Source organism: Ruditapes philippinarum, unplaced genomic scaffold (genome assembly GCF_026571515.1).
Source record: "Ruditapes philippinarum isolate M1 unplaced genomic scaffold, ASM2657151v2 ctg124_1_1_1_1, whole genome shotgun sequence".
Lineage (NCBI taxonomy): Eukaryota > Metazoa > Mollusca > Bivalvia > Venerida > Veneridae > Ruditapes > Ruditapes philippinarum.
This window is the reverse complement of record NW_026866080.1, coordinates 686,550-806,917: the sequence shown is the minus strand read 5'-3', so window position 1 is coordinate 806,917 and position 120,368 is coordinate 686,550. Positions and strand designations below refer to the sequence as shown.

The 120,368-nt window shown below is 33.7% G+C and overlaps 8 protein-coding genes across 10 annotated transcripts; 7 read left to right on the top strand and 1 right to left on the bottom strand.

The window, feature by feature from the left end:
- Positions 1 to 4,426: 4,426 nt before the first annotated feature.
- On the bottom strand, positions 4,427 to 12,421 carry LOC132731250 (tRNA (adenine(58)-N(1))-methyltransferase non-catalytic subunit TRM6-like; the record flags this gene model as incomplete). The annotated part of the gene is given in 9 exon segments (XM_060717409.1): positions 4,427 to 4,529; positions 4,770 to 5,264; positions 6,128 to 6,173; positions 7,113 to 7,237; positions 7,440 to 7,523; positions 7,963 to 8,054; positions 8,530 to 8,624; positions 9,831 to 9,970; positions 12,219 to 12,421. Coding segments are annotated over 9 exon segments (1,269 nt in total), but the record flags the coding sequence as incomplete, so codon positions are not given.
- Positions 12,405 to 15,207, top strand: LOC132731249 (uncharacterized). The gene is made up of 2 exons (XM_060717408.1): positions 12,405 to 12,986; positions 13,651 to 15,207. Exons 1-2 carry the CDS (start codon positions 12,515 to 12,517, stop codon positions 14,823 to 14,825), a joined length of 1,647 nt encoding a protein of 548 aa, XP_060573391.1. The 5' UTR covers positions 12,405 to 12,514; the 3' UTR covers positions 14,826 to 15,207.
- Positions 15,208 to 16,509: 1,302 nt separating this feature from the next.
- LOC132731248 (kelch domain-containing protein 2-like) lies at positions 16,510 to 33,388 on the top strand. Its single transcript, XM_060717407.1, has 10 exons — positions 16,510 to 16,670; positions 20,108 to 20,190; positions 22,882 to 23,106; positions 23,519 to 23,612; positions 25,046 to 25,123; positions 27,128 to 27,267; positions 28,101 to 28,213; positions 29,388 to 29,548; positions 30,186 to 30,238; positions 31,315 to 33,388. The coding sequence occupies exons 1-10, from the start codon at positions 16,572 to 16,574 to the stop codon at positions 31,481 to 31,483; spliced, it is 1,215 nt and encodes a 404-aa protein (XP_060573390.1). The 5' UTR covers positions 16,510 to 16,571; the 3' UTR covers positions 31,484 to 33,388.
- Positions 33,389 to 35,181: 1,793 nt separating this feature from the next.
- LOC132731246 (M-phase inducer phosphatase 1-B-like) lies at positions 35,182 to 37,497 on the top strand. The gene is made up of 5 exons (XM_060717405.1): positions 35,182 to 35,651; positions 35,853 to 36,234; positions 36,422 to 36,546; positions 36,755 to 36,872; positions 37,129 to 37,497. Exons 1-5 carry the CDS (start codon positions 35,527 to 35,529, stop codon positions 37,279 to 37,281), a joined length of 903 nt encoding a protein of 300 aa, XP_060573388.1. The 5' UTR covers positions 35,182 to 35,526; the 3' UTR covers positions 37,282 to 37,497.
- A 703-nt stretch (positions 37,498 to 38,200) lies between these two features.
- Positions 38,201 to 40,792, top strand: LOC132731247 (M-phase inducer phosphatase 1-like). The gene is made up of 5 exons (XM_060717406.1): positions 38,201 to 39,116; positions 39,318 to 39,699; positions 39,887 to 40,011; positions 40,220 to 40,337; positions 40,594 to 40,792. Exons 1-5 carry the CDS (start codon positions 38,992 to 38,994, stop codon positions 40,744 to 40,746), a joined length of 903 nt encoding a protein of 300 aa, XP_060573389.1. The 5' UTR covers positions 38,201 to 38,991; the 3' UTR covers positions 40,747 to 40,792.
- A 1,741-nt stretch (positions 40,793 to 42,533) lies between these two features.
- Positions 42,534 to 44,784, top strand: LOC132731263 (M-phase inducer phosphatase 1-like). Its single transcript, XM_060717420.1, has 5 exons — positions 42,534 to 42,631; positions 42,833 to 43,236; positions 43,317 to 43,527; positions 43,736 to 43,853; positions 44,110 to 44,784. Exons 1-5 carry the CDS (start codon positions 42,579 to 42,581, stop codon positions 44,260 to 44,262), a joined length of 939 nt encoding a protein of 312 aa, XP_060573403.1. The 5' UTR covers positions 42,534 to 42,578; the 3' UTR covers positions 44,263 to 44,784.
- Positions 44,785 to 46,411: 1,627 nt separating this feature from the next.
- Positions 46,412 to 77,495, top strand: LOC132731262 (kelch domain-containing protein 2-like). The gene is made up of 10 exons (XM_060717419.1): positions 46,412 to 46,618; positions 48,786 to 48,868; positions 49,256 to 49,480; positions 51,660 to 51,753; positions 53,091 to 53,160; positions 54,106 to 54,253; positions 59,108 to 59,220; positions 60,347 to 60,507; positions 72,004 to 72,056; positions 76,477 to 77,495. Exons 1-10 carry the CDS (start codon positions 46,520 to 46,522, stop codon positions 76,649 to 76,651), a joined length of 1,221 nt encoding a protein of 406 aa, XP_060573402.1. The 5' UTR covers positions 46,412 to 46,519; the 3' UTR covers positions 76,652 to 77,495.
- A 15,003-nt stretch (positions 77,496 to 92,498) lies between these two features.
- On the top strand, positions 92,499 to 118,938 carry LOC132731233 (uncharacterized). Of its 3 annotated transcripts, none has more exons than XM_060717373.1 (2): positions 92,499 to 92,614; positions 94,827 to 98,261. In XM_060717373.1, the coding sequence occupies exon 2, from the start codon at positions 94,828 to 94,830 to the stop codon at positions 96,319 to 96,321; it is 1,494 nt and encodes a 497-aa protein (XP_060573356.1). In that variant the 5' UTR covers positions 92,499 to 92,614; position 94,827; the 3' UTR covers positions 96,322 to 98,261. The 3 variants fall into 3 exon arrangements, with proteins under 3 accessions (XP_060573356.1, XP_060573355.1, XP_060573354.1); XM_060717372.1 differs by lacking the exon at positions 94,827 to 98,261 and adding an exon at positions 115,582 to 118,938 and having other exon boundaries at positions 92,516 to 92,614; XM_060717371.1 differs by lacking the exons at positions 92,499 to 92,614; positions 94,827 to 98,261 and adding exons at positions 109,112 to 109,231; positions 115,582 to 118,935.
- Positions 118,939 to 120,368: the final 1,430 nt, after the last annotated feature.

Here is a 120,368-nt window from a genome sequence, read left to right as displayed (position 1 = left end):
TATAATTAGTTAATTGCCATGCGCATGCAGTAAGTGCGTGACGTAAGGAAAACCCCTAGCCTGATTGGTCGCTATTTATATAAATACTTAAAATAGTAACACCCTAATTTTATGCAAGGAATGCCCTCATGAATTATCAATCTTTACGATTAGTTTTCGTATCAAATATGCGATATTTGGACAAGTAAATGTAAGTCGACAATTCTTGCTTCTTCAACTGAAATCATGCAAGTCGACAATTCTGGCTTACATGCGGTAATCGATAAAGCATTCAATTTTCGCTAAGAACTATCGAAGAATGATAACAGTCGGCGAAAGTTGTTTGCAAAAAGGTTAACTCAAAGAAACATTGACATATACAACAGAAAAAGTTTTTTAATTTAGTACATTTTACGGATCTGTAATTGCTTTAAATTAGAGCTAAAAGTATCGGTTTTCCAGGTCTGTACCGCGGTACGTACCGCAGATGTCTCGGACCGTGGTTTACCGGTATACCGGTTAAACCGCGCACCTCTATGTAAGATATCATTTTTCTGGTATTCTTGCAGCAATATTGAGGTGCCCATGTTACCAGTATAGTTTACCAGCTAGCCTCCACATCTGTACAGTCTGACAGCACTCTACACTGCTGATGGCTTCATTTCTATATTTCATCCCCCCCACCCTTAAAGGCCCAACTGGACTATAAAAGCCAGCAGATGGCGCTAGGGCAGGTTTCTTATTAATTTTATGCATGCTTCACTTCAGGGACCCTTTTTCAAAGATTTAAGATTAATTACCAAATGCATTTAAACAACACTTGGCATGTATGTAGGGATAGATATTCATGATATAGATTGACCAAAATTATTCAAAATAAAACTTTGTTAAGTGTGTTTCTGGAAAAAAATACTGGCTGTCAAATTTGAAATTTGAATTTCCATGGGAGGAGCCAACTGATCATTACAGGTCATGAACCTTCAGTAGTAAACAGATGCACGTGGCAGTGTTTATTTCAGTGAGAGAGATTTGTAGCAGACGATATATATTTCAGGGAGGGAGAATTTCAGCAGACGACACATTCGAATGCTGAATACATGATAAGAAAAAAACAATAACTTTTACTGATCTTACTTTATCAAAAAGTATTTATATCCAACACATTTACAATAATCCATTAATCTATGATTTTTTTTAAATTTCAAAGTACTGATTAAACTTGTATTTAAATGGTTTAAACTTCATGAAAACAGTAAAAGTAACTTCCAGGTATATTTCATTTACACTATATTTTGTTGTAAGTATCTTGTAGTCAAAATTACATTTCACAAATGTTTATCATTTGTATAAAATTTTTATAAATTAATAGGTTAAAAATATTTTAAATTCCTGTCAAGATCATTTTTAGCAGTTTTTCTTAAAAGAAATGTCCCATGTAAGGCACATCCTTTGGATTTGGATATAGTTGTCTGACTTGATGAAAAAAAAACTGACTTCAAAAATAATATCTGGACAAGATGGCTTGATACTGTCTTTTAATTAATCTGATTAATCTGTGAGTTATATAAAACATCCAATTAACCTCTCCTGTGTAAAATCAGCTGTTTTGTTTATATTCTCTCTGTAGGTTAACACTGCATTCTATTTTTAGCTCATGGTTTATAACAGACAGTTTTACATCACTGATTAGTCACACCCACAAATACTCGCTGCCGCGGCAGCGAATGTTGCCCCTTTAACCCTTTCACTGCCATAGAGACGGCATATACCGTCCCTATTATTTTCGGCGTATTTGCCATATGGACGGCTTTTGCCGTTTCTATAATAATAATAATTAATAATAATAATTATAATAATAATAATCATAATAAATATATAGATAATTATACCATCGACAATAATTATTTTTATACTAGCAGATTTGGAAACATATATAATTATTATAATACTATTATATACAAATAATAATAATAATATTAATTAACAAGCAGGGCTCGACATTAACGGTTGTCCGACTGCCCGGGACAACTAAAAGTTTGGTCCGGGCAAGTTATTTTGAAAAGCACTTGTCTGACAGGGCAAGTGAAAATAAAAAGCATCATTGACAAAATGCATGTACAAAATGAATAGAAATAACATCTTTTCATTTATAAACATCTTTAAAACAAAATACACCATGAATCATTATCAATAATGTGAATATACTACGGTCATGTACATTTGTTGATATAGGAAACGGAAGCAAAAATATGAGCATGCACCGCGGTAAGGTAATTCCCCGTTCTAATAATAGACTATATCTAATTTTGTACAAGGTAATTCCCGGGTTAGCTGTTGTTTAAATTTTGATGTTTGCATGTAAAGATATCATTGAAAATATGTAAATAATCATATTGATCTTTAGATATATTTGTTAAATAAAGTTTTTGCATTTAAAATGATTTATTGTTTAATCTAATATAACAACATTATGAACTTAGTCAACGAAGACTCGTTTACGGCTGTTGACTTGATGATTGAACGGGGAATTACCTTACCGCGGCGCATGCTCATATTTTTCCTTCCGTTTCCTATATCAACAAATGTACATGACCGTAGTATATTCACATTGAATAAACAGATGAACGGATGTTTTAGAAAAACTACTAAATACAAAAAATATTTGTGTCTAACTAACAATCAATTTCATAAACAATATGTCCAGTTTATTGCCTTATGTTAACATTACCTAATACAAGAAGTATTAATGTATGAGCTTGTTTGTTTTTCTGATAAATACATTTTTACCATTTTTAGGTCAGGACAAGTAAGTCTTAGGTCAGGGCAAGTAGTTTTAAAAACTACTTGCCCGACAGGACAACCTGATTCAAAAGTTAATGTCTAGGCCTGACAAGCAAATTCGTTGAATTTATATCCCCCGCCGAGTACTGGTTATTATTAACACAACAACTGAAGACATAAGGCTTTATTTATATATTAATCATGGCATAAACAGTAATATTCTTTGAACTTGATAAATATTCAGGGAAATAACAGACCCATAACTTTGTGTTAAATAGTAAAATCTGGAAATGCCAATGAGATGTATGCATACTACATAACTAATCAAGGGCCATAAATCTGAGTTATAAGTATCTGACTGGAACAAGGCGACTATATGCACATCTCCTCTTTGTATCCCATAAATTTTCATTGAATTCCAGCCGGTGGTAGCAGAGAAGTAGCGAGGAAACAAATATTTTTCTATATGGATACTGCATAACTAATCAAGGGCCATAACTCTGAGTTAAAGTGTCTGACCCGAACAAGCCGATGATATGCGCATCTCCTCTTGGTATTGAAGGTTCCCATAAAGTTTTGTTGAATTCCAGCCAGTAGTTGCAGAGAAGTAGTGCGGAAACGATTTTTACTCTATATGCATACTACATAACTAATCAAGGGCCATAACTCTGAGTTAAAGGGTCTGACCGGAACAAGCCGATGATATGCGCATCTCCTCTTGATATTGATGATTCCCATAAAGTTTCGTTGAATTCCAGCCAGTAGTTGCAGAGAACTACTCCGGAAATGATTTTTACTCCATATGCATATTGCATAACTAATCAAGGGCCATAACTCTGAGTTAAAGTGTCTGACCCGAAAAAGCCGACGACATGCGCATCTCCTCTTGGTATTGAAGGTTCCCATAAAGTTTTGTTGAATTCCAGCCAGTAGTTGCAGAGAAGTAGTGCGGAAACGATTTTTACTCCATATGCATACTGCATAACTAATCAAGGGCCATAACTCTGAGTTAAAGTGTCTGACCCGAACAAGCCGATGATATGCGCATCTCCTCTTGGTATTGATGATTCCCATAAAGTTTCGTTGAATTCCAGCCAGTAGTTGCAGAGAAGTAGCGCGGAAACGATTTTTACTCTATATGCATACTACATAACTAATCAAGGGCAATAACTCTGAGTTAAAGCGTCTGACCGGAACAAGCCGACGATATGTGCATCTCCTCTTGATATTGATAATTCCCATAAAGTTTCGTTGAATTCCAGCCAGTAGTTGCAGAGAACTACTCCGGAAACGAAATTCGGACGGACGAACGGACGGCCAGATGCGCATCTCCTCTTGATATTGATGATTCCCATAAAGTTTCGTTGAATTCCAGCAAGTAGTTGCAGAGAACTACTCCGGAAACGAAATTCGGACGGACGGATGGACGGACGGACGGAAGGACGGACAACGCCAAAACTATATCCCCCTCCCGATTCCATCGGCGGGGGATAATAATATAGTAATTTCTTAGAAAACCTTCTGGCAAATAGGTGATCAAAAAATAAATAACCCTCTGGCAGCAAAAGGGTTAAACTTGTAATGAGATATTTCCAAATTCAAAGGAGGGCAAGTACAATACACAAATAATAGGTGTAAGTGAAATGAAAAACTAATGGAAAATTACCTCCTTAAACTGGGAGTAGACTACAACCTGTCGTGAGGGCGCCACATAATCTATCAGTGCCAGCAAGATCGGGGTCGGGTAAAATTTGGTTGCGACTATCAAACTGAAAAGTACATTCATGATAGACCTATTAGAGAATAAAGGTTATGTTATATAATATTAGAATGACAGTGGACAGTATTTTGTTATAGACTAAGATTGTAAAAAAACTTATGTCCAATTTTAGTTATTAATTGCCTACATTATCAAAACCATGCACTGAACACCACAGACTTGACAGTTCATTTAAAACACTGAGTGACCCATAATCAAAATAAAGAAATCAAAACGAATTTTAGCATACCAGTCAACATTCTTTTGCTGTATTATTTTTCTAGCTTCCTCAATTTCTTTGGCTCGGATCAATTTGGCCTCAGCTCTATCTTTATGTGTTCTAACTTTCTTCTTACTCCACCTATCTGCCCTTGTAGACTTGTTCCCAGAATTTTTAACTTCATTTTCTTCCTTGGAAGCAGTCTCTGTATTAGTTTTGGACTGGTCCACTGTTTTATCTGATTGTTCGTTTACAGAGCCTTCTGCTGATAAATTTTCTTGAGAACCAGTCTCTGATGTATGCATTTGTTCTTTAGAATTTGCCGAGTCATTATTGCAATTAGACTGTGTTACAGTTTTATCATCAGTCTGCATACTTTCAGGCTGATCACATGTCACAGATGGGACACAGTCAATATTTTGCTGGTCTGGTTTTGTGTGCTTTAGAGAATTTACAAGCTCTAATGGGTAGTTATATAAAGTGTCCATAATTTCTTTTGGGAAGTCATAATTATCTAAACTGCACCTGAAATGTTGATAAAGAATAAATATCATTTCCTGCGTAATAAGAAGAAGGATATTGAATGAGTGTAAATTCAATACTGAATTTATTGAAAAAGTTCAATAAAGTTATACTCTGGAGCATCTGAAAACGTAAATACAATGTAATGCAAAATTATTTTTTATTCAAACTAGATTTTGTTGACATAGTACATAAATACATGTAGAGGATATTGAACAAGTGTATGCTCAATACTGAATTTATTGAACAAATTGAATCAAATTACATTATGCGAGTCAGTGGAGAGCATAAAATGTAATACGATATTCAGCAAGTTCAATAAATTTAGTCATGAAGCTACACAAATATAATATTCTATTTTTCACGTACCCAAAATAAGAACTTTTTACAGTAAAAAAGAATAACTTTTTCATTGACACATATACAATTATAACACTACCATCTACTGTGCCTTTATGCTGTATTTAAAGAACATTTAACAAGCTTCACATTGTTCCCCATTGAAATAGATACTGACGAGGGTATTGTAACATAATATATGCACGATATAAAAAATGAATGCTTGTACGTCGTATAATATCACATACGACGTCAATAACCCAAATGATGTCAGGAAAATTACTTCTATGCTTTTTTATGTAGTTCAGCATATTTTTATCAATTCTCTTTTTATAAGCATGTTAGACTGAAAATAGATATCCATTTTTCTTGTCTTGAATTTAATAATGCACAATTTATTGTTCAAATGCTTAAAGATGTCACTTCAAAATATATGCACGGCCATGCCATAACGTCTTTATGTGTATATGACGCAGTATAAGGGTGAGTAAAACAAACAGTTGGTTATTACTTCAGCATATACTTACTTCATTGGTGAGTCACCATGATAAAAACTGATCACTTTTCCATATCCTGAAAGACAATTTCAAATAAACTTTTCTTTCTCCAAGAATGAATCCAAATATTAATAATGGAAACATTTATGTACATGTTTCTAAAAGGCATGTTTTATTTAGGATTTGATACTTTCTGGTTAAAACATGCAACCATTTCATACTTAAATCTTTTGTGTACAACTAAACCTTATACAATATAATATACAAATTTCTGGATAAAATGCAAAACTTTGAGCAACTATTACACCAACACTAAAGCAAGGGTGAAAAGAACAGTCCCACTGTTAAAACTAGTCCAGTGAAAAAAAAACAAAGTGGCGCAGAATGTATTAAAGCAGCACACCTCCAGATTCATGTTAATTTTCTTGAAAATTTGAAAATGTATTTAACAGTATATTATTGTAAAGTTACCAAAAGAATGCAATTTACACATTATCAATGGCACTTACAACCTAGGTAAATTACTATAAAGAGGTCAAAATATGCAAAAATAGCCTTTGATGCGTTAGTAACGCTGTAGAAATATAGTTATACATACTGAAAAATTCAGTCGTTAATCGCACATAACATGTAGATTTTTACCAAAATTTTGAATCTATATACCTTTCCTAAATCTTAGTACACTTTTTCCCAGGTTTAATTTTATAGAAATAATTTTGCTCATCTGGAGGCGTGCAGACATAAGAAGCACATAAATTCTGTGAAGATTATATATCAATTCTAAACCTGCTGGAACTGAAAACAAATAGCCGTTGCCAACAGTACAGAGTACGACCAGTCTGTACATTCATACAGTCTGACCACACTCTATACTGTTGACTGATCAAATTCAAACTTTCATGCAATTATCTCTAAAAATTGATAATGGGCAGTTCCAAATATGGAAGCTGGACAAGTCCACCAAAGAAACATAGCAGATAAAGGGTTATACACATTGAGATGACTATGCATATACCTCCAAGTCTCTCCAGTACAGCCCCTGTAATGAGACCTAAACATGACTCAACAACCATCACTGTACTGTTGGCACGTACATTACCCATTGTTAATATCTGTCCAAGGGTATCGATCCTTAAGTTACTGTAATAAGATACAAAACATGTACATATTAACTTAGAATGTTATCGAAACTTCCTATGTAACTAATAGGTCGCTTTTAAATCATGATGAAAATCAGTAGAAAAATAATTTAATATAAACATAGCCTGCAGACCGTTTCTCACACAATATAAGTCTAAATGTAACTATATTTAACATCTGTTGATATAGAAATAAATACTACCATATTCTGGAAGGTCCCTTTGACCAGTGCATCTCACACATAAGTCTTGTAGTGGGCTTTAACACAGTAAATTGTAGTAAATGTCTGAAACATGACAAAAAAGAAACAAATTATACCTTCATGTCTGAAACATGACAAAAAAGAAACAAACTATACATTCATGTCTGAAACATGACAAAAAAGAAACTAACTATACCTTCATGTCTGAAACATGACAAGAAAAGAATAAAACTGTTCAATCATGTCTGAAACATGTCAAAAAACAAACTATAAACTTATGTCTAAAACATGGCAAGAAAAGAATAAGACTATCAGGCACAAAACTATTCACTTATATTTGAATCATGACTGTAAGAGTCTTTTCATTCAATCATGTTTACAACATGTCAAGAAAGACTCAAAATATTTATTCATGTCTGAATTATAACAAGAAATTAACAGAACAATGCTATAGATCTAGAAGGATGATATTGTAATTGACATAAGTACATGTCTTATCAAAATTTTAAATACTATTGCTTACTTTTTTTTCTTCTTTTTGACCCATTTTTCCTGTGCATATCCTGTTTTACTCTGGAAGGTGGCACTGTTTTCTATCAGTTGTTCTATTAGATGCTATTAAAAAGAAAAGATTTGAAAAAGATTATTTTAAACTTAAAATCAATGACAACATCTTAATTTCATTGTACAATATTTTGCAGACAATATGATACATATAAAATGTTCCTTTTTGGTAGCTAGCTTCAGTTTGTTCAGTTACTGGCTATTATAATTAATTTCCTACAACTAAAAATCTCAACTAAAGTTAAACATATACATTTAATTGCTCGAGGTAATTTAACAATTCAAATAAAGCTCCACAATAACTCCCATAAAGCTCATCAATAACTCCTATAAAGCTCCCCTTACTTTAACTGTTGAAAGAAAGTGAAACCGACACATATTTTTAGTGGTGGATGCCAGTAAATTGAAAATGTTAGGGGTCATTGCAGCATTAATGTAACTCAATGAACAATAAGTACAAATAATGATGCTGTGTCAATGTTAAAATAAATATTAAGAAGACAGGATTAAAACAATATGCCCTTACATCCCCAGATACTCCTTCTTTCTTCATCTGTTCTATTTCCTCTTGTGTCAATTTCTGGTTACTGTCCTTATCTTGCAAATGTCTGTTGTCTTTTCCTGTAAAAAATATCAAACAGGCTTGTTGGGGAACAGTGAACACAGTAATTGTCCCATTGTGACTTTCAAGCTTTACTCTTGGAGGAAACCCTCAGGTGCCCCTCCATGTATTATTTCAGGCACAAACTGGCTCCTAAGTAGAACCACCAACATTTGAGTTTGAGTAATTAACTGGATAGCTTTCTCACATGAAAGTATTCAAAGTCCCTGGCCAAATTCAAAGGGCAAGTGGTTTGAAGTCAACTTCCCTTACAACTTGGCCATGGACATCCCAAGCTTTACAATAAAACAAGTTCTTTCATCTGATATAAATCACTTTCTATTCTGTTCCTTGGAACTAGTTAACCAGTTACTGGTGCCCATATGAAGAAGCAGACTTGAGTAGGGTTCGAACCTGCCATCCCTATGTTGAATGTGAGAGGCAGACAGTATAACCCAAAACAAACACTCTTGTCAAAAAAATAAATTCATAAAACCACCCAGATTCATTTCTAATGATTTAAGTCCAACAAAAACATTCATACGATTCAGCCACTCTACTGACTAAGCTTCCCGGCTTCATTCACATTTTCTTTTGGTTGGTTTAACGTCTCACTGACACAGACTGTCAGTGTCGGTCATAAGGTGACTGTCCAGCTTTAATGGTGGTGGAAGACCTCAGTTGCCCCTCTGTACATTATTTCAGGCTCAAACAGGCTCCTGAGACAGAGTAGAACCACCAACATTCCATAAGCTAGTCGGAAAGCTGTTCCAACATCAAGGATCCTAAGAAGCGTGTGTGGTGTGAACCAAAAGCAGTGAGAGGCAAATGCATTGAAGTTAACAACTTTAACCACTCGACCTCAGATGCACAATTGCATACATATTCCATTCCAAATTAGTGAACTGTTCTACAGTAATACAGTCAATTAACTTTTAAGTTTTTGTATTTTTTTAAGCTAAAATTTAGAGAGTACTTACAGATTTTGCAAATTATATTCAAACCTTTAAATCTCAATAAATGTGGAATCTCAAAATAATTAATGTGAACTTTTTTTTTTCATCATAACTTATATTTTTACACTTTCAAGTTTCAAATTTTTATCAATCATTTCAAGTTTCAAAGATTTATCAATCAAGTTATTTTGATAATTCATTCATACTAGTATCAATATATTATACATTTTCCCCACAAAATGTGAAGATATATATTCCATCTTATCATACCTTCCTCTGAAGCATCAGTATCTTGCTGAACAGTTCGCTCCATTTTCACCATCTCACCATCCTTCACTTCAAACAATGAACCATATGGAAAACCAATTATTCCATCCAGTTTAAACTTACTCTTTTCCAACCATACATCTCTAAAAAGAATTACACATATTTTTTTAAAAAGAACTTATCAAAAATTAAAAAATACCATTTAACTGTATATTTAAGTAATTAATATAGCGTATGCACCAATCACATTGATTCCAATAGAACAGCAGGGGCTTTTGGATAATTTGCGATATTTTGGCCAGAAAAATATGCAGCCTGAGGAATTCAGGTCCCTAGGAATAACCCTCTGACAGTTCTTTGAGGACTATTGGCTGAATTACCTGCAGCTTTGTCTATCTTCAGGTTGGCAAGGAGTTTCAGCACCCTGTTCTTGCTGACAGATACATCATCCGTTTGGGGGTATTTACAATATCTTGGTGAGGTCGGGGTGGGTTTTCAAGGTATAAGTTTAGTTTTTGTAGGCAAGACTGCTTTTGAGACATTTGAGAAGCAATGGAAATTACTGACTAGAACTGTCTGATGATAAAATCTCTAACTTTATTAGACGTGCCTGGTTTGACCCATTTTAAAGATTCTTTTATACTTTCAAATTCATACATCATAAGAAAGACATCAGCCGGGGGTTCAGCGTTCTATGATATCATGGTACTTAACTTTATCGTAACATATTCAAATATAAATATCGTACATGAATGAGTTTTTCTTCTATTTAATAAGTGATCCTTTTCCAAGACTGTTTGTCAAAAATTCATTTCTGAAGATCCAATTTAAACATCATTTTTAAACTATTCTCAATGTCTGCCATTTTGGGTAATTTCAGAGGACGTTACAATGGTATCACGGTAATCCCCCAAAATGCAAGTATGGAAGGATTGATGGGTCAAAATCTTCAAGATAAGTTGTGGAAAACTTCCAACAGTTAACTTGATATAAAATTCAAACCATATGAACTGACAATATGTGATATGTATATATGAGGCCATCCTTAAAAAAATGTTCGTTTGCAGTAACGCGACCGACTCACAAAATTTGCCCCTACTCAAAATTTTTTTTCATGGTCTGGATAAAAAAAATTTTTTTTTTTAATCAGAAAATTATGCCTTGTGCTTTGTTTTCGTTCTTTTAAAGGTTAATAGAAGAAATAAAATGTAGGTCTTATTAAATTAGAATTCAGTTATCAATTTATTAATTGTTACCAGATTATCAAAGCATATATTGTCCAGCATTTTGAAATTCCATGTTTATTTGGCAGTACAGTTCCAATAAAAAAAAAATCAAAAAAAATCGACCTACCTACCCACCTTGAAAATTCTCGGTCAGGTTACTGCAAACAAACATTTTTTTAAGGATGGCCTGATTATAACATATTTTAATTGACTGTGTAAAAACAATGAATGGAAATCAGCGATTTTTTTCCCTGAATTGTGAATGGGTACCGTACCATAAAAATTGGGAAAAAAGCGTTGTTTCTTAACAAACTGTGAATTTTTTAATTAAGATTGTGAATATCTTATTCAGCAGTAAGAACATATAATATTTTTAATGTAGTAATTACTGTTACTAGACATTTTGAATGATGTTTACAGAAATTACCAGACGCTTGTTTCGGTATTGATTCATCCCTAGAAGTTTCGTATTTAAACAGTTCAAACATTTAAAGGGCGAACGCACCGCACATCATGGTCGGCTAAACACATTTTAAGATAAACAAAGCACAACAAGCAAATATTCATTATACGAAGAGACTTAAGACTTAATTAATGGGAATTATGAAATTTCATCAGAATTGTGAACGGGTCCGTCGGACCCAGTCTGAAAATTGTGAAGGTCCATTTGTGATTGTGAATGGGGCGATTATTCGATACCACTTATAAAGGGTAAAAAATCGCTGGAAAATAGTTGTCAAATAAGAAGATTTAATAAAATAGTTTTCTTTTGACGAATACATTTATTATTCACAAAATTAAACTCATTGGCAGATGAAAATGAATTTATTGTGCCAGTTTTACAAATATTTATTATCATCGTGTGTTGGTTTTACTAGCAGCCACAGAAAATGTAAATACCGTGATATCATAGAACCCGTGATATCATAGGAACCGAGTACAACTGTCAAAAATTATCTCGAAAAAATAATCTAAAATTAGTTGAACTATTTTACTTTTAGCGAAAATGAAAACGCAAAAAGGGTAAGTTTAACAAAGCTACCCAGAATTACAATCAATTGCTTAATATAGCATGGCACACTGGGTTATTTTTTTTATTTAACTTTAATATTAATACTGAATACGAAAAGAAATGAGCACGAATAAACTCATCCTTTCAATTTACCTATTTCTATGAACTTGGAATAACCTCAAGTTATCGCCTTTCCTTAAAATAATATGATCATCTTCTTTCACAACAGCTGGACTACTCATCTTTAATAGTTTTTAACTGCTATGTCAAGAGAGCGGTTAGTTTTCTTCAGCGGAAGCACGTTTGATATTAAGCACAATACAGTCTGGTTCCAATTTGTATATTTTACGTTTAATAGACGGTGACAAATTTGAGAACCAGCAAAATCGCGCCCTCTGTAAACAACAAAACACGTGCAGAATTTCGCTCCAACTGTCAAATGATGCAAAATGCGTTTTACAGCAAAATTTAAGAAGAAAACATGTAAACAATTAACAGATGACAGAAAAGTATTTGTGAATCTCAAGAAAGATCATAACTTAAAGAATCTACAGAAAAAGTGTCCATTTAAAGATTGCAAATATGCAAAATATTTGCCAAAAGATATTGACATAAAACTCGACGACAGATTCGATTTGGTTGCGCTGTATAACCCTACAACTGACAGAAAGCGTGATAGATTAAAACGTTTGCAGATAATAGCAATATTTATAGTTAAAAGTGCATATGGCAGCACTCCGATATCAGACCTCGTTAACGTGAACAAAAGAGTTAAACGAGAAACGGAAAAATGTAAGACTGATACTTCTGACACAGAGGCGATGCAGATGCGTTGTATTTGTAGAGAATTTCAAATAGTGATTAAAAAGACTTTAAAAGATCCAGCGTTACAGAAGAAAAACAGAGAGCCTGTCTCAAAAGGTATGAATTTGTATATATCCGCCAAAAAAATGTTCATATTTCTGTGAAAGATTATCGCCAACGACGCCAAGTGCCCTATATTCGCCCCTGTCCTAGAGTCAACCAACACCCTGTGTATGTCAGAAAGTCTCAACTTATGTCCGTTAAGAATATGACATAGCTCTATACATATGACAGAATCTAGTATTCTGAATGTTTTTTTTTTTGTAGTTTTGAAAAACAAGCATGTACAAAAGCAGATGTGTGGGTGCAGCAGCAGCGAATGTATTATTTATCTTCAGGTCCCATAATCACAAAATTTTTAGGATCAGAAATGTCAGCGAACACGGGGCCTGGAGTCCGCTAAATTACATGTTGATGAATTCCCAGACATACATGTACCTGTAATTCTCAGTAAATTGTTTTACAGTCTAAAATAGAGAAAATAAGAATCCCTAAAGAAAACATGGCAAAATTGAAAATGTTGCAGGCTCGGTTTGATTGAGCCTGTTCATGGACGGTACTGTCAAGTGCAAACTACCGTCCACGCCCCCTAGCACCGGCTTAAGATACATCTGTCTGTTTTTGATGCGTAATAAAATGTTCTATATTTGGGTCATGAAATTTTCAAACACAATTTTCAATTCATTAAATCATAATTGACAGAAACAATTATTTTTTACAGAGTACGATGATAATCAAAACAGCCTTAGAATTCTAGAAAAAGAAGTTAAGACACATACACAGAACAAATGTTCATCTAATAGAGAATGTGAAACACACCAAAGAAAAGAATCTGATTCCATGAAGTTTTGCCATGGTGACTTTATGGACCTGGCCAGTCACACAGAAGCGGGTGATCTCGGATCTGGAAAGGTCCAGGACCATGCAACATATACTAAGAATGCATTTGAACATCAGCGTGTATTATTTAACGATCAGACAACAAGGCTGAAAGAAAGACATATGCGAGTAAATGACCAAATCAAGAGAGGGAATTGTGTTTATATATCAGAGCAATATGAGACGGATGAGTTAAAAGGAGCTACGGTAAAGTTTAATAACTTTCCTGGTCGAAATCACGAAAAAGTGCACGAATTAGCAAGGATAAAACTTTATGATCAATTTAAAAAGGCAAATGTGTATGACAAGGAAGAAGTTCGGAAAGAAGTAAAATTGTGTCAGAATTCTAAGAAAACTGTTTTTGATCAAACAACTGAAAATCACCATGAAGGGTCTGCAATCGAAACTGAAAACCACCACCAAAGGGCTGCAATGTCAACTGATAAGAGTAATCAAAATTCTACTGTAAAGAAGCTGCAGAACAGGTCGTATGTGAAAAATGATAATAAATTTTCATGTAAAGATTTTGGTAAAGTGTTGGAGATTAGAAATGATCGCAGATTTGGTGAAGTTAATGAGAAACATTGTAAAGCTATCTCCCAACTTGTTACACATAGATTAAACAATGACATTTCCACCTTAAGTGTATGTGTATTCATTCAAGACAACTTAAATGAGAACAATGATGATCTGGTTAACATGAAGCTTGAATTCACGAATGAATGTCTTAGTACATATTTCTACCCTGGGAAAAACATTGTGACTATTAATGTTCAAAAAGATTTGAAGAAGTTTCTACACAGGACAGTCTTTCAGAAATCATCGTCAGTTAAAGATTTATTTGGAGAAAGACATTTAAGTAGTGATGCTTTAAACACAAAAGCTGTTATAATGGTGTCGCAGCCCATTTCAGCGTTGCTAAGACACAGAGACATTTGTCTGCTTGATACATTACATGTTATTCTCGGGATCGATCGAGGCACGCTGTTGATACTGAAAGCATTAGGAAAAAGCTGAAAATATAACAGAATACGTTCTGGAAGACGCAAAAATGAGGATTTAAAAGTGCTCCGGAAAAGTTATGGAAGAATATTCCAGTGATTGCTGGAATCCGTCAAGAGTACCATTTTATTGATGTTAAAAAATACGGCGTGCTATATTGATGCCAAAAGCTGGGAAAATGTGTCTCTGTTTGTATATCTACATCAAGTACATTTACGATGTACTGCAGTATCTATTATGTAAAATTGTATGTAATTTAACTTAATTATGTACTTATGTCCTTAATAATAAATGCACTTTATTTCATACAAAGTTTCCAATATAAGTCATTTACCAAGATTACTGAATGATGGACAAGCTAGTGTATTTGTACGAATTCCTTAAAATAAAGACATAAAATTGAGATAATTTATGTGAGCTGGGATGCACACGTATGTTCCAGATGTGAGTAATTTATTTACAATATCATCTGGATGCGGTCATACCAGGCTCTTTACTATTAGCTGCTTAATTTTTGTATTTTGATATTGAAATTCCTTTGAGTTTCGAATGGATTATTCCAAATTTAAAATAGGGTATTCTTTACACAAATTCAGTAAGATCAGGGTTAGATCGCCCGAGTGAAATTGAATTTTTTGCTGAAGTATTCCAAGAGCATGTTTCAGTTTAGTCTTAAAATTGCATTTACATATGGTGTCTGATTTGTGCCATTCTTGTTTTCATCCGACGACCCCGCCAAGCGAAAAGTCGGAAATTAACAAGTTAAAACGGCGGGACGCGGAGCGAAAACACGCTAATTAGCAAGGGTGCGGGGCAAAGTTTAATAAATAAAAGAAATAAAACCGCGGGGTCCCGTCATTATAACTTGTTAATTATCGATTTTTCGCTTGGCGGGGTCGTGGGACGAAAACACGCTAATTAGCGGGGGCGCGCAGCGAATTTTAATTATTAAATTTCGTCCCGCTCCCCGCTAATTAGCGCGTTGGTTCGCTCTGCGCTCCCCCCACCGTTTTATTTTTTAAATCTCGCTCTGCACCCCGCGGGGCAACGTTTTATTCCTTTAACCTCGGCTCGTGCCCTCGCTGATAAGCGAGTTTTCGCTCCACGCCCACGCCATTTTAACTTGTGCTTTCTCGACTTTTAGCTTGGCGGGGTCGCGGGGCGAAAACACGCTAATAAGCGGGACAGCGGCGAAGTTTTATCTATTAAACTTTGTCCCGCGCCCCCCGCTAATTAGCGACTTTTCGCTCCGCGCCCCCGCCATCTTAACTACTTTATAATATATTTAAAGACGTTGAAATATTTTTCATTCGAAATTTAACAGCATATTTAATTAAGTTTTATTTATATATATGAATTCGTGAAGTTGAAATCGTGAAGTTGAAATCGTGAATTCATATGAAGTTAAAATCGTGAAGTTGAAATCTTAAATTCATGAAGTTGAAATCGTGAATTCGTAAAGTTGAAATCGTGAATTCATGAATATGAAATCGGGAATTCATAAAGTTGAAATGTCCCTGTCAGTCTTTGGTAATTTTGTATGCTTTCTTTCTTTTTTCACTGAAAAACATTGACTTAATTTACCGTGACTTGATTTACTTTAGTTTTCAATTTAAGACGATAACAATATTATATATATTCGGAAGATCATATTTAATCGGTGTGATGTAGGCGATGTATCAAGCTTCCATGTGATATGTCAATCTGTCAACTTTAATCTTTATGCAAAATAAAAAAGACCATTATTTTTAAAATCTAACAATGAATGCTACAGCCACTATGGTTAAAACTGTCCCACCAAGGGTTGGACACGTCGCCGTGGCAGAGAATAACTTGATGATTGTTTGGGGAGGGTACAAGGTAAGGACAAGTTCCCTTTAATAGTTTAACAGTTTAATATCTGTTTTAACTTGTAAAAAATGTATTCTGGTATAAAATTTGGTAATCAATTAACAGTTATTAATTAGGTCACTGTACAGAACAGTTGACTAATGAAGGGAGATGTGTAAGCACCCTGACAGCTCACAAGGTGGAACAGTATCCCCCTGAACTGCACATTTTTCTCGCCCAATCATTTGACCTATGTCTTTGGTGCCTTACTTGAGACTTTGGCTGTATAAGGCTCCATTATAAAAGGAAGTGGCTAGCCGTACTGGCCCGTACGGCTAGCCAAAAGTTCTAGCCGTACATGAGTCACGTACCACTAGCCAGGACATACTGTATTGGCTAGCCGTACGGCACTTTTCAAAATTATATGGAAGTCGAAAATGCATATGTTATTATGTGTCTTTAACGAGGATTTTAATCAAGTCTCCGCATTTGTCCTAGTGTGTTCACTTTAATAAAGATGCTCCGCCATTTTGTAAAAAAAATGAATACGAACAAGCGTTGTATAATCTATTTTGATAAAAGTGTCAAAGTTGTATGTTATAAGTTATAACGTCCTTGATTTTCATGCTTATGATTTGTTGTTTTATTTGTATGAAAGATGAATTGTTAAATCATTTTTGTTAATTAAGCACATGGATCGAATAAATAATGATCGGAGGGGAATAAATAATTAAATAAATAAATAAGTAAATAAAAAGAATACTGAAAAAAAAACGGTGAAAAGCAAAAATAATTTAATAATTTTCAAATACAGTAGATAATTTTAAATATCGAACATAAAAGCACAATCAATTAATAAGCCTTAATTAAGGCAAACTTTCCTTAATGATGGACAAACTTCTATACCGTCGGTAATTGACGCAATTATCAGAGCCCAACAACAATTATTTTCGGCGTTTTTTTTTATTATTTTTTTTTTATTTGAAAATTAAACTAAATGAAACAAAAAAAAATATCAAAGTTTTGTAAACTATTTCAATTGATGTTATTTTACTGCAACCAAACGCTATTTTTTCTCGACGTCTTGAGATGACAAAAATATATACTGTATTCGTATACTTTCTTTATTAAGCCAGCAAACAAGGTGATTAATCTCTAAAAAGTAAACATACGAAGACAATTGCTGTGTCTTGTACAAATCCTCACTTAAAGTCATAAAATAACATATGCATTTTCGACTTCCATATAATTTTGAAAAGTGCCGTACGGCTAGCCAATACAGTGTGTCCTGGCTAGTCGTACGTGACTCACGTACGGCTAGAACTTTTGGCTAGCTGTACGGGCCTGTACGGCTAGCCACATCCATTATAAAAAGAAAATAATATGAAAGTAGCCAAAGCCTATTAATGGGGAATTCAGATAAGAAAAAAATCTATTCATTTTTTAGCTCGACTATTCGAAGAATATGAGAGCTATTGTAGTCGCCCCGGCGTCGGCGTCAGCGTCCGCGTCGGCGTCTGCGCTGGTTAAAGTTTTTTGTAAAGTCAAATATCTCAATTATTACTTGAGATATTCAATTGAAACTTACAATACTTATTTATAGTAACAAGGTACATCAGATTGACAAGTTGGATAACTCTGCCTACAATATTGACAGAATTATGCCCCTTTTTAACTTAGAAATTTTGGTTAAAGTTTTTTGTAAAGTCAAATATCTCAATTATTGCTTGAGATATTCAATTGAAACTTACAATACTTATTTATAGTAACAAGGTACATCAGATTGACAAGTTGGATAACTCTGCCTACAATATTGACAGAATTATGCCCCTTTTTAACTTAGAAATTTTGGTTAAAGTTTTTTGTAAAGTCAAATATCTCAATTATTGCTTGAGATATTCAATTGAAACTTACAATACTTATTTATAGTAACAAGGTACATCAGATTGACAAGTTGGATAACTCTGCCTACAATATTGACAGAATTATGCCCCTTTTTAACTTAGAAATTTTGGTTAAAGTTTTTTGTAAAGTCAAATATCTCAATTATTGCTTGAGATATTCAATTGAAATTTAAAATACTTTTTTATAGTAACAATGTACATCAGTTTGCAAAATTGCATAACTCTGCCTGCAATATTTGCAGAATTATTTGCCCCTTTGAAACTTAGAAATTTTGGTTAAAGGTTAAAGGTCTTCAAAGATATTTACTTGAAACTTTACACATGCACTTAGGGTGATAATTTGAGGGTCATAATTGTATGTCACTGACCAAGTTCCATAACTCTATCTTGCATTAAGGCTGATTCATATCCCCTTTTCTACTTAGTCTCTTGGTTATTTAATGTTAACATGCAATTTTTACATATCTCAATAACTGTTAAAGAAATTTATTTAAAACTTCACATATGCATTTAGGGTCATAATTGTAGGTCACTGACAAAGAGCCATAATTCTATCTTGCATTAAGGTTGATTTTTCTCCCCTTTTTTCAACTTAGAAATTCATGGTAAAGTTTTGCTTGTAAGCTGTTATCTCAATAACTACTGAAGGGTTTGTGCCTTTTTTGGGACAGTTTTATGCATTCATAATAATAAAGCAGTGATTTACTTGATAAAACATCTTAATAACAAGCTTTTGTACCTTTTCTGTCAAATTTATGTATTCATAGGTAATTAGTATTATTATACTCAGTAAAACACCCTTGTGACATTACCTTCCGAATAGTCAAGCCAATACTGTATAATTAGACTCTCTCTAAGGCCTATAACATGAATTTATAAAAAAAATTAGCCCTTTTGTGAACTTAAAAAATTTAACATTATCAAGGCTCTTTTACTATCAAGCACTTAGAATAGTCGAGCGTGCTGTCCTACCGACAGCTCTTGTTATTTTACATTTTTCGTTTTAAATGTGTCATTTGCATGATTTGGTGTTTCATGCTAGTTTGTCTGTCTGTCTGATTCACAGGGTTTCCGTTAATGGAAGTTTTGGAGTCATTTTATCCTTGATATTCGCTTGTGACTTCTAATATCTATTACTTTTCCTTCTTTATTTATATAATGTTTGCCTGAAATAATGCACACACCTGAGGTCTTCCTCCACCAGTAAAGCTGGAACATCGCGATATGACCTATTACTGTGTCGATGTGGCGTAAACCCCCCCCCCTCCAAAAAAAGAAAAAAAAACCTATATAATGTGACTTCCAGTATCAGAGATTTTGCAGTCTCTGACTTCCAAATTTTGAAACTCAATGGAAGCCCTACACAGGTGCAACACTTCTGTTTTCAATTGGAGCACCTTGCAATCATTCACAGTTTTAGGATTCTTCACATCTGATTTAAAATGCAAAATGAACTTTGACAGGATAAATGATTAAATGAACTTGTAGATTAGAATTTAAAAACTACTTTTATATGGAAGTATTTCATGTTTACGGTTATTTAATAGCTTGTGTTTATTTCAGGATGATTATAATTCATATAGAGAAAAATATTTATCCGCAAAAACCATTATGGTGTACCATACAGACCTTGATGTTGGTTATTGGTAAGTAAAATAAAAACAATATTCAAATAGAAATTAAGTGCCACCAATTTTGGTACATGTAGTTCAAAAATGGACTTTACTTCTATTTTACACTTTTCACACAAGATTAACTTATAACTTAAAATTATAAGAAATGTTTTTGTGTACTTTTTTGTTTTGTTTTATTTTTAAACAGAAGAATTTAGGATCTAGTTACAAGGTAACAAAAAAAAATGAAGTGATAATTTGTTATAATGTTGATGGTCAGTTCTTTTTACTTTGGTAATAGAACAATGATTATTAATGGGGGACCCGGTCATAAAAAAATATGTTATAAAGGCATTGACAATTAAATGTATTGAGAAATTGCATGAACATTTTTTTATGCCAAATTCTAAAAGCGTTTTTAGCTCGACTATTCGAAGAATATGAGAGCTATTGTAGTCGCCCCGGCGTCGGGGTCAGCGTCCGCGTTGGCGTCTGCGTTGGTTAAAGTTTTTTTGTAAAGTCAAATATCTCAATTATTACTTGAGATATTCAATGAAACTTACAATACTTATTTATAGTAACAAGGTACATCAGATTGACAAGTTTGATAACTCTGCCTACAATATTGACAGAATTATGCCCCTTTTTAACTTAGAAATTTTGGTTAAAGTTTTTTGTAAAGTCAAATATCTCAATTATTGCTTGAGATATTCAATTTAAACTTACAATACTTATTTATAGTAACAAGGTACATCAGATTGACAAGTTGGATAACTCTGCCTACAATATTGACAGAATTATGCCACTTTTTAACTTAGAAATTTTGGTTAAAGTTTTTTGTAAAGTCAAATATCTCAATTATTGCTTGAGATATTCAATTTAAACTTACAATACTTATTTATAGTAACAAGGTACATCAGATTGACAAGTTGGATAACTCTGCCTACAATATTGACAGAATTATGCCCCTTTGGAACTTAGAAATTTTGGTTAAAGTTTTTTTGTAAAGTCAAATATCTCAATTATTGCTTGAGATATTCAATTGAAATTTAAAACACTTTTTTGTAGTAACAATGTACATTAGTTTGCAAAATTGCATATCTCTGCCTGCAATATTTGCAGAATTATTTGCCCCTTTGAAACTTAGAAATTTTGGTTAAAGGTTAAAGGTCTTCAAAGATATTTACTTGAAACTTTACACATGCACTTAGGGTGATAATTTGAGGGTCATAATTGTATGTCACTGACCAAGTTCCATAACTCTATCTTGCATTAAGGCTGATTCATATCCCCTTTTCTACTTAGTCTCTTGGTTAATGTTTACATGCAAGTTTTACATATCTCAATAACTATTAACCCATTACTTCATATACACGCCTTTTAACGCCTTTTTCACCCCCCCCCCCTTTTTGTTGTCTCAAATGGTGAAAAAATGCATTATTTAGGCCCTTAACACTTGTTTTTGTTTGAGAAATGTTGTTAAAAAAAGTGACCACTTTTTCGGCGCGGCCCCCCAACTAAAAGATACATCAGGGGGTTGCCAGAAGGGGGATGTGCCCCCTTCTGTTTGGGCGGTTTGAAGGGGAGCGGAGTCCCCCTCATCGCCAAGAAAATTTTGGACTTGTGAGAGGCTCTAAATGACCCCAGATTGATCATAACGTAACGTGTAACCAACGCTGAAAAGCATTTGACTCTATCTCAATCCATTGAGAAGTTGCAGCACTTTGAAATCAATTATAATGGAAAAAATCATCGCAAAATAGTGATTTTTGGCAATTTTGAGATGTCCCCTCGTTGCCATGGTAACAGAAAATTTAAGCCTGAGCATGTTGTTGCAAGGTCAATGGTCCAGTCAACATTTGTGCCAAGTTTGATTAGTGTTGAAGCAGTTTGTATAGTATTATAGCAATTTGAACTTGTAACGGGAGACTTTTCAATGAAAACAGCCATTTTTCACAAAATGCTCATGAAGTAATGGGTTAAAGATATTTATTTAAAACTTCACATATGCATTTAGGGTCATAATTGTAGGTCACTGACAAAGATCCATAATTCTATCTTGCATTTAGGCTGATTTTTCTCCCCTTTTTCATGGTAAAGTTTTGTTTGTAAGCTGTTATCTCAATAACTACTGAAGGGTTTGTGCCTTTTTTGGGACAATTTTATGCATTCATAATAATAAAGCAGTGATTTACTTGATAAAACATCTTAATAACAAGCCTTTGTACCTTGTCTGTCAAATTTATGTATTCATAGGTAATTAGTATTATTATACTCAATAAAACACCCTTGTGACATTACCTTCCGAATAGTCAAGCCAATACTGTATAATTAGACTCTCTCTAAGGCCTATAACATGAATTTATAAAAAAAAATTAGCCCTTTTGTGAACTTAAAAAATTTAACATTATCAAGGCTCTTTTACTGTCAAGCACTTAGAATAGTCGAGCGTGCTGTCCTACCGACAGCTCTTGTTAAGAGTTATCATCCCTTTGCACAGAATTTTTGACAAATTATCAAAGTGTTTCCAAAAGTCAAGTTTATGTCTACAGTCTAGTTATACATGTATGTATACATATATTATACTTATTTCTTTATTCACCCGATACCTGCTTTGAAATGTCGAAAGATTGACTTTTTATTTGGTGCCAATGTAATAGTAGAGATTTGTGTCTGATATGTACAAATATAACCAGGTGTTGTTTTTTTTGGTGGTTTTTGTAGGACCCAACATGTAACCGAGGGTGACATTCCACCAGGAACCTCTGGTGCTTCAGCCTTACTAATTGCAAGTAAAATGTATATATTTGGAGGTCATACGGAGGAAGGCAACACAAATGAATTATACTGTTTAGACTTACAACAGCTGACATGGAAACATATAATACCAGAATCAGAACTGCTACCAAGTCCTAGAGATAAATTTACAGCTTGGTCTTATAATAACAAGTAAATCTTTTTAGAAAAGTATTTTTACAAAAGATATATTTTTGGGTTTATTTTCTAAGCTTAATACTAAACAGGTGTTTAAAGTATTCATAATAATTAACATTTATATATTCTTATTCTGCTGTGTGTTCATATAACTTGTATATCATAATTCATGATCAAATTATTTTGTACCTACATTTTAAGTTCTCTTAACAGTCATATGGATTAAGTTCAAATCACTTATATATACATCATAATTCATGGCCATATATGTTAATATTTAGACTTTTATAAAGATATCATATTCTAATAGCTTATAATTTATGATTATACTAATTACCATAATTTATTTTGAAATGCTTAAAATCATGGTGCTCAATCATGGTGCTCAAATAACATCATTATACTTTAATTTTTTTCCTATCTTCAGATTATATTATTTTGGTGGTTTTGGTGTGAATATAAGAACAGGAAAGTATCTTTATGAAAATGGAGAGTTTGTCATGGACACTAATTCCACAGTAGTATGTGTTTTGTTGTTACAGTTTGCTATATATTTTCATTATATCTGATCTGTATTAAGCATATATTTTCTTGGTTGATTGAATTTGAAATAATTAAAGACAACTGTTGTAGAGATGTTCAGGTATAAGGTTTCCAAGCATTACGTCCATGCTGGTGTGAGTCTGTAGCCTATCATGCAAGTTATCCACCAGTTAAGGGGATGCCAATGGATCTACTAAATCATAGTCTACAGTAATCACTAGAACCTAAAATAATGAATGGAGGAACAGTGATATTCTTTCTACTTCCTTCACTGCTGTTGGTTTGAATCTCATCAGGGACTTTGAATCTTTTAATTTAGTCCATTTAGCTCACAGAATGTTAATGGTTCTACTCAGTGCCCTCTGTGCTTGAAATAATGAAGGGACGCCATATGACCATAGTGGTGGTGGTGTTGGTAATTTTCACTCTGGATCACGGCAGTTAGCCACAATGAATTTACCAACGCACAGTTCAGCCACCGCATTGTACATTGGTGGACTGTCAAGCAGTTTACCAGTACTAGTTGCCTTCGCTTTTGCAAGGAACCAATATCTAATATCTTCTGTACATGCCAGAGCAGAGGTACAGTGCAAATGACTGTAGAAAGGATTTCATGATCAACCACAATGAAATTGACCTGCACATCTGCGAATCGGACCAAGATTGGCCGATTAACAGTCTAACGCTAACCGGATGGTACCATATGACCGTTACACTGTCAGTGTGTTTTATAACCCAACCCACTCCCTCCAAAACTAGTGAGGCAACAATGACGTGTAGATGCATTTAAAAGTGTTTTTTAAGCTAGTTTTGCTGAAGATATTAATCTTTCAAAGCTGTTTGCAAAAGTGAAAAACTAATTACTGGTACAGTATCCAGAAACACTGTATAGATAATTCTCTATTTTATATTAATTTGCGACAGAAAGCATTACTGTATGTATTTGCCCATATTACTGTGCAAACATTGAAACCATGGTAGGTATGTGTTAAATCATAAATTTTGTATACTGGTCTCTGGTTAAATCTATTTTATAGAAAAAGTTTCTATTTTATACAGTTTATTATACAAGATAATGTGTATCATAAGATGTTAAATGATTAAATTTCTCATTTTAACAGCAATGCATAGGTCCCTTCATGATCCTAATCAGTTCAATTTGAATAACCGGTATAAGATTAGTGGAGTAGAAAAAGAAACTTCAGTCTGAAATATTTCTTAAAAAAAGAATACAGTTTAAATTAAAGGTCAGACTAGGCATCTATCAATTAAGGAATATATGTGTATAGAAGAAATCTTTTATAAGCTAGGTCTTTTTCAACATTACCATATTGAGAAAAGTACATGTATCATCTTATTTTAATGGAAATTGTGATAGGGAAATGCACTTCACTTTTCGTTTCTTTTACAGCCACAAGACAGGGAATGGAATAATCAACTTCTTGTGTATGATATAGAAAGCAATAGATGGAGTAACCCAAGGTGCAAGGTATGAGATATTCAGTCAAGTAAGCTTGTACTGACTGACCTTGACATTTTTAGCTCGACTATTCGATAAGAATAAGTAGAGCTATTGCAGTCACCCGAGCGTCGGCGTCGGTGTCAGTGTCGGCGTCTGCGTCGGCGTAACCACTTATGTTAAAGTTCTTGTAATAGTTCAAATATTTTCAAAGTCCATTGACATATGGCTTTGAAACTTTGCACTCTTGTTCACCATCATGACCCCAACCTGTAGACAGGAGGAGGTAACTCTATCAAGCATTTTGACAGAATTATGCCCCTTTTTCGACTTAGAATTTATGTTAAAGTTTTTGTAATAGTTCAAATATTTTCAAAGTCCATTGACATATGGCTTTGAAACTTTGCACACTTGTTCACCATCATTACCCCAACCTGTTAATAGGAGGGGGTAACTGTATCAAGCATTTTTTTAACTATCAAGCACTAAGAATAGTCGAGCGTTGCTGTCCTACTGACAGCTCTTGTTAGTTCTCTTAACAGTCATATGGATTAAGTTCAAATCACTTATATGTACATCATAGTTCATGGGCATATATGTTTATATTTAGACTTCTTTAAAGATATCATATTCTAATAGCTTATAATTTATGATTATACTAATTAGTCTCGGCCTAACGGTCTCGCGATTTATTTTAGCAGAAACATCCCTTGATCATGGCTTGATGTCACCCCAGCCAGTGTTATATCCTCGTAACTAACTCGTTTCATGTACTATACTTATTACTTATTCTGCTGTGTGTTCATATCAAAATTCATGATCAAATTATTTTGTACCTACATTTTTAGCTCGACCATTCGATAAGAATAAGTAGAGCTATTGCAGTCACCAGAGCGTCGGCGTCGGCGTAACCACTTATGTTAAAGTTTTTGTAATAGTTCAAATATTTTCAAAGTCCATTGACATATGGCTTTGAAACTTTGCACACTTGTTCACCATCATTACCCCAACCTGTAGACAGGAGGAGGTAACTCTATCAAGCATTTTGACAGAATTATGCCCCTTTTTCGACTTAGAATTTATGTTAAAGTTTTTGTAATACCTTAAATATTTTCCAAGTCCATTGACATATGGCTTTGAAACTTTGCACACTTGTTCACCATCATGACCCCAACTTGTAGACAGGAGGAGGTAAATCTATCAAGCATTTTGACAGAATTATGCTCCTTTTTCGACTTAGAATTTATGTTAAAGTTTTTGTAATACCTCAAATATTTTCAAAGTTCATTGACATATGGCTTTGAAACTTCGCACACTTGTTCACCATCATTACCCCAACCTGTAAATAGGAGGAGGTAACTGTATCAAGCAATTTTTTTACTATCAAGCACTAAGAATAGTCGAGCGTTGCTGTCCTACCGACAGCTCTTGTTTGTTAAAGTAGTTTTCCTTTCTTTGTCGGTCAAGTAGTTCTCCTTTCTTTGTTTGTTGCTAATGTAGATGTTACTGGTTATTTTAAGTTTTTAAGCAATGAATAAGCAAATATTTCACACACAAAAATTCAAAATTTGTTCAATCATTTTGTTTTCCTATCATTAATAGTCAAAAGTTTGAATGTCCTATTTATTAATACAGATTTATTAAGAAAAACATAAGAAAATTGTTCCATATCAAATTAATAGTATTCAATTGCTATATTAGTAGATAAGGGATAAACAACAAATTTCCTATTCTGGAAGCAGTACCTTAGTACACATACCTTCTGTAGGTACCTTCAGGGAACAGTACCATTGCATGTACATCCCTGTCTCAATATCATTATAAATTCATGTACCTTCTGTCTGTTTCATGAATCAGTACCAATACCTTTATTAATTCATGTACTTTTTGTCCATTTCATGTACCTGTCTTAATATCATTAGAAATTCATGTACCTTCTGTCTGTTTCATGCACCAGTATCAATACCTTTATAACTTCATGTAACTGCTAGTAGCAATATCTTTATAAATTCATGTACCTTGTATCTGTTTCAGGGACCAGTACCAATTCCTCGAGCAGCTCACACAGCAGTCAGATTAAAAAATGTGGTATATTTATTTGGTGGTCGTCATGGCAGCAAAAGAATGAATGATCTACATTCATTAGAATTAGAAACTCTTACTTGGTCAGGAGAGTAAGTATATATCATTTGGCAGTTATAATTTTTTTAAGGTTAAATTGTTGAGCGCTTATTTTACCCAAACTGCTGGCGTTGATGTGTAGGAATTGACCACAAATGATTTTAAAAACCACAAACCGGTGTTAAATAACCGAAAAATGTGCTCAGACCCTTATTATTTCAATTGTAATAAGGCAAAATAAATAATATTTTTACGTTGCCAATTTTCATATCTGGCTGTTCTGTTTTATAAAAAAGAAACAAGATCACAAGAAAAAAACTTTATGTATCGTATATATATTTTGTTCAATTATTAATTTAACACTTTAAATTTACATATGACTATGAATTGTATAGTGTTAACATCCATGCTAGATAATCATTCTATGAATGAGATGCTCACTGGATGACATCATTACACTGCTAATGAATGGTTATATAAATGGTTCTGTTGGTTATATAAATGGTTCTGTTGGTTATATAAATGGTGTTGTTGGATATATAAATGGTATCTGTTGGTTATATAAATTGTGCTTTTGGTTATATGAATGACACTGTTAATTATATAAAGGGTGCTGTTGGTTATATAAATGGTGCCATTCTTTATCCATTTTAATGCAAACAAAAACAGCCAAGTTTTACACCAGTTTTTTATTGCCATCTTTGTTTATGGTGACAAACTCATAAGTCATGTTAGAATTTGTAATTAATCCCTCAAAACCTTTGTGATTATATTACTGCTTATCTAAACTATTTCACAACATCACATTTCAAATTAATTTCTGTTTCGTATGGCTTTTTTATGGGAGCTGTGAGCTTTTTTTTCTCTCATGCATTTTACATTTCAGGTTATATGTTGAAGGTGCCTGTCCATGTGGAAGATCATGGCATACCTTTACAGCTGTCTCGGATGAAGTTATCTTCCTTTATGGCGGATATTCTACTGACAATGTTCCTTTAAGTGAGTAATTTTATTGGGACATTACTATCTTTGAGATTTACTCATGATAACAATATTTCAATTTTTAGGAAAACAAGTCATTTTCTTAGAGAAACTTGTAGTCAGTGCACTCTTTTATTATTAGCATATTTAGCTTGACTTTTGGAGGTATAAGGAGACATATCCTAGTTCCCTGATTGTCCATGTTAAAGTTTGCATACCACGTCAAATATTTTCAAAGTCCATTGACATATGGCTTTAGAACTTTGCAGACTTGGTCATAATCATGCCTCCTACCTGTACAACAGGTTACTCCTGTTTGTCATTCTGTACTTCCGTCATTCCACCATCAGTTTCCGTTCTCTATCTTGGTAGCGGTTGCACATATTCAACTCAAATTTGACATATGGATATATCATAGATAGTTCTAATTTGGTCATTGTTGAATGATTTTTGACAGAGTTATTCCCCTTGATGAAATTTTCAGTTTCCATTCATTATCTCCCCAATGGTAGTACACATTCAGCTCAAATTTTGCATATGGATATATAATATGTCAAAGGAATGCGCAAGTCAAGTTCAATTTGGTCATGGTTCGATGATTTTTGGCAGAGTTATGCCCCTTTAACTATGAAAAAAAAAAGAAATTTTCAGTTCCAAAGCAAAATACATTTGAAAAAGCAAAAACAATAATTTATCACATACCCGTTCCGATTTTACAACTCTGTAAAAATGGTATTGCAGGGCTGTGCATATGTTTTGACATGATGTCATTTTCGTTACACAAACATATTGTAAAGTTGTGCTAAATGCTAGCATTATGCTATAGGCGCATCATTGAATAAATGATTCTTTTGCAATTTAAATAGTCTTTATTTTGGGTATGTGATTAATTGAATATAAAACTTGTGTAGATTTATTACTGAATTTATTGAACTTGTTGAATAAAATAATATTTTGCTTTCCAGAGGCTCGAATAATGTATATTTTATTCAACTTGTTCAATAAATTCATTAGGGAACCTTCATTCATTCAATATCCTATATTTATAACACAATAGATAACCTGTGTGTGATACAAAGACCTCAATGGATCCAAGATTTTACACAATACATGTTGAATTAAAAAATTATGAAGTATCTGAAAATTCTTATTGCATTTATATTTTCTTTTTCTTTCTTTTGTTGATGACCAGGTGATGCTTGGCAATTGAATGTGACCGACAGACAGTGGTCACAGATAACGGTGCCTTTTTTTAAACCTAGACTATGGCATACAGCGTGTTGTTCCACTGATGGTGAAGTATTAATATTTGGTGGATGTGAAAATGATATACTCAGATGGGATGAAGTTGCAGTGAGTTGCTGAATTTCTTAAATGTATTCATCCAACTTCCCTTTTGGGAATGGTCCATTCTCAACTTTTTTTTGAAATGAAGACGAAAAAATGTTAGTAGCCAAACGAAAAGACTTGATCAAACTGTACAGATATACAGACTGGCCTGGGTCTATACCTGTTGTGATTGATGATACATGTTTACCATTATTGGGCATAGTATATTAGCCAAAATAATGATTAATGAAAGTTTCAAACCGAAATGAAAACAGAAATCACAATAATTGTTTTGTGATCGATCCCAAAATTTTATATTTTTGTAAAGTTATGGACCGAGGTAAAAGTGGTTTGATATAGTAGGAAGTAGCTTTATCAAATAATATGTACATATGTTATATAATGTGGCTTTGTTACTTTATTGTGTACATGCATTTGATTGTGCTCTCTTAATTCTACTATTTTTTATACTTTTTGGGGGCTTTATTAGAGAATAAATCCACAATATTTTAGAACAAAAATTATGAAACTTTGTGACAAACTTTTGTTATAGAATATTAACTAATGGCCACAATAAATTCCACTGTAGTACAGGGTCAGATTTGATTTTTATAAATTGTTTATGTTTAAGACTAAAATGGCAAAGCAATTTTTTTTTCAGAAACAATCAAATGAAGTACTGACTTTCCAACTTAAACCTTATAGTTTACAAAGGTAAGTTATGTGTACAAAAAATATTTAACAGTAGTTTATTAACATGTTTGATTTAAAATGACTTAAAAGTTTTATTTGAATAAATAGCATACAATTCCTTTGATGCAAATGACCTGTGCCATACTAAATTTGTGTAATATCAATGTCAGTGAAGAGATTCCTACTTCTTGTTATCAACATGAATGCACACAACGTGGTCAGGAAGAAGGATGACTGACTTTCGTCTCATTGGAGACATAAAAGTGGTTAAGGTTGAGTGCTGAACAAGGCACAATATTTTGATGTAACATAATGTGTAAGTGGATATTTCCCCGCATGTTGTAAATTAACAAATTTAAAATTCCAGACATTTAACATAGGGAAATATAAGTGAATCATGCAAGGGTAGAATTAAAGACAGGTTGGTTGATATTACTGCTGTAGGAAATTTTTGCGATTTTCATCAATTTGTGAAATTCGCCAATATTTTCATATCTTCACTTAATCACTTACACAGTATGACAATTAGTTTGATAGGTAATTCCATTTATCAACCTCCCATACCATATATTTTATAAGAAGTTGACAGGTGCTTGTGGAAAAACAAAACAGATCAGTACCTGTATAGAATCTAGAAACTCACATTAGGTGACTGGGTGCTGACAAATGACCTGTTATACTGTTTAAATTTAAGCACTGAACATAAAAAAGTATTTAGATATATTACTTGTAGCTTGATTGTGGTGAAGTTTAAAGCTTGGTTGTGACTGGAGTAAGGCTTGAACACACAATAGCTGGTGTGAGAGGCAGATGCCTTAACAACTCACTGTATCATATCTTCGCCAAGAGTTTACTGTATATTTATTAGCATATGTAAGAATTTTGTTATTTTTTGAATTATGGATGTATTTTCCCATTTATATATACATATTTCTTTTAGAAGAAGTTTAAGAAAGCTTTACATGAAATTAATTATTTCATAACTTGAATCAAATATAATATATGACAAAATTAGGCAGATAAATTATTGTTTGTATGAGATGTGTCTTTCCATTGGCAGGGAAAGTGTTAATGTAAAGTATCTTGTATATTTTCAGAATATGTCTACAAACTGTTTACATACATTGTTCGCCAGATAAATGGACCATTCTACCTAAACCACTAAATGACTGGCTATTGAAGAGGAAAGGACTTGAAAATACTAAATTTATAGACGCATATGAGCCAGATGCTATAAGACAGGGCAGTACCTGTGTTATGTGCTAAAAAATACATTCACATATACTGATATATACTTCTATATAGCCAGTTCATCCATCCACTTAGGTCAATAGGGAGAGCATTAGAATGTTTGCTCCTCGGGCCGAGTGAAAATTCTCCGTGACATTTGATCTCGGACAGTGAGTCTTTTGGTCATTTGTCTCTCACGGCATGTGGGAATAGTAGAGAAATTGGTAATTACTGGTTAGTTTTTGTGGAAAGCCAGTGAAATGGACCGACTGCCAAGATACACTGTATGACCAAAAATGTGTTTAAATCACCATAAAACCAGACAAATGTTAAGCCAATGTTTTATAAATAATAGTGTATTTTCTTACAATAAACATTTTACTCGATGTATAGATATACATGTATTGTTCTGCATGTTATGGGATTCAATGTATAAATTAAAGATTTATTGTGCCGTATTTCATCTGACTTGGTATATGAATTTAAGATTTATTTTGTATGTTACTCAATGTATAAATTTGATGTTCTGTCATGAAATTTGGACACAATAAATTAACATCCTATTTAACATGTATAAATTCTAGGTTAAAAATATAGTGGTTATTTAGAAGTGAATATCAGTATACTTTAATCACAAACTACATTGTCTTTCATTTAAACTGTATAAAAACAACCCATCCACATCAAGATGAGTTTTGATTTCATCCTCAAGAATTTATTTTCAAAATTTACATTCATTTGTATTTGATAAAAAAGGGCATTCATTCAAACAATTGGTTTCAGTATATGTTACTTCCAAATTTGAATATGTTTTCCTAATATTTAAGTCAAACACTATGGCATTAGGTTATATAACTTCTGTTAAGGACCTCAAGACTTTATTTTATTCCTATGGCAATTAATATTCAACCGTTGTAAACAACCACAAAATGATACTACATGCCAAATTATGTCATTTGGGATAAATCACTAGTGTAAAATCAGATATTTTTTCAAGACCAGAATTTTGCAAAATCAACATTTTAAATTGATCAATGACAAATGTTAGTAAATTCCTACATTCAGTTCTTTTGAATTTATATTTGTACATGTAGAAACTTAACAAATATTTATTTTTGCATAATTAGCAAAATTAAATCCTCATGAAAATTTCTGATTTTACAGAAAAACAATAATTGAGAAATGTTCTTGTAGCCTTCTGTGAGACATGAAGTATTTGTATAATTCTTTAAAAAAAAATATTTTGAAAAAAAAAATATATAGAAAATATGAAAAACTGACACATTTGTTTTTGTAAGAAATAATTTGTATGATGATAATTCAGAAAAGACATGCCTATTTACTTATTGTCTTCATTTTTATATCCTATTTGCATTTGTGTCTACCTTGTTTATTAGTTATTCATTTTTTTTTCTTGCAAAGTTTATTTTCTCTAACCTCCCTAACGACTTATTTTCAAGTATAGTTTTTAACACTTTCATGCAGTTAGTTTTTTTGTCACAATGTAAAATAAATTATCTAAGTGAACATACAAAAGTGTAGTGCCAAAAGTTAATAAAATATCATGCTGGGCTATAAATGTAATAGCTTTTCATGCTGCACAGCAAGTGGCTTTATAGATATCTGTTTTATTATGTATTATCACATGTACTGTGCAATGTTATTGTATACATTGTATTTTAACATTTTAATTTGCTCCATTTTTAGAAGAAAAATTGGGGCTTTTGTGATGAGCCACTCGGCAGTGTTGGTTTTGATTTACCTGTTTGGTTAAGTTTTAAGGTTATTGCCATTAACTTGTGTACTAACAATGCTACTTTATCAGACCTTATAAGTTCTATCCGTCATACCCATTTGAGGTCAAAGGTCAAAGTCACCTGTAATAGCAAAACATAAAATTGGTCATTTAGTCAGAGTGCATTGCCCAGAAAACTTCAGACTTTGAATGCAGAAGCACCTTTGTGAGTCATAGCCGCCATGCCCACTTTAGGTAATATCAAGGGCACTGTAACAATCTTAAGTTTACTATTGAGCACTGAGAATAGTGGAGTGCTCGGCTCAATCTTAAATTTGTTTTTATGCTCCTGGAAAATTTCTGGGTGACCAAATAGTTGCAGATTCATCTTCTGCTGTGGCATAGCTCTTTCATTTATTGACTGATTTCTTAGATAGTAGTAGTTAGTTTGTTGATACCATCAATAGTCTTATACCATTCAGCGGGAGTTCAGTCAGATTTGCTGAAGTTCACTGTGTCTCGAAATGTATTTTTCTACTTATCTGTGTAGCACAGCTATAATTCAAGTGTACTCCTAGCATGGCCATGTTTATAAAAGCAACACTGTGGAGCATACATCAATTTTACAAATATTCATGTTTCTGAATTTTATTTTGATTATTTCATTGATTCATATTAGATGCAGTTGATTTTACCACTCAACTTTGTTGACCGTTTTATTTTGCATTGTGTTATATTTTTGTTATTTTTTACTTGTCTCTACCTCTATTGTATGTGCTATTTTGATTATTTCTAAATAAATAAAAAAAGAATACATGGCTTTTATTTAAAGAAAGAAGACATTTCATTATTTGATTCATGGGCCATAAAATGTTACTTTTTTGTAGGCTCTATAGGATACAGGATATTACAAATTGTAATCTATTGGTATGAAATGGCATTAGCAGCTCGTTTCTCAAACAAACCTATATTTGTTCACAATAACACTTGCTAAACTTTGTACTAGCCTTCACAGTAACTGTAATAGTGCTCTACTTATAATATGATAAAAGTCTACGAAGATATAAGAAACAATTAATAAGATTATTTACTTTATTAGTAAAATGAAGAATGAAAACTGTCCTGATATTATTAGAAAATTACCAATTTTAATATTCAAAAGTAGTTAGAATACTTGTTGTGTTTGTTGTTGTTTTTTGATGATGATCAATGATGATGATGATGACGATACTGGTGATGATGATGATCAATGATGATAATAATGATGATCAATGTTGATTAACCAGAGAACTTCAGACATTTATACCTTTATTAGTCTTACTCATTTTTTTTCAATTTTTATCAAAGGTCAGTGATGAAAATGGTGATATCATATTGGATCTTATAATGTAAGGTTAAATATGTCCGATATTCAAATGAAACCTACATCTAAATGTGAATGTAATCCACAGCTACTGATATATCATATATGTATAATTAGTTGTCCTTACTATAATCTTTAGCAATGCTCGACACCTGATATGAAGATAGCAAGAAATGACATAATTATTAATTACTTTATCAGTAAAGAGAGGAAAAAAAGAAGAAAAAAACACGCATCAACGCTCCCTGGAAGTTTTTAAGATGTACATGTTTAGTTTGTATCCATGTAAAGCTTATAAAAGTAATTTTGTTATATTTATGTTTCATATAAAACAATATTGAATGACCTATTACTACATAAAATGTATTCTATTTTAATGCTGTATGTATGATGTACAGTCATGTCATGATAATACGTAAATAAATGAATAAAAGAAATATTGAATTCGTATCGTGACGTCACATAATACTACTAACTAGTATTATTGAAAAAATTGATAATTGAGAAATGTACAAAATTTGTTGCATTGTGTAATACTCGTGTTTATACTGTTATGTTCACGCGTCTTCACGCAACTATTGATTTCGTAATAAAATGTAAAACCCAAATTTCGACTTTGCAGATAAAGTCTAAATATGTAATAAAAATATTTACTTTAAGATATAAATCAGACAAGATTTTTTTTACCAAATACCTTTAATCGATATTTGATCTAATGAGAAGTTCGTGAACTATCAGAAACAATATTGATCTGTAATCATCGCTAATTATCATAACAATAGATACTAATAATAATTTGATGGCGAGTTAATTATGCCGCTGTGATGTTTTTAACACCGGTCGGGGCGATGACGGCGGCGACTTTACTAGCTCAATGTTATCAAAACCAATCAAACAATCTCGTCACAGTTTGCTAATTCAATGAGCTGTTTTCAAAATTTCTTTAGGCAAAATTTTTCAAATGGTATATAAAGAAAAAATATGGAATTTTTCATCATTCAACTTCTGATCTTATATATTTACATTCACAAACAGAAAGAAATAATATCAACAATGCCTCCGCTACCTTCAGATTTTACTGACGTAACTTTGGCAAGAAACACAAGGTAAACAACTATTATATAATATTGAATTAATTTTCAAGTTCAGACAATATAAAATCATGATATAACATAAACGTTGCAGTAGATTTTTTTTTATATAAAATGAATTCTCAGTAATTATTATTTACAATATGATCAACGTGTGCCATTTTTTCTCTTTCATCTTCCATTTATTGTAACTAAAATTTATTTAAATATTTTCAGAACGAGGTTAGATTTTGGAATAACTGGAAATGATGTGAAAGGACCTGTTAAACGCCAAGCGGAAAGTCTCGATTTAACTCCTACAATGAAGAGAAAACGATTTCAATGCTTCACATCAACACCCAAACCAGAAGTGACAACTTTTAGCCCAATATCCAGCATCATACAAGCTGTTGATAAGCTGTCTACAGAATCTGACCTTATTGCAGACGGATCACGTGTCAATATTCTACCCACAATTCCAGGAAAGCATAGCGATCTTAGCGCCATCTCACCGGAAACGATGTCTGACGTCCTGGACGGCGTCTACGACAGCAGTGTTGACAAAGTAACGGTTATAGATTGTAGATATCCGTATGAATTCGGAGGCGGTCATATTAAGGTAAATTCAAAAGAATCATTATGTTAGTACTAATATAGAATTTTCGGATCCAATGTTGTGCTCTTTTAAGTGATATTTTACATTTTATATGTAATTATTTAGTTATCGACGTCAATTATTGTAGCATAATTTTTTTAACTTTACTGGTATTTTACGTTGTTATAAATTTATTCTATCTATATTTCAGGGAGCTGTCAATTTATTTACTAAAGAATCGATAAAACAATTCATCCAAGAAACAGTGACGTCACCAACAAACAATCATGTTCTCATTTTCCACTGCGAATTTTCTTCTGAAAGAGGACCAAAAATGTAAGAGAACTTCAGCATTATACATTCATTAAGTTTACCAATTATATTAACCATATTTAAGTAATGTATTCAACACGGAAAAGATATATTCCATGTTTCAATTCATCACAACAATGTCATCTCCGATAAAGAGTTTTAATCTTTCTTTCATTTCTTATTTCTTTCAATTATTTATTGGAGTTTAATAAAAATGAAATATTTGTTTCAGGTATCGCCACTTAAGGGCTCTAGATCGAGATTTGAACAAAGACAACTACCCTCGACTCAACTTTCCCGAGATTTATCTCTTAGAAGGAGGTTATAAAGCTTTCTTCAACACAAACAAGGTAAGCCTTTGATTAAATTTAAACATTGATATCTTTGTAAAAATTTTGAGACCTTTCAAATCATTTGCTTATAAATTTATTCATAGAAAATATTTCATCTTGATCATGTCTAAAAGTAAATTTATGCAGTTTTTAATGCAAACATTGCCTCTAAATTAATATATCAAAATAATAAGCTTCACGATCTATAAATTAAAATGAAACTGTAATTAATATAAGGTTATCAAAATTTCACTTTCATCTGTTTTTCTTCCAGGAACAATGTTTCCCACAGACTTACAAACCAATGTTGCACAAGGAACACAGAGACGACTTGCGTCACTTCCGGGTAAAATCAAAGTCATGGTCAGCAGGCGACAGACCACGCAAAACGTCAGATATTGGCAAGGGACTTCGGCTAAGATTTTGATTTGATATAGGATGACTGTGTTCCATTTAATATCAACAAACTGTGCTTGAATGTCAAAATCTGATACTTTCGTTTGAAATGAAGAAATTTTTATGTTATTTCGAACAAACATCAGACTGTGATTTGAATAACAACTGTGATAGACATATTTCTTTCTTTTTTACACTACATCTTGCTTTTTCTGTCTGTCTTTTTTGGAGTTGTCGAGGTATTCATCATGTTAAACGAATATTGTTATGCATTTTCCTGTTGTGCTTTTAACGTTATGTTTTATATACATGTTGTTAAACTGATTTTACAAATAATAAAATGTTAGAAAACAATTACTCTTTTTTCTCTTTTAAAGTGAATAAATAGTGACATTTGAAGGGAAGTCATTGTTTTTTATTTACAAATACTAGTATTCCACAATAGATGGACATATCATTGTGCCCTAGCTGTCTTGCGAGCTGAAACAATTTCTTTCGTTTAATGACTTTCGAATACATGCACGTTTTGCCTCTGTTATAGTGCTCTACACCTTATATGGCAAAAATCTATGAATTTAGTAAATATCAGCATAAATTACTTCATAAGTAAAATGAAGAATGTAAAATGTCCTAATATTATTAGAAATATCAATTTTAATATCCAAAAGTAGTTAAAATTCGTGTTGCGTTTGTTACTTTTTATGATGATGATCAATGATTATGATTATGATGATGATCAGTGACGATGATGGCTTGATGCTGACGGGTTTGACAATGGTGATGAGGATGATCAATAAAAATGATTAATGATGATAATGTTGGTGGTGTTGTTGTTGATGATGATAATAATGATGATGATGATGATAGGTTGTTGATGATGGTGATGTCGATGATGATCAAAGAAGATGATGATCAATTTGCAATGCTTAAAGAACTTTAGACAATATTGAATGACACTTATTTTTTATGCTGTATATCTGATGCACAGTAATGTCATGATAATACGTAAATAAATGAATAAAATAAATATTGAATTCGTATCGTGACGTCACATAATACTAGTATTATTGAAAAAATTGATAATTGAGAAATGTACAAAATTTGTTGCATTGTGTAATACTCGTGTTTATACTGTTATGTTCACGCGTCTCTTACTTCCGATAATATTTTTTCGTTTTCTTTATAGCTTCTGTATTGTCATTTTAATTTACGCTGTAAAACAGTCTTATATTTACTCGGTATTGAACAAATTATTAACATTTACTCATGAATGGAAGTGGACGATTCGTCCGTAAGCCAACAAAATTACTAAAGACATAAGATATTTTTTCTAACTATTGATTTCGTAATGAAATGTAAAACCAAAATTTCGACTTTGCAGATAAAGTCTAAATATGTAATAAAAATATTTTCTTTAAGATATAAATCAGACAAGATTTTTTTTTACCAAATACCTTTAATCGATATTTGATCTAATGAGAAGTTCGTGAACTATCAGAAACAATATTGATCTGTAATCATCGCTAATTATCATAACAATAGATACTAATAATAATTTGATGGCGAGTTAATTATGCCGCTGTGATGTTTTTAACGCCGGTCGGGGCGTTGACGGCGGCGACTGTACTAGCTCAATGTTATCAAAATCAATCAAACAATCTCGTCACAGTTTGCTAATTCATTGAGCTGTTTTCAAAATTTCTGTAGGCAAAATTTTTCAAATGGTATATAAAGAAAAAATATGGAATTTTTCATCATTCACCTTCTGATCTTATATATTTACATTCACAAACAGAAAGAAATAATATCAACAATGCCTCCGCTACCTTCAGATTTCACTGACGTAACTTTGGCAAGAAACACAAGGTAAACAAATATTATATAATATTGAATTAATTTTCAAGTTCAGATAATATAAAATCATGATATAACATAAACGTTGCAGTAGATTTTATTTTATATAAAATGAATTCTCAGTAATTATTATTTACAATATGATAAACGTGTGCCATTTTTTCTCTTTCATCTTCCATTTATTGTAACTAAAATTTATTTAAATATTTTCAGAACGAGGTTAGATTTTGGAATAACTGCAAATGATGTGAAAGGACCTGTTAAACGCCAAGCGGAAAGTCTCGATTTAACCCCTACACTGAAGAGAAGACGATTTCATTGCTTCACATCAACACCCAAACCAGAAGTGACAACTCTTAGCCCAATATCGAGCATCATACAAGCTGTTGATAAGCTGTCTACAGAATCTGACCTTATTGCAGACGGATCACGTGTCAATATTCTACCCACAATTCCAGGAAAGCATAGCGATCTTAGCGCCATCTCACCGGAAACGATGTCTGACGTCCTGGACGGCGTCTACGACAGCAGTGTTGACAAAGTAACGATTATAGACTGTAGATATCCGTATGAATTCGGAGGCGGTCATATTAAGGTAAATTCAAAAGAATCATTATGTTAGTACTAATATAGAATTTGCGGATCCAATGTTGTGCTCTTTTAAGTGATATTTTACATTTTATATGTAATTATTTAGTTATCGACGTCAATTATTATAGCATATTTTTTTTAACTTTACTGATATTTTACGTTGTTATAAATTTATTCTATCTATTTTTCAGGGAGCTGTCAATTTATTTACTAAAGAATCGATAAAACAATTCATCCAAGAAACAGTGACGTCACCAACAAACAACCATGTTCTCATTTTCCACTGCGAATTTTCTTCTGAAAGAGGACCAAAAATGTAAGAGAACTTCAGCATTATACATTCATTAAGTTTACCAATTATATTTACCATATTTAAGTAATGTATTCAACACGGAAAAGATACATTCCATGTTTCAATTCATCACAACAACGTAATCTCCGATAAAGAGTTTTAATCTTTCTTTCATTTCTTATTTCTTTCAATTATTTATTGGAGTTTAATAAAAATGAAATATTTGTTTCAGGTATCGCCACTTAAGGGCTCTAGATCGAGATTTGAACAAAGACAACTACCCTCGACTCAACTTTCCCGAGATTTATCTCTTAGAAGGAGGTTATAAAGCTTTCTTCAACACAAACAAGGTAAGCCTTTGATTAAATTTAAACATTGATATCTTTGTAAAATTTTTGAGACCTTTCAAATCATTTGCTTATAAATTTATTCATAGAAAATATTTCATCTTGATCATGTCTAAAAGTAAATTTATGCAGTTTTTAATGCAAACATTGCCTCTAAATTAATATATCAAAATAATAAGCTTCACGATCTATAAATTAAAATGAAACTGTAATTAATATAAGGTTATCAAAATTTCACTTTCATCTGTTTTTCTTCCAGGAACAATGTTTCCCACAGACGTACAAACCAATGTTGCACAAGGAACACAGAGACGACTTGCGTCACTTCCGGGTAAAATCAAAGTCATGGTCAGCAGGCGACAGACCACGCAAAACGTCAGATATTGGCAAGGGACTTCGGCTAAGATTTTGATTTGAAATAGGATGACTGTGTTCCATTAAATATCAACAAACTGTGCTTGAATGTCAAAATCTGACACTTTCGTTTGAAATGAAGAATTTTTTTATGTTATTTCGAACAAACATCAGACTGTGATTTGAATAACCACTGTGATAGACATATTTCTTTCTTTTTTACACTACATCTTGCTTTTTCTGTCTGTCTTTTATCACGGAGTTGTCGAGGTATTCATCATGTTAAACGAATATTGTTATGCATTTTCCTGTTGTGCTTTTAACGTTATGTTTTATATATATGTTGTTAAACTGATTTTACAAATAATAAAATGTTAGAAAACAATTACTCTTTTTTCTCTTTTAAAAGTGAATAAATAGTGACATTTGAAGGGAAGTCATTGTTTTTTATTTACAAATACTAGTATTCCACAATAGATGGACATATCATTGTGCCCTAGCTGTCTTGCGAGCTGAAACAATTCCTTTCGTTTAATGACTTTCGAATACATGCACGTTTTGCCTCTGTTATAGTGCTCTACACCTTATATGGCAAAAATCTATGAATTTAGTAAAAAAATATCAGCATAAATTAATTCATAAGTAAAATGAAGAAAGTAAAATGTCCTGATATTATTAGAAATATCAATTTTAATATCCAAAAGTAGTTAAAATTCGTGTTGCGATTGTTACTTTTTATGATGATGATCAATTATGATCATGATGATGATGATGATCATTGATTATGATTATGATGATGATCAGTGACGATGATGGCTTGATGATGACGGGTTTGACAATGGTGATGAGGATGATCAATAAAAATGATCAATGATGATAATGTTGGTGGTGTTGTTGATGATGATAATGATGATGATGATAGCTTGTTGATGATGGTGATGTTGGTGATGTCGATGATGATGATGATCAAAGAAGATGATGATCAATTTGCAATGATTAAAGAACTTTAGACAATATTGAATGACACTTATTTTTTATGCTGTATATCTGATGCACAGTAATGCCATGATAATACGTAAATAAATGAATAAAATAAATATTGAATTCGTATCGTGACGTCACATAATACTAGTATTATTGAAATAATTGATAATTGAGAAATGTACAAAATTTGTTGCATTGTGTAATACAAATGTACTCGTGTTTATACTGTTATGTTCACACGTCTCTTACTTCGATAATATTTTTTCGTTTTCTTTACAGCTTCTGTATTGTCATTTTAATTTACGCTGTAAAACAGTCTTATATTTACTCGGTATTTAACAAATTATTAACATTTACTCATGAATGGAAGTGGACGATTCGTCCGTAAGCCAACAAAACTATTAAAGACATAACATATTTTTCCCAACTATTGATTTCGTTATGAAATGTAAAACAAAAATTTCGACTTTGCAGATAAAGTCTAAATATGTAATAAAAATATTTTCTTTAAGATATAAATCAGACAAGATTTTTTTTTACCAAATACCTTTAATCGATATTTGATCTAATGAGAAGTTCGTGAACTATCAGAAACAATATTGATCTGTAATCATCGCTAATTATCATAACAATAGATACTAATAATAATTTGATGGCGAGTTAATTATGCCGCTGTGATGTTTTTAACACCGGTCGGGGCGATGACGGCGGCGACTGTACTAGCTCAATGTTATCAAAACAATCAAACAATCTCGTCACAGTTTGCTAATTCAATGAGCTGTTTTCAAAATTTCTGTAGGCAAAATTTTTCAAATGGTATATAAAGAAAAAATATGGAATTTTTCATCATTCAACCTTCTGATCTTATATATTTACATTCACAAACAGAAAGAAATAATATCAACAATGCCTCCGCTACCTTCAGATTTCACTGACGTAACTTTGGCAAGAAACACAAGGTAAACAACTATTATATAATATTGAATTAATTTTCAAGTTCAGACAATATAAAATCATGATATAACATAAACGTTGCAGTAGATTTTATTTTATATAAAATGAATTCTCAGTAATTATTATTTACAATATGATAAACGTGTGCCATTTTTTCTCTTTCATCTTCCATTTATTGTAACTAAAATTTATTTAAATATTTTCAGAACGAGGTTAGATTTTGGAATAACTGCAAATGATGTGAAAGGACCTGTTAAACGCCAAGCGGAAAGTCTCGATTTAACCCCTACACTGAAGAGAAGACGATTTCATTGCTTCACATCAACACCCAAACCAGAAGTGACAACTCTTAGCCCAATATCGAGCATCATACAAGCTGTTGATAAGCTGTCTACAGAATCTGACCTTATTGCAGACGGATCACGTGTCAATATTCTACCCACAATTCCAGGAAAGCATAGCGATCTTAGCGCCATCTCACCGGAAACGATGTCTGACGTCCTGGACGGCGTCTACGACAGCAGTGTTGACAAAGTAACGATTATAGACTGTAGATATCCGTATGAATTCGGAGGCGGTCATATAAAGGTAAATTCAAAAGAATCATTATGTTAGTACTAATATAGAATTTGCGGATCCAATGTTGTGCTCTTTTAAGTGATATTTTACATTTTATATGTAATTATTTAGTTATCGACGTCAATTATTATAGCATATTTTTTTTTAACTTTACTGATATTTTACGTTGTTATAAATTTATTCTATCTATTTTTCAGGGAGCTGTCAATTTATTTACTAAAGAATCGATAAAACAATTCATCCAAGAAACAGTGACGTCACCAACAAACAACCATGTTCTCATTTTCCACTGCGAATTTTCTTCTGAAAGAGGACCAAAAATGTAAGAGAACTTCAGCATTATACATTCATTAAGTTTACCAATTATATTAACCATATTTAAGTAATGTATTCAACACGGAAAAGATATATTCCATGTTTCAATTCATCACAACAATGTCATCTCCGATAAAGAGTTTTAATCTTTCTTTCATTTCTTATTTCTTTCAATTATTTATTGGAGTTTAATAAAAATGAAATATTTGTTTCAGGTATCGCCACTTAAGGGCTCTAGATCGAGATTTGAACAAAGACAACTACCCTCGACTCAACTTTCCCGAGATTTATCTCTTAGAAGGAGGTTATAAAGCTTTCTTCAACACAAACAAGGTAAGCCTTTGATTAAATTTAAACATTGATATCTTTGTAAAAATTTTGAAACCTTTCAAATCATTTGCTTATAAATTTATTCATAGAAAATATTTCATCTTGATCATGTCTAAAAGTAAATTTATGCAGTTTTTAATGCAAACATTGCTTCTAATTTAATATATCAAAATAATAAGCTTCACGATCTATAAATTAAAATGAAACTGTAATTAATATAAGGTTATCAAAATTTCACTTTCATCTGTTTTTCTTCCAGGAACAATGTTTCCCACAGACGTACAAACCAATGTTGCACAAGGAACACAGAGACGACTTGCGTCACTTCCGGGTAAAATCAAAGTCATGGTCAGCAGGCGACAGACCACGCAAAACGTCAGATATTGGCAAGGGACTTCGGCTAAGATTTTGATTTGATATAGGATGACTGTGTTCCATTTAATATCAACAAACTGTGCTTGAATGTCAAAATCTGATACTTTCGTTTGAAATGAAGAAATTGTTGTGTTATTTCGAACAAACATCAGACTGTGATTTGAATAACCACTGTGATAGACATTTCTTTCTTTTTTACACTACATCTTGCTTTTTCTGTCTGTCTTGTGTGTATCACGGAGTTGTCGAGGTATTCATCATGTTAAACGAATATTGTTATGCATTTTCCTGTTGTGCTTTTATCGTTATGTTTTATATATATGTTGTTAAACTGATTTTACAAATAATAAAATGTTAGAAAACAATTACTCTTTTTTCTCTTTTAAAGTGAATAAATAGTGACATTTGAAGGGAAGTCATTGGTTTTTTATTTACAAATACTAGTATTCCACAATAGATGGACATATCATTGTGCCCTAGCTGTCTTGCGAGCTGAAACAATTCCTTTCGTTTAATGACTTTCGAATACATGCACGTTTTGCCTCTGTTATAGTGCTCTACACCTTATATGGCAAAAATCTATGAATTTATTAAAAAAATATCAGCATAAATTAATTCATAAGTAAAATGAAGAAAGTAAAATGTCCTGATATTATTAGAAATATCAATTTTAATATCCAAAAGTAGTTAAAATTCGTGTTGCGATTGTTACTTTTTATGATGATGATCAATTATGATCATGATGATGATGATGATCATTGATTATGATTATGATGATGATGATGATGATGATGGCTTGATGATGATATTTAGTTAAATTATAAACACATATGTTAACTGTTTGCAAGTATATCAGTTGGTTGCGGGTAAAACAATTCTGAGCTTATCTCCAATCGATTGCTGCACAATATATCATAGAAAATCATGTCTATGAAAAGAGACAAAAATGACAAAAAAACATATCTTGGTAATTGATGTTTTATGAAAACGCCACCCCCCCCCCCCCCCCCAGCAACGGTTTAACCAGAATTCAACATTTTAACATCAAAATGACGAAATTTTAAACTCATTTATGAACACGTTTACAGACATATGTGAGTGATAACAAACAACATTTATCTTAAGTCTAAAAAATTGACAATTAAAGTCACTGATCTACTTTTCAACATCTACATCTTATAATTTTAAATTTATAAGTCTAACACCTATCTTTTTTTCCAGAAGTATCTCCAATTTGAGATTGGGATTGATAGAAAAATTTGTTAAATATTTTTAAAACTTTTACAATATGAAGGAAGCTGGTAAAATAGGATTTAGCTACTTTTAATGAGATAACCGCCGTTGAGTCAGTGCTTCATTCACGAATCCGGCGTTAACTCGTAAAAATGGTCTCAATTACATTTTATCTGTTACATCAAGTGTAATATATGACATGCATGAGTAGATTGGAAAATGACTCAGGAACACCGAATATAAAAAATCATAAAGTAATACGTACGTTATTGTATTTAAAGATATCAACGAAACAAAAATCGCCATAAATACGCTAGTCAGGTTCTTATTTTCGCGAATGATCTTGAAAAATAAACTTTTTCATGGAAATATTTTTGATGAGGTTTAACGGATATATAATGTCTCAGCAACCGTATGCGCTAACTCATTTATTCCAATTTGGTGTACAATAAAAAATATTGGACCATTTACTTATGGCGGTGCTCGTTTTAGCCACTAAATTGCACAATTCTGCGTTACTTTTGCACAATTTCTGCGTTATTTTCACATTCCTGCGTTACTAGATATACACGGTGGCTATTCAAAACTCGAACCCCCACCCCAAAAAAAAAACAAACAAAAAAACAAAACAAAAGAATATGCAGTAAACTATTATATTCTGCAAAGGCTTAGACATTTCGGCATGAAATCCTATTTGTTACATAAAACGTTTGCCACCATAATAAAATGGATAATACAATGTATACATACATGTAGGCAAGAACTGAAGTATTCAAAAACAGTTTTCTGCCCAGAATTTTACGCGACTGTTACGAAATTAATTCAAAAGTACTACACTTCATCACATCCAGGATCACCTTAAGAATCATCGAATCATTAACCAGTCATTTCTAGAACGACTGTCACGAAAAAATGCTTGAGACGATAACAATATTATATTTATTCGTAAGATTTTTTTAATCGTTGTAGTGTAGGCGATATTTCAAGCTTCCATGTGATGTGTCAGAAGTTGTCAACACATTTCACTTTCAGTTTGTGTAAATAAGATTTGGAGCCCATCCATGAATGCAACTACCTTTACTTTTGAAACTGTTCCACCAAGGGCTGGACATGTTGCTGTGGCAGCGAATGACTTAATGATTGTGTGGGGAGGGTGCCAGGTTTGTAGGCTGCATTGATAAATTATTTGCAAATTTTATATCCTTTTCCTAATTATCCCGGGTTCGATCCTGGGACAGGGTAACACCCTTTGGATTTTTCAGAGACACTCAGTTTTTCCTACCTAACTAGGGGTGCACTAGTCTTGTATCTCATAGCTTCCTCTGAAGTGACTAATCTAGAGTCATGTCTATCTCTCCACGAGAGGTTTGACATTAATGGAAGATAGAGAGATAGAAAGGAAAAATCAACAGGCAGATGTTGACCATGGTCCAAGTTAATTATAATTAGGAGTTACAGAAGACCAATGTATCATATAGTTAAGAGGAATCGCTTAGAGTACAGGCACATACTATATATAGAGCATCTTTCTTGACATGACAGAATTTTATGAAAAACTACTGATGCAATTTAATCCAAACTTTAAAAGGATGATCAGTACCAAGTGTGGTTGTGCATATTGTCGGCAATTATCAGTTGAATGATTTTTGTCAGAGTTATGGCCCTTTAATAATTTTTATTTTTAAAGTTTATTTGGACTGCTATTCTTATACCACTAATGCAATTTTAATGAAACTTTACAGGATTGATTGGTAGCTCAAGTACTTGGGCATGTTATGCAGGTTTTCCGGTTGAATAATTTTGGCCAAGTTATAGCCATTGAATTAAAAACGCATTTTGCATGACTTTGGTGCCTCCTGCTACACAGAAGTAAAAGTGCAACATGCAATAGACTATCATAAGGCAACACATGGGATCACCTAAAGCTTTTGTTTACTTCTATTTTTATTTTTCATACTTAAATAAAAAAGTAAATTATAAATCGGCAGATCATCTTTTATAATTTTTGAGAGAAAAAAAGTAATTTGTAAAGAAGGTTAAAAGCATATAGTACTGTTTTCTTAACTGTCTACGCATAAATAACCCGTAAAGGTTCATCTCGTAGTCACATGATCAAACATTTTGGCAAGATGGCGACGAAATGGTGAATATTTTCACCTATCAGAAATTATTAGGCAGTCTATATGTTCGAAATTAGGTTTCAGATTCAGTCTATTTGATACAGCAAATAAAAATTTGAGATCAATATATTATATCAAATGAAGTGAATGCTAACACTGACATTTTTAGCTCGACTATTCGATAAGAATAAGTAGAGCTATTGTAGTCACCCGAGCGTCGGCGTCGCCGTAACCACTTATGTTAAAGTTTTTGTAATAGTTCAAATATTTTCAAAGTCCATTGACATATGGCTTTGAAACTTTGCACACTTGTTCACCATCATGACCCCAACCTGTAGACAGGAGGAGGTAACTGTATCAAGCATTTTGACAGAATTATCCCCCTTTTTCGACTTAGAATTTATGTTAAAGTTTTTGTAATAGTTCAAATATTTTCAAAGTCCATTGACATATGGCTTTGAAACTTTGCACACTTGTTCACCATCATGACCCCAACCTGTAGACAGGAGGAGGTAACTCTATCAAGCATTTTGACAGAATTATGCTCCTTTTTCGACTTAGAATTTACGTTAAAGTTTTAGTAATAGTTCAAATATTTTCAAAGTCCATTGACATATGGCTTTGAAACTTTGCACACTTGTTTACCATCATAACCCTAACCTGTAGACAGGAGGAGGTAACTCTATCAAGCATTTTGACAGAATTATGCCCCTTTTTCAACTTAGAATTTACGTTAAAGTTTTTGTAATAATTCAAATATTTTCAAAGTCCATTGACATATGGCTTTGAAACTTTGCACACTTGTTCACCATCATGACCCCAACCTGTAAACAGGAGATGGTAACTGTATCAAGCATTTTTTTTTACTATCAAGCACTAAGAATAGTCGAGCGTTGCTGTCCTACCGACAGCTCTTGTTAAGAGTTTCTTGTGGAATAGTGTTGTTATGGCCTGAAATGATTTGCCTACTCAAACAATGTTTTGTTGGTAAAAAACACTGAGTGGCCAATCGACAGAAAAAGTGTCTGTCAATGAGTCATTGGTAACAAGACCTTTATCTTCTATATATGTCATGAACCATGGTTTGACTGAAGCTTGATTGTTTTGCAGATGATATTAATAAATTGTCAATCACTTTGCACTTTTGTAAAATATTTCAAATATTTAATAAAAATGTATCTTATTTATCATAACGTGTTTGTTTCAGGGTGATTATTTTTCATTTAGAGAAAAATATTTACCTGCAAATACCATTACAGTGTATCACACAGACCTTGATGTTGGCTATTGGTAAGTGCAGAAAAAAAACACACCCATATGGAAGTTTATTCTTTATTGTTTGCAGATTTTGTTAAAGAAGCATGATTCATGCTAATTTTTATTAAAGTTTTTTAAATTTATATACACATGTATATTAAATTTTAAAAGTAAAATATTGTGAAGTGAACAAAGAAAGTAGTTTGCAAATGTAAATTAACAAAAAGATGTCAAAATTTTGGGAAAAAAGCACTACATGTAACTGTTATGCATTGATCAGACAGTAGAAAAATGGTGGTAAATACTACAATATCAGTATCATATAATAAATGTAAGGAGTAACTCAGTTATAATGAACCCTTTTACATGTTATTGTTTCAACAAATTGTAACCAGGTGTTGTTTTTTTGTGGTTTTGTAGGACTGAACATGTAACCGAGGGTGACATTCCACCAGGAACCTCTGGTGCTTCAGGCTTACTAATTGCCAGTAAGATGTATATATTTGGAGGTCACACGAAGAATGGCGACACAAATGAATTATACTGTTTAGACTTACAACAGCTGACATGGAAACATATAATACCAGAATCAGAACTGTTACCAAGTCCTAGAGATAAATTTACAGCTTGGTCCTATAATAACAAGTAAGAAATAATTGATGAAAAGTATTTAACAATTGATAGGCTAATATTTATTAACTTGCTTTATTTTTACCTTACCTGGGCATTTTAGAGGGTAGCTTTTGTGGTGGTTGTGTAGTGTGTTCAGGAATGACATTTAGGTGGTAGTAGTTGCGATGGTAGTTAAAACCCTCTGGTTCATGGCAGTAACTTTAATAAGTAAGCCACATTGAAATCACCAGAGCACAGTTCAGCTACCACATCAAGCACTTTTCCAGTACTACTTGCCATCCCTTTTGCAAGGAATTTGTAACTTCTGTACATGCTAGAGCAGAGGTTCTGTGCACTTGGATTTCTTTATCAGTCACAACAAAAGTGACCTTCACGAATCAGGAAAAAAATGGCCCGCCTTCTATTGGCTCGTGTCTTCTCTGCAAGTGCAATGATCAGATTGAGATATGAGCTGCGTCATGACAAAACCAACATAATGGGTTTGCGACCAGCATGGATCCAGACCAGCTTGCGCATCTGCGCAGTATGATCAGGATCCATGCTGTTCGCTAACCAACCCTATTACAAGTATAGAAACTGATAGCGAACAGCATGGATCCTGATCAGACTGCGCAGATGCGCAGGCTGGTCTGGATCCATGCTGGTCGCAAACGCACTATGTTGGTTTTGTGGTGACGCTGCTCATATTAATTTTGCATATAAGTTATATAAATCATGCCCCTATGGTCAAAACTGGCCCTTCCAAAGGGGTCACTTAGTTTATATAAACTGTATAGGAAAATACATTTAAGTCATCTTTTGTGAAAATACAAGAGTCTCAATATTTAGCATGTAGCATTGCCTAGTGGATGGCTACGAAAGCTATGTAAGTCAAGCCCCTGAGGTAAAATATGGCAACGCAATGGGGGTCATTGATTTGTAATCCACTTCAAAATTTATGTAAATCATGCCGCTGAGGTCAAAATTTATTTTTGCCCCAGAGGTCACTTATATATAGACTTGCAAAGTAAAACACATTCAGATTAATTAATTCTTTTTATGTGAAATTACAGTGCCAAGAGCTTACACCGTGATTTGTTATGAAGCAGTTCATAGCACATTAACAGACATCTAGAAATATTTAAAAAAATATGCAACTTGGGTAAAAATTGACAAAGCTAATGTAAAGTCATTATTGCCTTTAACATATGAAAAATAAAACAGATGTCCTTTTTAGCTCGACTATTCGATAAGAATAAGAAGAGCTATTGTAGTCACCCGAGTGTGGGTGTCTGCATAACCACTTTTGTAAAAGTTTTTGTAAAACCTAGAATATTTTCAAAGTCCATGGACATATGGCTTTGAAACTTTGCACACTTGTTCACCATCATGACCTCTACCTGTAGACAGGAGGAGGTAACTTTATTAGCATTTTTGACAGAAAAATGCCCCTTTTTCAACTTAGAATTTACTTTTAAATTTGCATACCACCTCAGATATTTTCATATTCTATTGATATCTGGCACTGAAACAAGTTGAAATTTTATACTCTTCTTTGAGAGCATTATAGGACTCTTTCCAAGGCCTATAACTGTAACATGGATTTAAAGAAAAATTTTGCCCTTTTGTAAATTTAGAAAATTTTACATTATCAAGTCTCTTTTACTATCAAGCACTAAGAATAGTCGAGCTTTGCTGTCCTACCCACAGCTCTTGTTTAGCAATAGTTATATCTCAGGTGAGATATCCAGGGCCACCATGGCTCTCCAGTTTGATGATTCGGCAGAGGTAAACATGTCTTATGCCACTGCTGTTTCAAACTTATATTTTATAAATAATGATCATACAAAGTGTTTTGATTTCTTTGGACACATCATGTTTGTTTGTTTGATTGGGTTTTACGTCACACCAACACAGTCTTGGTCATATTGCTATGTTCCAGCTTTTCTGGTGGAGAAAGACCTCAGGTGCCCTGCCATGCATTATTTTAGGCATGAACCGACACCTAAGTAGAGACACTGACTTTCCATTAGCTGGCTGGATTGCTTCCTCACATGAAAGAATCCAAAGTCCCTGTCGGGGACACATCCTGTATAATACAGTAATGTAACTTAATTTTGTATGTCAGGATTGTATTAATTTGAAATTCTTTGTTGAAATAACTGAGGTTTTTTTTTGTAATTCAACATTAGAAACATGTTTTTCTCTTCAGATTATATTATTTCGGAGGTTTTGGTGAGAATATAAATTCAGGAACGTATCTTTATGAAAATGGACAGTTTGTCAAGAACACTGGTTCCAGATATGTATGTGTTATGCTGTAATATTTTCATTTAATTCACATCTTATATTAGTCAACCAATAAACTTCTAGAATTTGAATCACATCATGTTCCAGAATTGAATCCAATTTTTATGCCCCCGCAATAAAATGACTGGCCATTCCGTCATCATCAGTTTCCGTTTATTATTTTAGTAACAGTTGCACATATTCAACTCAAATTTGACATATGGATATATCATGAGAAAATACAGGTAAAGTATGAATTTGGTCATGGTTCGATGAATTTTGACAAGAGTTATGCCCCTTGATGAAATTTTCAGTTTCCGTTCATAATATCTCCCCAAAGGTATTACACATTTAACTCAAATCTCACATATGGATATGTCAAAGGAATGCGCAGGTCAAGTTTGAATTTGGTCTTGGTTCAATGATTTTTGGCAGAGTATTGCCCCTTCCACTTTGAAAATGATATGAAATTTTCAGTTTCCATTCATTATCTCCCCAAGGGTATAACACATTCAACTCAAATTGAATAGCTTAAGTTTAAATATTAAGTATGTAGCATCTCCTTATAATACTCTACCAAGCTTGTTCTAATTATACATGTAGCTTTGGAGTAAAAATTAGCCAGGCCCTGGAGGTTATTCTATTTTACTTAGTCTCAAATAGGAAAAGCCGTTAATCGGTCTGTAACTGTTAGGCCAAGAGCCTAGATATTTGATGCGAAGCATTGTCTAGTGCCTTGTTGGCTTATACTTAGTTTGTTCAAATCATGACCCTGAGGTCAAAATTAACCCTGCTGTGCCTTTCATGGCAACTATTTACATTCCATAGCAACCAATGAATTCCATAGCAACCATTCACTTTCTATAACAAACCAGAGAATTTCATATAAACATTTGTTTTTCCATTGCAACCTGAGTGACTGTTTTTCCATGACTACAGCTGTAGCTCTTTTAATTTTCAGAAATGAGATATATGTACTGATGATGACAATTTTTGTCAACTATGTACAAGGTTTAATTATTAGTTGACCTAGACTATGACGAAGTCACCTTTTTTTTTTTGCAGTTAGAACTACAGCTATGAAATTTGAACTATAATGGACACTTTCAGATGAAGAATTTAGTTGACCTTGATTTTGATTTTGTGGACGTCCTTTTTGTGTTTTGTGTTACAACCCTCTAAATAACCTGACATGCAATTTAAGTGTAAAACTGTTGATCTAGAATATGTTCTACTTTTTTTTTCTTTTTTTTTTTTTAATTACTGCCATGAAATTTAGACTCTGTGCATATTTTCATATACTCAAATGTAATCAGGTGAGCGATATATTGGTGTTATGTTTGTTTCACCACAGCTGAAAGACAATCAGTGGAATAATCAACTTCTTGTGTATGATTTAGAAAGCAATAGATGGAGTAACCCAAGTGTCACGACAAAACCAACATAATGCGTTTGCGACCAGCATGGATCCAGACCAGCCTGCGCATCCGCGCAGTCTGATCAGGATCCATGCTGTTCGCTTACCAACCCTATTACAAGTAGTGAAACTGATAGCGAACAGCATGGATCCTGATCAGACTGCGCGGATGTGCAGGCTGGTCTGGATCCATGCTGGTCGCAAACCCACTATGTTGGTTTTGTCGTGACGCGGCTCATATGTTGTCAAGCAAGCTTATAGAAACTTTGGCATATTTTTGCAAAAATAGGGGTCCAATTAATAAGGACCTACTGTATCTGTCAGTGGCTATTAAAAGTTTTTAACTGTCTGTTTCAATTGAAAAAATGACAATAAACATATACTTTATATCTAATTCATGGACCAGTCTCAATACCTTTATAAATTCATGTACCATCTGTCTGTTTCATGGACCAGTCTCAATACCTTTATTAAGTCATGTACCATCTGTCTGTTTCATGGACCAGTCTCAATACCTTTATTAAGTCATGTACCATCTGTCTGTTTCATGGACCAGTCTCAATACCTTTATTAAGTCATGTACCATCTGTCTGTTTCATGAACCAGTACCGATACCTTAATAAATTCATGAACCTTCTGTCTGTTTCATGAACCTGAGTATCAATACCTTTATAAATTCATGTACCATCTGTCTGTTTCATGAACCAGCATCAACACCTTTATAAATTCATGTACCTTTGTTTTTTTCATGCACCAGTTCCCTATGTCTTTATAAAATTCATGTATTTTCTGTCTGTTTCATGGACAAATATCAATATTTTATAGATTCATGGACCTTCTGTTTATTTCACACACCAGTACATTGTACCTATGTCTTTATAAAATTCATGTACCTTCTATCTGTTTCATGGACCAGTACCAACACCTTTATAAAATTCATGTACCTTGTATCTGCTTCAGGGACCAGTACCAGTTCCTCGAGCCGCTCACACAGCAGTCAGATTAAAAAATGTGGTATATTTATTTGGTGGTCGTCATGGCGACATAAGAATGAATGATCTACATTCCTTAGAATTAGAAACTCTCACTTGGTCAGGAGAGTAAGTACATGCATATATTTTACTTATTATTTAAAGGAAATATTGTTTAAGAATTTACAATAAACCTAATAATTACAGTAGCACTTTAAAGGCCAATTATGTCACAGAAATGCTATTATTTTTATATCTCAAAAACTAATTATTGTGCCCCCACTTTAGGAAGGGGGGTGGGTGCATTTAGATTTACCCTTGTCTGTCCCTCCATTCTCATTTTGTGTTGCACGTAGCTCAGAAAGTATTTGACCTAGTGTCATGAACCTTTGCAGGAAAGTTGCTCAGCATATGTAGTTGTGCACCTGGGTATTTTTGTGTGGATTTATTCACAGTATTGGTAAAGAAATTGCCCTTGACTTAGTAAATATTTGCAATTTTTAACTTGTGTGGCATGTAGCTTAAAAAGAATTTGACCTAGAATCATTAAACTTTCAAGAATGTTGCTCAGCATGTGAAGTTTTGCACCTGGGCTTTTGCTTGTTTTTTTTTCTCGGTTTTGTAAGAGTTTTTGCCCTTAACTTAGAAGAAATTTGCAATTTTTATGCTCCCCGAAGGGAGAGCATAAAGTCGCTGCCTTGTCTGTCCGTCCGTTGACTCTCACATTAATAATGTGGCTAGAGGGACAATAGGTAACTGTTTTTTCTCTTTGATTTCATTCACAGGCCTCGACACTAACTTTTTTAGCAGGTGGTTAGCCGGACCACTAGATTTGAAATTAAGGTGGTCCTTCCAGGAGTCAGGTGGTCAATTATTATTATGTCATTTTACTGCAAAATTAGAAAAAAATATGTTTTAAAATTGATGCAAAGATGTATCATTAACCGTAAAAAAACAGATAATTTTAGATATATATATTTTTATCTAACAGAAATAAAGGAGAGCAAGTTAGTAGGTATTTTATCATAAAGTTATTTGGTTTTTTATATGTCATTCAAAAAAACACAACAGGGCTCTTATTTATGTTCTTTTAATTATGATAATTACATGTATCTTTTATAGATTAACATTTTTTAATATACTAATAAATTATCTTAAAACAAGGAAATAGCTGAGGATAAAAAAATAAAAAACTAATGTTATATATAACTATAGTTTAAGGCTTATTTTTCTCACAGATGTATAATAATACTATTTTTACCTCCCTGTTGCTTGTTTTTGGTTGATATTTATTTTTAAACATGTCATTGAGTATTTTTAACCTTTTAAAGTAATTTTAACTCTAGAGGGAAATGGATCTCTATCGTTAAACTTGTTAAAATAAAAAGATAAGTAGCAAAGAATTACTAGATGTATTTTCCAGTTCCTTTTTGTTTGCTGCCATTATTTAAGTATATGAAATTTTAAGTTTTATCTTATATCCCATACAATATCATAATTACCATCGTCGGATGCCCACGGTTAATTAACACGTAATATAACATAAATGTTACTGGTTCCACCGTAGGTAATCCGACGATGCATAATTATTAGCATCATTTGAATGAATTTTGTACCTTAATTGATATCACAAAGTCTAAACTCTTTTAACTTGCATAAACCAAATTTTTAGCCCCGATTTAAAAATGAAAGTTATAGATGATTTAAGAACTTCTTTAACTAAATCAGATAATTAATGAACCATATACATGTACATCGGGACAAATGATTTTAAAGGAAATGTTTATAACATGTTTTTGACCAAATCACCATTCTCCCAAATGAGTCTGCACCAACCAGAAAATTCAAGTGGTCCAACGGACCAGCGGCTTTTAAAATTAGGTGGTCCTTGACAAAATCAGGTGGTCATGGACCACCGCTAATGTCGAGGCCTGATTCATTTCATAATGCTTTTATGTGGCTATTTTCTTTTGTGTGGCTTAAAAGAATAATAGAGAGAACATAAGAGTAGCCACATAATTACTGTCCCGTTAGAACTTCCGTTGTCTTGTCCGGAGCATAACTTGAAAACCTTTGGAGATAATTTGTTTAAACTTATCATAGTGGTAGAGGGCATTGATGCGGAGTGCAGTGTCAAAGAACATAACTGTTTTTTGCCCCAATTTTATTTATTTTATTATGCTATACCCCCTGGCGTCCGTCCATCTGTCCATCCGTCTGTTAGCAATTTGGTTTCCGAAGCATAACTTTAGTTCCATTTTGCCCACAATATTCAAACTTCATAGGATGATTGTCCATATTGGGTAAAGACCCCTATTGATTTGGGGTCACAAGGTCAAAGGCAAAGGTAACTATTACCTTAAAACTGAAAAAAGTTTCCGGAACATAACTTAAGTTCCATTTGGCCCACAGTGTTCAAACTTCATAGTATGATTGTCCATATTGGGTAGAAGATCCCTATTGATTTTGGGGTCAGAAGGTCAAAGGTCAAGGTCACTATTACCTTAAAACTGAAAACAGTTTCCGGAACATAACTTGAGTTTCATTTGGCCCACAGTGTTCAAAGGATGATTGTCCATATAAGGTAGAAGACCACTATTGATTTTGGGGTCACAAGGTCAAAGTTCAAGGTCACTATTACCTTAAAACTGAAAACAGTTTCAGGAGCATAACTTAAGTTCCATTTGGCCCACAATATTCAAACTTCATAGGAGAATTGCTATTTGAAGGAGGTAATGTCTTACAAATGCTGCATCTTTAAAGTAATAAAAAAAACACTTTGGAACATATAATGCTCAGCCTAGCAGTGCTCTTGTTGAATTATCTTTCCTTTTAGAAAAATCTTGTCTGGGACATAACTCTAAAATTATTAGAGATATCATCATGAAACTGTGTAGGTAAATAGATCTCAATGGGAAGATGGGCAGTGCATAACTCTTTTTTGCCTAATTTTGGAGTTATTGCTCTTTGTTCATTTAAACACTTTGAACTTCGTCAGGAACATTACTCTTAGATTATAAGAGATATCAACATAACACTTTGTAGGTAGTTAGATCTCATTGAGTAGAAGTGCAGTGCAAAAGAACCATAACTCTTTTTCGTCCGGGACATAAATCTAAAATTATAAGAGATATCAGCATGAAACTTTGTAGATAGATAGATAGCATTGAGAAAAAGTGCATTGCACAAGAATCGTAACTCTGCCTTGCCAAATTTTGGAGTTATTCCCCTTTGTTTATTTTTACTTTTTGAACTTTGTCTGGGACATAACTCTAAAATTTAAGATATCAACATGAAACTTTGTAGGTAGATAGATTGCATTGAGTAAAAGTGCAGTATGAAAGAACTATAACTCTGTTTTGCCCCATTTTTGAATTATTTCCCCTTTTAAAAAAATCTTGTCTGGGACATCACTCTAAAACTATAAGAGATATCTATATCAAACTTTGTAGGTAGGTAGATCTCAATAGGTAGATGTGAAGTGCACAAGAACTTAAACTCCGCCTTGCCAAATTTTGTAGTTATTGCCCTTTGTTCATTTTTACATATTGAACTTTGTCTCAGAAACCATAAGAGTTATCAACAAGAAACTTTGTAGGTTGATAGATGGCATAAATTAAAAGTGCAGTGCAAAGAACAGTTTCTCTGCCTTGCCTAATTTTGGACTTATTGCAATTTTTTCAAGAGACATAACCCTGAAACTACAAGAGGTGTACTTTCTTGTGTCCAAAACCTATTTGGGGAGCATCACCAGGTTCAAATCAGGCTCTTGTTAACTTGTGTCACATATAGCTCAAAAAGTATTTGACCTAGGGTCATGAAACTTTACAGGAATGTTGATCAGCATGTGTAGTTGTGCACCTGGTTACTGGTTATTTTTGTATGGATGTGGATTTCATGTCCAGACTGTAACTTTGTCATGCATGGAAGGATTTGAATATAACTAGGCATAAATGTCTACCATATCAAGACGATGTGTCACGACTAAAACCCATGACCCTACCTTCAAGGTCAAGGTCACACTTATAGTTTGAAAGTACTCGTTCTCTCTAGAAGTGTTTGAAGATACACATTCGTGTCCAGGCTGTAACTTTGTCATGCATTGAAGGATTTTAAAATAAATTGGCACAAATGTTTACCACATCAAGAGAATGTGTCTTGGCTAAGGCTCATGTCCATTTGTCCGTGTGTCCCCACTTACACAACAATTATGCCCAGACTGTAACTTTGTCATGCATTGAGGGATTTTTAAATAACTTGGCACAAATGTCTATCTCATAACAACAATCTGTCGCATCAAGAAACCACATCCCTTCTTTAAAGGTCAAGGTCACACTTATATTTTGAAGGTTAACGCTATCACAATTAGAGATTACAGGTACTATAATACAAAGATCAATATTAAGCAATTAATTACTTTCATTCTCTTTTCTTTTCATAATACCTGTATGCTTAAGAAACCTTTTCGGGGGGCATTCGTCACTTGGGTGACAGCTCTTGTTCACAATAAGAATAGTTATTTTGAATAAATGAAGTGAGCTTGAATGATCTGAAATTTTGCACAAAGATATTGATCTAACGCTTCATTCAATTGAATTTTAATGTTGAAAAATTATTTCCAGTTAGGTAATGTAAAAAAAAAAAAAAAAAAAACTTACTGGAGTCCCTTGAATTTACTTGATGTACTTCAACAAATTTTAATGATTCTTGTTTTTATGTCATATTAGTATGTAGATTAATATCAATTTTTTCTTGCATTGTTGTACAATTATAATGCAAGGTTTATCATTCTTATTCTTTGAAATTAATCTCTCAGACCTAAAAATTGTGTTTTTTTTTCATTATATTACTTGTATATATGTAATATATAAGCTAAAAAATGTACTGTTCATTTAACTACAACAATAAAGTCCAAATTATATATTTCCTAAGAGTACATTAAGGTACTTTAAGCTTTTAACTCGTATGTATTTTACATTTCAGGTTATATGTTGAAGGTGCGTGTCCGTGTGGACGATCATGGCATACCTTTACAGCTGTCTCAGATGAAGTTATCTTCCTTTATGGTGGATATTCTGACAACTTTGTGTCTTTAAGTTAGTTAGTTGATTTCTCAATCCATATTTTAATCGAAGTAACCAGTTTTTTCTTTCTTTTTTTTTTTTGCTCATCTGAGATTGTTCAGGGTGAGCTTTAAGGATTGTAGAATGGCCATCACCTGTTGTCCTTGGTCTCATCTCGGATGAAAAACAAGGTCACGAGAGCTAAAAATAGAAAAATCCTGTTAACACTGTAGTGGCTACTGTTTTGATCCAAATATTCTGGAAATTGGTCTGAAAATTTGTTTGGATGATTTCTAGGTCAAGCTTAAATATGGGTCATCGTGGGTCAAAAACTAGGTCACACTGCCCAAATATGGAGAAACCTTGTTAACACTTTAGTGGTCACATTTTTGACTGAGTTGTCATCAACTTTGTCAGGATGCTTTTCTAGGTAATTGCTTGGATGAGTTCAACCATGGGTCATTCTCGGATGATATACTAGGTCACAGGAGCTAAAAGTAGAACAATCTTGTTCACAATATAGTGGATTCTGCTTTAATCCAAATACTGTGTATCCAGGAAATTAGTCTGAAAGTTTGTTTTGATGATTTCTAAGTCAAATTTGAATATGGGTCACCTTGGATCAAAAACTAGGTCATACCACCCAAATATGGAAAACCTTTTTAACACTCTAGTGGTCACATTTTTGACAAATCATCATCAAACTTTTTCAGGATGCTTGTGTAGGTTATTGCTTGGATGTGTTTGTAGATAATTGTTCAGATGAGTTCAAACATGGGTCATCTTGGATGAAAAACTAGGTCACAGGAGCTAAAAATAGAAAAATCTTGTTCACACGCTAGGGGCTACTGTTTTGATCCAAATATCCTGGAAATTAGTTTAAAAGTTTGTTTTGATGATTTCTAAGTCAAATTTGAATGTGGGTCACTTGGGGTCAAAAACTAGGTCACACCGCCCAAATATGGAAAAATCTTGTTAACACTCTAGTGGTCAATTTTTGACTTGTCTAGGTAATTGCTCAGATTAGTTCAATTGGTCAGGTGAGCAATTGAGGGCCATCTTGGCCTTCTTGTTTTTTGTTGTTGCTTTGTGGTGGGGGGTTTATTAATATTTGAAAATCTTATTTCATTCATATTTTTCTTTCCTTTGCTATGAACAGGTGATGCTTGGCAATTGAATGTGACCGACAGACAGTGGTCACAGATAACAATGCCTTTTTGTAAACCTAGAGAATGGCATACAGCGTTTTGTTCCACTGATGGTGAAATATTAATATTTGGTGGATTTGAAAATGATACACTCAAATGGAATGAACCCTTGGTAAGTTGTGTGGTTTGGAGTTAACATTTATGCGGCCCTGTATTCATGAAGAATTGCCAGGAACTGAATAAAAATTAACACATAAGTTTATGCCTGTAGGTTAAACATTTATTGCTAACTTATGCATAATCTTAAAAGAACATGCAGTAATGAGATTTTTATGCCCCCACAATGTGGGAGCATATAGCGTTGCACTTGTCCGTCCGTCCGTCCGTCCGTCAGTCCGTCCGTACGTCCCGAAATCTTGTGAACGCAACTTCTCTTAAACTGGATGGCAGATTTTGCTTAAACTTACAGGGATGAACAACCTTAATGTGTAGATGGTAGTAAAGGAAGGAATTTTCGCTGCGACCAAATTTAACAGAATTATGGCCCTTTGTTGATTTTTTCACTAGATACTATTTAGAAATTTTGTGAATGCAACTCTGCTTAAACCGCATGGCAGATTTTGCTTAAACTTACAGGGATAAACAACCTTAATGTGTAGATGGTAGTGTAGCATGATGAGTAAACTGTAACATGATACTCTAGGTGCGTACAGCTCCTTTATAATAGAGAGTTCCCTAGATCTTAATATACTACCATCGCGGACACTGATATGTTAAACACAATGTATCATAGAATATAGTTTAGATAATAAACCGTAGTTAGAGCACATATATATTTATGTCGTTCATAAACCCATGACATAACATGGTGTCAGAACTGGAAAAATAATAATTCTTAAAGACGGAATATTTTAAATAGTTTAATTAATAAGTTCCTAAGGAAAGAATATTATATAAAAAGGTAAATCATTCCTAATGAACGGAATATTTTAATAAAATTGTTTGCAATAAAACATTCTTTAAGAAAGGACAGAAATAAACTATAATTCCTTCTGTTGGCAATATTACATAATATTTCCTTAAGTGCTGGAATATTATAAAAAAATGAATTTAAGGTGGTATCCGCAAGCCTCAAATGGACTGGACATAAACCAATCTTGTAGAAGAATTTGCAAATTTCAAGAGCACTGGTGAATTAGTAATTTTTAAAGGACCCTTGAACAGAGCAAGAAGAAGATGTCCACGTTACAGACTGCTATTGCTTAATATGGGTGCAAAGGGAAGAGAAATATATAGAGCCGCAATTTCATGTCGTAATGCAGATAGAAAAGACACAATAAAAGATCTTCCAAAAAGTCCGAGACACTCGCTGCCGATAATTAACAGTATTTAGCCGCTATCAATTCAAATAATATCACAACAAGCGAAAAACTATGGAACAATTCATCACAATAATAAAACAAGGCCTACAGAGTGTGAATTTTGGAACAAGAAAGATGACATGATCAGAGATAGATTAATATTTGCGTTCCATGTTCGAAATTAAGAGAAAGGCTTTTGCAAGTAGGGAAGATCTGAATTAGACAAGGCCAAAAATTTCCAAGAATTTGAATATGCTGCATCTCAGAATAAAATGTTCAATAACGTCAAAGAAAGTGCCTCCGGTATCATGCAGTATCAGACCGAAGGGACGGATGCCTAGCCGTTTCATTCGGGCATCCAAGGTCGTCGTTCTCGGAACTCTTCATGCGATGATGCAGGTCGATATACAGAAACATCAGCAATCAGGTCGCATTTGGGGAACGTTCACACAGTAAAAATGTAACAAGGTGTGGAAATCACATACTGACAAGCAGCGTTGTTCCAGCAAAAGGCACACAATGTACAATTGTAAAGAAATGGACCACTGGAGCAATGTTTGTAAATCAAGAACAGTGAATGAACATTTCAAATATAAGTTCTGAATTATACTTGACTGTGGTATGAAATGTGGACAGTCTTGACTGTGTAACAGTAAAAATGGGCAGATGTTACAGAAATATTAATTGGAAATAGTAAAAAGGCTGTGCAAATGAGTTAGACCCTGGCTCTCAGGTAAAATTTTGCATTATCTAACTTTCAAGGTTTAGGATTCAAGGCACCACTTGAAAGCCCACATCTAAATTGACCGCCTACAATGGAATTCTTTTGCATAGCAAAAGGGCAAATCACTCTCCTTGTTCTATGCTGTTCAGGTCAAGCAAAAAATGTCACGTTTCATGTCGTAGACAACGAAAATCCCACCATCTATTAGGTTGTGAAGTCGTGCTTTTTGGGCTTTAAGCTCATAGAATTTCGCTCATTCTGTATCAAAATGATTATAATCATAGAAACAAAGAGGCTTTCTTACTAAAGAGTCCGCTTTTGACGGATTATCCCAGTTTTTTGATGGCATATGGGGTTACTCCCTGGGGAATGTAACATTCAATGTTGACAAATGCCTAAACGGCAGTTGTTCATCCTCCCCCGTAGGGATTCCAGTTGCTTTACCAGATAAAGTGAAACAGGAACTTACAACGAATGGAAAAAAATGGGAGTAAATTGCTAAGATTTCAAACACACATGAAGGTGTTAATAATTTAGTTGTTTACTGAAAAAAGTAATGGCGATATACGTCTTTGTTTAGACCCTGTTCGCTGAATAGTGCAATTAAAGCTACACCCTACACGTCAAAACATCTTGATGACGTATTAATAAGTTTTGGTAATGCAAAGTTTTCACTCATTGGACTTACTAGTGCTTACTGGTCAATATCCAATTACTGAAGAGTCGTCATATTTGACTGCAATTTAACGTCCATTGGGGGTCTTCATGGGTATGCTTCGATGTCATACGGATAGGTATCGATGTGATTTTTGGTTCGGCCTTGAAGAGGCATCTGATGGTCTCGAAGGGTAGCTAAATTGTTGATGATATTTGCTGTAATGGGGTTCCATCGAGGGAAAAGTTTTAAAAATGGAAAAAAAAAAGAGAAAACCCCGAAAAAAAATTTTAAAGTAGCTGTCCTTGAACTGCTTTAAAGCAAAGGCATCTCGTTTCAATTCCGAAAGTTGGAAGTAGGTCTCACCGGATTAAGTTATTTTGGGTCACAGTGTTAACTGCAGAAGCTTAAAGGCCGATCCGCCAAAATTGAGGCCATTAAGGGATATGAGCACACCCACACAACACAAGTGAACTACAGGTGGTATTAGGCATGGTTAATTATCAGTCGTTATGTCTCAGGGGTGACAATTTTCAGAGATTCCCCTCCTATGAGAGAGTTATTGCATAAGGACACTATTTCAACGTGGCAAAGCCTCAAGTGATTCCTTGAAAATGAAAGAGTCATTGTTGAAGGACACATGTTTAGCTTATTATGACGCAAACAAATCTTGACATTGCAAGTTGAATTCTCTTTCAAAATCTTTAGGGGCAGTAATCTTTCCAGGAAAAAACTTCCCATAGCATTTGCGTCCGTAGTTTAACTGAATCACAGAGGAATAGGGTCAAATTTCTAAAGAATTATTATCTATTTTCTTTGATTTACGAAATTTCATCAGTACTGCTTTATGGCCGTGATGTCATTGTGAAAATGACGCATCTCCTTAACAGTGGATGCTGAAAAAAGCCTATGCATTCAATACTGCTAGGTTGCAGCGTTTAGTCTTGAAATTAACTCCATATTAGGTTTCAGTTTCCGTCACATTCCGGTAAGAAAATCCCATTACAGATGGACTTCAGCAGAAACGCCATCCGGAAACAAGCCCAGAACTTAATGAGGGTATTGAGGCACACGTTTGCATGGTATCTCATCTTACCCGTGTCAGAATAGAAAACTTGAGGAATCAGGTTACAAACAAAACAAGATGAACAATTAATGTAACATTACAACAAACAATAAAGTTTGGTGTGGCCTAAGTACAAAAGGCTTGTCATCAGTTAATTGTGCTTTTGGAACTATAGGGATGAGTTAATTTAGGTTAAATGGTTTAATATGAAAGGAGAACAAATCGTTATGCCCAGGTCACTCAGATCTGAATGTTAAAGGTGCTGCATTCCAGTCATCTGGGTGCGCAAAAATGTCTTAAGTAGAGCAAGGTAATAAATGTTTTTTGGCCGGGAATTTCAAATGAATATAACTTGATAATGGTTACATCAATTGTCAGATTTGTCTGGAATACGGTCATCGACAGAGGAACCATTAATCAGCTCTAAATCCCAGACTATCCGTTTCAAATCGCAGGGTGTGACTTGTTCTCACTTAATGAGAAAAATTTCATGGTCATGTCCGATTACTATTTTAGGTATCCATAGTTCATGACTTTTCGAACATAAAAAAGTTCAACTGTTATTTCCCCACATGAAAGATATCATGTCACATTGGGGCATATGTGAGAAAATAGTCCACTGATGGGGGGTCCATGTTTTTCTAGTCAAGAATTTGAGGAGTTTTTCAAAGTCATGGATTTTGTACATGTAAAATGTAGTCCATATTGCATAAACCAAACAAAATGTTTGGCTGAGGCGATGGTTAAAGTTGCCAAACGTATACTTAAAAAGCAAAGATGATAATTCTGATCCGAGAATAGGATTTTTTAGAAATATCATTCTAGCTCCCTCGGCTGATATAGGGAAATTTCAGTCCAGCGCAGTTAGTCCAATCACGACAACTTCGTTCTATCTTCCCACTGTAAGGGAAAACTTATACACGAGTAACCGCCCCTGATGTAGTCAGAACAAAAAATCGCAGAATCCAAGGTCAAATCTAAGCATTACTATGATAAAAATGCTAAACCTCTGTCTCCCTTAAAATGTTGGAGATTCCGCTAGAATTCAACGTCTAGACAAGTCCTGGAGTCCCGCTGTTGTAATAAAAAATCACAGCGATAGCGTCCTATATTGTGAAACAGAAAACGGACAACAATATCGCAGAAATCGTAAAGATTTGTTGAAATCTAAAGATCACCTTTATTGACACATGGTGCTTTGAATTCTGGCCTTGAAATGTCAGTTAATGACAGAAAGATTAACGTAGGGTCAGAGCGTACAGATAGCAATAACAGCCGTGGTTTTAGAATCCTCCGGATATGCTAATTATGTACTCGGTGCAGGCAGAAAGGTGAAGCCACGTGCTGTAACAGACTTGTAAATAGACAGTGGATTGTTTGTAATGAAGAAATTTACAGTATTAATCATGATTAGTACATGTTGGAAACGACTCATGAAAATGAACATTTATTAACTACATGTTACTGTAATCATCATCTAATATATAAAGTTTTTCTTACTTGAATTTATTTTAAGCGTTATCAAATAATCTATGCGGTTATACTTATGATAAAATTATGTTTTAAATATAACAGTAATTTTGGTAAAAGATGGAAGATGTAGCATGATGAGTAAACTGTAACATGAATAATCTAGGTGCGTACAGCTCCTTTATAATAGAGAGTTCCCTAGATCTTAATATACTACCATCGCGGACACTGATATGTAAACACATGTATCATAGAATATAGTTTAAATAATAAACGTAGTTAGAGCACATATATATTTATGTCGTTCATAAACCCATGACATAACAGGTAGTAAAGGAAGGAATTTTTGCTGCGACCAAATTAAACAGAATTAAGGCCCTTTGGTTGATTTTTTCACTATACATACTTATGTAGAATTTTGTGAACGCAACTCCTCTTTAAACCGCATGGCAGATTTTGCTTAAACTTACAGGGATGTACAACTTAAGGTGAAGATGGTAGTAAAGGAAGGAATTTTCGCTGCGACCAAATTTAACAGAATTATGGCCCTTTGTTGTTTTTTCACTATATATACTATGTAGAAATTTGTGAATGCAACTCCTCTTAAACAGGATGGCAGATTTTGCTTAAACTTCCAGGGATTAACAACCTTAATGTGTAGATGTTAGTAAAGGAAGGAATTTTTGCTGCGACCAAATTTAACAGAATTATGGCCCTTTGTTGATTTTTTCATTATATACTATGTAGAAATTTTGTGAACGCAACTCCTCTTAAACCGGATAGCAGATTTTGCTTAAACTTCCAGGGATTAAAAACCTTAATGTGTAGATGGTAGTAAAGGTAGGAATTTTTGCTGCGACCAAATTTAACAGAATTATGGCCCTTTGTTGATTTTTAGTTTTCAACTTGTGGCACATGTAGTCCAAAAAATATTTGACCTAGTGTCATAAGATTGACAGAACAGTGGCGTGTGGGGGCATCCGTGTCCTATGGACACATTTCTAGTTGAAACTTCCTTGGTACTTTTAAAGATATGCACTGTATTATAAAAAGCTAATTCAAAAATTGATCCTGATCTTAAAATTGGTCCTAATTTAAACCAGATAATATTTTAATTTGTTCTGTCAATCCAAAATTTTGATTGCAAAATTAGCCGTTTTTTGTTGTTGTTTTTTTTTTGGGGGGGGGTGAGGGGGGCAAATCAGCAGTTTTTACATTATGAGTATGTAGGGGTGCATGACAGAGTGGTTAAAGTCTTTGTCTTTACACAACATGCCCCTTACTACTGTAGGTTTGCTTTGGATTCTTTTATGTGAGGAAGCTATCATGCCGGCTTACAGAAAGTCAGTGATTCTACTCAGGTGCCCACTTGTGCCTGAAATAATGCCCTGTGGGGGAAAAGAGGTCTTCTCAACCATTAAAGCTGGAAAGTCCCAATATAATATATTAACCTAGTATGATTAATTTAAGTTTCAAAAAGCAATAATAAAGCGAAATCAAAATCATTTTAAATTTTTTACTTTGTTAACATGGGTCAGGAATAAAATTTGTTTGATATTTCAGGAACTGAGCTTTATCACATTATCTCATGCATTTTTAGCTCGACTATTCGCAGAATAATCGAGCTAATGCAGTCACCCATTTAATTGTCGGCGTCGGTGTCCCTGTGGTTAAGTTTTTGCATGCAAGCTGGTATCTCCATAACTACTGAAGGGAATGGATTGAAACTTCACACACTTGTTGTCTGTGATTATCTAACATGATTGGCACAAGTCACATAACTCTGATTTTTTGCATAATAATGCCCCTTTTTCTACTTAGAAATTCTTGGTTAAGTATTTGCGAGCAAGCTGGTATCTCCATAACTACTGAAGGGAATGGCTTGAAACTTCACATGCTTGTTTTCTGTGATTATCTAACATGATTGGAATAAGTCCCATAACTCTGATCTGCTTTTTCGCATAATTATGCCCCTTTTTAGCTCACCTGAGCTTGCTCAGGGTGAGCTTTTAGGATTGGTGAATGTCCGTCGTCCGTCCACAATTGCTTGTGAACACTCTAGCGGTCGCATTTTTGCCTCAATCATCATCAAACTTGGTCAGGATGCTTATCTAGTTGAAAGCTCGGATGAGTTCGAACATGGGTCATCTCGGATGAAAAACTAGGTCACAAGAGCTAAAAATAGAAAAACCTTGTGAACACTCTAGAGGTCACATTTTTGACCCAATAATCATTAAACTTGGTCAGGATGTTTGTCTAGGTGATAGCTCAAATTAGTTCGAACATGGGTCATCTCGGATGAAAAAGTAGGTCACAGGAGCTATGAATAGAAAAACCTTGTGAACACTCTAGTGGTCACATTTTTGAACCAATCATCATCAAACTTGGTCAGAATGCTTGTCTAGTCAATTGCTTGGATGAGTTCGAACATGGGTCATCTTTGATGAAAAACTAGGTCACAGGAGCTAAAAATAGAAAAACCTTGTGAACACTCTAGTGGTCACATTTTTGACCCAATCATCATCAAACTTTGTCAGGATGCTTGTTTAGATAATAGCTAGCATGAGTTCGAATATGGGTCATCTCGGATGAAAAACTAGGTCACCGGAGCTATAAATAGAAAAACCTTGTTAACACTCTAGCGGTCACATTTTTGCATCAATCATCATCAAACTTGGTCAGGATGCTTATCTAGTTGATAGCTTGAATGAATTCGAATGTGGGTCATCTCGGATGAAAAAGTAGGTCACAGGAGCTAAAAATAGAAAAACCTTGTTAACACTCTAGCGGTCACATTTTTGCATCAATCATCATCAAACTTGATCAAGATGCTTGTCTAGGTGATAGCTCGGATGAGTTCGAACATGGGTCATCTCGGATGAAAAACTAGGTCACAGGAGCTAAAAATAGAAAAACCTTGTTAACACTCCAGTGGTCACAATTTTGACTCAATGGTCATCAAACTTGGTCAGGAAACTTGTCTAGGTCATTGCTGGGAATAAATCGAACATGGGACATCTCGGATGAAAAACCAGGTCACATGAGCTAAAAATAGAAAAATCTTGTTTACACTCTAGTGGCTACTGTTGTGATCTAAATATTCTGTTAATTGGTCTGAAAGTTTGTTTTGATGATTTCTAAGTCAAGATCAAACATGGGTCATCTTGGATGAAAAACTAGGTCACACCGCCCAAATATGGAAAAACCTTGTTAACATTCTAGTGGTCACATTTTCGACTTAATTATCATCAAACTTGGTCAGGATGCTTGTCTAGGTAATTGCTTGGATGAGTTCGAAATCGCATGTGAAACTAGGTCACCGGAGCTAAAAATAGAAAAATCTTGTTAACAGTCTAGTTGCTACTGTTTTGATCCAAGTATCCTGGAAATTGGTCTGAAAGTTTGTTTTGATGATTTCTAGGTCAAGTTTGAATATGTGTCACCTGGGTAAAAAACTAGGTAACGCTGCTCAAATATGGATAATCCTTGTTAACACTGTAGTGGTCACATTTTTGACTCACATGTCATGAGACTTGGTCAGAATGCTTGTCTAGGTAATTGTTTGGATGAGTTTGATAATTCAGGTGAGTGATCTTGGGCCATCATGGCCCTCTTGTTTGACTTAGAAATTCTTGGTTACGTTTTTGCGTGCAAGCTGGTATCTCCATAACTACTGAAAGGAATGGCTTGAAACTTCACACACTTGTTCTCTGTGATTATCTAACATGATTGGCATAAGTCCAAAAACTCTGATTTGCTTTTTTGCATAATTATGCCCCTTTTTCTACTTAGAAATTCTTGGTTAACAAATATCTCCATAACTACTGAAGGGTTTGTGCCTTTTTTTGAACAATTTTTAGCTCACCTGAGCTTGCTCAGGGTGAGCTTTTAGGATCGGTGAATGTCCGTCGTCCGTCCGTCCACAATTGCTTGTGAACACTCTAGCGGTCGCATTTTTGCCTCAATCATCATCAAACTTGGTCAGGATGCTTATCTAGTTGAAAGCTCGGATGAGGTCGAACATGGCTCATCTCGGATGAAAAACTAGGTCACAAGAGCTAAAAATAGAAAAACCTTGTGAACACTCTAGAGGTCACATTTTTGACCCAATCATCATCAAACTTGGTCAGGATGTTTGTCTGGGTGATAGCTCGGATGAGTTCGAACATGGGTCATCTCCGATGAAAAACTAGGTCACAGGAGCTAAAAATAGAAAAAACCTTGTGAACACTCTAGTGGTCACATTTTTGAACCAATCTTCATCAAACTTGGTCAGATTGCTTGTCTAGTCAATTGCTTGGATGAGTTCGAACATGGGTCATCTCTTGATGAAAAAACTAGGTCACAGGAGCTAGAAATAGAAAAACCTTGTGAACACTCTAGTGGTCACATTTTTGACCCAATCATCATCAAACTTTGTCAGGATGCTTGTTTAAGATAATAGCTAGCATGAGTTCGAATATGGGTCATCTCGGATGAAAAACTAGGTCACCGGAGCTATAAATAGAAAAACCTTGTTAACACTCTAGCGGTCACATTTTTGCATCAATCATCATCAAACTTGGTCAGGATGCTTATCTAGTTGATAGTTTGGATGAGTTCGAACATGGGTCATCTCGGATGAAAAAGTAGGTCACCCGAGCTAAAAATAGAAAAACCTTGTAAACACTCTAGCGGTCACCATTTTTTGCATCAATCATCATCAAACTTGGTCAAGATGCTTGTCTAAGGTGAATAGCTCGGATTGAGTTCGAACATGGGTCATCTTGGATGAAAAAGTAGGTCACCGGAGCTAGAAATAGAAAAAACCTTGTTAACACTCTAGTGGTCACATTTTTGCATCAGTCATCATCAAACTTTGTCAAGATGTTTGTCTAGGTGACAGCTCGGATGAGTTTGAACATGGGTCATCTCGGATGAAAAAGTAGGTCACAGGAGCTAAAAATAGAAAAACCTTGTTAACACTCTAGCGGTCACATTTTTGCATCAATCATCATCAAACTTGATCAAGATGCTTGTCTAGGTGATAGCTCGGATGAGTTCGAACATGGGTCATCTCAGATGAAAAACTAGGTCACAGAGCTAAAAATAGTAAAACCTTGTTAACACTCTAGTGGTCACAATTTTGACTCAATTGTCATTAAACTTGGTCAGGAAACTTGTCTAGGTCATTGCTGGGAATAAATCGAACATGGGACATCTCGGATGAAAAACTAGGTCACATGAGCTAAAAATAGAAAAATCTTGTTTACACTCTAGTGGCTACTGTTGTGATCCAAATATTCTGTTAATTGGTCTGAAAGTTTGTTTTGATGATTTCTAAGTCAAGGATCGAACATGGGTCATCTTGGATGAAAAAACTAGGTCACACCGCCCAAATATGGAAAAACCTTGTTAACATTCTAGTGGTCACATTTTCAACTTAATTATCATCAAACTTGGTCAGGATGCTTGTCTAGGTAATTGCTTGGATGAGTTCGAAATCGCATGTGAAACTAGGTCACCCGAGCTAAAAATAGCAAAATCTTGTTAACACTCTAGTTGCTACTGTTTTGCTCCAAGTATCCTGGAAATTGGTCTGAAAGTTTGTTTTGATGATTTCTAGGTCAAGTTTGAATATGTGTCACCTGGGTAAAAAAACTAGGTCGCACTGCTCAAATATGGATAATCATAATCCTTGTTAATACTGTAGTGGTCACATTTTTGACTCACCTGTCATGAGACTTGGTCAGAATGCTTGTCTAGGTAATTGTTTGGATGAGTTTGATAAGTCAGGTGAGCGATCTAGGGCCATCATGGCCCTCTTGTTGTATTTTATAATAATAAAGCTGTGATTGACTCGATAAAACATCCTAATAACAAGCCTTTGTACCTTTTCGGACAATTTTATGTAACCATATAGGTAAGCATGAAACACACTTGTGACAACTTTTCGAATAGTCGAGCGTTACTGTCCTCCGACAGTTCTTGGAGGACAGTTCTTGTTGTTTCTTATTGTGTATAAGAATTTTGATGCTTTTCAGTGCTTGTCAGTTCCTTTGATCAGTTTTTCGTTGTGCCTTATACAGTGTATTGTATAACTGTAATGTATGAGGCTTTATGACAAACATTAAATGTTATTTCATAAAAAGATGCACATAAATAATTCAATTTTACAAGTAAATCATGTGTAATTTTATACCATTTATAACATTATAGTGTCTCTCCTAGGATAGGCTATTGCGAGATTAATGCCTTTTTTTGAAAAATATTGCATGAATTAAAATGTAAGCAAAATTCCTGCTGAACAAATGAAGGAAAAACAAACAAGTATGACCTGCATGCCAACAGTGTCTTTTATTTGAAAAACCCGGGTGCCAACCATTTCTAACTATGGTTCATTTTTCTTTCAGAAAACATCAAATGAAGTGCTGACTCTCCAACTTAAACCTCATTGTTTAAAAAGGTAAGATATGTGTTTTATAAATTATTTACAGGGTTTTTAAGCATATGTTGAACTGAACAATGTACAACATACAACGCCATTGTAGCAGTTACTGTAACCCAACGAATATTCGCGACCAATTAATATTCGCTTTATTCGCGGATGGCCACGAAGCGCGAATATTTGTTTGCGCGAATAAGTCCGCACAATTTTGCGAATAAATTGGAGAGAATTTTTTATTTTAGACGTTGTTCATGCAAAGCTACTTGACCGGATATATTCGAATTTTACGGGCACCTGTTAGGAAGTAATGAATTGTTATGAATATTGCCATAAAGCAATAAAAACACAAACTAAGTAAACTACTACTATTTCATAAATATCAAAAGAACTCTATGTCAATATAGCAATCAAAATAAACATCCACATTTAAATACAATTTATGAAATACTAGTAGGCATATTGTCAATCACGTTCCGTATAGGGTACTATACGGAGCATGTGTCAGTTTTAAGTTTCTTCATATTTAAATGTTTGAATAAATCGTTTGACAAATGTGGGAAAACTGTCGAGCATCACAAAAGGCTATTGTTTTTTGGATCCTATAAAATAATTGTTTGAGTGAATTGTTACGACAAAGGTGGTATAAACCTATCGAGCATCACAAAAGGGTATTAGGTGTACATAATTACAAACAGTGAAATACAAGATGGTTTCATTTTTAGCCGTCAATCTTAACAGCCTGTATAGCTCAGTTGGTTAGATTGCGGACTCATAACATAATTTTCTCGGCGTGGGTTCGATACCTGATTGGAGATTTGGTGATAAAATTTCAAATACAGCTTCGTTTGCCGCTTTAATCATTTTTTTTTCTTTTCTGATGTGCTTTCCAGATCATGATCAGGCAAAAACGATGCCGAAACATCCCTGCATTCTGAGGGTTTATTTTTTATCAACCACCCTTTTAACGACATGTTTAGATATATAGAGAAAATGTTTTGCTGAATTGTGATTACAATTCACTTACCAATACAATATAAGGCTAGCGTATTGTTAATCCAATTTAAGACACCAATAATGACCTCAATTATTGAAGATTAATAGTCGGCTTATGGATTTGACGCCCGTATCGGACTTTCCAATACGCGAATATGTTTTATTCTGAAATCAAGAAAACGCGGAAATTAATATTCGCGAATATGTCAGACCTCAGCAAAACGCGAAAATTTGTATTCGCGAATATAAATTGGGTTACAGTAATCTGTTCCTCACAATTCATTTTAAACACTGTTGATGATACCCTCACTTTGAAATGAAACATGGAAAAAGTATTTTAAGGTTTTTTTTTTATTATAAACTATAATAGTATTTAACCCAGATAAATAATCTCAGCATATATGCTTAGGTTTTACTGGTATTTATAGACTTATTTCACACAAAGGAATATTATTAACCAGGGTAAAGTTCTGTTTAAAAATGTCTAGAGACAACCAAAAAAATCTGAAACATAAGCTTATGTAACGAATTTAAAACTGAAAACAATGCAATTTATTTTACAATGTCATCAATTGGCAATATTTACTGCAAGATGTCTCAAAATGTTGTATCAGTGGAACTCTAAACCTACCCCCCCCCCCCCAAAAAAAAGAGTACAGGTTAATTTCGACTTTAGTTACAATCAAATAATTAATGAAAGAGCTATGTCCCTTTTCAGGCAAAAGTTTTATGGAATCATTGGTTTCAATGGGATGTTTTGTGGAATTATTGGTTTCCATGGGATGTTGTGTGGAATTATTGGTTTCCATGGGATGTTGTGTGGAATTATTGGTTTCCATGGGATGTTGTGTGGAATTATTGGTTTCCGTGGGATGTTGTGTGGAATTATTGGTTTCCGTGGGATGTTTTGTGGAATTATTGGTTTCCATGGGATGTTGTGTGGAATTATTGGTTTCCGTGGGATGTTTTGTGGAATTATTGGTTTCCATGGGATGTTGTGTGGAATTATTGGTTTCCATAGGATGTTTTGTGGAATTATTGGTTTCCATGGGATGTTTTGTGGAATTATTGGTTTCCATAGGATGTTTTGTGGAATTATTGGTTTCCATGGGATGTTTTGTGGAATTATTGGTTTCCATGGGATGTTTTGTGGAATTATTGGTTTCCATGGGATGTTGTGTGGAATTATTGGTTTCCATGGGATGTTGTGTGGAATTATTGGTTTCCATGGGATGTTGTGTGGAATTATTGGTTTCCATGGGATGTTGTGTGGAATTATTGGTTTCCGTGGGATGTTTTGTGGAATTATTGGTTTCCATAGGATGTTTTGTGGAATTATTGGTTTCCATGGGATATTTTTTGGAATTATTGGTTTCCATGGGATGTTTTGTTGAATTATTGGTTTCCATAGGATGTTTTGTGGAATTATTGGTTTCCTGGTGGAATGTTTTGTGGAATTATTGGTTTCCATGGGATGTTTTGTAGAATTATTGGTTTCCATGGGATGTTTTGTTGAATTATTGGCTTCCATAGGATAACTTCTGAAGGATTTCAATGATTGTGTTTATATTTGGCTTAAAAGAATAATATATTAATACACAACCTAAGTTTGATTTTAGCTGCAATCAAATTATTACTTACAGCGCTATGACCCTTTAAAGCACATATTCTTTTTGAATTGTTAATTTCAGCAGGATACCTCAAGTACAGATGCTTATAACTCAAATTGGTCTACAGATTGCAAAAAATATGATTTTCAATTAAATTATGCATAATTTAGATTTCTATATTATCTTTTGCATATCTTTCTGTTTTACTGCCCCTGTTGATCAATGCAAGAAATTCAAATTTTATGTTTTAAGGCTTTTGGACCTCAGTAAAGTTATTTTAGATTTATGACTCTTTCACTTTTAGGAAGAAATTAGGAAAGTTAAAAAAAAAGTAACAATTCATTTCAAAACCTTAAATTAAATGTAGAAGAAAGATCAACAAATTCTATTAACTTTTTCATATAATCCCAGTAAACAGATTTATCCTTTAAGCAAATAGAACTTGTTTTATGTGTTGGATAGAAATAGGATTTTTAATTTTGCTGGCAGGGACAGAGTTAGCTATAAGTAGTGATGGAAATCGGATGAAATTCAATGTCCCAATCGATCATCGGTTCGGTCGGATGGGACATAATTGATAACTTTCGAATAAAGTCGCATTAAAAAGAAATAGGGAATTAACATTTCTTACCAAGGGACTTGATTATATTTAGTAACATGAACTTCATTTAACACTTTATAACACAGTTTTTACCTAATATAGTCATAATTTTACGAAGTAGATTTTATTTTTCAATGGATGTCGAATAAGAACATTCACATCACATTTTATTACTTATTGATCCTGTTCAACTCCAAATTGTCTCGGAGTGATTTTTTGCGATCGGCGAGGTGTTCCTAAAAGAAAATTACCGTCAGAATTAATTCCCTTTGATACTTTAAACATTTTCGACGATGTCGCGGAACAAATTTTTGTGAATCGATTATTGTCGTTTTACATAACATTAACTGATCATCGGCTACTTGCGACAATCGGAACATCACTAGTTATAAGTACATTGTTCTTGATTGGGATATCCATAATGTGGCCAGTTTTAGTTCTAGTATGGATTTATCAAGGTAACTGGCAGGGAAAGGATTTTTTTTTGATGGCTAGGGACTTAAGATTCTTCTTTGCAAGAAAGCTAATCAGACAGCTCACAAAACTAAAGTGGTTTTCCTCAGGTACCTGCTTGTTCCTGAAAAAACATGCAATGAAACGGCACCTATGTAGATTTTCTTCCGGACCAGTAAAGCTGGAAAGTCGCCATATAACCATTTCAGAGTAGGTGCGACTTAAAACCTAATTAATAACAAAGGTAAACAAATTTTCTGGCAGTGACAGGGGTTATGTAGTGTACTTGCTGTCGAACAGATATACCATCTTGCTGGCTGGGAAAGGGGTAACATCGTATCTAGTTGTAGGACGGGTATACCCATCTTGGAGGCAGGGACAGGGGTAATATTGTTTCTTGTTGTAGGACCGGTATACCCATTTTGCTTGCTGGGAAAGGGGTAACGTCGTATTTTGTTGTAGGACCGGACTTATACTCATCTTGTTTAGGCAGGGAAAGGGGTAATGTCATCTCTTGTTTTGGGACCGGCATACCCATCTTGCTGGCAAGGAAAAGGAAAGTCGTATCTTGTAGGACTGGTATACCCATCTTGCTGGCAGGGAAAGGGGAAACATCGTATCTTTTTGTAGGACAGGTTTACCCATCTTGCTGGCAGGGAAATGGGTAATGTTGCATCTTGTTGAAGGGAAAGGGGTAATATTGTATCCTGTTGTAGGACGGGTATACCCATCTTGCTGGAAGGGAAGGAGTTAATTTAAATCATGTTTAATCTATTTTCAGACTGTGTCTACAAACTGTGTATATTCATTGGCCATCAGATAAATGGACCATTCTACCTAAACCACTAAATGATTGGCTATTGAAGAAGAAAAGGTTTGAGAATACTAAATTTGGAGACACATTTGAGTCTGATACTATAAAACAAGGCAGTATCTGTGTTGTACATGTATGCTAAATCATATACATGTACTAGTTTACTTTTATATACACTTACATACCTTCACCATTGTATGTTTAATGTTTATTTTCTTAAAACATGTCTTTGATTTATAACAAATTGCACACTAACTGTTACTTGACTCAATGTATGAATTCAATGTCCTGTTATGAATTTTCTACATGACATAGATAAAACACTCTTTTTAACATGTTTGAAATTTTAGGGTGTAAAATCAATCTGTGGTGATTCTAATTTAAATGTGCATCAGTATGATTTAACTACAGACTACATTGTCTTTCATTATAATTGTTGTAAGGCAACCCGTACATATCAGAGATAAGATTTGATTTTATCAGCAAGAAATTTTATAAATAACAGAAGTATGCATATTTAATTAACTTGAAATATTTATGTATTTTAAATGTAAGTGTTTTTCCCACTGGGTTTCCGAGGTTCTCATAAGATTGAATAGTGATACTAGATCAGAAAACATTACCTTATATTATAAAAGTGACCATGTTAAGTAATTGACCCCTTTTAACCTTGAGACCATGATTTATATAGCTATTTTAGAATACCACAAGGTGCTGCATGCAAATTTAATTCTATTCATTTGTGGATGGACCATTTAAATGTTATGCTCAAATAATTAAGTAATAATAATAAAATAAATTAGCACAGCTGTGATACTTTATTATTTATTTCTGGAATGTTTATTCTACATACATTCCTATTTATATGTGCAAAATACCGGGTATTTGTTGTGTTTTTAATTTACATGTATGTAATGTGCTATTGTAATTAGATGTACTATATGCAATGTATTACATGTAAAAATGCTGAATAAATACTACTTATACAAAACATATTGATGCATTATGTCTCTTTTTGAATGTACATGTAATTAAAAGTTCCTGGTACAAGTTCTTTCCCCACAACTTCTGAAGACTTGCAACATCACACCATGTCTGGGTCATATTGAAATGACTTTTTAGCTCACCTGTCAAAAAGTGACATGGTGAGCTTTTGTGATTGCTTTGCACCCGTCCGTCTGTAAATGTTTACTTTTAACAACATCTCCTTATAAAACGCTGAGCCAATTTCATCCAAACTTCACAGGAATGTTCCTTTGGTAGTCAACTTTAAAAATTGTTCAAAGAATTTAATTCCAAGCAGAACTCGGGTTGCCATGGCAACCGAAAGAAAAAACTTAAAATATCTTCCTTTAGAAACCGAAAGAGCTAGAGCTAAAATATTTGGCACGAAACATCATCTAGTCAGTGTCTACCAAGTTTGTTCAAATAAATGCCCTTGGGTCAAAATTGGCCCCACCCGGGGGGTCATTGATTTTCCTTATTTGTTTATACATGTTATAGTAAAAACTTTAAAAAATCTTCTTTTAAAAAACCCAAATAGCTAGAGCTCAGATATTAAGCATGAAACATCTTCTAGTGGGTTTCTACCAAGTTTGTTCAAATAAAAGCCCTGGGATAAAAATTGGCCCCGCCCCAGGGGGTCATTGATTTTCCTTATTGGTATATAAGTAAAAACTTAAAAAACCTTCTTTTAATAACCTAAAACAGCTAGAGTTTAGATATAAAGCATGAAACATCCTCTAGTTGGTGTCTGCCATGTTTGTTCAAATAAAAGTCCTGACGTAAAAATTGGCACCGCCACAGGGGTCATTGTTTTTCCCTTTATATGTATATAGTAAAAACTTTAAAAATCTTCTTTTAAAAACCCCAAAGAGTTAGAGCTAAGATATTTAGCATGAAACATCTTCTAATGGGTGTCTACCACGTTTGTTCAAATAAGGGCCCTTGGGCTAAAATTGGCCCCGACCCAGCGGTCATTGACTTTCCTTATATGTGTATAGTAAAAACTTAAAAAGAACTTCTTATAAAGACCCAAAGAGCTAGAGTTTAGATATTCATCATGAAAAATCTTCTAATGGGTGTCTACCAAGTTTGTTCAAATAAAAGCCCCTGGTTTAAAATTGGCTTTGGCTCACATGAGCGATTTTAGGGCCATCATGGCCCTCTTGTTATGGGTTTTCATGGCATCAGTCCCCTTTAGATAAAAACAAAACAAATCCTGCTTGGCTCTTGTCAGGTTTGTTATGTAATAATACTGAATGGGAAAAGTTAGTGGCAATAACAACTTCTATTATTCTGTTTTTGTCTTGTTTTAATATCAACACAGGAAATATCATATGATACTTTCTTAAAAATGCTATTTAAGAATGACCATATGGTTTATTGTTCAATTTAGAATGACCATATGGTTTATTGTTCAATCACAAAAATATAATTAGTTTTTATATAGCTCAAATCCAGGTACTACCATTGACATAAACCATTTTTTATCAAAGACATCTCGGAAGTTTTGTTTATAACTTCCCTTCGAATATATAGATATTCCACATTTTGCCTCGTACGGCGTCTGGCCCCTGCTAGCATTATATACTTGTTTATACAGAAACCAAAATGTGAAAACTGTCGCTGCTAAACACGAATACATCTGAATAAATATTCCAAGGAAGTATGTGGATCGTGTCTTCCCCTTGTGTAGAGAATCTATAGTGTCAGTGAAGAATATCAAAACCGAATGTGGTCCGTAAATTCCAACACTAAAATATATGTGAAAATGATGCAATATAAGAATAAATCCATACATTGTTGCCATGCCCATGAACACGCAGAAAAATATGAAACACTGTTGATTTTCCCTTCCTATACATGTCCCCATGAAGAAGCAATGATGGTCTCTTTTAACGATACAAGTTTCACACAGAAAACAATGGTGTGTTCGTGGTGGAACCACCTCTTCACACGTCCTACAATAGCCGTAATGCTCCATAATGTTTAAATCAATATTTCCTGAGTTTTCCGTACATACATTCAATCTTTTATGCAGCCCATTAATATTTTCATTCGGAAAAATTTGTGCATCGGCCATATTGAATTTCATTTCACATACTTTCGGTTTGTTATTTACTCCTTTAATTATGCACGTTGTGTAGTGTGAAATCACCATGCCAATGACGTAACATATAAGTATTCTATGAACTAGAATCAAACCATTATTCCCGTTGTAAGACAGTGGTACAACGTAAAACAATGTTGTAAAAGTTGTCGATGAAGTTATTCCTATAACGTAAATAATACTTATTATATTTAATGCACCGTAAATTGTTATGCGCTGAATTATTAGTTCTACTCAAGGTGGATTGAATCACAACACAATGTTCCGTTTTATATTTTAATGTTTCTTTCTTAGTGGAATACCACAGATAATATATAACATATACACAGGTTATCCGGATGTCAACAAATTGATATTAAAAACAGCAACAATTATTTCTAGTGGAAAGCCACAATACAATGTTATCACTTGGAAATCCAAAATCTAACTGACCCTAAATTTTCTACATGTATCTTTACAATAATTCTAAAATTGATTTCGTTTTAACTGACCAATAGAATTTTAACATTTTTGTGTCTTAAATAACAAAATGACCAATCAGGTTTCAATACAAAATAAGGTAACATAGCAACATAGAATTTATAACAACAATCATCACCTGGATATTTTATCAGTCATAAGGTTTAACAACATGATAAGTACAGACAGCTTAATTGACCTTATCACCTATATATTATAAAACTTTTAGCACAGTTGATTGGACAAAGAGGAAAAGCCGCATTTTAATCTTCCAGTTACATAATTTTAAATTTGACATCTGTTATTGAAACATATACAATTTGTAACTTAACATATTTGAAATTTCACAAATTTTGTTTTAAAAATATGACCTTTTAGAAAATGATTATATATATAAATATTTGTGTTTAAAAGAAAATCATCATGCATATTTATTCTTTTTTTTTTTAAATGAATTTTATCATTTTTCGGCTGCACAACACTTCTCCCTCCTTTAAGACTATTTCACTCCTGTGAAATGAAGCATAAATACTATTTTACAAAAATAAATATCATTAAATCAGAATACTGTTTACATAAGATATTCAGTTACAGAAATATATACATGTACTTGAATATAAAGCACCGATTTTGCTGAAAAGCGTAAGTACCATTCACTAATAATATATATCCTAATCACTGTCTTATTGTAAACAACACAGTCTTAATGACGTCTATTTCTGTTGTATTGTCCCCTCTGTCCTTGTTGTCTTCCATGATGATATTGACCTCTCCATTCATGTGGGAACCCGGTTTCGCATGTACTTGAAAGATCTTGATTTCTGTTTCCTCTTTTTCGACATAGATATTTAGTTTTGTCTTTCAACTGGGCAATTTCATCTTTCAAAGTGTGGTTTTCATCTTTCAAGTCATCTATTTGATCGTTTTTTCTTGATTCCATCATCATAATTTCATAGGCTTTCTGGTTGTGCTTCAATCTCAGTTGTTCATAGTCGTCATTTAGTTTCTTAAATTCTAATATAAGTTTGTCCATTTTCTCTAGTTTTGAAGAGTCAGTCCGAATTTTTTCCTTTAGCGAGTTGTTGTTTTGAAAAAATGTTTCTTTAAGTTGACTTATTTCTAATTTCTTTATGGAAACCTCATCCTGTAGTTTTTCATTAAAATCCTTAAGTCTTTGATTTTTTAAAACAAGGGCCATATTTTCTGCTTTTAAACCGTTAATAGTTTTAGTCATTGAATCGGTCAAAGATTTCAACGTCTGAAATTCTGCTGTTGAAACATTACTTACGGAGTTGTTTGTTTGGTTCTTTTTAAAGTAGGCATCATCTTCATTGTAAAATGGTAATGTGCATTCGGCTGTCTTGCGTCTGATGAAAGTTGTCATGCGTTCCTGATCGCGTAGTTTTGAGTGGTTTGACTTTTGCCTAACTGCTGGACGTAGACAAACTCGTGCAAAATGTCCAATTCTATTACATTTGTTGCATCTTGCCATTTTTGCACAACACTTCTCCTGTCTGTTATTATGATAAAGTCCACATTGTCCACATGATTTTTCACTTCTGAATGGTATTCCATATGTGAAACTCATTGTTGTTCTTCTTACAGTATTCTGATTTAATGATATTTATTTTTGTAAAATAGTATTTATGCTTCATTTCACAGGAGTGAAATAGTCTTAAAGGAGGGAGAAGTGTTGTGCAGCCGAAAAATGATAAAATTCATTTAAAAAAAAAAAGAATAAATATGCATGATGATTTTCTTTTAAACACAAATATTTATATATATAATCATTTTCTAAAAGGTCATATTTTTAAAAATATGACCTTTTAGAAAATGATTATATATATAAATATTTGTGTTTAAAAGAAAATCATCATGCATATTTATTCTTTTTTTTTTTAAATGAATTTTATCATTTTTCGGCTGCACAACAAAATCCTCGTCTTTAAAGGTATATTTTTACGAAATATCACAGAAAGAACAGCCATAATTAAATGTTTTCCATCAAGCAGTTTAAATTATGCATACATATTCTATTTAAATTTACACGATATAGAAAATGATACCATATACCCACTATATAGTTTAGCGAGCCGATAATCGATATAGATTTACATGTATATACATGTACATGTTTTATACCTGACTATACACGTAACGTCTAGTATAGTGTGTATTGAGCTATTATCTTCTAAACAATCCCAATTTAAAAGATTTATATCAGAAATATTAACAAAAATAAAAAAATGAATAAAATTCAAAAGAAATTATAAATACTAAAATTTAATAACCTGTTAAAATATTCCTTACCATTTAATGAATACAGTAACTTCCCTTTTGTATATAGTTACCTCATTTGTATACCAGTACAAAAATGTACATGAATATTGCATTTTAAATTTTATTTTAGCACTTTTTATGATGGGAATCTGTTTAAAATGACATGCCTACGGCTGCGAAGAAAATAAAAGGTATTACTTTTAAAATGTTTGATGGTTTGGCGTCATAAGAACTAATAATAATTCATACTGTTGATTTTAACCACGTGTTTTTCACTTTTTCATGTCAGACCTATGTTGTTGTTGTTGTTTGTTTTGTTGTTGTTTTTTTTTTTTTGGGGGGGGGGTTGGGAGGGAGGGAGAGTGTTCTTTTGCTTTTCGGCAATAATTACAGATAAAGCGACTTAGTGTTGACACAATTCCAATCTTTGTATGGAAATTCCGTATGAAAGTCAAAATTCTGTTTTGATTAGGTTTGTCTAACATTGTGTGCATTATGTTTTATTCCTACGTCTGAGCTGGGACAGAAAGATACACTCTTCTGTCCCAGGTCTGAGAGCTAATTTTTCCAGTGATAAGTATCTAAAATGCTGAAAATGTATTACTCAAAATCATTCTAAACATGTCCCTTCTAAAAACAGAATGTTGTGCCTTTTAGCTAAGGCCTTGGATATTGGGTGCGTCACGTCGTCTCAATTGGTTTTTGGTTTAAACATATTATATTTAGCAAATTTACAAGCATGTATCATCTTACATCACAATACATAAACCCTTTTAAACACGTACTTTGCTTTCTTGTACAATAATGCACTCAAAACTGGTATCTATTTCCTAATTGTATCGCCAAAGTAAAATCTATTCTGATAGCGTTGCTTTTGGTATCACTAAACTGAATTAAATATCATATACATGTCAGAAACACTGTAATCGTATGTGTATTTGCATTTGTATTTGCATGTTTTCCTTATACTAAAACTCAATTCCTTATACTAAAACTTAGTTACAAATTTAACTTAGTTATAGATAAAGCCTCAATGATATGAAATGCAAAATTTATTTATTGATTCCATGACTAGCTGAATAAAAGCACGACAATTCAAGTTTATTCGTAGTAGGTACTTAAATTTTATTCAGCTGTATTTGTATTTTTGACTTACAGCTGCGAGTATACATTGTAATTATGAATATAGTCTTTGACAAAGCCTTTATTTCTCTCTAAATTTAAACAAAGGTAATCACATTTATTTACTTGGTCTTATTAGCAAGGTATAATATTAGAAGATCTTTTTCTATTCCATTTTACTAAATTTGGATACAGTTACTTGAAAGACATTGTCGTAAGAACAGACCTGTTTTGGGATTATGGGATATGGACGAATATTGATTATACTTGAGTTATAATTGAATTGATGAATTACAGACAAAAAAAATTGCTTGTTTGAACTTGTTCAGTAATTTTTTGTAATAAGTAAAAAAATATTTGGATTAATTTGAAAAGCTGTGTCTGTAAATTCGTAGAAAAAAAAATCTGCTATTACATAAAATTATATTTTTTTCAGAATGGCGACAACAGGTACAAAATGTAAGTTAGAAGATGCAGATTCAGAAAGCTTTTCAAAACACTCAAAAGCTGCGGAAACTACTTTAAACAATGATCCATGCACTAAAAGTGTAAATGAATTGGAAACGTATCTTGAAGATATTTATTCAAGATATTGTAGAATATCCATTAATGAGAAGGAAGTGGAATTCATACAAAAAGGTGTAGAGAAGTTAACTCTTGATTATCTTCAGAAAACGTATCGAAATACTCCTTGTGAGGACAAATCATGTAAAATTAGCAAATGTTGTGAACTGGAACTTGTAAAAGTTGGAAGTTTCTATGAAGGTACCAGGAATGGTTTCCCAGATGAATTTGACTTTATTGCGGTCCTAGGAACAGTTGACGAAGAGCCCGATGAAAATGCTTATACTCATCTGCGTAAACAAGGATTCTGCACTCATTGTGAAGTATACCGGTCTAGTGAATTTCCTGATTATTCATTGCAGTTCCGTTTTACTTATGGTTCACGAGCTCACGGAAAAGCCACACTTTTAAATTATGTATACAAGCGTGGAAAAGAAGAAGACATTATTATTGACGTGGATATTGTTATCGCATTAAGATGTTACAAAACTGAACAATTTTACATGGTCACAGATATTTTCAACAAAGACTTTTACGAGGAAATACTCAAAACCGGAAGTTTTCTATTTATATATACGAGAGGTTCGTCTGTAGAAAAAACTGCTGAAGGCGTTGAGAAGCAAAAAGGTCCTTGGCAAAAAACTATTACTGAAAGTGAAACACGCTTTGTCAGGGATATGATAAGCAAAAAACACAAGAAGGTATATAGAATACTGAAATATATTATCAATGGGCCCTTTGGAGAAGACCTATTTAAATATTTGGACGATGTACATGATTTTCAATCTCCGTTGTCTCCGTTGTCTGGAACTGGTTTCAGTATTTCGTCATACGTCATCAAGATTGCAGTGATTCACCATCACTATGCTTGCAAACATGTTGAGAACAAATTTGGAGACTGTGTTCTTCACATCTTGTTTTATATCATGGAGGCATATGACCAAAAAAATGCTCCATTTATTGTAATGCACTCATTGCTTTGTCGCACTGAAGTTGGCCCAGTAATTGGACGTGGAAATTACAGGTTTTTAGAAGCTTTTTACTGGTGCCTACGGGCATTTACACATAGGCTAGCATCTCTGAAATCATCAAATGACGTAGCCCCATTGATAAAATGCAATCATGATCTGGAAAACTCATTCTTAGAGATGGCTTTACGGCTTGATATGTTTACTGGATATGAAACATTGCTGAAGAAGGTGGATAGTACATTTTATCCTTTCAGGCCAAATCTGAAAACAGTGGTTAAAAAGGTAAAAGAGTACATTGAGAAGCGCAACAAAGTTCCAAACTGTCCCTGGTGCGACTATCCCATATTCTTAATGACACATAAAAGGAAGCTTTAAGAGTTTATTCACCAAGACTGAAAAAACACATTTCTTTCATATGTGTATTAAATGTTTAGGCACAAGTACATGTAGTAATTATTAAAGTGAAGTCAAAGTTATTCATTCTATTTCGTCTTTAAGACAAAATAAAGGTGAAAAAGGTAAAAAAAAGATATCTGATGGATTAATTGTTTGTAGAATAATCTAAATGAAAGCTGAGAATGTACATTGAACAAATTTTCTTTTTTCATGTTGTTCTTTTTCTACTTTACATTCCATGTGGTTATTCTAAATAAAACAAATGCACAAAACAGGCAAACCTTATGCAACAGTTCAGACCAATGTGAAAATTTAGTGATCGTTTCTGGCTCCCAGTCCTGGCTGCAAAGTACCATTTTCTTCGTATTTTTTAATAGTAAATTGAGTAGAAAGTCTCGTATCTGAACATGTTAGGTCTACATGAAATATTTAGTCATGAAAAGAATCTTAGAGACCGGACATTCGGAAATCTTGTAAGGCTCATTAGACATTATGTGTTTATTTGTTTTTTGTTTTTGTTTGTTTTTTCTTTGTTTTGTTTTTTTATTTCTTAAAAGTTTTTTTTAATATTCGATGTCCTGTCATAGTTTCAAAAAAGTTATTTTCCCAAATAACCTGAATCATCTTTTGCATCTTTTGCTATTTTGGCAATTAGTACAGCGATTATGACTTAGAAAATTTGTATTGAAGTCAATTACAGTTATAATAATAAGTAATTTGAATTGAAGTCAAAATACTACTTTATTTACATTTGCTTCTGTAATAAAAACTACATATTGAAACAAAAACTATATCTCGGTTATTCAACACCTATGCTAAACTTTTCTGTCGAATGATTAATGTGTGTGACATATTTCCATTCTTCAGTTTCCTATTCCAATAATTTCTTACAACAATTTTCTTGTTATATTTTGTTGAAGAATTATTTATCTCTTTACAAGATTATAGAATAATAATATCTGTCATATGTTGCGGTTCGGACCGGAATATCCGTCCCGAGGGGACCCGCCCATTGGGCGGTAACGAGGCTTGCCGAGTTACCGCCCATGGGCGGGTTCCCGAGGGACGGATATTCCGATCCGAACCGCAAACATATGTTAGATATTTTTTCTTGCATATTCTGCCATATTTTGTTGTTTGGCACGCGACTCATCTGGCACCCCCATGCCAGATGAAATTTTCCGGCATGGGTAAAACTCACGGAAACGCCAGTCTGATATGCAAGAATGCCCATTACTGCCTATTTTACTGGTTAGGCTACGTTTCACAGTGACAACGTTAATCAGCATGAGCAGTTTGATTAATAGTTGTAAATAATCCTATCCAAAGTTTGACAGAAAGGGCTGAGAAGTTGCGCGTGGGCTCGGAAAGTATTTAAACATTATATATTGGAAGAAAATACTGACACTATTTTTGAATTTCCTCAATATTTTATCATTATATAAAAACTTTGTAAATTGTGTCAGAAAGCAAGCAAAACTGTTCTCATGTGCTCTTTAACATGTTAACGTATAGACTATCTATTTGTCATATATTGTGTTAATTCATTTTTACATTGGGTGTTACATTTAGCACAACAGAACTATATACATTGTATCATCCAGACGTTTTTGTCTTGTCACCCATCTGGCTGATACAGACTAATAAGCTGAGAATTATGCTCACTTATAAATAAGTATAATCTCGTCAGGCTGTCGAGCATGATGATAGGGTCCGCACGATTTTTTTTAAACAAATCGCGTTTGAAAACACACGGCTAATATGTACATCTTACAATGTGATAGAATTAGAGAGTAATATAACACTTACCTATTTTCCAGGCAACGAAAAATTTAATCATTCCTTGTTGAATTGAAATAATGCAAATATATTTAATTTGTTCATCATTTTTGGTCCGTCGTCATTGACAATTTCTTTAAACAACATCTACTCCTGCATCACTTGATTGATTTTGACCAAACTTCACACGAAAAATCCTTTACAAAAATTATATAAATTGCTCTAGTCTGATGCACAAATACGTCACAGCAGCTGAAATAGACTTTAATAATGTATCTTTACTTAAAAATCCTCTAAGATACTACAATGATCATGCTAAGATATTTGGCATGCAGCATTACCTTGTGATCCTCTACAAAAATTTTATAAATCATACCACTGGGGTAAAAAAGGCAGTCCTTCCCCAGGGGACACTTAGGTTTACATTGGTTTATATAGGAAAATACATATAAGTATTCTTTAACAAAACTGCGAATCCCAGAGTATAGATATTTGGCATGTTGTCGTGCCCATTGGATCAAATTTGGCCACGCCCAGGGGTCACTTTGTTTATAATTGTTTTAGTTTATTAGCTCACCTGTCACAAAGTGACAGGGTGAGCTTTTGTGATGGCTTTTCGTCCGGCGGCCGTCCGTCCGTCCGTCCGTAAACTTTTACTTTAAATGACATCTCCTCATAAACCACTAAGCCAATTTCATCCAAACTTCACAGGAATGTTCCTTTGGTGGTCACCTTTAAAAATTGTTCAAAGAATTTAATTCCATGCAGAACTCTGGTTGCCATGGCAACCGAAAGAAAAAACTTTAAATATCTTCTTTTAAAAAACCATAAGAGCTAGAGCTTAGATATTTGGCATGAAACATCTTCTAGTGAGTGTCTACCAAGTTTGTTCAAATAAAAGCCCTGGGGTCAAAATTGGCCCCGCCCCGGGGGGTCATTGATTTTCCCTATATGCATATAGTAAAAACTTAAAAAATCTTCTTTTAAAGAACTCAAAGAGCTATGGCTAAGATATTTAGCATCAAACATGTTCTAATAGGTGTCTACCAAGTTTGTTCAAATAAAAGCCCTGGGGTCAAAATTGGCACCGCCCCGGGGGTCATTGATTTTCCTTATATGTGTATAGCAAAAACTTAAAAAATCTTCTTTGAAAAAACCCAAATAGCTAGAGTTAAGATATTAAGCATGAAACATCTTTTAGTGAGTGTCTACAAAGTTTGTTCAAATAAAAGACCTGGGGTCAAAATTGGCCCCGCCCCGGGGGTCATTGATTTTCTTTATATGTGTATAGCAAAAACTTAAAATCTTCTTTGAAAAAACCCAAATAGCTAGAGTTTAGATATTAAGCATGAAACATCTTCTAGTAAGTGTCTACAAAGTTTGTTCAAATAAAAGCCCTGGGGTCAAAACTGGCCCGGCCCCAGGGGTGTCATTGTTTTTAACTATATGTGTATAGTAAAAACTTAAAAAAAATCTTCTTTTAAAAAGCCCAATGAGCTAGAGCTTAGATGTTTAGCATGAAACATCTTCTTATGGGTGTCTACCAAGTTTGTGCAAATAAAAGCCCTTGGGTTAAATTGGCCCTGCAAGGTTGGGGGTTGGGGGGGGGGGGGCTATATACAGGTGAGCGACCTCAGGGCCATCATGGCCCTCTTGTTAGTTTTTTAAGTCTTCTTGTGGGAAACTAAAATGTCAAGAGAGCTCTGAGCTTTGATGTTTTTTTATGCCCCCACAATGTGGGAGCATATAGCGTTGCACTTGTCCGTCCGTCCGTCCGTACGTCCCGAAATCTTGTGAACGCAACTCTTCTTAAACCGGATGGCAGATTTTGCTTAAACTTACAGGGATGAACAACCTTAATGTGTAGATGGTAGTAAAGGAAGGAATTTTCGCTGCGACCAAATTTAACAGAATTATGGCCCTTTGTTGATTTTTTCACTAGATACTATGTAGAAATTTTGTGAACGCAACTCCTCTTAAACCGGATGGCAGATTTTGCTTAAACTTACAGGGATGAACAACCTTAATGTGTAGATGGTAGTAAAGGAAGGAATTTTCGCTGCGACCAAATTTAACAGAATTATGGCCCTTTGTTGATTTTTTCACTATATACTATGTAGAACTTTTGTGAACTCAACTCCTCTTAAACCGGATGGCAGATTTTGCTTAAACTTACAGGGATGAACAACCTTGAGGTGTAGATGGTAGTAAAGGAAGGACTTTTCGCTGCGACCAAATTTTACAGAATTATGGCCCTTTGTTGATTTATTTACTATATACTATGCAGAAATTTTGTGAATGCAACTCCTCTTTAACCGGATGGCAGATTTTGCTTAAACTTCCAGGGATGAACAACCTTAATGTGTAGATGGCAGTAAAGGAAGGAATTTTTGCTGCAACCAAATTTAACAGAATCATGGCCCTTTGTTGATTTTTTCATTATATACTATGTAAAAATTTTGTGAACACAACTCCTCTTAAACCGGATGGCAGATTTTGCTTAAACTTCCAGGGATTAACAACCTTAATGTGTAGATGGTAGTAAAGGAAGGAATTATTGCTGCGACCAAATTTAACAGAATTATGGCCCTTTGTTGATTTTTAGTTTTCAACTTGTGGCACATGTAGTCCAAAAAATATTTGACCTAGTGTCATAAGATTGACAGAACAGTGGCGTGTGGGGGCATCCGTGTCCTATGGACACATTTCTAGTTTATATTTGGCATGCATTATTGCCTGTGGACATCTACAAAAGTGATGTTAGTGATAATCCTTTGGTTATAAGGGAAAAAATTTGGGTCACTCAGTTAACATAGACTATAGCTAAAACGTCTTTAAAATCTTATACTCTGAAAGTACAACGTCAAGAGTTTAGATATTTTGCTTGTAGCATTACCCTGTGGTCTCCTATACAGTTAGAAATTGTGCCTCTTGGGTGGAAATTGGCCCACCAAAGGGGTCATTTAATTTATATATATTTCTTTAGAAAAACAGATTTAAGTCTTCTTTTGTGAAAGCTTAGATATTCGGCATGTAACATTGCCTAGTGGACATCTATAAAAGTTGTATAAGATATAATCTATGTCCCTAATAAAAATGTCCCCGCCCTTAATATGTGTCACTTAATTTATATATAGACTTGTATGATAAAAATGTCTTTACCATCTTCTCTGAAAGTCATACCGGTATGTCAAAGGTTAGGTCGTGAATCATAAAAATGTATACTAGTTAATTAATCGACAACAAACTATTCCTTCAATTTAGGAAAAAAAATAAGTGCGTATTGTCTGTTGATAAGGGGAAGGTGGAACGGGATAACTTTCTTAATATTGTTTGCTCTCTCCAAGCTAAACAGTCCCGGGATTCAAACATGTCCTTTACACTACACTACCAGTGGTTAGTGTTTGTTTGTTTGTTTGTTTGTTTCATTTTACGCCTTTTCCCAACAGTATTTCAGTCATATAGGCGGGTAGTTTCCTAGCCATCGTTCCTGGAGAGTTACACCAGTACTAGATTACCTTCCTCCGTGCTAAACTACCAAAGCATCTTCCGGGGATCGAACCCATGCCAGAGAGGTAACTGGATTAGAAGTCATCGACTCTATCCCCTCCACCACGGAGGCGGTAGTTTTTGTTAGTAAGCTAGGTATAATTAAAATATTCATACTACAGTTTTCATAGGTATATAACAGCGTCCTTTTATATCAGGAATCTTATAACTATGAAATTATCTTAACTATACTGTATAGTATCAGTTTGATTATGCTAGTCCAGCATGGTTCAATAGAAATTTTATGGAATAACCAAAAACCATATGAAATAAATTACAGGTTACCCGAAATAAGGTTTTAAGATGTATTATTGATACTTCTCCAAGAACTTACTTATAAATGATTATTTTAACAGTTTATGTACGCTTAGACGAGAAGAATCATCTGCATACTATTCATTTATAGTAAATGCCCATTTTTTATAAATGATAACTTACATTATACAAGACTAGAAAGCACAAATTTTACTTCTACGTACCTAAAATCAATAAGTAAAAAATAACTTGTTATTGCAATGGCATCAGTGCATGAAACTTACTCCCTGAAAATATTAAACACGCCAAAACAATACTAGATAAACATAACGACCGGTATTCTACTACACCATATTTTTTGCGCATTGTGTCTCTCGTTTTTAACTTAATTGAAAATTCCTGGTGCAAGTTCTTTGTCCTTAACTGCTGAAGAAGACTTGCATCATCACAGACATTTGGGTCATATTGAAAAAGATCCACAGCTTCTGAAGACTTGCAACATCACACGACATTTAGGTCATATATTGAAAAATTCCACAGCTTTTTTAAATGACTTGAAAAATCACAGTAAATTTTATATATATTTTTTTTTCATTAACATAGTCCCCTTTAGACAAAATAAAACAAATTCTGATTGGCTCTTGTCATGTCATGATACCGAATGAGGAAAGTCAGTCGTGCTGTTCGCTGACAATGACAACTTCTAGGTGGCGTGGAAGATACCCTGCATTTACCGACACGTTCAACCAAACAGCAATCAATGCAACATTTTCGATTCTGCTGTTTTGTGCGTATTTAGGAATTTTGTTTTTCGGTATTATGTTTTACTGGAGTTCAGAATATCGAATCTAGAAAGTAGATATTTTGTTAAATGTGCTGTTTTAGAAATATCATGGTTTATTGTTCAATCACAAAATACAATTAATTTTGAAAGATCCTTTAAGAACTGATATAAATATTTGCTTTATGATACCATTGTAAAACATAGTTTTGTTAAAACGAGGAGTCAACAAATTCTGGAATGATTAGGTCTGTAAATTTATAAAAATCGCATCTAGGAAGTAAGATATTTTGTTCATTTAAGCGATATTTTAAAAATATCACATGGTTTATTGTTAAATCACAAAAACAAAATACTACTAGTTTTTAAAGATCTTATAAGAACTGATATAAATCTTTGCTATATAATACCATTGTAAAACATCGTTTTATTTAAACGTGGAGTCAACAATTTCTTGAATGATTAGGTTTGTAAATTTATACATGTGTACATGTTTATACACAGCTAAATTACATGTCGAGCGTCTTATGCTGTGTATTCTTGTAAACAATCCTATTTTAACTAAAAGTTACATAATAAGAAACGTAAACAAAGATAGTAGATCTATATATATATGCTTATATTCAAGAAAAGTCCTAAAATGTATATAGCTCCAAAATACTATTCATTATGTACTCAGCGTTTCTAATGGAAACAGTTACTCCCCTTTTGTACCGTACTTCATTTGTACAAAAGCTATAAAACCGAAAGTACATGAATTCAATATTGCGCTTAAATATTATTTTGTCTATGATGAAAATCCGTTATTAAATTGTTACGTGGATAATATATTAGAAGGTACTTTATAACTTTTATGTTTTGTTTCGCGAATCACAAGAACCTATCATAATTTCATATTGTTGATTTCATCCATGCACTACACAATGCCCAGACACTTGGGGTGTGAAGCTTAAAACGCCTTTAAAATTCAAATAAAATGTATGTTTGTCAATCCCAGCACATGTACTGATCATATCTATATATATAAAAAAGTTAATATAAGCCGTTTTGAAAAAAATTCATATTTCAACCGTATTATATATAATATTTCATATTTAAAAGTGTGGTAACAACATTAACTACAATACTGAATATTATCAGTATTGTTTCTTGCATGGCTCTGTTGTGAATATTTATGTATTATTATTTCAACATTATAATTCATAGGCCTAATATCAACAAAAAAAAACAATAACTTTGAAAAATATCAGTCCTATCCGGTATTTAAACCAAAGTCCTATTCGCGGATAGGAGTCCTATCCGGTATTAAGTCATAACGTACAATCATGACCTATTTAATTTGCTAGCGTATATTTTTATTTAATTTAAACAACAGGCGTGGATCAAGGAATTCTGACAAGACTAAATGCATAATCCAAAGGATGTTGACATGACGTAGACATTCTACCAGTTTTCCAGAGAGAGTTTAATTATTCTTGTTGTTGTTGTTTTTGGTTTGATTTGGTTTTTGAACGGTTCACCATCATATGGAGCCGAAAAAGGAAATATGACTTTGGCTTAAACTTAAAGCAACACCAGAAGTCAAAACCACAACGCTTGCTGAGACTAGTAATTCGAACCCATTTAGTGGCCTCTTACGATCACGTAGTGATGGCTGCAATGTTGGTGCCTTAAAGACAACCACTCAGTCACAAGGGGGTCCACAGGGAGTAATCAGACAGAATGTTGCTGATTCTTACTAGCTTAAGCGTGAATTTTAGTAAAGAAAAACGTATGTTTTTGATATCATAATTCCACCCACCACCCCACCCCAGCTTTTTTATCAACGCATGCAGAAGATATTTTTAATGTCTTTTGCATGCGTTAGAAACGAAGTATATATCGTTTGGTTGTTTTCAAAATTGTAAGCTATATACGCCTTCATAATGTATTTTACTGAATTGTTAATAAAAAAAGAAAGAAGATATGGCAGTGTCCGTCTGTTTTATTCTTTTGTGTTTTTTGAATTGTAAGTTTCATTTTTCTATTACTGAACTTCTCCAAAGTGCTGTGGGGTTACTGATCGAGAGACGTTATTTATTTCATTTTATCCACCAAACTAAAATTATCTTGACGTCGTTGCCTTCGATATTTCTTCGCTGAATATTATAATATGAAACTATTTAAATTAACTCAGATATGATATCAAAAATAATTTCGTTAAATACAAAAACAATACTTGCTTTCATAATAATATTTTTGAAGTTAATTCCCGTTTCTTGATTACATCATGAATCAGCTATATTGATATTTTTTTACATACAGGAACGATTATACGATGTGTTTATGCATAAATTAATATTAAAGATCCTTTGCTGTAGTTAAGGTTGTTACCACACTTCAGTGACATTTTATACATGTATACAATCATGCTTCTAAAACAATTTTCAAACATCGAAGAATATGTAAAATATGTATTGCAAATATCCACATTATATGTATGCATTCATTTATTATTGAAAAATTTGACTTAGACTTTATAGAAAATGAATTTCTAATTATCTCCCTTTATTAACATGAAGTGTGCATTCGGTAATATCTTTACAAATAATGTTTTTGGAACATACAATATTGATAAATCTTCATTTAAGCATTATATTTATGATATAAAACCATAAAAAATTGAATTACAGGATCTTTAAATGTACTGTATGTATGTACATTGTACTTCATGTACATAAATTTAGTTAAAGGTTAAAGTAATTTCATCAAGTTAAGAGGGATACACAGCCAGGAGTATGTGATGTGACAGATTTTTCTCAAATGAACATACTCAATAAAAACCGAGTCAGTAGTTGTCAACTGTGCTTTGTTTTCATTGCATTTGACTTCATATTTTTTGCAAATCTCTAGTAAGCTCTGACATGTCGAAAAGCATTTTCAGTATCTATGTAGAAAGCAAAAAGCTTAAATAACTTGATTTACTTGAAAAGTTTTGTCGGTTATCTTGTAGAATATGAATGAATTAATGGAGAATATCTGTATTCATATAAAATAACTTTTTTTTCAGAATGGCACCAACAGATACTAAACGTAAATTAGAAGATGCAGGCTTGGAGAAAACAGAAGAGGGTCTTTCAAAACGTCCAAAAGCAGCAGAAATCACTAAAGGCCAAAAAGAATGTGCTACAAGTGATTGCAAACTGGAAAAATATCTTGAAGATATCTTTTTAAAATATTGTAGAATATCCATTAATGAGAAAGAAGTGGATTTTATACGAAATGGTGTTGAAACTTTAACACTTGAGTATCTTCAGAAAACGTATCGAAATTCTCCTTGCAAGGACAAATCATGCAAAATTAGCAAATGTGGTCAATTGGAACTTGTGAGAGCAGGAAGTTTCTATGAAGGTACCAGGAACGGTTTCCCTGATGAATTTGACTTTATTGCGGTCCTAGGAACAGTTGACGAACAGCCCGATGAAAATGCTTACACTCATATTAAACAAGAGTTCTGCGCTAATTGTGAAGTATACAAGTCTAATGAATATCCTGATTATTCAATGAAATTCCGTTATACTAATGTTTCACGATGTCACCGTAAAGTTACACGTTTAGAGTATGTGTACACGCGTGGCCAAGAAGAAATGATAATTGATGTTGATATTGTTATCGCATTAAGATGTTACAAAACTGAACAATTTTACACCGTTATTTTCAACAAAGAATTTTATGAGGAAATGATTAAAACTGGAAGTTTCCTTTTTATATATACAGGAGCTTCTACTGTAGAACCATATGGACCCATGGTATTACATGCAGCACAATCGGGTACTTGGGAGAAAACTACAACAGAAACGGAAAAACGCTTTGTCAAAGATATTCTAAGCAAAAAACACAGGAAAGTGTATAGAATACTGAAATACATTATAAATGGACCCTTTGGTGGGGATCTATTTAGATATTTGGACGATGTGCAGGATTTTCGGTCTCCATTGTCTGGCTTATTTGGGACCGGTTTCAGCATTTCATCCTACGTCATCAAAATTGCAGTAATTCGCCATCATTATGCCTGCCAAAAAGATAGAAAAGGCATTGGAAACTGTGTTTGTGAAATCTTGTTTAATATAATAGCAGCATTTCCGCCATTTAAGCAAAATAATTTTCCAATTATTGCAATGCGTTCATTGCTTTGTAGCAGTGAAAATGGCCTATGTATTGGACGTGGAAATAATTACTTTTTAGAAAACATTTACAAGTGCCTTGAAGCATTTACAAAAAGACTAAAATCCCTGCAATCATCAAATGATGGACTTGAAAAATGCAATCATGATCTAGAAAACTCATTCTCAGAGATGGCTTTACGGCTTTACATGTTTACTGAATATGAAACATTTTTTATGAATTCGGATAGTGAATTTCCAAATCTAAAAATCGTTTGGCTTTCCAAGCCAAATGTAAATGAACAAGCAATGGTGAAAAAAGTTAAAGAGTACAAGGAAAAACGAAACAAAGTCCAAGATTGTCCATGGTGTGACTATCCTATACCTACAAGGAAGCTTTAAATGTTTAGTCTGTAATACTGATAACCACTTATTTCATTTTTGCATTCCAGGCTTCGGCAGAATCAATGTGCTTTTTGGTTGGAAATAAAGTTAAAGGATAGCTGCCATTGTTAGCTTTTGCTATGACTCTTCGTTAGTCGTGCGTCATACATTATTTATGTCACCGCAGCATCTGCGATGTGTTTGTGTTTTATAGATTATATAGTAAACTTAAATAATCTTTCTTCTTCTAAAGAACGATCAGTTATAAGTCAACGAAACCAGGATTGTTCCTTGGATGACGGGCTTTAAAATGGTTTTTTAAAGAATTTGAATTCATGCAGGAATCTGGTTGCCATGGCAACCAAAAGAAATTATAAGAATTGTTTTAAATCTTCTAATGACCCACAAGGCATAGATATTTTGCATAAGGCATTGTGTATTTGACCTTTACCAAGATTGTTCAACTTATAGTCCTGTGGCTAAAATTGGCCCTGCCCCGGGGTCATTTATTTTCATGATGTACATATAGTCTTTTTGTCTGAAAGTACAAGGCTTTGGTATATAATGTCATCTATAGGTCCTCTGCCAAGGTTGTCCAAATATCGTCCCGTTTGTCAAAATTGGCCCCGCCCTAGGGGGTCATATGTTTTCTTTATATGAATAAAGTAAAACTTAAAGAACATTTCTCTCTGAATTGACAAAGGCTAGAGGTTATAAAAGATATTTTGCATGAAATATTGTGTAGTGGACCTTTACCAAAATTGTTGAAAAAAATAGTCCTGGGGTCAAAATTAGTCCCGTCCCGGCGGGCATTGATTTTCATTATGTACATAAAGTAAAAACTTAAAAGACCTTGTCTGAAGGAAAATTACTCATATTGGAATGTCTTTTTAACATGTATGTCTAAAGGTCATGACCTCTAGCAAGAGAAATGTTAATTTGCTTTCGGGGATAATTATGAAATGATTAGTGGTCAAAAACTCTAGCAAGAGATGTGAGCATTGCAGGCATATGTATGAAACAATTTGACCTCATTATAAGCACTTGATTCACATCATGTATAATATTATAATGGTTGTAATGTTGTTGTTTATTATTTTGTGAACGTGTATACAGTTTGTATTGATACAGAGTTCTGGGGTAAATTAATAAGAGGAACACATATGTTAATTAATCTAGTTTAATCTAAAAACTGGTCAACAGCGGGAATCGCCTGTCTAATATGAGAGCTGCCCATTCAGGCATTCATGGAATAATACCGTACTAACATAAAAAGGTCAAAGTTAAATTTATCAGGTTTAACTGATATTACAATGCTGATTTTGAATTGTCAATGTTTTAGAAATTGGTAATGCTTAGTTGAAAAGATAGTATTGATAATTTAAGGAAAATAACTGTATCTGCATTTCAAAGTTTAATACAGCTATGTAACACAGCAAATACCTATTTTTTTGTCAAGTAAAAATCCTTTTATTTTTAAATCAGTTATTGTGCTATGGTCTTTGTATCTTAATGTCTTCCTTTTGACTTGCTGAAATATGACGTTGACCCCCAAATTCACTAGACACTTAGCTGCATTATAATGCGATGGCATAGCATTTTTTTCACAAATGCAATTTTGATTTAACATCATCTCTTTCTAGACCTCTAGGTCAATATTGCTAAAACTAGGATGGCATGAAGCTCTTAAAAAGTTTTAACATTTAAACTCCAATCAAATTCCTGTTTGCTATGGCAACTGAAATAAATACATTTAATCTTCTCTTAAGTCATAAAGGTTAGAGCTTTAGCTATTGGGCATGAAATGGACTTCTTTCAAGTTTGTTGAAATGATAGTCATGGAGTTAAACTAGTCCTGCCCATTAAATCATAGATTTTTAAATTGCCTGAGCACAACATAACAGTTCGATACGATGAAAAATGAATAAACCGTGATATGTGATTAATAATCAATTCATAAGAACCGTTAAACAGTAAGGTATTTGCCTACAATAAGTAGGCCGAAAAAGTATGTTATTATTCGATACACTAATATATTACAGCAGATCACAGATATTTTAGAACCGTAATGTCCTATATTATTTATATAATAATAAGGTAACATAAAACATTTTTTTTCATTACATTACTTAAAACAACAACAACTGATTATATCATGTTATTATCACTAAATTTAAATCCTATGACAAAAAACAGTAATTCAAGTGACGTGTCAAATACTCTAGAGCGTGTTCATAGTAAACTCTCGTAATGCATGTATATGTTACATTATTAAGTGCCAGAATTTCCAGAGGCTTGAACCACTGAATGCGCACTAAATCCTTTTCTTAATCGATCACGTGCATATGATTGAATTTGTCTACAGTTAGATCACGTGCTTTAGTATCGACTTATGCTTGACCAGCTTTTGTGCTTCGTTTTTTTTGTTAGATCTTCATTAATATAGGAATTTATTATACCCTTTTGATTTAAGTGAAGCTCTTTTAGAGTAGTTTTTGACGAGCTCTATATGAACAAATTTTTCAATTATTTCTCTAGGAAGAGTTTCATGGGCCTTTGGTGTTCCAAGTCGGTGACTGCGATCAATCTCATCTATGTAAATATTTAAGCTAATAACATTGGTCATAGATAGTATAAGTGTGTCGGTTTTCTGGCAGGCCTGATACACGCAGACAATTGAGTTGGCTATACTGCTGGACACGATCCGTATCATTTCCAGTTGAGTGACCCTGTTTCGCAATGAAGCATATCTGCCTTGACGGATTCGAGCCGATTTGTCATTTCCGTTTGAATATTGTTAATTAGCGTAGGTACTAGCTTATTAATTAGGTCTTCTATCATTGAAGACATATCAGCTTTGAAAGAATTTACCAGCTGGTTAGAGATGAATTCAAGATTCTCCGAGATTATTGTAACTTGGGTCATTGTTTGATTTCCTAATTGTATTTCGGTATTGCTAATATTTAATGATTGTTTTTTTATATTGTCCAACACATCCATTGGGGATGACAGTTCGCGCTTAGATGATGAATTTGACTTAGGAGTAGACGTATCCATTGACATGTTGACCTAAACGGTGTATATTCGAGAAATAGTATGTGGTAAACTATATAACAGTAGAGTGATGTCTTGAAGTTCATTTCACATACATGATATTTTTGGTTTGTTGGCAGGTCTTTTGATAACATACATTGATTGATGTGAAATTATAATCCAAATGACATCACATGTAACTATCTTAAGCCCCATTCACTCTGTCCCGTTAATGGCCACGTTCTCGCTACGGTGTCTTAAGCCGGTGAACCGGGGTGTTCCGTGGTATTTTTCTGAAACACAAATTGCGCTTACACATCCCCGACACCGGTTTAGCATCCGATATAGCTCCGGAAATATATGGTAAGTGCCGATTGTTACCCGATGTTTTCCCAGTTGAGACCCGACCATCACCGATTTTGCTACTGTAACGCTACAGTGATGCCGGTACTGCCCCGATGACGCCACGGTAATGCACCGATGCTTCCCGGTTCAAGTTAATGAGAATAAAACTATTTGCCTCCAGTCTTCTTCCAAAAGAATGGAGTACTGACCATACTCGAGTGGTCCTCGTATTCATGGTCGTGTTCACACACTCCTTCGTCGTCTTGATTTTGAGTACTGTTTCATCAAGCTTTGCTATTGATAAATTACATGCTGTCTGTTGATAGTACGTGTATAACTGAAGCTGAAAATGCATCAGCTGAAGATTTTTCCTATTCTCATTAAATAAATAATCCATCCTCGTGTTCCTTCACTTAACAAAATGATCCACTTTAAGTGTATATGTATTATATACCTGTTCTTTAAATTGCCGATGTCGTGACGCCACCGTCTATCATCGTTGTATAACCGGGACTTGCCGGCAATATCCGGGACTTTACCGCGTTCTCGCCAATAACCTCAATGTACCCTGATTCTACCGTAGCTCTGTCTGTTTTTTTTTTGGTTGTTTTTGTTTTGTTTTGTTTTTTACCGTGGCGACATCGTGTCATCACCTGGGCTTTGCCGTGTGGACATTGATTTAACACGTATACCGGTTTACTACGTTTTGTCACTGTAGATAAGGTGGTTCCCCGGTTTTCCCGGTGCCAAGCCGATATTACACGGTTCTGGGGTTCCTTCCCGGTGAGTGCCGGTGAGCCCCGGTTGTATTAAACATTTTAATACATTTTGTACAACCGTGGGGATCTCCTGGTTTGTCCCGGTTCACTACGGTTTGTCCCGCGCGGTACTTGACGGAATCGCTACGGCCCTACGCCGGTTTACCAAGGTTGATCCTGCTGGACTAAACCGTGGCAAAGCGGGGTGCCAAACCGGGACTGTGTAAATTGGGCTTATGAACTAGGGCATTGCTACTAGGTAAATACCTCCATGTTTTCGATTAGATAACAGACCCGTAAAGATAAGGGGCGAAGTGTCTTGAGCAGCGGCATACATATAAAAGTAAGTAAACATTTCAAGGAAAGTAAAGCAATCAACACCCTTGCATTGGTTAAAGTCTAAATTTTCTGGGCTAAAGTAGAAAAGTGTTTTTTTTATTTGCACCTCAACTCCACCACAATCAACATATTGATATGCAGATTTAATTACGGATCCTCCTTTCTCATGCGTGATTATGTAAAACGAGCTGGGACGGAATGCGCCAACAATCGATGCGCATGACTTAGGATCATACAAAATGGCTGATGGATATGACAAGCATCTTATTAAACTTTAAGACTTTAATTTAAATTTGGATGATAAGAAAGGGAATTGAATAAATTAACAAATATTAAAGTGATACTTTGTTTAGATTGAATTATTTTTTAATATTTTAAACTTCAAAGGCTGATTAGGGTGACGATACATGACCCCTGTTGATAAAATCTACTTCCTTTTATATTACACCCCATTTGTACTGTAGTTTAAAAGTTGTTTACTCATCTATACGTGGAAAATACATTATAAGGTATGAATTTATTATTTCATGCAGCGTTATATCAGATTGCAAATGGATGTTAATGTTACATTCACGTTTTTGTGTGTGACTTTTTCCCCTTTTAATTTCTTTTTCTATTTTATTTTGTATTTACTCAACGTTTTACTTTTTCATTACGTATATGAATTGTTGACATTTTGACATGCAAATGTGGACGACACGGACATGTGCAGTTTTTGGGGGCGTGGACGGTAACTTGCACTTTCCAGTACCGTCCATGAACAGGCTCAATCAAACCGAGCCTGCAACATTTTCAATTTTGCCGTGTTGGGCTTTCTTTAGGGATTCTGTATTTATCTGTTTTATGATCACATCCGTGTTATTTGTGCCGTGTGGCGGCTGTAAAAAGTCTCCCCGTACATTTAATCAATGATGTTATATTTTCGATCCTTGAAGATCGTTCAGCACGACATTGTTGTTGTGCTTGTGGTATTTTTAGTTTCAACTTTTTGGCATTTTCTAGTTGGGTGGTTCCAATATTCCTACTTGAATAATGTTGAATCACCCTTAGGATATGTTGCCTGCTTTTTAAATTTGTCTTTTGACGTCTTATCTGTGATACGCAGGCTTCATAACCTCTGATCCCCTTTCAAAATTCCATTTTATTTAGTTCCGCCCATTGTTTTCTCGTTTAGGGCACACGCTTTTTATTACTTGGGGACCATACGCCGCTTTGCATGGAATGGCGCCGAGTGTCACATTGAAGGTTCCATGATAACCGCCGTATGAACACATCTGCGGATGTTTCTAAATTCAAAATTTTACTATTTCACGTTTAAATGTTGAATTCTGCTTAAGCCGGTGCTAGGGGGCGTGGACGGTAACTTGCACTTTCCAGTACCGTCCATGAACAGGCTCAATCAAACCGAGCCTGCAACATTTTCAATTTTGCCGTGTTGGGCTTTCTTGAGGGATTCTGTATTTATCTACGGTATTTTATGATCACATCCGTGTTATTTGTGCCGTGTGGCGGCTGTAAAAAGTCTCCCCGTACATTTAATCAATGATGTTATATTTTCGATCCTTGAAGATCGTTCAGCACGACATTGTTGTTGTGCTTGTGGTATTTTTAGTTTCAACTTTTTGGCATTTTCTAGTTGGGTGGTTCCAATATTCCTACTTGAATAATGTTGAATCACCCTTAGGATATGTTGCCTGCTTTTTAAATTTGTCTTTTGACGTCTTATCTGTGATACGCAAGCTTCATAACCTCTGATCCCCTTTCAAAATTCCATTTTATTTAGTTCCGCCCATTGTTTTCTCGTTTAGGGCACACGCTTTTTATTACTTGGGGACCATACGCCGCTTTGCATGGAATGGCGCCGAAGTGTCACATTGAAGGTTCCATGATAACCGCCGTATGAACACATCTGCGGATGTTTCTAAATTCAAAATTTTACTATTTATCGTTTAAATGTTGAATTCTGCTTAAGCCGGTGCTAGGGGGCGTGGACGGTAACTTGCACTTTCCAGTACCGTCCATGAACAGGCTCAATCAAACCGAGCCTGCAACATTTTCAATTTTGCCGTGTTGGGCTTTCTTTAGGGATTCTGTATTTATCTGTTTTGTTGTTGTGTGTTTTTTGTTGGTTTTTTTTGTTGTTGTTTTTTTTGTTGTTGTTTTTTTTTCGCTCTGTTTAACATAAGCTAAAGCATGTCATACTATTATCGACATTATCGCATGGTTTGGAACTTTTCCTTTGTTCTTACTAACCCATTATACTCAGTACACTTCGATGAGCATTTGAAAACTGTATTTATATACAGCAGTACAGTTTTTTTCATTGATTCATATAGGAAAAAAACTCGGCTGCTTTATAGCGGTTGAGTTTTTTTGTCGCACCTTGCATATATCAATGTAGTTGTGTTTTTTTTTCACAGAGGCTCCAATGGGGCAGTGGTAACGAACATTCCCAGTAACAAAAAAATGGAATCAATAAAATAACATAAATAAATACAATGAAAAATATAAACAAAGATAATGAATGAAATGAAATTTACTCTCATTTAATCAAAAGGTACAACCGCTGAATGAATTATTTCCACTGAAAAAAAACCTTAAATCTTGAATCAATATTGGTAACAGTTTACAATCCACCTCTAACATTGGATGTCTTTTGTATATCTTTTTAGCGGCAGCGAAAACAACTTGAAAAAATGGGTCAAAGACAGAAAAGGCCGGGTTGCATTTGTACACCAAATATCATGAGGCTGTGATGTTACGAAAAAAAATTTCCATTGACCCATTAATGTCGAAAATTTAATTCAGTAGGTTAAACAGGAAGTGGATTAGCTTCACACCTAAAATCGAATCCCACAGTATGGGACCATGTGTAAATGCTGTTATGCCAAATATCAAGAGGCTGTGATAAGTACTTGCTGAGAAAAATGTTACGAAAATTTCCTACCATTGACCATTAATGTCGAAAAATCTAACTAATTTAACTAAGTGGATAAACAGGAAGTGGATGAGCGACAGACTGAAATCGAATCCCACAGTATGGGACCATGTGTCAATGCTGTATGCCAAATATCAAGAGGCTGTGATAAGTAGTTGCTGAGAAAACTGTTACGAAAATTTCCTACCATTGACCATTAATGTCGAAAAATCTAACTAATTTAACTAAGTGGATAAACAGGAAGTGGATAAGCGACAGACCTGAAATCAAATCCCACAGTATGGGACCATGTGTCAATGCTGTATGCCAAATATCAAGAGGCGGTGATAAGTAGTTGCTGAGAAAACTGTTACGAAAATTTTCCTAACATTGACCATTAATGTTGAAAAATCTAACTAATTTAACTAAGTGGATAAACAGGAAGTGGATGAGCGACAGACCTGAAATCAATAAGTAGTTGCTGAGAAAACTGTTACGAAAATATTTCCCCGCCCGCCGCCCGACATTCACCATACTATAACCCGGATTTGCACCAGTGCAACCCGGCCAAAAACTGCCTTATCATAAATAACTGTAATGTAGCTAACGATTTATTTATTTATTTATTTCTATTACAAATTAGAAAACATTATGCCATTGTGATAAAACAGTTATAGAATGTGAAACTCGTTAGTGACGAGGATATAACACTGGCTGGGCGACATCTCAATGTTTCTGCAAAAAATTGTCTCGGCCTAACGGCCTCGCCATTTTTTAGCAGAAACATCCCTTGATGTCGCCCAGCCAGTGTTATATCCTCGTAACTAGCTCTTTTCATGTTCTATAACTATTACATATATTGTAATATACCCTCTATAAAAAGTTATATTGTATCAGTTTCAACGTGATATTAAATTGACAGTGTGTAAGTAAATCATGTTATATTTATTACCTTAAAATATGTTTGTGACGTCATCTTTTGTTGTATGTTGTATGTTTTTTGTTAAATCCAATATTTGCTAAAAAGTATCCAATATTTAAATATTAACTGATTAACTGTATATATAGTCCCACACGTATAACAGATAGGGATGTTTTAACATTCTTGAACCACAGGAGATTGACATTCTATCAATAATTGTAAAAAGTAAGCAAATAATTAAAAACATAACGGCAAATATACCCCTCTATACTATAAATACATTTGCCTTTATTTTTTAATTATTTGCTTACATTTTTCAATAGAATTTCAATCCTCCTGTGCTTAGACATACATACAAAATAAGACAGTAAAAGCATGGAAATCAAGCTTTTTAACTTTATGTAGCCTCCCCTCCTCAAAAAGCTATATCAAGAGTCCTATAAGTATTCAAAGGAGGCAAGTGATTTTATCATTTTTGCATGGAATGCATGGATTGATACAACTGTCCATTATTAAGACAATAGAGCACATGTTTTTAAGTAAGAGAAAACTCCTCAAACTGCCAGTGGTGTATTTTTTTTTATTTGTCTCATCTATGTTCACATAGTATATTACAAACAATATATAAAAAAAACTGTACACAGCCATTTTATATAAGAATTACAAGAGAATCGTTCACACAAGAAACTAGTTGTCATAATATGTGGCTAAAAATCTTAGTGTTGTTGTATTGAGGTTGTATGAAGTCACCCTCATTGTTGTTATAGGAGTCTTTGGCTAGTTTGTGCTAGTTTGACTGTTTTTTGTTGATGCTGTTTTTGTGTGTGTGTTTTTTTTTTGTTTTTTTGTTTTTTTTTTAATGTTTTTTTTTGGGGGGGGGGGGGGGGTCCCTCACTTGCTTAAAATAATCACACAAAGTTGTTAAGTTGTAGCCAGGTATATTTCGCGAGTATCTTTCTCTATAATTCAGATACTTTAACATCATTGTAGAAGGAGCTATACGAACTAAAGTATTGAATAACACACGTGTATGCGACTAATGAGCAAGTGAGAAGTCAGGGAAATTTCGCTAAAAACAGAGTATATTTTTGACGACTTTCAGACCTCTCATGCATGATAAAAAGCACTTTCAGTGTTTGTTTTGTTGAATATTAATGTTTTTCTTAATTTTATTGATAGTCGTATCAAACATTATGTTTTTCAGGATGGCAACATCCGGCACTAAACTCAAACTTGTTTTTTATGTGTTAAAAGCGGAAAAAGGAAGAGAAGAAATGCAGGATGGATTTCTGAAGAATATCTTTATTTTATTTCCAGGATGGCGACATCAGATACTGAACGTGAAGTAGAAAGTGTATCTTAAAGATATTTTCTCAAAATATTGTATAACATCTATTAATGAGAAAGAAAAGGAATTTTTTACGGAATGGTGTGAACAAGTTGACACTTGAGTATATTCAGAAAAGTTACCGTTGTTCCCCATGTGAGAATGCATCATGTAAAATAAGCAAATGTGGTGAATTGGAACTGGTTGGAGCAGGTAGTTTTTATGAAGGTACTAGAAATGGTTTTTCGGATGAATTTGACTTTGTTGCGATCTTAGGAACAGTGGACGAAGAGCCCCATAAAATCATTATCCATCACTTAGAACAAGGATACTGTACTGATTGTGAAGTATTCAAGTCTGATGAATTCCCTGATCATTCATTGCATTTTGGTTATGATACCGGTGGCTTTGGAAAGGCAAAGCATTTGGTATATGTATATAAGCGTGATAAAGAAGAAATAACAATTAATGTGGACATTGTTATCGCATTAAGATGTTACAAAATTGAAAAATATTATACGGTCACTGGTGTTTTCAACAAAGGTTTTTATGGGGAAATGCTTCAAGGAAGTTTTCTGTTTATCTATACAGGGTCTAATCATTCCACTTTAGAAAGAACTTCAGAAGACGCTGACATGAAAGCAAATCGCATAGGTCCTTGGGAGAAAACTATAACATAAACTGAAACACGCTTTGTCAGGGATATTCTTAGCAAGGCTCACAGGAAGGTTTATAGAATTCTTAAATACATTATCAATAGACCTTTCTGTGATGATCTTTTTACATATCTATATACTATTCATATCCGAGTAGCCCCCTGTTCAGCATTTAGTCATACGTCATTACGATTGCAGTGATTCACCATCACTACGTCTGCAAAAATGTTCTGAATGAAGTTGGACTGTGTTTCTGAACATCTTGTCGTATATATTGAATGCATATGACCCAAGAGATGCAAACTGCATAGCAATGCACTCATTGCTTTCTACAAATCAAATTGGACCAATCATTGGACGTGGAAATTATCACGTTTTAGGAAATTTTTACTTGTTCTTCCGGGCATTTACAAAAAGGCTGGCATCTCTTAAATCATCAAATGACAAATTGATAAAATGCAACCATGATCTGGAAAACTCATTCTTAGAGATGGCTTTACGGCTTGATATGTTTACTGAATATGAAACATTCTTGGTGGAAATGGACGAACAGTTATCGAGTTTATCGATTGTGTCGCCTTCAACGTGTTATCTTAAACCGATGATAAAAAGGTAAAAGAGTACAATGAGAAACGAAGCAAAATTCCAGAGTGTCCATGGTGTGACTATCCAATATAATGGCACATTTAAGGAAGCTTTAAACGTTGATAAGCACGCATTACGCGTATGTATTATGTGTAAACATATTGCATTTATCAGAATATGTGTGTGTGCGTGTGCGTGCGTGCGCGTGCGTGATACAGTTTACAATAAATACAAAGCATTTCAAATATTCTTACAAAACTGGATTACAATGGAGAACAAAATTTTATAAAAAATTCTCCATCGTTTAAGCCAAATGTGAAAACGATACGAGATTGAAAAGGAGGTTGAAAGTTCCGGTATTCTACTACACCATATTTTTGCGCATTGTGTCTCTTTTTCAACTTTGACTTAAAGAAGACTTGGAATATCACAGACATTTGGATCATATTGAAAAATACCACAACTTCTGAAGAATACCTAAAAAAAAAGACTTGAAAAATCACAGTAACTATGAACCATGAATTTTGTATGTTTTTTCATGGCATTAGGCCCCTTTAGATAAAATAAAACAAATCCTGAATGTCTCTTGTTGGATTTAAATGATACTGAATGAGAAAAGTCAGTCGTGCTGTAGGCCTACGCTGACAATTGCAACTTTTATGTGGCGTGGATGATACCCGCATTTACCACTACCATCCATTGACAGGCAATCAATGCAACATTTTCGATTCTGCTGTTTTGGCGTACTTTACGGATTTTGTTTTCCTGCAATTATGTTTTTACTTTTGAGTTCAGAATATCATATCTAGGAAGAAAAATATTTTGTTAAAAGTGTTATTTCAGAAATATCAGGATTTATTGTTCAATCACAAAAGTACAATTTAGTTTTTAAAGATCTTTTAAGAGAACTGATATAAATCTTTGCTATATAATACCATTTTGTTTTTTACGAGGAGTCAACGAATTCTGGAATGATAAGGTCTGTAAATGTATACATGTGTACATGTTTATACACAGCTTAAAATTACATGTGGAGTGCCTTGTGCTGTGATTTGAGCTTTTTATTCTTGTAAACAATCCTATTTCAATTTTAAGTTACATATAGTAATTTAAGAAACATAAATAAAAATAGTAGATCTATACTGGCAAGCGAGCAGTTCCTGTACAAAAATCGTAGTAACTTAAAAAAATATTTTTTATTACGCTCACTCAACAAAAATTGAATGTTGCACATCAATATTCGATGGAAAATCCATTATGTTCTAAACATAGAATAACACTCAGTTATGAGACCTCATATGGGGTACCGAAAATATCCATAATTTTATATGAAGAGAAGTAGTTCCCGTACATAAGATATAACCCATTATAATTATTTAATGTTGTTATATCAGACTTATTTTTCATTTATAATTGTTGAACAGATCATTTTCCCAGAGGTAAATAGATGTAATTCAGAAAATAGAGCGTAGACTAAACGCTGACCAATACATTTGTATCTATTACCCGGTACCATTACCCAATGCATAATGAAATGACGTGCTTGTATGCATGGAATTTTACGCATTAAAGCCATAAAATTATTTAATATAGTAATATAGATCAAAATTCTGATAATAAAACAAGTTTTCATCGCATTGCCTGCATATTCTGTACACAGATGGTATTAATGGAAAACCCTTTAACAGGCCTCAAATGTAAATATTTATGCGCGCAAAAAACGGAATCCCAAAATGTAAACAAGGTCACGATTTTACAGTGATTAAAAATGCAACTTTTTATACGAACTGCCGAACTAACATTAAGATTTTGTCTTGTTTATTCATCTGCTTGATTTGAGAACAATTTTTGAAGTATGCAAGTATTTATCAAAATGAAAAATACGGGTACTGCTTCTGTACGGAAACAGTTACTCCCCTTTTGTACCGTAGTTCATTTGTACAAAAGCTATAAAACCGAAAGTATATGAATTCAATATTGCACTTTAATATTATTTTGTCTATGATGAAAATCCGTTAAAGTGTTACGTGGATAATATATAAGAAGGTATAACTTTGATGTTTTGTTTCGCGAATCACAAGAACCAATCATAATTTCATATTGTTGGTTTCATCCATGCTCTACAATCATGGGTCCGACTTAATACCGGATAGGACTGAATGATATTTTTCAAATATTTTTTTTTTCTTGATGTAATTATTTATATAATCAATTATGTTAAAATAATAAAACATGCAAAAAATCCTTAAATTTGACTCACAAATAAAAATTTTGGCATATAGTGCATATATTTTAATGATTATCATTACATACATGTATACAGTATAATGAGGACAAATATTTGCAGTACATATGCCGTACAAATATTTCACTTTTAAAAGTGTGGTAACAACATTAACTAGATCTACAATACTGAATATTCAGTATTGTTGTTGTGAATATTTATGTATTATTATTTCAACATTATAATTCATATGATAATATCAACAACAAAAATCAATAACTTTGAAAAATATCAGTCCTATCCGGTATTTAAAGTCCTATTCGCGGATAGGAGTCCTATCCGGTATTAAGTCATAACGTACAATCATAACCTATTTAATTTACTAGCGTATATTTTATTTAATTTATACAACAGTCACTCTGACAAGACGACTAAATGCCTAATCCAAATGAGGTTGACATGTAGACAGTTTTCCAGAGAGAGTTTATTCTTGTTGTTGTTTTTGGTTTGATTTGGTTTAAACGGCTCACCAACACAATTCAGATCATATAGATCTAGAAACGAAAAAGGAAATATGACTTTGGCTTAAACTTAAAGCAACACCAAGAGACAAAACCACAACGCCTGCAGTGACTAGTAATTCGAACCCATTTAGTGGTCTCTTACGATCACGTAGTGATGGCTGCAAATTTGGTGCCTTAAAGACAATCACTCAGTCACAAGGGGGTCCTTTGGGAGTAATCAGACGAAATCAGACAGAATGTTGCTGATTCTTACTAGATTAAGCGTGATTTTCAGTAAAGAAAAACTATGTTGATATCTTAAATCCACCCCACACTTTACCCCAGCTTTTTGATCAACACATGTGTTACAGTGTGGAATTTATATAGATGTACTTCTACTCTTGATGGACGTACTGTTCAACAGTTAGTCTTACCAAAGCGGTTTAAGGATCTTGTTTTTCAATCTCTTCATGACGATCTTGGTCATCAAGGTCGTGATAGAACTCTTTCTCTTGTCCGTTCTCGTTTTTATTGGCCTGGTTTAGAGTCAGATGTTGATTCTAGAATCAAGCATTGTCCACGTTGCATTAAGAGTAAAACACCAGTTAAGACTAGAGCTCAGTTAGTTAATATTTCTTCTACTCAACCTATGGAATTGGTGTGTATTGATTTTTTATCTTTGGAACGTTCGAAAGGTGGTTTTGAAAACATACTAGTAATAACTGACCATTTTACTAGGTATGCACAGGCGATTCCAACTCGCAATCAGATGGCTACTACTACTGCTAAGGTTTTATTTGAGAATTTTATTCTCCATTATGGTTTTCCTGCACGTCTGCACAGTGACCAAGGTCGAAATTTTGAAAGTCGTGTCATTAAGGAACTATGTAATCTTGCAGGTGTAAAGAAGTCAAGAACTACCCCGTATCACCCCATGGGTAATGGAGAAGTTGAACGATTCAACCAAACTCTTATTGGAATGTTGAGTACTTTGGATGACGACCAAAAGTCAAATTGGCGTTCTTTTGTTGCTCCGTTGGTGCATGCATATAATGCTACCCGTCATACCAGTACAGGTTATTCTCCATTCTTTTTGATGTTTGGGAGACATCCACGTCTTGCTGTTGATGCGTTTCTTAATCTTCCTTCTCAGTCTTCTCAATCTCAAGATAGCAGTAGGAAACACTATATTTCTTCTTTAAAAGACCGTTTAAATTATGCATATAAAGTGGCCTCAACAGAATCTGATAAGGCAGCAAAGAGAGGTAAGTGTAATTATGATGCAAAAGTAAGGGAGGCAACTATTGATGTTGGAGATCGTGTTTTGGTTTTGAACGTTGGCCTCAAAGGTAAAAACAAATTAGCCGATAAGTGGGCCAAAGATCCGTACATTGTTATTGACAAACCCAATAGTGATATACCAGTTTTTAAAGTCTGTAAAGAAAATGGAGATGGCAAACCAAGAACTTTACATAGAAATATGCTTCTTCCTTTTTCTACTATTCCATCTACTTCTTCTGTATCTCACAATGCAAAGAAGTCAGATAGTTATGTAAAACAAAAGAATAGGGTTTCAGTAGACAAAATACAATCGGATGGTTCTGATAGTGACATATCAGATATATTTTTACCTTTCTTTTGTAAAAGTCCTGTTAAGATGCCAGCAGTTAGATCTTCTGTTCCTCAGATAACAAATAATACTGCTACATCTTTGACTTCGTCTTTTACAAGTGTATCTGATACAACTCCCTTGTTGAGTAATACTTCTTTTACTAGATCACATGTATCTAATGCAACTCCTTTGTATACAAACATGTCTGCTCCAGATAGTACATCTGTTGTCAATTTGTCTGATTTTCATAGTACACATGATAATCTTCATTCCATTTCTGATCCTAGTAATGAGAATGTTCCAAATTTAACTGTTGACTCCTCTATAACTCCTTCTGCCCAAAATTCTCACACCTCGTCATCTATTGATACTCCAAACATACCATCAAGACCTGTTAGAAATCGCAACAGGCCAGCAAGATTTGGAGACTATGTGATGTATCAACAATCGGCAGAAACAGACCTTGAAGTTTTTGTTTAAATTGGAGTTAGGGGAGAATGTTACAGTATCTTTACAAAGACAAATGTCATGGAGCTATTTTATTCATATCTTTTATTAGTTTTTATTTTTAATGTGTATTGTTTTCAATTCTGGAAACTGGTGAACATTTTCCACATAATGTATATAACTGTATGCCTTGCTGCTGTTTTGAATAGAAGACGTTTAAATCTCTAAACTGGATGAGATTAGATAGGGAAGAAAGCTTGCAAGTACTTAGTTAGCTTAGATGTAAGTGTTTGGTAATGTTGTTCTTAAGACAACATAAATAAGTACTTCTCATCCAGGATATTGTCTAGTTTAAAAAAAAAAAACTGTTGTTTTTAATTATTTTGTTTGTTTTTCTTAGCTACTGTGTAAAGTAACTGATGTATGACTGTTATCTGGATACTCATGTCTCTTTGTTGATGATTTTAACAAAGATTGCAATTAAAATGCCAGGAGTCATTTTTTAAAGCAGGGGAGAATGTTACAGTGTGGAATTTATATAGATGAGTCTGACCTAAATTTAGTGGCCTCATCCCTTTCAATCATTAAAATTTCATGACAACTAAATATAATAAACACTAACCTTTGTGTGAGAGGTCAAAATTAACAAGTTTCATTGGCTAACAAATAAATAACATCTCACTTTTTCACGTTTGGCGGGATTTGTAAAAAATATTCACTTTGGTCAGAGAAATTGTTTGAGAAGGATGGTCTCAAGCCATCCTTGATAGATCTACATTTTGTTTGAACTCATCTTTACTTTACAGTCAGGTAAATCCCAGGTTGTCCCTGTCCTTTGTCCTTTTTAATTTGGTTATGTAAAATTATGGTTAAATTCATTTTGATCCAGATATTTTCCATACCATTCTGAATCAGCTGTTTCTCAGCTGACTTGAGTTTTTATAATTTTTAGAATACAGCTTCATAAGTAAACATTTATCTACATTTGAAATTATTTACAATTAATTTGCTTTTGTTTGCTTATGCTTGCTAATGTTTGCTCTTTATTTTGCTTTTATTATTTTGCTTATTTATGCTTTTTGTGTATTTGTAGGACACCCTTTTTATTACAACTTGAAGTGAACCTACAAACAATAAAATATTATTATCAACTGTGACACCCTCAGAATTATTTATATACTCCTGAAACTATCAACTGTCACACATGCAACAGATATTTTAAAAATCTTTTGCATGCGTTAGAAACGAAGTATATATTGCTTACTTGTTTTCAAAAGTGTAGGTCTATTTACGCCTTCGGAACGTATTTTTCTGAAATGTAAGTAAAAAAGAGAGAAGATATGGCAGTGTCCGTCTGTTTTATTTTTTGTGTTTTTAACCAGGTTTTCAACGAAAACCGGGTTATTGTAATGCCGAAGTCGGCGGGCGGGCGGGCGTCAACTTTTGGTTTCCGCTCAATAACTTCAGTTTGCTTTGGCCTATTGACACCAAACTTTGTGTGTAGGTAGCTTATATCAAGAGGCAGCTTGGGATTGCTACCTAGGTGTCTGTGATCAAGGTCAAGGTTACTGTTACTAAAAATAGAAATTCAGTTTCCGCTCAATAACTTGAGTTTGCTTTTGCCTATTAACACCAAACTTGGTGTGAAGTAGTTTATATCAAGAGGCAGCTTGGGATTGCTACCCAGGTGTCTGTGATCAAGGTCAAGGTCACTGTTACTAAAAATAGAAATTCAGTTTTCGCTCAATAACTTGAGTTTGCTTTGGCCTATTGACACCAAACATGGTGTGTAGGTGACTTATATCAAGAGGCAGCTTGGGATTGCTACCTAGGTGTCTGTGATCAAGGTCAAGGTCGGCTCACTGGTACTAAAAATAGAAATTCAGTTTTCGCTCAATAACTTGAGTTTGCTTTGGCTTATCAACACCAAACTTGGTATGTAGGTAGCTTATATCAAGAGGCAGCTTAGGATTGCTACCCAGGTGTCTGTCATCAGGGTCACTGTTACTAAAAATAGAAATTCAGTTTTTGCTCAATACCTTGAGTTTGTTTTGGCCTATTGACACCTAATTTGGTGTGAAGGTAGCTTATATCAAGAGGCAGCGTGTGATAAATACCCAGGTGTCTGTGATCAAGGTCAAGGTCACTGTTACTAAAAATAGAAATTCAGTTTCAGCTCAAAAACTAGAGTTTGCTTTGACCTATTGATATGGATAGCTTATATCAGTAGGCAGTGTGGTATTGCTACCCAGGCGTCTGTCATCAAGGTCAAGGTCACTGTTACTAAAAGAGAAATTCAGTTTCAGCTTAATAACTTGAGTTTGCTTTGGCCTATTGACACCAAACATGGTGTATGGGTAGGTTATATCAAGAGGCAGCTTTGGGTTGCTACCCAGGTGTCAGTGGTCAAGGTCATTGGTACTAAAAATAGATATTCAGTTTCTGCTCAATAATTTGAGTTTGCTTTGGCCTATTGACACCAAACTTGATGAATGGATAGCTTATATCAATAGGCAGCTTAGGATTGCTACCCAGGTGTCTGTGATCAAGGTTAATGTATTCAGTTTTCACGTAATAACTCGAGTTTGCTTTGACCTTTTGACATCAAACTTGCTGTGTGACAGCTTTGGATTGCCACTTAGATATCTGGGAGCAAGGTCAAGGTCATTTGCTTACAATAGAGTTTTCAGCTTCTACTTAATAACTTCAGTGCACTTTGACCTATTGATTGCTGTCACATCAAAACTTGGTCGTTGAAAACCTGGTTTTCGTCGCATTGCGGCGCTTCTTGTTTTAATTGTAAGTATTGAAGTTCTCCAAAGTGCTGTGGGGGTTATTGAGAGACGTTATTCATTTCATTTTATCCACCAAACTTAAATTATCTTGAAATCTTTGCCTTTGATATTTCTTCGCTGAATATTATGATATGAAACTACTTGAATTAACTCCGATATGATATCAAAAATAATTTCGTTAATACAAAAACAATACTTGCTTTCATAATAATATTTTTGAAGTGAGATTACACCATGAATCAGCTATATTGATATTTTGTTACATACAGGAACGATTATACGATGTGTTTATGCATAAATTTATATTAAAGATCCTTTGTTGTAGTTAAGGTTGTTACCACACTTCAGTGACATTTTATATATGTATATAATCATGCTTCTAAAACAATTTTCAAACATCGAAGAATATGTAAAATACGTATTGCAAATATCCACATTATATGTATGCATTCATTTATTATTGAAAAATTTGACTTAGACTTTATAGAAAATGAATTTCTAATTATCTCCCTTTATTAACATGAAATGTGCATTCGGTAATATCTTTACAAATAATGCTTTTTGGAACATACAATATTGATAAATCTTCATTTAAGCAATATATTTATGATATAAAACCATAAAAAATTGAGTTATAGGAGTTTTTAATGTACTGTATGTACATTGTACTTCATTGTAACATTTTCAGTATCTTTGTAGAAAGCAAAAAGCTTAATTAACTTGATTTACTTGAAAAGCGTTGCGGTTATCTTGTAGAATATGAATGGATTTCTGGAAAATATCTGTATTCGTATAAAATTATCTTTTTTTTTCAGAATGGCACCAACAGATACTAAACGTAAATTAGAAGATGCAGGATTGGAGAAAACAGAAGAGAGTCTTTCAAAACGTCCAAAAGCAGCAGAAATCACTAAAGGCCAAAAAGAATGTACTTATTGTACTACAAGTGACGACAAATTGGAAAAATATCTTGAAGATATCTTTTTAAAATATTGTAGAATATCCATTAATGAGAAAGAAGTGGACTTTATACGAAATGGTGTTGAAACCTTAACACTCGAGTATCTCCAGAAAACGTATAGAAATTCTCCTTGTGAGGACAAATCATGCAAAATTAGAAATTGTTGTGAACTGGAACTGGTTAAAGTTGGAAGTTTCTATGAAGGTACCAGGAATGGTTTCCCAAATGAATTTGACTTTATTGCGGTCCTAGGAACAGTTGACGAAGAGCCCGATGAAAATGATTATACTCATCTTTTTAAACAAGGATTCTGCACTCATTGTGAAGTATACAAGTCTAATGAATATCCTGATTATTCAGTGAAGTTCCGTTATACTAGTGTTTCACGATGTCACCGTAAAGTTACGCGTTTAGAGTATGTGTTCACGCGTGGCCAAGAAGAAATGATAATTGATGTTGATATTGTTATCGCATTAAGATGTTACAAAGCTGAACAATTTTACATGGTCACCGATATTTTCAACAAAGAATTTTATGAGGAAATGCTGAAGACTGGAAGTTTCCTTTTTATATACACGGGAGCTTCTGCTGTACTAACAAATGGGCGCATGGTATTACAAGCAGTACACATAGGTACTTGGGAGAAAACTACAACAGAAACTGAAAAACGCTTTGTCAAAGATATTCTAAGCAAACCACACAGGAAAGTGTATAGAATACTGAAATACATTATAAATGGACCCTTTGGTGGGGATCTATTTAGATATTTGGACGATGTACAGGATTTTCAGTATTCATTGTCTGTTTTAATTGGGACCGGTTTCAGCATTTCGTCATACGCCATCAAGATTGCAGTAATTCACCATCATTATGACTGCCAAAAAGATAGAGAAGGCATTGGAAACTGTGTTTGTGAAATCTTGTTTAATATAAAAGCAGCATTTAAGCAAAATTCTTTACCAGTTGTTGCAATGCATTCATTGCTTTGTAGCCCTGAAAATTGCTTGCGTATTGGACGTGGAAATAAATACTTTTTAGAAAACATTTACAGGTGCCTTGTAGCATTTACAGAAAGACTTAAATCCCTGCAATCATCAAATGATGGACTTGAAAAATGCAATCATGATCTAGAAAACTCATTCTTAGAGATGGCTTTACGGCTTAAAATGTTTAATGGATATGAAACATTTTTTATGAATTCAGATAGTGAATTTTCAAATCTAAAAATCGTTTGGCTTTCCAAGCCAAATGTAAATGAACAAGCAATGGTGAAACAAGTTAAAGAGTACAAGGAAAAACGAAACAAAGTCCCAGATTGTCCATGGTGTGACTATCCTATATTCACAAAGGGACCCCCACTTATTTTATTTTTGCATTCCAGGCTTTGTCAGAATCAAAGATAAATATAACAAAAGGGAGGCTTTTGCTATGACTCTTCGTCAGTTGTGCGACAAACATTTTTATGTCACCACAACATCTGCGATGTGTTTGTGTTTTATAGATTAAATAGTAAACTTAAAAAATCTTTCTTCTTCCAAAAAAAACGATCAGTTAAAAGTCAACCAAACCAGGATTGTTCCTTGGATGACGGGCTTTAAACTGTTTTTAAAGAATTTGATTTCATGCAGGAATCTGGTTGCCATGGCAACCAAAATAAATTATAAGAATTGTTTTAAATCTTCTAATGACCCACAAGGCATAGAGCTTAGATAATTTTCATAAGGCATTGTGTATTTGACCTATACCCAGATTGTTCAACTTATAGTCCTGGGGTTAAAATTGGCCCTGCCCGGGAGTCATTTATTTTCATGATGTACATATAGCAAAAACTTAAAATTCTTTTTGTCTGAAAGAACAAGGCTTAGAGCTTGATAGTTGGTATATAATGTCATCTAAAGGTCCTCTGCCAAAGTTGTCCAAATTTTGTCCCTTTTGTCAGAATTGGCCCCGCCCTAGGGGGGTCCTATGTTTTCTTTATATGAATAAAGTAAAACTTAAAGAACTTTTCTCTCTGAATTGACAAAGGCTAGAGGTTATATAAGATATTTGGCATGAAATATTGTGTAGTGGACCTATGCCAAAATTGTTGAAAAAAATAGTCCTGGGGTCAAAATTGGTCCCATCCCGGCGGGCATTGATTTTCATTATGTACATAAAGTAAAAACTTAAAAAGACCTTGTCTGAAGGAATACAACTCATATTGGAATGATGTCTTTTTAACATGTATGTCTAAAGGTCATGACATCTAGCAAGAGAAATGTTAATTTGCTTTCGGAGATAATTATGAAATGATTAGTGGTCAAAAACTCTAGCAAGAGATGTGAGCATTGCAGGCATATGTATGAAACAATTTGAGCTCATTATAAGCACTTGATTCACATCATGTATATAATATTCTAATGATTGTAATGTTGTTTTTATATTTTGTGAATGTGTATACAGTTTAATTGTATTAATACAGAGTTCTGAGGTAAATTAGTAAGAGGAACACAGATGTGAATTAATATAGTTTAATCTTAAAACTGTTCAACGGCGGGAATCGCCTGTCTAATATAAGAGCTACCCATTCTGGCATTCATGGAATAATACCGTACTAACATAAAAAGGTCAAAGTTAAATTTATCAGGTTTAACTGATATTACAATGATGATTTTGAATTGTCAATGTTTTTAGAAATTGGTTATGCTTAGTTGAAAAGATAGTATTAATAATTTAAGGAAAATAACTGTATCTGTATTTCAAAGTTTAATACAGCTATGTAACACAGCAAATACCTATTTTTTGTCAAGTAAAAATCCTTTTATTTTTAAATCAGTTATTGTGCTATGGCCTTTGTATCTTAATGTATTTCAATTGACTTGCTGAAATATGACCTTGACCCCCAAATTCACTAGACACTTAGCTGCATTATAATGCGATGGCATAGCATTTTTTCACAAATGCAATTTTTTGATTCAACATCATCTCTTTCTAGACCTCTAGGTCAATATTGCTAAAACTAGGATGGCATGAAGCTCTTAAAAAGTTGTTTTAACATTTAAATGCAAATTCCGATTTGCCATGGCAACTGAAATAAATACATTTAATCTTCGCATAAGTCATAATGGTTAGAGCTTTAGCTATTTGGCATGAAATGGACTTTCAAGTTTGTTGAAATGATAGTCCTGGAGTCAAAATAGCCCTGCCACCGTCTATCATCGTTGTATAACCGGGACTTGCCGGCAATATCCGGGACTTTACCGGGATTTACCGTGTCCAACCGGAGCGTTATCGGCAATAACCGCAATGTACCCTGATTCTACCGTAGCTCTGCCGTTTTTTTTCTTTACTGTGGCGACATCGTGTCATCACCTTGGCTTTGCCGTTTGGACATTGATTTAACACGCATCCCGGTTTACTACGTTTTGTCATGGTATGGACGCGGTATAGATAAGGTGATTCCCGGTGCCAAGCCGATATTACACGGTTCTGGACTTCCTTCCCGGTGAGTGCTGGTGAACCCCGGTTGTATTAAACATTTTAATGTAGAAAAGTGTTTTCTTTTGATTTGCACCTTAACTCCAACACAATAAACAATTTGATATGCAGATTTAATTACGGAGCCTCCTTTCTCATGTTGCATTGTCACGTGATTATGTAAAAACGAGCAGGGACGGAATGTCGCATGACTAAGGATCATACAAAATGGCTGACGGATATGACAAGCATCTTATTAAACTTAAAGACTTAAATTTATTTTTGGATGATAAGAAAGGGAACTGAATAAATTAACAAATAAGTGATACTTATTTAGATTGGATCATTTTTAATATTTGAAACTTCAGAGGCTGTTAAGGATGAAGATAAATGACCCCATTTCCTGTCATATTACACGCCATTTGTACTGTCGTTTAAAAGTTATTTTAAAATCATTGTTTACGGTGGAAATTCATTTCATCTATACATGGAAAATAATTTATAAGGTATAAATTTTTTATTTCATGCGGCGTCATATCAGATAGCAAATGGATGTTGATGTGTGTGACTTTTTTTTCCCTTTTAATTTCAATTTCTATTTTATTTTGGATTTACTCAAAGTTTTACTTTTTCATGACGTATATGAATTGTTGACATTTTGACATGCAAATGGGACGTCACGGACATGTGCAGTTGTTGGGGGTTTTGTTGTTGTGTGTTTTTTTGTTTGTTTTTTTTGTGTGTTTTTTTTTCGCTCTGTTTAACATAAGCTAAAGCATGTAATCTATTATCGACATTATCGCATGGTTTGGAACTTTTCTTTTGTTTTTACTAACCCATTATACTCAGTATACTTCATTGAGCATTTAAAAGCTGTATTGATATATAGCAGTTCAGTTTTTTCATTGATTCATATAGGAAAAAAACTCGACTGCTATATAGCGGTTGAGTTTTTTTTCATCAATGTAGTTTTTTTTCACAAAGGCTCCAATGGGGCAGTGGTAACGAACATTCCCAGTAGCAAAAAAAAATGGAATCAATAAAATAAAATAAATAAATACAATGAAAAAATATAAACAAAGATAATTAATGAAATGAAATTTACTCTCATTTAATCAAAAGGTACATCCGCTGAGTGAATTATTTCCACTGAAAAAAAACCCTTTAATCTTGAATCAATATTGG

What these genes read in the sequence shown, in the direction of transcription:
- LOC132731247 (XM_060717406.1), top strand. Translation starts at nt 38,992, where the DNA reads ATGGAATTTTTCATCATTCACCTTCTGATCTTATATATTTACATTCAC. An exon ending in TCGGAGGCGGTCATATTAAG is followed by an intron (nt 39,700 to 39,886) that starts GTAAATTCAAAA and finishes TCTATTTTTCAG; the next exon opens with GGAGCTGTCAATTTATTTAC. An exon ending in TCTGAAAGAGGACCAAAAAT is followed by an intron (nt 40,012 to 40,219) that starts GTAAGAGAACTT and finishes TATTTGTTTCAG; the next exon opens with GTATCGCCACTTAAGGGCTC.
- LOC132731248 (XM_060717407.1), top strand. Translation starts at nt 16,572, where the DNA reads ATGAATGCTACAGCCACTATGGTTAAAACTGTCCCACCAAGGGTTGGA. An exon ending in TTGTTTGGGGAGGGTACAAG is followed by an intron (nt 16,671 to 20,107) that starts GTAAGGACAAGT and finishes TGTTTATTTCAG; the next exon opens with GATGATTATAATTCATATAG. An exon ending in GGAGTAACCCAAGGTGCAAG is followed by an intron (nt 25,124 to 27,127) that starts GTATGAGATATT and finishes TATCTGTTTCAG; the next exon opens with GGACCAGTACCAATTCCTCG.
- LOC132731263 (XM_060717420.1), top strand. Translation starts at nt 42,579, where the DNA reads ATGCCTCCGCTACCTTCAGATTTCACTGACGTAACTTTGGCAAGAAAC. An exon ending in AAATTCAAAAGAATCATTAT is followed by an intron (nt 43,237 to 43,316) that starts GTTAGTACTAAT and finishes GTAATTATTTAG; the next exon opens with TTATCGACGTCAATTATTAT. An exon ending in CTTTCTTCAACACAAACAAG is followed by an intron (nt 43,854 to 44,109) that starts GTAAGCCTTTGA and finishes TTTTTCTTCCAG; the next exon opens with GAACAATGTTTCCCACAGAC.
- LOC132731246 (XM_060717405.1), top strand. Translation starts at nt 35,527, where the DNA reads ATGGAATTTTTCATCATTCAACTTCTGATCTTATATATTTACATTCAC. An exon ending in ACTTTGGCAAGAAACACAAG is followed by an intron (nt 35,652 to 35,852) that starts GTAAACAACTAT and finishes AAATATTTTCAG; the next exon opens with AACGAGGTTAGATTTTGGAA. An exon ending in TCTGAAAGAGGACCAAAAAT is followed by an intron (nt 36,547 to 36,754) that starts GTAAGAGAACTT and finishes TATTTGTTTCAG; the next exon opens with GTATCGCCACTTAAGGGCTC.
- LOC132731262 (XM_060717419.1), top strand. Translation starts at nt 46,520, where the DNA reads ATGAATGCAACTACCTTTACTTTTGAAACTGTTCCACCAAGGGCTGGA. An exon ending in TTGTGTGGGGAGGGTGCCAG is followed by an intron (nt 46,619 to 48,785) that starts GTTTGTAGGCTG and finishes TGTTTGTTTCAG; the next exon opens with GGTGATTATTTTTCATTTAG. An exon ending in GCTTGGTCCTATAATAACAA is followed by an intron (nt 49,481 to 51,659) that starts GTAAGAAATAAT and finishes TTTTCTCTTCAG; the next exon opens with ATTATATTATTTCGGAGGTT.
- LOC132731249 (XM_060717408.1), top strand. Translation starts at nt 12,515, where the DNA reads ATGCGTTTTACAGCAAAATTTAAGAAGAAAACATGTAAACAATTAACA. An exon ending in CAGAGAGCCTGTCTCAAAAG is followed by an intron (nt 12,987 to 13,650) that starts GTATGAATTTGT and finishes TATTTTTTACAG; the next exon opens with AGTACGATGATAATCAAAAC.
- LOC132731233 (XM_060717372.1), top strand. Translation starts at nt 115,583, where the DNA reads ATGGCACCAACAGATACTAAACGTAAATTAGAAGATGCAGGATTGGAG.